The sequence below is a fragment of the Acanthochromis polyacanthus genome, chromosome 20, assembly GCF_021347895.1.
Source record: "Acanthochromis polyacanthus isolate Apoly-LR-REF ecotype Palm Island chromosome 20, KAUST_Apoly_ChrSc, whole genome shotgun sequence".
Taxonomy (NCBI): domain Eukaryota; kingdom Metazoa; phylum Chordata; class Actinopteri; family Pomacentridae; genus Acanthochromis; species Acanthochromis polyacanthus.
Genome location: NC_067132.1, coordinates 19,694,167 through 19,815,625, shown reverse-complemented (window position 1 = coordinate 19,815,625; position 121,459 = coordinate 19,694,167). Strand labels below are relative to the sequence as shown.

The following is a 121,459-nucleotide window of genomic DNA, read 5'->3' as shown; positions in this document are numbered from 1 at the left end:
ATAAGATAAGCCAAGAATTGGACAGTAAAAAGTAATCCTGAGGTAAAAAGCAATACCACACATAATAATGAAATTTTGCACCTGAAAATTTGGATAAAAACGAAATATCACACATTACATTGACAAAGTTGTACATAAAAGTGAAATGCAAATAAAATGTTGCATGTGCTATTGAAATATTAGACATTAAACTGATCAGAGTAACTGAAAAAAACAAGTTCCCATGCTGTCTGAATCGACATTGTAATGCTGTATGCAATGACAGCTGGTCTTCAGTGCTCATAACATTCCCTTGAGAATCATTTTTCCGTTTACCTTATTATTTATTCATTTTAATATAATTTTTGTCACTTTTTTAATCCTTTGTCTTATGCATCAGTGTAGTAAATGTATGTGTTGTGGTAGTTTTGAGTGATTTTTATTTAAGGGAAGTCTCTGAACCAAATTCCTATTATTACATGTTGAAATGACAGATGGTGTATGTGGGTGTGTGTATGTCAGTATGTTTGTGTGTGGGTATGTATGTCTGTTTGTATGTCTACGTATGTGTGTGAATGTATATGTGATTGTGTATCTGTGTGTATATTTGTTGGAGGGTGGAAGGTTTCGGGTTTTTCACAGTGTTTTGTATTGTGTTGTTTTTGTTTTTATTCTCTGTGAGGCACTTTGTGTTACTCTATTGTATGAAAAGTGCCATATAAATAAAGTTGATTTGATTTGATTTGATTTGAAATGGCAATAATGTAATACATTTGTTGAGTCTCTTGTTTTCTTAATGATCAGTGATGAGTTGAATGACTTCAATTCAATTCATTCAACTCATCACTTGATTTTTAAAATCTAAAGTTTTACATAAGACACACATGTTACACGCAATTGGTGGTAAATATGAATTTACTTCACTTATTTGAGATATTTTAACTTAATAAAGATTCCTGACATTGATTTTCTGCAGCATCAAGCCAGCTCAACAGTCTGAACCTTACTCCCACGTGAGATTAGATGCAAAGATCACAACCCGCATGTTGTACTGTCAAATGAGGTGTGGCTCTGTCTGTGTCAGACACATGTGGTTTCTTTCCATGAAAATAAATGCTGGCTGTTCTTGTACAAAGCAGAATTACAAACAGGTCATGAAAAATGACAAGCGGTTTCAGCAGATTGTGTCATGCAAAGTGCTTTTCAAAACATTGTGGAGACGAGGCCGAGCATTTGTCTGTATGCAAACAGCATTGCTCCTGCACAAAACTATAATATATATGAAAGTCAATAGATATGATCCAAAGACTTCCAAAACAAAATCATTGACTGTGTTGATCAGCTCATGCACTGCTGAAGTGGGATTCTCAAAGAGGCAATTGTTGAGCTCACTTTGTACCTCCTCGTGGTTTGCCAGCCTAAGCGCTTTTTTTATTCACAAGACTTGCCGGAGCACAAGAGTTCATGGGACAGAACAAGCTGGCAGGCACAGATAATAGAGAGGCACAAAGAGGGATCTGTCAGAGCCCTCATATATTACATTCCAACAATGAACAGGACTCTGTGCATCCAAACCACAAGCACTGTTTACCTACTCGTACTTCAAAGTGTCCTGCCACTTTATATACAACTGGTCAGTAGCCAGAAAAAAGCATTTTTACATCCACAAAAGACTGATTATGCACGTATGTGAACCAGAATCTGCTTCGTTTGTGTATTTAATCTTTATTTGTCATTCATCATCACTCATTCAAGCATTGTACTGTTAAGGATTGATGCTTTTAGTCACCATAAGTTGGCTGACATGCTGTAAAACATCAGGTATTTCAGCAATGAGGACAAGAGTTGTGGTGTGATGCGGTGTGATGACAGTTTTAACCCTGTAGTGCAAAAAGATAGATGTGAGAGAACACACAGGACTGTAAATATAAATGGCAAGTCTGTACCCGACCGGGACAACACCCTAAACACATCAAATCATACTTAAGACTCCAGAATGCCACATGAAATCACACAACAGCATTAAGCAAGTGTAACTGCAACACCGCGAAACCTCACACCAGCACACACGTATCAACACTGGACCTTGTGCAAGTGTTTATTTTTAGGCAATGTTGGGAGAATTCCTTCCAAAGGTGTAGTTTCCACTTGGCAGGGAGCTGAATGAAAGTCACAAGAGCAGACACAGTGGCATACTTGTCAGACCGGTGTTGCTGTGGGTGTGGACTCAGAGCATATAAGAGGCTGATGGGTTAACTGCGCACTGTGTGTCTGCTCGGAGGGGGATGCCGGCTGGATTTTCCCTGCGAACAGGACAAACAGAGAAGTTTTATGGTCGGGATCAGTCCTGACGTACAGCGACTTGGAAAGGAGAAGAGGACTTTGGCACGGTGATTCATTTTGACTGTAATCAGAATGGAGGCAAACGGTACCGCTGGAAGACATGGTGAGTCGATCAGTGGCGGAGCTCAGATTTACAACTTTATTACTTATATTCAAGAGCACACCTATTGTTAATGTTTTCCATCTGTGCCATGTAGTGGAATAGTACACTTATGTTCATGTGTGAATGAAAAGTTTGGTCTTTTTAATAACTCACTAAGCATACAGACAGATCCTCACAAACACAAATCAAATGGGATTTTATAGAAGGCAAAATGTGGAAACAAATCACTGCTTTTAAACTATTTATGTGGTTTTCAGACACCAGATTTTTACTTCCCAATTTCATGTTCCTGCTTTATCTTGACAGCAAATGTGTCCTTCAGAAGTTCAGGGTGGGGGCCCTGCTTCTGTTTGCCGTTTCTGTTGCCAGGGGAATGTTATGATTCATAAAACAGGAGACTATTGGTGGTATTCAGGAGTCACAATCCCATATTTCGCTGTAATTTCCAGCTATAGTCAGTTGTGTTTTCGAGCATTTTCTAGTAAAAATCAGTGAACTGCAGAGATTTTAAAGAATGGAGTGGAGTCATTGTACAATTTATCCATGCAGACAGACTTATGAAACATTTCGATTTTGTGTTCATGTCCAATTTCAAGCCCAATGAACTCATGTCTGCACTTTTATTTCTCCCATAGGGTGGCGCTATTTCACAGCCCATGGGGTCAATGAGAATGGATGTAAATAATACTGCGGATTGTAATTGTGTTTAGATACCGTAGTAGGTTATGCAGGAGAGTTCAAAAAGAAAGATTCACTGACTTAAAAGTTGCTTTTATGCATAGTTACAAATGGTATAATGTAGGCAGTGCGTCTTTTTATTCTTTTAAAAACGGGAAATACTTCCTTGGAGTGACTAATAGTGTTGTCATTGTCTAAAATATGTGTGTCAAAGTCGTCCAGACCCACTCAAATGAAGATTTTAGCAACAAAATGAGAGTAAAATTGAAATAAAATTGCACAAACCTTCCCCCGATGGTGCGTAAAGTCGTCTCCAAAATGCGCACCGTTGGACAGTCACCGCTGCAGGGAATATAGCAGCTATAACAGTGCAGTAGATGAGTTTAGACCCGCCCCATGAGGGGAGAACTTCGTGGTGCTTGCTCCTCTTGCACACCGAGCAGGGATTAAACACCGACTGGGTATATATTTTTATACAGTTATAAAAAGTTTGTTTACGATGTCTTGTTTACACAAACGTCCGAAAAGGACAAAATCCCAGGAAGAGGCTTTGCAGGAGCAGCTGAGAAAAGTCGCACAAGAGAATGGAAAACGCCTAGGTGAGTCCCATGAAAGGTGCAAATGTGCCCGAGACGTGACGTGCGCGTTTGGTTATTTTGCCAACACAGACAGGCAGGGGCGCGCACAGACGCGTACGGGCGATGTTTGGATAACTTGGATTTGGGGATAGATCTCAATCTTGAATTGATCTCTAATTACAAATAGCAGGTCAAAACTTACGCTGGTGTTACCTGGAGGAAACATATGCATTGTACTCACACTCCTCGTTGCCTGGAGCGACGAATTATTTCCTTTGTGCCACGATGACAAGTCAGAGGCAGCTGCAGAACAGGGGACTTTGCGGTTGAAAGTGACTTGATGTTACATTTTCTGTCTTTCAAATGAAGGGACAAACAGAAGCCTTAAAAACTTGATGAGCTCAGGGGAAATCCTGTGGTCTTGTCTCCTGTCTCTTGTTTTTTCCCCTTTTTGGACAGAACAGCACATGGTCTTCTGTTTTTTAGTCATCCTGAATTAGAGAACACCATGGTAATAAGGGTCAGCTATCATAAAGTGAATGAATGAAACTACAAGAGCGCATATGAGCGAAATTCAACCTTCCAATGTAGAAGCACTAATTTTCTGCAGCTATTATTATTGGGCTTCATTTCAGTATCATGATCTGTGAAAAGTGTAAACTTATTCTTAGTCTCCTGAGCAGATCCTCTATGAACTGCATTTTTGCTTCAAATGCCACCTCCTAAACTTGACTCATGAGGAATATAAATGTTTTATGCCTCTCATGTCTTACACTCACATTGCCATGTGTCAGTTTTTTAAATGGGACTGTGTAAGTAGTCTCACACTGATCATTAGTGGCTTCTTCCGAATACATGTAAAGCAGAGTGTTGTGTTGTGCCCAATTGTAGAACACTAGATCCTTGTCAGTGTCAGTGTGTGTGAACCGTTATCATTATCTAGTGCCTCGAAGGCATCACTCCCTGACATTTGATTCTAATTCTTGGTATTTTCTTGCCCTAGCTTGCCTCAGAGCATACTGTGAGTTCAGAATCACTCCTTTCCATTTCCTTGCATCTGAAACTGATTACTGCTGAGAAAAAAAACAGTGACTCACTCACTTTTATGATTTGGGAAGTGTCACAAGTAAGAAACGTATTCGCGGTTCTTTTTCACGGTAAAGTAGATTACAAGAAAAAGGACTTGACAAACAAGCAGAAAGTGACACTTTAGACTGACGCCGTTAAGCCCCCCAGTCAGAAAGCCTGACAGAGCAGAGGCGGTGTTGGAACTGTGGAGCTGCCCTGCCTGGTCCTCCTCCCTGTCTGCCGGGAGGCCAGAGACTCATAAACAATCTCTGTGAGCTTGTGGTACAATCTGGGGGGGAAAAAATGTCTGTAATGTTGCGTTCCTGCCCACATTCCCAGCTGAGTTGTAGATACTTATTCTCAGATGCTCTTTGCTCGCCACTAGTATCACATTCAGCGATCATTTTAAACTTAAAGCTGCGTATAATCCCACCCACATACACTGACAAACACGAGCGTTGCCTCATAAATATCTGCACAGATGGAAAATACACATAAACATCGTCTCACCAGCACTGTGCCTGTTGTGGTTTCACACAGTGTCTTACAGGACTCGTGAATCATATTTTCAGCAGATAATACACACCCTTCCCAAGAAAGCCTTGCTCAGCAAAGTGCTGCACCTGGATGATAAGCCACTGGCACTGCTCATCTGAACTGTTGTGTGTTGTGCACTGTACAGCTGAGCGCAGGGGAACAGGTAGTGTGGGAAACAAAATGACTTTGACAGGACTCTGGATCGCACATTGAACAGCTGACTGTGCTCAGACTTGAGAGTAACACTTGCAAGATGCAAGATTCACTATTTAGTGTCATGTCAACTTCATTTATTAAAATTTGTCTTGGCACAAGCACAGTGGAGCCCACAGTACATAAAACAAGTTACACAGCTACAGTCTAACCCATAAAAAACATAAAAGCTTAAAACAAATGAGTAAAGCTAAATAAAGTGTAACGCATAAGAACACAATGGATAAAACTTAAGTACTTAGTTAGGTAATTGGCAGCAACATCTAACACCAGTTAAAATGCTTCAAGTGTATTAAAACATCTGCATTATTGCACATTTATTTAAAGCTGCCCAGTGCTGAGCTCAGAGAGTTAAGAAGGCGTTAAGGAACAGCATGTTGCTTGGCCTGCATGATATGAAGAGAATCTGCAATGTGCATGCAAGAACATTGTTCAATATTGTGATGACAATATGACTTAAACAAATAGCGATGTGTGCATATTAGCTTTATAGATAATGTGTCTTTCAACATAAGTAAGGGCACATTTAACATAGATCTCAAACACTGAAGAGGTGAAACATTTAAAACATGCTGTTCTTCCACCATTTGCACATTAATACCTCAACAATTTAGCAGAACATTCATTTAAATAAGACACTGTAACTAAAAAGGAAAGCAGTTTAATTTTACTTGTTCCCTAATACATCCCATCACATTTTCCAAGCGAACCTCACAGTTGCAATTTATTTGAGGGAAGCCGATGACTCACTGGGGTGCATGCACATGAGAATAAAACACTTTGCTATGTTAATAAAATGTCTTTATTGTATGTTCATATTGCGGTGATGCTGAAAATACAATTTATCAGTCACCACTTCATGTCACCATGGTGCAGCACCAAATAAAATGAGTTTAAAGTATTAAATTGAGTTAAAAACAAACATTTGAAGCATAAAATGTGATACATTTTATACTATATGATATATTTTTGTTAACTGTCCCTGGTGGTAAACACAAACTAGGGCTATAAGTGGACTTAAACAACATTTATGCTTCAAGGTATAAAGAACGGAAAGCAAGAAGAAGTCTGATGGTATTGTATAAGCAGGCTCCTTACTGGATAAAGCTGTCTTCACAATGTAATTAAATCCTATAAAAGGCCAAAACTAATGATGCTCCCAACACACATATATCAATAAATGTTTTTTTTTTTTTTACCCCATTTATGGGTTGAAAGTAAGAAAAAACTTTACTGAAAATACCGGTGTTTTCTTCTTGCGATATCTAACACAAAAAAGCACATTTACTTATAAAACCTGCGTTCCTCTAATTGTCACCACTCCTGCAGGTTTGGAAGGAGACGCAGACCTCCAGTTCCTTTTGATCGGCGGTGAGCTGGTCAAGATTCGCTCCAGCTCCTGGAAGAAGAATCGCTTCTACAAACTGCAGGAAGACTGCAGGACCTTGTGGCATGAGTCTAAGAAGACATTCAGGCGAAACCAGACCTGTGAGTGGTGTCTCAAACTTCATTTAAAATGCACAAAAATGAGAGGAATAACAGAAGCTCTGCATCCTGGTTTCAGTAATGTTATTGTACTTGTGCCGGCGACATCCTCCTGTCTTGTTGACCTGCGCAGCCTTTCGTTATTATGCTGTCAACTTGGGGAGCTCTTCTTTCAGATCTGAACAATGGCTTCTTGCCTTACAGCACAAACACACCCCTCAAATCCCACTAGAGGTGGAGAATAAGTGGTGGAACGGAAACAGCTCACACAGATAGTGTGGCGCGGCCAAAGTCAAACTGGAAAACCCTAGTGTGGATCCTCACTGTATGTTTGTCCATGTGTGTGAGAGAGAGATTATTGTCCTTCGATTTGTGGTTCAGTGATCCACTATCAGAGTGTGAATGTCTATATGTTATCTGTGTCTCTGGCAGCTCAGGTTTCCCTCCCATCCCAGCAACAGTTACTGCTACGGGGGCTGATAACCTCTGCCCCGAGCCTGCGCCTTGAACAAACACTGAGAACACAACAGACAGGCTGTTTTGTTGTTGGTTCTTTTAGATGATCTTTTTTGGAATTCCTGTCTTTATAGAGAAAGGGAAGAAAGTGCAGTTGAGGGTCTGGGGGGTTCGGGATTCGAACCAGGGACTCACGTCTTGACAACACTCATGTAGCATTACCACTCTGCCGCCATGTTGCCCAGACACATGTTTTTTTAACATGACCCCACTTGCTTCGAGACAGGCCTTTGGTTCACAGTCATTTCCTTGTTTACGGAAATAAGCTGCATTTTTTATTGCCTTCCTGTGGGCTTCAGCACAGCCACATTTACCAAACAGCTCTGAAGAGCTTTGGTTAAGGTAAGAGAGTGTGGGAGGACAGCTTGTATTGTTTCAGACGCTTTTTTGTTGAGATCCATCTGCTGCTCGGCTTCACTGAAGTGTAATTTGTCTGCTTGAAAAACACAAAGTAAGAGCACTGCTTTAGTGTGCTTATTATAAGAAGTTGGTGTTATGTTATCAATCTTTTTAGAACTTCTATTTCACCCTACATTTCACACACATTTCCTTTTGCTTATTGTCAATCCTGGAAGTGGGATTCCCTTTCTGTGAAGTTTTTCTTTATCCAGAGGTGTCATACGTTGAGGATACTTTAAAATATCTGAGACAGATCTTGCATTTTACACTTCAGACGTAAATTTAACTTGATTTGACTCAATATCAGGACACCTGATTGTAAATTTTCCAATATCTGCAATAAAATGTTTTAATTCTTGTTTCATACATGAAAATAGGCCAGAGAACTACCCTATTTTTTAAGTTTACATCAGGAAATATCTGATTAACTTATACATAAACATGTGTACTCTTTCCATTATTAGATGCTGTGGACTAGAGCTACAGCTGTTAGGTATTTGTTATATCTATCAAGTGGCAGAAAACAGCTAAAAATAATTCCCATAACAAATTCCCAGCGCCTAAGTTTACAAAAGCTAAATTTGAGTTTTATCAAAACATTACATTATCATACCAGACTAAGAAATTAGAAAAAGGACAGATTATTATAGCATCTCTGCTTTAAAAATAGCTAATGCAATACACTAATTATCCAAATAGCTGAAAGTTACTTCTGTATCACTTGACTGATTAATTAGTCAATGCGTTGTTTATCTCTTCTCCAGACAATGATTTTTTCGTACTCAGTCCTACATGCTTATATGTAATGGTTGTAAATCATCAATAATCAATCACTGAGGGACAGAAAAGTGCTCCACTCCTGAGCATGTCTTATTACAGCCAATAGATCTCTGTAAATCTCTGTTTTATTGGTCTGTCTTTTTTCAATGTCATCCAGTGTTTTTCATTTCCTCACTCAGACTTTCGGTCATTTTCACTTGAACACAAGGCAAACAGGTTCACTTCAGGTAGTTGTGAGGTCATTTTTTTACACACTTCTCAGATCAGAATTTGACTAAACGGTGTTCATGGGCTCACATGACTCTAACAGATAGTGTAAGTATGTGTTTTCATTCCATTCCTCAAAGTATATTTTGGGCCAGATTTTCAAAATCACATTGAAGTCAAGGACAAGGTGAACATTAACCTGCAGGTTAGGCCTCTCCACCCACACTGACCCACCCTCCAACTTCACACTTCCTCCAACTACTGAATCTCGTCTGTTTCTTCCCTTTGGAGAAAAGAATTTTTTCCAAACAGCAGCATGAACTTTGTTAGGCACTTACAGTACTCTCTTTGTGTAAAATTTCATGTGGTATTCAAGCAATGCCTGCGTGACACGGATGACATGACTCGGACATTGTGGTGAGTCTCTCCAGATTGGATTCTCTGAAACTGGTCCAAATTCACAGCCTTTGCTCTCTTTTCTTCTGCTTTATTGGAGGTAATGTGCACGCACAGATTAAACAAACACTCCCATTCTGGTGAGCGCGTTCGAGGTATTTTGTTCGCCAAGGAGTCAACTTAGGTTGGGCTCAAACTTGGGTGTGTTTTACCACACCACCTCCTCAAGTGCTGTGTTTTTCTTTTCCAACTAGCCTGACCTTTAGATTTATCCTGCCCCAAATAGTTTCTGATTCTCAGAGGAACAATCATCGCTCTTTATTAGGCTCTCTAGGGTCGGGATGTGAAGGGTATAAACACTGTGATTGTAGCCCAGCTATGACATATGGCCTCTTAACTAAGCCTGTAGTCTTTGGTGTTTTGTTACAAGGGCGGTTGTCGCCATTTAGCGTGATTACATCATGCGTGGTAGTGCATGCTCTTCCGTACATTAAGCTGCTCAACAAAAGAGCTGGCCTCCAATGTATGGGCCTAAATAGACTGCGTGTGCACAGACCTGCAGTATATGTTGTCTTTGTGTGGGTGATAAAATATTTGTAGCCCTGGAAATGTTGATTGAAGCATTTTATGAGCGCGTACGTTGCCCATGTTTGCCTGTTTGTAAGACGAGAAGATGAAGAGGAGGCCGGATTACTTCAAACTGCTGCAAAATGCAGTAATGAAATCTCCGTGGAATGTGTTTTGGTTGCCAACGCATCAGCAGATAACAACACAATGCTGGAGCAGCCACAGCGGAGCCCTCAGAGGACTTTAAAATCTCAAGTCTGTTTGGCCAAAATTGCACAATTCAGTTTTGTTGATAAACAAGATTCAGTAATGCATTTTGCAGCTGGGCATTTCATAAGACAAGAAGGCTGTTATGTAACTTCACCCATTTTCTTTTTGGATCCTCAGTGGAATCACTAGAATGGAGGAGAAATATTTGTAATTGCAATCAAGAAATATTTATCTTAAATTATCGCCCGACTCTGCTGCCCCTCTCAGCTCTGTTCAGCATTTTAGCATCTTCCAGCTCATTGTTTTGGCTTTATGCCTCATAAAGTCACTGTTGTGCTTCATCCTTACATCTATTTTTAGCAGCAGACAACTGTTTTTACTGATAAAGCCCTGATAGGCTGCACACTGCCCACACTGTGCCAAACAACAGACAGACTAGCGACTAACCGGTGCACACAGTGGAGTGTTTAGCAGCTACTTACCACATTGGATGGCCAAAAACACTACTACAAATGACTGCTAATGTTGTTGTCTCTCTGCTGGATGTGTAAATATGGAACAGTTTGCTAACACATTCGCCATTAACTACTAGGTCCATGTTTTGTCTTGTTCTGCTGCTGTCATTTAGCCAAAATCTGGCATTGTTGCATAAAATTAAACTTTGACTTCATCTTACAGAAAATTTCACATGATCAATGGTTGTCGGTCAGAAGAAATAGGCTTCTTCCTGTAGACTTGTGAGCGAGGCCACGGAAATTAATGACCACACAGACAACAAAAGCCTTCCTGTTATAACATGTAAAAACGGTTGACGTTGGGAGAAAAACTCTGCTACCACAAGATACTGACTTGTCTAAGGAAGTACTGTTCGTCTAAGGATAACAGACTGAAAACTGTGGTTCTAACAAACACCCTGTTGTCCAAACAGTCTCCATCGATGACATTGAATCAGTGCGCAAAGGCCGTCAGTCTGAGGGCCTCAAAAAACACACCGACCCCAGCGTTGAAGAGCAATGCTTCTCCATCATCTTCAAGGGCCGCAAGAAGAATCTGGACCTGATGGCAGTCAGTGTGGAGGAGGCTAATCGGTGGGTCAGTAGCCTGGAAAAGGTAAAGAGGACCATCGGCAACCTCAGCCGCCAGCAGAAGAGTGAACAGTATCCTAAACAAAGTGAAATGTGTTTGCATGTCTATGGTTTGTTAGTTTTTTTGGGGTAGGGATATCGTGATAACCAAATCCTTACATCTAAATATCAGCTGGATAATCAACTGCATGCGGAAAGCCGACAAGAATGAAGACAACAAGATGACGCTGAAGGAGCTGAAGCACTTTCTGCGACAGATCAATGTTGAGGTCGATGACATGTACGCGGAGGAGATTTTTAAGGTGAGCTGCTCTCGGAAATTTCATTCATGATCCATGATGTCGAGCACATTTGATGATCACAATTCAACCCTGTTGTGTCTGTTATATAGAAATGTGACAAGTCCAATTCAGGCTCCCTTGAAGGCGCAGAGATCAAACACTTCTACGACCTGTTGACTCACCGCGAGGAGATCGACGTGATCTACGGCAAATACGCTCAAGCACAAGGCCAGATGAGCCTCAGAGATCTTCTCAACTTCTTGCTGAATGAGCAAAGGGAGGATGCGACGGTGGAGGACGCTTCCAAGCTGATCGAGAAATACGAGGTGGACGAAACAGGTAGAGTTCAGTTGAATCAGGATCATTTACACTGTTGACATAGTATTAGAGCTTCGTTTTGCAGGTCACATTCCACTTATCATGCCCATCATCATCTGTACAGCAAAGCAGAAGAAGCACATGACCAAAGACGGCTTCCTGATGTATCTGCACCATGAGGAGGGATCCATCCTGAACCCAGCACACATACCTGTGTATCAGGACATGAGCCAGCCCCTCAACCATTACTACATCTCCTCCTCACACAACACATACCTGATGGAAGACCAGCTCAAAGGGCCCAGCAGCACGGAAGCCTACATAAAGTAACTATTTTTCATATAAAAAGCTGCTTGACGGTGAACTTTTTCCAATTTTTCTCACTATGGATCTTAGGTAGTTGACCCTTTTCAACGAGGTAGCCTTAGGAACTACAAGTACTTTTTGCACATGCTGTTGCACCTAAACAGCTTGTAGATTTAGGGAATAAAGACTCGTGATAAAGAATAAAGTTGTTTCCTCTTGCACCTGCATGTTTTAGCACTAACAACATATTCTTAACAATAATTTTAGAAGAAATTCAGATTTCCAGATCCAAATCTTTGTGATTTCAGTGTCTGCATCCAGTTGGCCTGAATGATGTACACAAATTGAAATCTCGAGGTTTGTGTTAGCCTATCTCAAAGGGCGTTCATCTTAAAAGCAGGAATTTTATTGGAGGCATGTGATGTAAAAAGACCAACAGAGATCTGTGTGGTGTGTCGGTGGTCATGGCTGTTTTCTTCCCTTGCAGAGCGCTGACAAAGAGTTGCCGCTGTGTGGAGCTGGACTGTTGGGACGGCGCTAACGGAGAGCCTGTCATTTATCACGGCTACACGATCACATCCAAAGTGCTCTTCAGAGATGTCATCAGCGCCATCAAAGACTACGCCTTCAAAGTACGTGGGACGTTTTAACACCTGTGGGACTGGATGTATCAGGCGGCTGATTGGTGACTGCATTGCACCGGATCAAGTCAGAAGCTTCACCTTAACGTTGCTTTCTTTGTTTTCCAGACGTCTGACTACCCAGTGATTCTGTCGCTGGAGAACCATTGCAGCGTGGAGCAACAGAAGCTCATGGCCCATTACCTGATCTCCATCCTGGGTGATGCTTTGGTCACAAAGCCCCTTGGCGACACCATGCCCACCAACTTCCCCTCGCCTGAGGTGTGTGATTCCTAAGACCCCTTGTACTCACCATGTGTGGCGCCTCACTTTTTACATCCTCTAAAATAATCACCGAGAGGAAAACCACTCCTTAAAATTCCACCTCTTAAGTTAATTAATCGCTCTGCCAGATTTTTCGTGTTCCTGTTTACTTTAATGTGATTGGCAAATTTGTCTGGGAAAGGAAGCTAATGAGATTTAAGTAAAACCCATCCTCATTATGTGAGCAACAAATGCACCACTACGGCATAATCAAAACACCATCAATCTTCAGCTTCTGCTCCTCCTCCTCCGTGTGCAGGTACTACAAAGCAGTTTTGCCGTTTATTGGCTTGTCTCGCTTGTAGAACAGTTGCTAATTAACTAATAAGCTGCTGGTAGATCTGATAGCGGCGAGAGTGAGTGTTTGAGAAAACGCCTTGTGTGATAAGAGAGGTTGTCTGTCAGTGGAGTTTAATTCGTGTGTGAGGGTTTAGAGCTTGTGCAGGTCTGTAAAGGGTGCACACAGCCATTTCATATTCTTTTAGTCTTGTTCTGCTTTGAAGGAAGTGTGTGATCAGTGTTGTCTGTTTGGCAGCAAGCGAAAATTACTGGGCTGAATTTCAAGAAATATGGTGCAGAGGTGGAGCATGAGCACAGAAAGAACTCATTAAATTTTGGTGCAGGTTAAGAACATTTTCGTTAAAATTCCAAACAGGACTTTGGTTGTTCTAGCGTATTTCATTCACCTACTCTAGCGTATAGAGCCAGCGTATTAGGAACGTATGAACTTTTTGGGCATACGCTGAAACACGTTAGGGGTACGCTGGAATACGTTTCTACTATGCCGGGGTACGTCGCTGTACGCTGATGTACGCTGACGGCCAAAAGATTTTTTGAACATGCACAAAAATTTTCAGCGTATGCCAACGTATGCATTTTACGCTCCTCATACGTTCCTCATACTCTGAACACGCTAGAGGTACGCTGAAGGTACGTTACTCATACGTCGAGTACGCTTCTCATACGTTGAAATTGAGAGGGTCAGGAAACCTAGTGTTAGAGGAGCATATAATGAACGTGTGTCTGACGTGTGTCTAACGAATGGCTAAGGTTATAATGGTAGTTCTAATGACAGTCTAATGTACTCAACTTATGCCTAACGTGTTCTGAGCGTACAGCCAACTTATCCCATGCGTATTTCCAGCGTATGTGGGGTATATAAAGTCTCACATTTCCAAATCTGTATCAGTTTGTACCAGCAGTTCAGAGATGGAGGTTGCTGTGCTGCAACATCACCAAGATTTGTTATAGTTGGCAGTTCAGTATGCTAGACACAGAAGAAGAAGGCGTAGAATGAGACGTGCAATCTGGGTGAAACCTTGGATCGGAAGGCTGTGTCAATTTGGCCTTTATGACCAGCTTATGGTTAATGAGAAATGAAGATCAGAGAGCCTTCAGGAACTTCCTACGCATGCCTCCAGAAATGTATGATGAACTGCTGGACAGGGTTGGTCCCAACATCACCAGCTGTGTACGCTCATCATACGTTAGGCTGACGTTCCGCATACGTTTCTCATACGTCGGAGGTATGCTGATATACGTTACTCATACGTTGGTATACGTCCAAATACACATCACATCACATACGCTGACATACGCTGACATACGCTATGCGTACGCTATTCATAGGCTGACGGTACGCTAGGCTCACATTACTGTAACGGTCATTAACCAAAAATCGACCTCATACGCTGAAAAGTTGTGCGTATAACCAATTTTTCTAAATATTCTATACGTTCCTCATACGCTGGCTCTATACGCTAGAGTGTGACAGGGCTTTTAGATAGTTAATCCTTTCCTTTTCTTTTCTTCATCTCTTTGCAGTTTTTAAAGCTTTGATTCAGTTCTTCTTGTTCCATTTCAGTCATATTTCTTGTAATTTTCTATTCATCTTTCCTCTTTGCAAAAAAAATAAATCTGCAAGCTGAGCGGAAAACAAATTCTGAGAAAGACACAAAGACAGCAGAAATAAAAAATGCTTCAAATGTAGCGCCCATGGAATGAATGCCTGTGGCGTTGCTAGCCTCAAAGGAACTTTTAATTGTGCATTCCAGGACCTTTTCCTTTCCGTCATTGGCTGCTTCGAGGGTGTGGCCAGCAGTCACCAATAACACATGCTTTTGGCCATTAAATCGAAAAAAATGTGCCTCCCTGCATTAATACACTGTGACATAAAAACATATTTTGTCTGTCTCTGCAGGAGCTGAAGGGCAAGTTCCTCATCAAGGGAAAGCGACTGAACAAACTGGATGCAATCTTCAACAACAACAACACCATAGAGGAAGGCACAGTGTCAGAGGAGGACGAGGCTGCAGACTGTGAGAACGGCCAAAAAGCAAACCCGAAGGTGGGTTTAAAGCTTCTAATGCACCGGTAGGAAGCTTTAAAATGTATCTTTGTTATTACATCATATTGGTCTTTGTCCTGTTTCCTTTCAGAAATCAAAGATCAAACTTGCCAAACAGCTCTCAGACATCGTCGTCTACTGTAAGAGTGTTCACTTCAACGGCTTTGAGCACGCCAAAGACAGCCAAGGCTTCTATGAAATGTCATCCTTTAAGGAGAGTAAAGCTTTCAACCTGGCGGAGACCTCAGGTAATCTGGCATGTCAGACTTAAACAACAAACTTATATGTGGTTTCTCATTAGCAAACTGTTGTTAAGGCATCAGTGTTTTATTGTGTTCTCGTAGCTACTGCCTACATCCATCACAACATGGACAAACTGAGCAGGATCTACCCTGCTGGCTCCAGAACCAACTCCTCCAACTACAACCCTGTACCCATGTGGAATGTCGGCTGTCAAATTGGTACGTTCCAACGAGGAGAAACCAACTCATCAGTGCACTAGAAGCAGAGCAATGGCTTCACACTCTTTTCTCTCTGACTTGGTTTTAGTTGCGCTGAACTTCCAGACTCCCTCCAAGGAGATGCAGCTAAACCAGGGTCGGTTTCTGACAAATGGCACTTGCGGCTACATCCTGAAGCCTGAATTCCAGAGAAGCCTGTCCTCTCAGTTTGATCCCAACACACTCGCCAAAGGGCCGTGGCTGAAGCGGAAGACCTTTTACATCATGGTGGGAGTTTATTGCTAAAAATGGGTGTTTGTTAGACTTGCCCTTTGGGAGTTTTCTGCTCTGTTTGCATTCGGTGCTATTTGCTTGTTTCCCCTGAGGCTTCACAAACTTGCTCAAAATAAATGGAAAAAAAATATTGGCAAAGGCAAGTGTTTGGAGAAAAAATTGTTTACCTCCTTGTTTGGTTGCACTTACTGGGGAACTATTTGCAGAAGCATTTTTGTACCATGACCAGAGGCCAAAGAAGTACTCAGATCTTTAAGTAATAGTAGAAAAACAACTGTGTACAAGAAATAAAAGTTGGGCTGTACACATACACATATGTAGAAAAGCATGAAAATGTCCTTAAAGTATCGTTTAAGTAAAAGCATGCATTCTGCACAATGGTATAGGGTTATTGTAGTTTAATTGTAGATACAAATTGTGGTAATGTTGCAACTGGTGAAGACAATTTTAGTTAATATAAAATTAAATATGATCATTGATTATTAGTTCATTATATTTTGGATAAATGATAAGAGTTTGCAAAGTAATGTGAAATAAATATAGCAGATTTTAAGGTTTTTTTGTTCTTTTTTTTTTTTTTTTTTACCACTAATCATGTTAACTGTGTGCAGACGTTCTGCTTGAATTTGTATTTGACTGATCATGATTCTGTTCTGCTGCAAATTTTATTCTGCATCTTTGCTTCTGTTATATGCATTTTTTTCTACAATACTACAGGTGATCACAGGTCAGCAGCTACCAAAAATCAACAAGGACAAACACAAATCCATCGTGGACCCTCTGGTGAGAGTGGAGATTCACGGCGTCCCTGCAGACAACGCCAGCAAGGAGACGCACCACATTGACAACAACGGTGAGCGTCACACACAGAGGAAATGTCGCTCGTACACGAAGAAAATAAAAAAAATATTCAGTATCTACATCATAATCCATCCCTGCAGGCTTCAACCCGATGTGGAATGAGAACTTCCAGTTTGACATCCACGTCCCGGAGCTGGCCATGCTGCGGTTTGTGGTGGAGGACTATGACTCAACATCCCAGAATGATCTCATCGGGCAGTACTGTCTGCCGCTCACCAGTGTACAGAATGGTAAGAAAGGCCAGATGTTACAGACAATCTGCTGTATTAAAGTGTCAGGATGGTAGACAAAGAGAGTGATGACTGAACTATCAAGGTGTTGAACCATTTCACAGATTTAAATAGAATTATTTTTCATTGTGGCCTTTTTGTTTCCTTTGTGCGGATCTTATGACTCATTTGCTGACCAAGCTAACTTCTTTTTTCCAGGTTATCGCCACGTCCCACTGCTCACCAAGAGAGGCGACGTCATCTGCTCCGCCGGACTCTTTGTGCATCTCATGCTCTTGGACGCCCAGTAGACTCATAAAAAGCCTTAACACCAGCAACAGCATTTTTTTAAAGCAAACTCCACTAGATTTTATAGCTAAATAACACAACTCTGATCAAATATTTCAAAAGCATCTTAATGCAGAAAGCATTATTGGGATTGCCAAGCCACAGCTGCTGACTCACGGTTACATGTGACATTTTCTGTTGTGTAATTTTAGATTTTTTTACACTTCTGGTTTGGTTGAGTGCTCCTGTATTGTAACGAAGCAAGAATGAATGAAAGCGTGTGTGAAAGCAGTGAATGAGAAGTGCAGGGGATTATTTCAAGGAAGCTATTACACTGTGTTTGCCATACAGAGGAGGAATATATTAAGTAAAGTGAGTTTTGTGTGATTTGCAGCACAAGATACTTGCCGTGTAATTTTTGAATAGATCCTTTTAGACTTTCTGACATCTTCCTTCAGGATCATATGAATCATCCTCATGAAAACAAAGTATTTGTTAGGAAATGCAAAAAGCATCTGACTTGTTTTGTTTTTTCATACTTTATCAGACTAGGACAAACTTTGATTTATACCTCTCCAGTCTTAATGCCATAATAATGAGTCTGTAGCTCAGTATAAGATTTCAAAATGTAAATGTTGTATCCATGTGTATGTCTGTGTGCTTCTGCCCTTCTGTCAAAATGATTTGAATGACTGCTTTATGTTCTTGTACATATCTTTCAAACAGACTAAAAATGCTTTAAACTTATATTTTTTGACAATATAAGGAGCACATCAAGTAAATTTCCCACACATGCTTCTGATCTGAACATAACAAACCTTAATCCACTTTATCAAACAGGTTGTTTCAGTGTATCATACTTTACTATGATAAATGACTCAGTGCCTTCAGTATGTCATTACTTATCTGCATTTTGCACTACCTGCCAAATAAAACCAGCCCGAGTCCCTCCCCTTTCTGTGTTTATTCATTGTATAAGATGATTCATTTAGCCATGGCATGTGATCATAATGTGTAGCATAGCATAGTGTGATCAGCTTAAAACATTTAGAATACAGTTAAATATAAAGCAGCACAATTTAAAATAATCTTAAAAGGAAGCATCAGTCATGTGCTTTAAATTAGATGCTTCATATCACAATCGTATTCAGAAGCTAATTCTGCTAAACGTGTAATCATAATAACTTAGCTGATGGTTGGACAAAGTGTGACTTTGTTTCTCCGATTTACTCTACAGCAGTTTGGTTTGGGCTTAGTTTTCTCAGCGTTCCACTGAGGCAGGTTTTACAGTGTACGACAGTGACTCCTTCTCAGAAAAGTCCTGCTTTCTTCTTCAAGTCATTCTGGCGCCACTTGGGCAGGCGGTGGAAGTCCAGGCGAGTCGTGCCGAGCAGTCTCTCGAAGTCCGCGTCAGACAGGTAGTCCTGCAAGCAGAGCAGAGGACGGAGCAGTTAGACTGACCTCCACTGTACACTGTATGTCATTACATCAGGTTACAGTATGAGACAGTAGACCACTGGGTATGAGAAAGAGTCTCCACCCTTATTTATTTAGGATCAACACACACTAAAAGAGACATTGTGCTTTATGTCTATTTGTGGGTTTATTTTCTCTTTGTTGTCATTTTCTATTCCTTTTTGCAGTTTTTTTGTTTGTTTTTGGAGTCATTGCATTTCTGTTTTAGGTTGTTTTGTATCTCTGCAGTCATGCTAAGTATTTTTGTGGCTGGTTTTTGTTTCTCTGTAGTAATTTTGTCTCCTTTTCTGGTTGTTTTATGCCTCTTTGTATTCATTTAATGTCTCACTGTAGTTATTCTCTTCATTTTTGTGACTAGTTCTGTGCCTTTCTGTAGTCATGTTGTGTTTCACTGGAGCTGTTTTGTATTTTTTGGTGGTTGTTTTGTGCCAAACGTAATCATTTTGTGTCTTAATGTGGTTGTTTTGTTTCACTCTGTAGTCATTGTGTGAGTTTTATTTTGTGTCTGTATTCATTTTGTGTCTTTTTGTGGTTGTTCTGTGTCTGTAGTCATTCTGTGTTTCTCTGTAGTTTTGTTTTATTTTGTTGTTGTTTTGTGTCAAACTGGAGTCATTTTGTGTCTTTGTGGTTGTTTTGTGACTCTATAGTCATTTAGTATATTTTTGTGGTTGTTTTGTGTCTCTTTGCAGTCATTTCATATCTCACTGTATCCCTCTATATATGTTTGTGGTTGTTTTGTGTCTCTCTGTAGCATTTTGTGCCTTTTAGTGGTTGTTTTGTATATCTTAGTGGCTAGTTTGTGTTTCAGTGCGAGCGTTTATGTCTCTCTTTGTCATTTCATGTCTCTGTGTTGTTATTTTGTGTTTTGCTGTGGTTGTTTTGTCTCTCTGTGCAGTCATTTTGTATCTTTTTAAGGATGATTTGTGTCTCCCTATAATTATTCAGTGTCTGTGTCCAGTCTTTTTGTGATTGTTTCAAGTCTCTGTAGTTATTCTGCATCCTTCTGTGCTTATTTTTCCTGTATTTATGGGGCTGTTTTATGTATTTTGGTCTGTTTTGTGTCTCTCTGTTATCATTCTGTTTTTCTGTCTATTCATTTTGCATGTCCATGTAGTCATTTTGTGTCTCTCTGTAGCCATTTTGTGTGTTACTTCCGTACTGTCGGTTAGAAAACTGCAGCTGAACCTCTTATGTCATTCAAAGTTGCCACAGAAGATCAACACTGTATCCACTGCATAGAAAATACATGATACAAAATATTGCATGAAACCATTTGACACAATAGCTAATGTAAATAGCTATATGTGAATGCAGTGTTGATGAAGCCTCAGCTGGCTGTTATTGGATTGGATTCCACATGTGACATACTCTACAAGTCATGTCAACAGTCACTTCTGGCCCAGGAGGCCCACTCACTAATCCACTAATTCTCATCATTTGTAACAATAATTATCATACAGTGTTTTTCTCCTTTTTGCATAAAACCCACCTCCTTCTGGGTGGGGTCCACTCCATCTGGCAGGTCACTAGGATCCTGGTTGATGAGGAGCTTTGGGTTCACATACGTCCCACTGCCACTGCTGTGTGACAACCAGGGCGCAGAGGGCGATTCTCTCGGGCTGGTCGGGGTCCTTGGGGTGGACGGGCTGGAGGGAGTAGAGGTTTTGGAGGACTGACCAATCCCATGGACCCTGTAGAGCGGAGGGGAGCTCACGGGGCCCCCTGGAGCCCTGTAACTACCTTCACTCACCCTTGAAGGACCCTTATCCACAGTAGTGATGTTCAGGCCCTGCAGATGTACGTTTTAGAGATCACATTATGAAGCATTTTTAGTGAAGACATCCTGAACGGGACTCTCGGGTTATCTTATTAGAAGCATTAGTGGTCATTACATTGATGACATTAGCACATTTATTCAATTAATGTTAGGATTAGTGTCAGTCAATCACTTACGACAGTGATCTGTGCGAGAGATTCTGCATCATTCAGCTTTTTTCTGAATTCCTCATAGGAGTTGCCTCCCTGTTGAGAAAATCAAGTGTGCAGGATTGAAAATTAGTAAACATGCGGGGTCTTCTTCATCCCCTGTCAGTCCATTAAATCATCCACATGTGACCGCGTGTTGCTCCTAACTTCGAAAATGATTCGTGAGATTATTCATAGAATCCATGTGTTATTTTCGACTCTTTTCCGTAATCAGTCGATGGGCGTGTTAGTGTGATGGAAATTCATAATGTCTTGAACATGCTGTATAAGTCTATTAATAACCTCAAAGAAAGGCTATTCAACTTACGCTCCACTTGTGAGGATCCCATGCATTGAACCAGCCAGTGAAAGTGAGCGGCTCATATCCCTGCTTGATAAAGATGATGGGTGTGTCGGGGTCACGGCCCGCTGGGTGGAACCTCAGGTACTCCTGGGCGCTGTTCCACGACTCCTTGGTCTCGGTCTGATTGGCAAATTTTCCAACCCACAAGAAAATCTGAGGAGATTCAGAGAAAGAAAGCAAGACAAAGAGAGAGAATAACACAATGAATCTGTTGCAGAACGTATTGTACACGGCAGCTTTTATGACCAAGAAGTACTCTTAATCACAAAAAAGCACTTAAAGTTCAACTTCACTGCTACTTTATGGAGTACTTTATTTCTACCTTGCATTTATCTGACATTATAGCTGCTAGTTATTTCTGTATTAGATAGATTATTTATGATGGAATTTATAAATCCGGATGTGTTCATTGTTCAGCCAAAACTTTTATTAAACAAAGTCTCAAAAATACTAATTCAAACACCTAGGGTTTCATATAGTACTGCTCTAAGGAACCGAACCTGTCAACTTGCACGGTGGAGGCATCATCATTCTTCTTCAGAAATGGTTTCAGTTCAAAGAGGTATTATTAAATCTTGTGATGGTTGAACAGTGAGGAAAAAAAGCAGATGTGAGCTGGTGTGCTCGAGCTGCAGCCCACAGGGAGGCGAGAGGTGGGACAATTAGCACATTCTACACTAAACAATTAGCACAGCAGTTTGCATCATTCTTGCATCATTCTTTGAAGTTATGACAACTTATAATGTAATTATGTTCAAACAAACTACACTGAGAAAAAGAAAAGCGATTCCTCTACAGTCAAAGGTATTTAAATGACCAGTTTTGACGTCTGAGAGTGTATGTTAAGATAGAGCAGGAAGCTTTAAAATCCTAAAATAAAGAAAAGTTATCGAGCCAATTTCATTGTAATCCCAATTTGATTTTAGTAATAATGCAAAAAATTTGAGTTTAAATGAAATTGATTCAATTACCAACACTATTACACCAACATAACTCATCTAAATAATGTTTAAAAGTAAACAGGAAAGATAAATAAATACTCAATATGTAACTTTGATACACAAAAGTGACTTTTTAGGGGATAAATCAATGATTGAAGAGACACTTTTAAAACTTCTAAAATCAAAATTTTTCATACTTGTTCAGGCTTTTGTTTTAAGACTAAGAGACTAATTTCAAGAGCTGAAAACACTCTGGAATGGGCCACACAACTTGTGTTATTCTACCTTTTGCTGACGACACGTCTGTATTTGTAGATAGACAATTCATGCTGATTTGTTAAATATGTAGCCAAGATACAATTAGTTTAGCTTAGCAGGGAGAAACAGCTAATATATCTCAGTCTTAAGGTAAGAAAACCCAGCTACCAGCATCTCTAGAGCTCATTATTAACAAGATAAACATTGTTGTTGGATATAAACAAAAGTAGGTTGTGGTTTTACATGGAGTGGGACAGAGCTGCAGAAGCTGTTTACACTCAGTTTCAAGTGTATTCAACTGAATTATTGCATGAGAAAAGTAGGCCCACACAATGACATCAAGTTGACAGAGATGTTTGTTAAATAATACCTCAAATGTACGTTGAAATGAGGGGAGGCACCAGGTGCTGAGGAAAGTAAATTAAATTAAATATTTACATATCTAAGGGTTAGAACCTAATTACCAAATCAAACAATGAGTGGGGGCCTGCACAGCAACATCTTTCTGGAAGGGAGAGATAATGATCCATTATCTTGCCTTCACCTTTGTGTTTTTACTGTCAGTACAGCTGCCCTCACAAACTATGTACCATTCCACGTGGCATGCATACAACTGGGACACGCTACTTCATCATAACATTGTGCCTTAAGCTTTGACCGTCCTGCTCATATATCCGTGGTGGTCTGTAGTGCAAAATGATGGCTCAAGCTTGTTACATAACATATGTGATGCATCATTCACTGTGCAGAGGTTTGTGGGTCAGAATTGCCAGAGAACCAGCTTGAGTACTGCAATATGAGACTGAATGTGCATCTGGTATTTTTGCATTGGGACTTAATAAGAGTTTTTGTGGTGTGAGCACTGAAATGCACCCGTTGCATCTCCTCCAGCAGAATCTGGGTTGGTCAGTAGATTTTCTTTCCCTTAATGTGACATATATCCAGTGTGGATTTCAGGTATTACTTAATAAATGACTTGTTCAGCCTGCTGTCACCGCGTTGACCTCAGTTTGTTATGGCAAAGCACATCAACAAGTCAGTGGTTCCCAGACAGATGATGTATTTCTGTATGCCTCTATGGAAACCAACCCCAGAGTCCCACTGATTTCCCGCTCCTTTGACCTCTCACCTCCTCCCAGGTGTCCAGCAGCATCACATCCTCTTCGTCCAGGTCACTCTGGTCGAAGTCGTCCACCTCTGTCACCCTAAAGCGACCCGTCTGATTGGAGCATTCAAACAGCCGGGGACTGTGACGCAGCTCCACCATCTGCAGTCTAAAAAAAATTTCCATCACAACAACTGCATAATCTGCCCTATTTTTGTGCAGGGGGGCGGGGGCGTTTGCTGCATTTCATTGGCTTCCGATGACATTGGGCATATCCCACTGACCTTGATCTAAAAATAATCCATGCAGATTTAAATGTAAGCTTATTAATGGTACAAAATATGATTAACGGGCCTTTTGGATAAAATCTGAAGTCCTTGTTAGTGGGTTATTATAATGGGTGTATTTTGTTTCATGCAACATGCCCTAATAAATAACAAGCGCTGGGTTAAAAGCTCATCTGGCTGAAAAATAAACCCAACCAGCCAGATGTATTGTTCTGCAAGAAGTCAAATCTCCTAAAATTTCTGCCACAATACTCCTCCGAAAAGTATAAAATTCTAACTTAAAAGTGTGATGTTTTTGCTTTCTGTGCTTACTTCTTGTCGCTGGCATATGGAGCCTTTCCACCCAAAGCTACCCAGAATTCAGCTGGCTCCTGGCCCTCCATCACCACCTGCTTGTCCTGCCTGGACAGCACATCAGAGATCGCTCTTCCCATCTCCCTCTCATCCCCGCTGCAGCCCTGGAGACGGACAGAAGCAGACATCAAACAAACATCATCAAACGCACATTGATTCTGGTGAAAGCGCAGATGCACAAATGCTCATGTTTTATCATTTGAAAGAGGTTCACGTCGAGCTTTTGCAGCCTGCTGTGCGACTCCATGGCATAGTACATACCTTTCCATACCACAGGTAGCATTTGTGGTCAGTCTTCAACAAGAACACGTCATTGGTGTTGAGAGAGGAGGCTCTTGAAGGCACTTCAGTGGCCTTAGTGTTCATTTCACTGGTTCCTCTAACCTGGAAAAGCCTGGCAGCAAGGTTGGGGTTAACCACACCAGGCCGGCCTGTACCTCCCTTTAAACACACACAGACACACAAATACATATAAAAATACAGAAAAAGCATGCAGATATATCCATGTTGGATTTATTTTGACATGATTTCTTACTGGAACACTTCCAATTGAGAAGTGAAGCGAGCAAAACAAGCAAAATATCGACCTCTTTTTGCATGCAAGCACTTCTAATCCAACCAAAAAATCTTCCTCGGTGTGAGAACGCACCTCAAAGATGAGGAATTTGCCTTTGAAAATAGCCAGGAAATGGCGAGGCTCCTTTCCCATGACCACCCTGACCTGCACCGGGGCTCCATTGTACTTGTTATCAACATTGACAGCCTGGTAGGCGCACGCTGTGATCTCATCTGTGGTGGCATGACGGCCCTGATGTGAGACAGACATAGATCGTGTGAATACACTTTGTCAGAGGCAGAGAGTGAGAGAGAGAGAGAGATAAACAGGAAATTGAGATGACACTGACCTGCCACATGTAGAGGATGTACTGCAGCTGGTGCGCTCTTTGGTACGAGTACAGCACCAAGTAGCAGTCTCCTCCGTAAAACTGTCCATACGTACTTGGATCTACTTCGGCAAGTTCCAGATTCTCAATGCGCCACACCTGACAGTTAAAGAAATCAAGCATTGCTGAGTTTTCCTTCTAATCTGGATTGTTGACACTGAAGTAGGAAGTCTATGTGTATCCGTATTTTCTCAGACCTTAACATCTCCAGAAGCGTCGTCCACCATGCGTTGCTGTGCTGCCAGTTCAGGACGTGCATGAAGCTCCATCACATCAAACTTCACTTGGTCAACTTTAGCTGTGCGGAGAGTCAAAGTGCTCAGCGTTGATTAGATAAACTCAAATGTTTAGATTGAAAATAGGAATTTATTGAATAAAAAAGCTGTCCAACCCAGATGTAAATGAAGTTTTACCTATCTTTCCGACGCTGTAGGTGGTACCCAGACCCTGAGTTTGTCCTTTCTCTCTCCAGGATTTGAACAAGTGCTTGAACATTGCAGACTCTCCTCCCTCTGACATCACCTCCACACTGGTGTTCGGTGGGTAGTTTTTGGCTTTAATATAGCCCTGGTAGAAAAGATTAATGCACAAGATGAGGTTAAAAAAAACACTTCTAAAAAGTAAAAAGATCATGTTTTGATAATGTCTAAGGGGGCAATGAGTCTGGCAAAAGAAGACAGCTATGTCTGTTAGAAAAAAATCAAGAATTCACACATTTAACTTGTCATATTGATCTAAAGAACAACAGTGAGGAATATCAAGAGGTTTTCTGAATTTTTATCAGGCTGTAACTCACCACTGCTCTGTTCAGGGCTTCTCGACGCTCTTCCTGGGAGGCATTCTTGCCTTTCCAGACCATCACACTGGAACCTTTGTGGTCCAAAATATAACAGTCCTGACAACCAGAGAGAAAGAAACAATGAGCAATAAGACAGGATTCATTTTCTTCAATGACTGAAAACCATGTTTGAAGAATAAAACAAAACACTTACACCGGAGCGCAGCAGGCTTTGTGTCAGAGGCTGAGTGGCCACTTCTTGAACCACTAGATTCCCACCATTTTCAAAAACACTGAGGAGAAAAAAAAGGAGGAATCAGTGTATGATATTGTTAAGTAACCAAAAATATTTCCAAAATGTTGTGGCAGAATTGTAGTGGGTCAACATGGTGTTCTTACTGGTAGAGCCGGACGTTGTTGTTCTGCGCCATGTTGGGTTGGTCATCAACAGTGGCCGGTTTCAGCTGAGCAGGCCTGTGGCCGAGAACAGACGTCATGACGTTCATCAGCTCTGGTGAGCTTCGTTCATCCCCACCCTCCACGACACCAATCTGAGCCCGACCTCCTCGCTCCCTGTCACGGATGTCCTGAGCCAACACGACCGCCTGAAAAGAAAAAACAAGACATACAAAGTTGCATGCATAAAACCTCTTCAAAAACAAGTAGTGAATTATTTAGCTTAAGCCTCTGGCTATTTTTCTGAAATCCACCTGAAATAAAATCAACATATTTCGTAACAGCTCCACAACTGTGAGGCCAAAATGAACAAAAACAGTCTCTATGAATAAGAGACACATGGGAGATTTTCAAAATATAATCAGTGCAGGTCAACATTTGAAAAACTGCCTCAAAATTCCATCTGATGTTTTTGTTTCTGCCGAATCAAAACTGTAAATTACAGAGTAAACAACATCCATGGTGACCTCTAAATATAGCAGCAGATTGCTTTTTAATAACAGACGCAGTTTGGTCCTGGTACTGGAACTTCCGAGGTAGAAATATTTTCTGCAGCGTAAAATAAATTCAGGGGTTCGAAATAAAATCCAATCTATTTTTTTGCGCAGAAAAACCAACATATTTGACTGAAATTCTCCTTTGATGCTTACAGACTACAACACATACAGTAACTGACCTTAAATTATAAAACATATCCACAACACGCTAAGATTAATGTCATTACTGAACTCAGAAAATATCTATAAATTAGAATATGGAAACACATATTCAGTTAAACGAACTCTTCATTTTGTCTTCTACATGTGACCTGCTGCTACTTTCTTTCTGTAACTTCTGTTCCATTTTTTTGTTCATTAGCTTCACATTTTATGCAAGCTAAAGACATAGATCCATATGCTGTATAATAATTTAAAAAATATTCTAGACTAGATTCTAGATAGTTGTGTGAAAATGATATATAAAAATGTATATATGATGCATAATAATGTATAAAGACATATGAAATGTTCAAGTACCTAACAAGACTACATAAAATTACACTTAGTCACTCTTCCTTAAGAAAAAATATGTAATTTCCTCTTTGATCAGCATGTTACTTACATAAAAAGATATCATAATAATGATTATTTTGATACTCAAAGTCTATTCAATCAGCTTTCATTCAAATTTCAATGCAGGACTTTCACGTATATTTAAGTATTACTTATAAATATATACAGGATGTGATATATAAAATGTATAGGAGGTAAAAAAAATAGAAACGATGCACAAAAATCTATAAAAGTGCACAAAAATGTACATTTACCACACACGTATGCCTATAACTACATCTAGTTATTATACATCAATGAAAAATGTTATAATTTACTAAGCCAACATGTTACCTGCATGTTTGGAAATCAGTAATAACGACTCTTTTGATTAAAACGGGGCTTTACATTTTAGGATATTCCTTAAAACACAAGTGTATATGACATATGAATTATATGTAACTTAAATATATATATATATATATATATATATATATATATATATATATATATATATATATAAATGATGCATAAAGATGTATAAGGGTGCATACAATTGAAAATTATGACACAAGACTACTTAAAAATACACCTATCATTCTCTCTTAATGAAAGAATGTTGTAATTTACTCATCGACCAGCATATTACTTACATGGCAAGGTATAAATAATAATGATTCCTCTGACATGAAAGTATATTTAATTAGCTTTCTGCAAAATTTGAATTCAAGACTTTCACTTATAATTAAGGAATTTATAAGAGCTTCACTTCGGCTGCTTTAACTTAGGTAAAATATCTGAGTGCTTCCTGTATCGCTGCTCTGAGCAACCAATCCGTTACCTTTAGCTTCTCCCTCGTGTTGCTCTGGGGGCCGTTCCACTGCACGATGGCTTTGCCCACATCCAGGAGGAAGATATCTCCGTTGTTGAAGCTGTTCCACGACACCTCCACCTGCACACAAACACAGATGAGAGCTTTCAAATGCTCTCCTTACGATCAAATGGACAGTAAATATCCCACTGTCATGGCCCTCCTCAGGCAATTAACACCTACTCTGACAGCTACAACAACACGCACGGCATAATTTGCTTAAGAGGGAGTGCCAACACCCCCTTGTAGCGTGACCGTGTGAAGCCTGTGATAGCAGCAGTGGGAGGCAAAGCATTAAACCCTGCTGCAGCCCCTTCCCTGTGTTTTCCACTCCTGCATACCTCCGTTGCAGTGACATGCTTCCTCCCTTTGACGTGCAGCAATCGCAGCACGTTGTAGACGTTTGTGTCAACATGGTCGAAACCCGAGGCCACTCCGCCCTTCTTGTAGCTGTGGAGAGATGAGTGTACATGACCAAAGTTCAAGTGTAATAAAACATGAAGGCCAGTGGTGTAAAGGAGGCTAAAGGGAAAAGACTGAGAGGGATGATGTTTGATTCATTTTTGAATTGATGGAACCATTACAGAAAAGCATAATGGAAGGGTGAGGGGTTAATGAGCAGGCCATTGAAAACAGTGCTTGTTCTTTGCTAAGCTTAAGAAAAAACAAGCATATGCTGTGTCATAATCATTTCATACAGAGGGATTAGTGTTGTAAGCCATGTCTCAGGAAGATTATAGTGTTTGTGTGAGACTCCTTCCCTTGAGCCGGTCACCAACCCCCTTCTTTGACTCACATCAGGCCATTTTTGAAGTAGCTCCTGAACCGAGGCGACTCACAGCCCTGCACCTCCCTGTGCTGGATCGGACTCCCGCCCATGAACTCGTCCATCTGGGTGACGTAGATGGCAGCAGCGCCTTGTTCATCCTGAGAGGAGGTGTTTCCTATCCAGTAGTGGATGTCAATAGACTGGCTTGAACCCCTGTTCTGTTTTATCTGTTGATTACCAAGAAAACATCCAGTTCAAACTTACACACATGCAATCATACATAACTTACATGCCTCATTAATGGTGAGGCTCTCATGAAATCAGATACTCACATATAGAACAATGTAACAGTCCCCTTCAAAAAAGTTGCCAAAGCCTTTAGCTGGAACCGGATCCATTTGCATTTTCTGAATAAAGAAAACAACACCTTAAACCTCAAACAAAAATAATATTTTGGCATGCTACACTGTTTGCATACTGACAAATACTCGGCTTCAACTCTTCGGCGCTTAGAAATACACTTTGCATGACAGAATCCGCTGAAACCGCTTGTGTTTTTCAGGAGCTGTTTGTATTTCTGCATTGTGTAAGAGCAATCAGCTATTCTTTAAAGACAGCTTCATGGAAAAGAAACCACAAAGGGGTCAACGCCACACCTCATACAGCAGCACAGTTGTCGTCTTTGGTCTCATGACGTATGGTTCAGATTGTTCAGTGCGTTATTTGCTACAGAAAATCAGGAATCCTTATTATTTAGTATCCTAGTTGTGTCTGTTTTTATTATTCTACAAGATATGTAGTGAGCAAAATACATTTACAGTGAGGAAGGTACTTTAACCTGGAAATTACAGTGGAATCAGATACAAACATCCATGATTTTATATGTAAGATACTTAACTCTGGTGTTGTCCTGCGGGTCAAATTGACCCGTTTTAAAGTTTGAAAATGTGGAAAAAAATATATATTTTCCGAGTGAAACTTCTGATGTCCACATTTTCAACATTTTTGGTAAATTTCTGAACATTTTTTGATGGAAGAAAGAAAAAATTTTTAAAAAAATGTTTCTTTAAGAACATTCACAAAAAATCAACCAAAATCCAGCAAAATTCACTGGATTTTGGTTGATTTTTTTGTGAATGTTCTTAAAGAAAATATTAGAAGTTTTTACTGATACATATGTAATCACTTTAGCTATTTTTAGGATTTTTTTTTTACAGGTTTTTTACTCATTTTTTAAAGGAATTTTTGAAGAATTGAAGAATTTTCTTGCCAAATTTGGGGGATTTATTTATTTATTTTTTATAAAACTTTTAAAGGAAAATTTTAAGGATTTACAATACAATAGGATTACAATATTCCAACAGCCCATTGTGAAACAGAGTAGTTACACAATGTGATAAGTTTTTGAGAGTTTAATCAAACGGACTTTAAAGAACACCAATGTGACCAGGAATGTCAAAGTACACAGCGATATAAGATGCATGATATTTGATGAAGGCCTGACTCACATTGATGGTCCATATCTGCAGGCCTGGCTTTCGGCTGATATTTCGAAAGAGGTCTGGCTTGTCATCGCTCATCATTCTGCTGAACTGAAATCAACATAAAGACAAAGCAAAAACAATGAAAATTGCATTTTAAGAAAACTGAACTTCACATTTGTGTGTGTCCGTGTATTGGATTTATACAAGGAGACAGTCCGGATGCATATATTTCTGTAAATATTCCAGCAATTTCTTGTGTTTTTCCAACTTTTCCGCATACATTTCACCAAAGTTAACTTTCTGTTTGCAGCGACAGCAATTCATGGAATGTAAATACATGTATTCAAGCACTGTTGTTAAGTAAAGTTATGACGTAATTTCACTTTACTTGACATTTTAACTGACTACTTATCTTTGGTAAATATGATAATATTTAGAGCACTATAGTTATTCAGAAGCTAATGTCACTAACTAATTTAGATTACACAAATAGAGCATATAAATATATAGATATGAATCCTTGTGAAACTAAAAAGTGTTTCACTTCAGTCACTTATAGTAGAAAAGTGCTACTTACATATCAATATAACTTTTAACAATACCATTCCAGTAATATAATATAAACCCTCATTCAATAGTGTTTTTTTTCCTCTCTTTCTAAGAAGTAGTTGCAAATTTGATATTCTGATTTCAAATGTCATTTTTACTTTTGCATAATTTTGAACACAGGACTGTAGAATTTACATGAACTAATTCACATTCTTACATTGTCGCTTTCATGTTGTCCAATTATTTTATATTTTAATCGTAGACTGTATATAAAGATGGACGTAGCATCTGGCTCCAGAACTGAAGTCCACTCGGAAGTGTCAGAAACTTGCAATATCACGCCGTCCGCTAGGGTTGGCTCCAAAAAGCTTTTGCTCCATAGACCCCAATTCATTTTTGGAAAAAATAAATTTGATAGACTGATTTTCTACAGCTCAGGATTTTTTTCCCGTTAGTTTTCATGGTCAAAATGAGAGATCAGGTGGCCGATTTAAATAAATCGTTAAAGTTGGCGGAGCCAGTTGGCGTTGCTATACTTGATTGACAGTCCCATAGACTGGTCCTGCCCCGAGTTGCTCTCCGGTTCAGCCTGTTTGATGATGCTTTTTACGTCACTGGCTCCAAAAAATCCAAAATGGCGACCAGGAAGTAGCAAAATCCGGGCTTCATTTTCTCGGCGTTGAAACCAACAGGTGACTTCACGGTTACTTCACGCCTGATTTTAATGCCACAAGCGGCTTCAGAAACAACACTAGCATATAAGCTTTGACGCAGTTAATTTGTTAGTAGCATTTATGTAGTGTCATTTTTTTTAGCAATCTAAAAGCAATGAAGAAAAGTCCAGTATTGCTCTCTAATACTAATCTCTTTTTTTGCTCTGTGTTTGGTCTCCACCAGTGTTTTACCACGTTTGCCGGCTAGTTATTAGCTTTGCTTGCTATTAGGTGTTTTACAATGCACGGCTGTTTTGTAGCCCTGAGCTAAAATTACAAAAAAAAAAGAGAAAAGAAATAGAAAACTACTATGCACGGATGGATGCTTCACAGCCTTTTTGCTTAACAAAAATAGCTGCAAAAATGAGCTAAAATAATAAATACATAGAAGCTTATCTGAAGCGTCAGAAAACACATATTCAGTTCAGAAAATATTACACTTTCAAGGCCTCTACTCATCGTTACGAGTTCCCTATCTTTTCACTGGAAACAGATGTCTCCAAAATGACAAGTGAACCAATTCAAAAGATTGGATCTCTGACAGCAGCGCACCTCTAATCCCCCTAATGAGTGTCAGCTTGGCGCCATAGCAACATACAAGTCTTGCAATCAGCGGTGCTTTAACTGCCTCTTGACTCAGATATCAGAAACAACAGCACTGATAAGCAAACACACTGAACCACCAGCTGAGCCAAGAATATAGGCTTAGCGGGGACGCGCTGTATGGAAACAGGCTCGGTGGGTGCTACGCTGCTCGCAACATATCATGAATGCAAATACTGGATCCATGCATGATACGATTGTCAAATAGCTGTAGGAGCTGTGGCTGCAGTTACTCTCCAGAGAAATATCCCAGCTATAATTCATGTCTCGTGTACTGTGCACCTCCAGGTGGAGGAATAAAAGGCCTCGCTGGGCGGTGATTGATGAAGTGGGTGGTGTGAGATGAAGTGAGATAGATCAGGCCAGCTGGACTCTAGCAGGATCTCAACCACACCCTTCATTAATTTTATCAAGACTCTGGTATTCAGGCGATTGAATAAAGGTGACACACACAGAACAAACACTACAACTAGTTGAAATTTAATTAAAATGATAGGGCTTGGGTTGAAGTTGTGAGTCATACTGGAGTAATACTGTAATAACATATGTATCATGTACTATTTAAAGAGCTGCATCTGTAGCTTTAGTGCGAGTAAAATGAACAGCAGCCAAAAGTGTGGTATAAGTGAGTGTCAAGTCAGGGTGTAGCAGAGTTCAGAGATGTCGAAATAGAGCCATAGGGTCAAGCAGCTAGATAGCATCCATCATTTAGATAGATAAATGTATCAGCCTCCAATAAGCTTCTCTGGATAAAGAGCCCAGGGTGTGGTTAACTGCTTATTAACTGGACTTTTAATTTGAAACAGGAAGCTTGTGTCGTTTCAAATCTAAATTAAAAAGTCTGCTCTGCTTGTGTCAATTTGTTTAGTGCTGCTCCATGTATTTAAATTGCAACCTCCCAAGAGAAATCAAGTGGAGGTTAGTATTTATATTCCATATCATGCATTTAAATGTATTTTCTTGTTGCTGTATTCATATCTTCTGACCATGGCCTTTGAGAAGTGGTCAAAGGAGAGGCCGCACCCTGCAGGTATTTGAACTCCACATATCAAATTGGGGCTCTGATAACAGCATTTCGTCGTAAAATTAAACAGAGAACAGTAGCACTATAAGAGAAAATATAAACAGCTGACGACTGTTGCCTTATCTCCTCAACAAAAATGAAATCAAAGCTACTTTGAATTTAAAACACATCATCATATTTACATCTGATGCAGTTGTAATAACAAGAAAATGTTGAAAGAGTATATTTTCTAACCAGTCATTTAAAAATGTGAAGCATCAGGATGGAGAACTGAATTACTCTCTCCACTCCTTTAATCTAATCAACTCCGTCGCATTAATGATTATTAAAATTTTCAATGGCGACTCTGCTGTTAATGAGAATCAACCTTTGTGCTCTGAAATCTGATCCGCATCAGAAAAGCCGAAAAACAAATAAAACACATGAAAAGATAAACTGGAGACCGGCAATGCTTCCATTACAGAGACTGGAAAAACTGGTTTTCTATCAATTAACCTGAAATGTCCTTTCACTCAGCAAACACCTTTGTTAATGCTGCACGGTAGATGCATCCTAATGCGTCGTTTTCTAGGTCATATGTAATGATGTTGGTTTAAAAACACCACAAAAAAATGTATGTTTAAAGGATCTCTTCCTACGCTGATAATAATAAAGATGTTTTTCTGTCTAAATTGCCATGATTCGGGTAAATGAAATGGATAGAGACCAATTCAAGAAGCAGAAAATGGGTGTCACCTAAGGAAAAGGATGGTTCTTACCTGGTGCCCTGTCTGGTGTAGTGAAGGCCTCGAGGACTCCTGCAAGTTGTGGAGATAGATTAGTTCAATTATATATAAGATCAGTTTTCTGATGAGGTACAGCTGCCTTTTTCCTCCTTTGTGCAAGCTGGTGTGAGTGAGGCAGAGAGGGCTGGATGTATTTGTCTCCACACCCAGGTATGAACACACCTGCAATTTCCTGCCTTGATATTTACAATACCGCAGCAGCGAGTACGCCTCTCCTCACCGCTGTGGAGACTCTGGCTTTGGGCTGAATGAAAGGGAGCCAGACACACTCAAAGATATTTCAGAAAAGCCATTCACAATTCCTCGATTGCGACGGACTCCAGCATCACTCAGGCTCCTGATTGCACTTTAAGTAGCCAACTGGAGTTGTGTTTATGTTTGACGGAGCCCTCGGCGGCACAGCGGGTATTACAGGGGCCACTTGACACCAATTATTCATTTCACAACTGTTACAACTAGCAGATGGGGGGATTGGACTCGAGGAGCTCTGAGTGGTATTGGAAAGGAATCAGAGGCTTTCTGTAGCTCAATCTCTCATTCGGTGCCTACTCATACTTGGAGGAAGCACGCTTGACATTATTGAAGGTTTTTACAGCTCTGGGCTTTGATCTCCCAGTGGAGAAGGCTCTGGCAGCTCGTGTTTGCATTAGTTTGCTAAACGTGAAGACGCATTAACGTGCTGCATCTGAAGTGATTTGAACAAATGGATGTTAATTATTAGCTGAGTATTCAATAACGTGAAGATACGGATAAATGAAGATCAATAAAAGTAGGGCGGTTACTTTTATGGCTAAGGATGACCATAAAATGTCAGATCCTGTACAGCAGAACTCACAGAGCATTCAAATGACTAATAAAGGCTCCTTTACTATGTAAAAAACAATCAAATCTCATGTGCTGGATTTTTTTAAAAGTATGTGAACAATCTGTCAAATTCTTTCAGTCAGTACATGAATCCTGCATAAGGCTCCCTGCTGATGTTCTCTGTTCTGGGTTACATCTATTACACTTGTCTTATTTAGTTCGCACAATCCCAGCAAGGGAATCTAAGCGACACACTGTTGCATAACTAACCTGGTTTACTAGTAAACCAACAACTTCAAGTTAAGCAGAGAGATAAAAAAAAGGTTGTCTTACCCTTGACCACGACCTTTCAATAGTGAATTCAATCCTGGACTCCATAGTGAAAATAAGACAATTCAAAACAATGCAGCAAACTTCATTCCAAGCATAACTTGGAGGACAAGTGGAGGGTTAGGAGGGAAAAAGGAGAGCAAGAATTCGTCAGGCTGGAACTAAAGTCTCTGTAATGCCTAATCCATGGGGCTGCAGTTATAGTGGATGCTACGTAAGCGGAAGAAAAAAGTTCACACCAAGATATCACATGAAGCTAAGCTCCTCTTGGTTGCACATTAACCAGTTTATGATCGTACAATTAATGTCCCTGCAGATCATTTAACCCTGCGGTTAAGAGAAGCTCAGTAGTTTTTGAGTTCATGTGTTAAGATCATATTTAGAATGACTAAGTAAAAAGGGTGTTTTTTTCTTAAAAAAGCACAACAATCTGATTTTGCTACCAACAGGCATAAAGTAAAAATGTATCTGTTGCATTATTAAGCTATTCAAGTAATTCATCTTTTAAAATCTAATGAAAAAAGCAACAAAATCTAAATAGAAAGGATTGATGGCAAACCTAAGACGTCAACATTAAACATGTGGTTTCTGTTCTTTCCCTCATAACACATGGGTTTCCAGGAAGTGGACTTGTAGCTGTAGTATTGTACACGTTCAGACTTTATTCTGAGCATTTTATTGTAAGTTTTCCTCATCCACTTTCTTTAAACATATCACAAAATCATCTGCAACCCTATGATGAACACCATCTGTTGTTGAAGATTTTGCTATTTAATCGAAACGTCTAAAAGAGCTACTTTAAGGATCTTGCATTCTGATGCAATAAATTCACTTGTGAAGGTCAAGATTAAACTTTGAACTTTAAACTTGAGACGATTGAAGATAAAGCTTCCCGTCAGTTACGTCAATGTGCATGGCAAGATAATCCCAACCGCGGTCTCTTAAACTCGTGTCATGAGTTTTTTTTCCACTTTAAACACAACACTCATGATCTTTTTAATTTGATATAATGAAAGCGTCAACATTTATTTATCTATATTTAAAAAGAAGGCATGACGCAGCATTATTATTCAGCTGGACTCACATTTCTGACCACCTAATGAATGTTAATCAACTATGAAATCTCCTTTTTGCTCTGTTTTTGGTCTCCACCCATGTCTGAGGAAAGTACTTGCTATTTTTAGCTGCTTAGGGCTCCACTTTGTTTTCTGATGAGTAGCTAACTTTTTCTGAATACTGTATGTATAGTGTATTGTCGGCTTTTAGTGATTTATAGCTGAAGCCAGCTATTGACTGCGGCGCCTTTTCTGAACATTTTGGTTCCCTTAGTGGTGCATCAAGGGGCACTCTTGAGACAACGGATATGCTTTTTTTTTAACAACTGTAACACTTTTTCTAATATGAATAATATTAAACGAGAAATCTTGCATGAAAACAACTCCCTGCTATGATTTTATCTGCTTTTGGACATACAGATTTGAAACAATATGCTTCAAATAACACTGTACAGTCAAGATAATCAAGTTTCTGATGATCTGCAGGGATGTCTTTAACTGCTCATCATCCCAAAAGGTCTCGTTCAATTCTGCACTTCAATATTATGCAAGAATTGAATTTATGCTTTTATGGATCCCTGACTATATTTTATGATCCAACATTTAATTGCATTAGTTTTTCCATTCATTGTGACTTACAATGTGTGTTTTGTGCTTGTAATAGAGTTACTGAGGCAGTTTTGATATGTTCACAACTAAATGACCAAGATAAAAATATTCTCTTTACAGCGCTGATTTATTCTACATGTGAAGTTACATAGAGTGTTAATCCCAGTATTAACAAATACTGATGTTTTCAACCACCATTGCTCTTTGGAAGTGTATTTTCCTTGCTAATTCTCACTGAAACAGATGCGAAACAGTGATTAGTTCATATTATTCACTACTGGTCACCGGTTTTGTACGTCTTTGAGGCTCAGCAGGTGACTCATTCATAATCCTGTGTGGACAGCTGTGTGTGTGGACTCAGGTAACTGAGTACAATAGAGTGTTTTTCACACAGCAAACGTTCAGATTTACAGCAGCTGACACGTTTGAACCAACCAAATGGCCAGAACTGGTCATGATCTTGGTCAAAGATGGGACATTCTTATTTCAAGTTTTAGAATGTAGATTTAAACTACTAACTGACTGATGTTAAATCATGGTGTGGATCATATTATTATGGATCATATTAATATTGAATAAAGTGACTCTATTCTATTCTGTTAGGATGTTTGTATGGAGGATAAGTGACCCTGTTATGTGTGCATGAGTCTGGAACTCTGTGGGTTTCTCACCACAAGCGACGCCGTTTCACACTACATCTGGCAATTTGATTCATTAATTCTTGAGGGCATATTGTTGATTATAGCAGCTTTGAGTTGTGTGAAAGTCACTACACCGTGATACACACTGACAGTGTGCAAACTTGCAACTTTAATAATGTTGTACAGTACGATTTCAACAGCATTCTTTACAATTCACCCAACACCCCTTTCCCCCAATAAATAGATTTTCATAGAATCTAAGCTAATCTTTATATTTTCCTCAAAGATTTAACATTTATTGGTGGACAGTGATGCCATCACAAACATTTAAATTCTTTTTTTCCAGTAGTAAAGTGGGGTTTCAGTGTCTTCAAGGATCATCGATTTACAGTCACTGTCAAGGATCAAATAATGCCATTCAGCCACAAATCACATTGAATTGTAAAAATCTTTGGTAAATTTCACAATTCAATGCTACTAAAACTCAAAATTAAAAATTATTTAACAGGCTAGGTTTATAAATTTTCTAGGAATTACTCTTCACTTTTTCTCTGTTTAAATGTCAGTTACCAAAGACTCGTTTCCAACTGCAATTTAAAGATTTAGTTAATACGCTTTTGGAGATTCGAGTAAATATGCAGCATAAAAATGTGCACCCCGTAACCCAACACAACAAAATCAGCACAGTAATGAAGGCACTTCATTCTGTAAGAGAAGATTAAATCACAGTTGTTTGAACAGAAGAAGTCAGACGAGAAACAACAGCCTGCATAGCACTGCTCAACACGAAGAAAAAAAGAACAAAACGGTCACCCATTCTAGGAAAAACAAAAACTTTGTTCTGTGTATTTGATTGTTTTTGGTAACTAAAATATTACTTGATAGAATAGTAAAACCTCCTCTCTCTGATAGAAAAATTACTTTATGTATGTCTTGCTCTTAGAAACATTTAATATGTACATACAGTAATATAATCCTTTGTCAGTAAGAGTCCTGTACAAAGAGTCCAAGAATCCAGAGATGGTAAGAATCCATACAGATGTTCTCTCTAGATTTGATTATGACCAGATTATTTGCCTGAAACTCTCCAACCGGGAGCCGCACTGGGACGCCCATAGCTGGTCAGAGGACGGATGAGCCGGGCTGCCGGGCCGTGGCAGCAAAGTGAGGCTTTCGTTCAGCAGGACCGAGGCAGGAAGGACCAGCTGCCGTCTGCTACCTGTTCCTAAGACTCTGTAACAGATTGTAAACGTCCTCCTCTTTACTGAGACCCTCAAACAGAGGAATCAGGTCCAGCAGCTCTGTGTCTGTCATGTCATCAAACCAGGATTGCACTGGGACCTGTGGAGAAGGAAATGCCACAGAAAGAAAAAAAAAAGTAGAGAGATTCAATTTAACGGATGGAGAAGGAAGAAAACTTTTAAGTGTTGCTTTGTAGGTGAGGAGCTGGTGCGAGTTTTGTGTGAATAATTAATGGGGGAAATGGATCAAAGGCACAAAGAGTGGCAGCAGCCCCACCGAGCAACTTCTCCACAGAGGAGAGAAATTTTGTAAAATTGGGAACACTGCCAGCAGCTGAAAAACAACACCGAAGATTAAAAAAAACTTTGACAATATCTTCTGGATGTAATCATTTACATCATTATTAACCTCATATACATCTTATTTCTGTTCCACCTGCGCATTTTCACCCTGTTTTTGATCAGGATAAAACGTCATTGAAGCCTCCATTTACAAAGCAGCTTCATCCTCACACTTCTTGACATCTTTCATGCTGAGGGATAACATGAAAAGGAGTCAAAGAACTGAGATTTTCTGATACTTTAAGAGCAACAAAAACACCCACATTCCAGGGAAAACACTGACAGAAGGAACTCAGAATTTGCTAATTTTGGCGAATCCCTAATGGGTAATACTTCCTTTGGTTGTCTAAACAAAATCTTCAACTTTTCCCACCTATCTGGGGTCATCAGATGATGTGCACAAACAGGAAATGGAGCTTTTTTCTATATGACAAAACCACCATAAAGTAACAACTTACTGCATTCTCCGGGTGGAAGATGTAGGAGGCAGGTGAGTTGTCTATGATGATGACTTTACTGAGCTCTCGGCCCAGCCGGCTGAGGTCTTTGACGTAGTTTCCTCTGTGGAAAACACAGGATTCCCTGAAGAGCCGGGCTCGAAACACCCCCCACTGGTCCAGCAAGTCTGCCACAGGGTCGGCATACTAAACAGACCGAGAATCCATCAGATCGATGCAGCAAATCATTACTGCAACTGTCAAAGCAGAGCTGTAAGCCGAGAGCCTACCTTGGCTAAGCTCGCTGTAAAGAGGACACATTCAAACAATTCCCCCATCTTCTGGAGGAACTCGTCCACATGGGGCCTCTTCAACACGTACACCTGGAAACGACACACAATATCAAACACTTCTTTTAAATTCTGTTGCTGGTTTTGAGATTATTTTGGAACAAAATGTACCTGTGGCAGGGAATGTCAAACAATACAAAGTATAAAAAGCAACAAAGGTCTGCTCTGGTTTGAAATCTAGACGAGCAATCCTTTGATGATTTAGTTCCCGGTTTTATACAAAAATATGGCAATTTTGAGCATGTATCTTGTGCTTGTGTTTATGACAACATGTAACATTTGAGAACTCTGTCTTCTTTTATTAACCCTCTAAATCACAAAACCCACCAGCAGGCTTGAAAGGCGTGTGATGTTTAAAGAAAAACACCAAAATTCTATCATTTATCACAGGCAAGAATCACAAGATTTTCAACTTTCAGACACTCCTTGAACCACTCATCTGGGACCTGCTGTTTTGTCTGAAAACGTGAATTAATCTGAGCCTAAAATTATGATATTTCTCCAAAATCATTATATTCTGCATGTCTCATTTAGAAATCTGCCCAAAAAATGACTGTAAAAAACTAAAAAAAAACTACAATCCTTGAGGAAATTATGAAGCCATCAGTGATTCAGCTGCAACCAATAGGCAAGTGGCAAAAATTGGGGAATTTTTGGTTGAACTGCAGGCTGTGTTTCTACGGAGCAGGTGGAGAAAATTATGGAAAATAATTAAAAAAGCAAGCAGGGAAATTTTTTATAGTATGTAGACTCACAATTTTTGTTGAATTTATTGTATTTTTTTTACAGCTTTTGTAACACAAGTGTGACCTTGGATAGAATGATAAAGAGGTTGATTTCAGGTTTTCCAATTTCTACAAAATAAATAATCCAAAAAAAACTTTTAAAAATGGATTTACTTGTTTTATAGAGACAGAATATATTTCTGAGCTCTCTCTACTTCTAGTCAAGGTTGTGCTGTTTCCATAGAAGTGCAAGACTTTATATTTCAGTGCCCAAAATGAAAAATGTGACAGGAGCAAAGAAAGAATAACACCCAGAAACTGCTCGAGGCTCACGTGGTTAATTAAAATCACATGTTTTATAGAGAGTTTGCTGTGGGACAATGTCAAAAAACACTGTTATAAGTGCCAAAACCCAGGTATCAGATATGAGTGGAAAAAAATGACAAACCATACACAGATTTATACAACATCAGACAGTATTTTCTCATCGTATATATGTCATTTCTGCTCCTCTTCATCTTCTCCGTAGATCTCCGTTGGTTAGTTGCTGCCCCCAAGTGCAAGTAATCAAGCATAGGCCAAAGCAGATGCAGAAAGCCTATCCTGGATTACTTGAACCAGGTTGCAGCTACAATATGGCTTCTTCTGCTTCAAATAGATCGACGAAATTCAATACAAACAAACGGATCTCTTGTTTCAATGCACGGGACTTCAATTTTATCTCTCACACACATTTCCTCTCAGTGAAAAATCTCTTCTGCAGTATCTTCAACATGCTTTGTGGCATTTGGGGACACAGTCACGCCACGGCTCATCTATCTTTACAGCAAGCAAGGACTCAAAGACACAAAGGATAAAACGAGAAGCACTAAATTGTTTGACAGTGTTTCACTTTGACAGAGCTGTGGGATAATAAGGAATAATAAATACAGAAGGAGAGAAGCCAAGGACTCCATGGGAGCCCTTATAAATTAATACACATTATTTCATTCTAAGTCCACTTTCTGGAAGCCCTCCGTGTCAGTGCAGCATTACCTGATGAACAGTGCCATCAATCTCCACTGGAACGATGAAGTCTGCATTGCTGATGGGCTGCAGGAAGACAGGAAACAAGGAAAAGATTCAAAACTTGTAGAATTTTTTTTTTTTTTTTGCTCAAATCTGACACAGAAACAGCCCAGCCACATGCCCGAATTCTGTTTTCAAAAGGAGAGGAAGATAAAATACTCCTGCAAGGTGCCCCAGGCAAACGATGAAGGCTTCAAGTATAATGTGGTTCCCTCTGCTCCGGTGCTCGGTATCTCAGCGTTAAATAAAAACCAGAAGTAAGACTCCAGGGAGAAACCTGGGAGTTGAGCGAAATGACAGACGTGAGCGCGGACAAGGAGTAGCGCTGCCATTTTCTCTGCGTGACTTGTGTCATATTTTTAAAAGCAGGAAGAGGGGAGAGGAGAGGTGCAAGAGGTAGAGGAAGATAGATGCCGGAGGGGTGTGGGTGGAAGACAAGCAGAGGGCGTAAAGACGAGGATGAAAGGATTAGGTAGGAGGCACGGCGGTGTCATTTCAGAGAGGGAGAGAAAAGAAAATAGGTGACAGAGGGAAAAAAATGTTGCTGTGCGTTTTCCAGAAACACAAAGAAAAGCTCTTCTGTAGGAGCTTAGCTGTCACCCGTATGGATAGTTTGCAGGAGAGAAAGCAAAAGAATGGAAGATTATTTAGTTGTGTCACTTTGTAATTTGGACTGACTCTAATTCGTCGGTTTGAATTTCAACAATGCAAGCAAAATGTGCAAAAACACTGGTAAAGTGATGTTTAGAAAAGATGACTTTGCTTCACAAAATGGGCTTTTTTCCACATTCTGCTTGAAGCTAGACGTTAGCAGCTACAGAAACAGCAAAGTTGAAAGAAATGGTTTGAAGTTTAAAGGCACTAAAATATGTACAGCGTGGTTAAAAAAAAAAACGAAAAAATCCTTTTTATTATAATTACCCCCTTTCTTCCCCATGACAAAACTGGCAGATAAAATCAGATGCTGTCCTCTGTGTTTGAAGAAAGAACATCTAAGCTAGGCTAATTAGCGGACTTGTTTATGTGGTATTGCTTTTATACCGGCATAATATATAATTAGCTGCTCCCTTAATGATGTAGTACAACAAACTCAGCTACAAGGGTGTTGGAGCATCAGAATTCATTCATCAACTCCAGCAAAAAGGTCATTAGCTTTAGCTGAAGCTAATGCACTCTTGCTAGCTGGTGGCTTTAACTGGTCGGAATCTGGTTGCTGCAGTTTGTTTTTAATATTGTTGTGTGTGTCCAGCTAATTTTACATGCTGCTTCTTTTAATTACACATTTCTACAACATCACAGTTATTATACCGTGACTCATATGTCAAAAAATCTGGTCTTAACTCAGCTTAAAAGCAAATATGTAGTTGCAGTTTAGCGCCAGTTCTTTTCAGTTCCCTGTCTTTAGCATTTATAGCATTAGACCATATAAATAATTAATAAATGGCCTAAAACACACATTAAAATGAATCAGAAAGCAGGTAATAAAGTCATATAATGTCTGTATAGGTATATACAACTACGCTGTAGTCTGTGCATACCATTTATTTAGCTTGTTATTTATTTAAATCCTATTTGTGGTAATTCTCGCCTGTTGCTTTTCTAGTGCAGACTTGTCCTCAGGTGGTAAAATTACACTCTCCTATTTCCATAAAACCATGTTAACATTTTTAATGAACACTGTAGCAACTGTCTTTGAATACAGCCCAGTGTTTGCTCTGTATGTAAATGCCTTCAAGCATAAAACTCCAGTTATAAAGGCACAGTTCAATGCCATCCAGCAGAGGGGGTGTTTGCAGTAGGAATACCAAGCACAGCACTTTGACCTTCCACATGTCACTTGTATAATCTGTCTAATGGTCTATATATATAAGCCTAATATGACCATTATCACCCACTCGAGATGTTCGGTTTCTTTATATGATGCAAGAGTGAGTCAATTCACAATCAAAGCCCAGCGATCTCTCCCAAGATAGACGGGGGCTGCTCTATACATCAGTTTTGCAATATTCAGCCACGGTTAATGTTTACACCAGAGAACACAAAGACCCAAGCTGTCTAAAAATAATGAGCCGAACCAGTGGCTTGCAGGAAAGAGAACAAACAGGCTGCATAACTCCTACCATCGCGGCGAGAAAGAACGGCAAGAAGAGAAGAGAGAGTCACACAGATGGATGAGGAGACTGTCTGCTCTTCTGCCTATTGCTCTTCTGCTGAATCACTCCATCATTTGAAGACTGAGCATACAACAGCTGCTCATAGCCCTGCTCCGTAATGGGCCAGAGACGACGAGAGATATGGAAATGGGAAAGGACAAGAGGGGGATGTATGTGTGGAGTAAATGATGAGAAGGGAGAGTGTTATGTATTATGGATTTGTGCTGAACCACAAAAGGCTGGCAGAGTTGATGGAGAGAACTTGTTCTGGGTTGTTTCACTTTCAGATCTCACTCTGGCTCCGCTACGGCGCTGACTTTACATACATACCTCTGTTTAATCATTAGGCATTATTGTCCAAAACCTGCCTCAGCTCATCTCCTAAAGTGCCTCTTAAAACAGATTTTTGCAACCAGCTTTTGAGCAAGTTCTAAGCTTGATCCCTCATTTTGTTTTATAAACTGGACATGGTACATTTTGGCAATATATGGATTTAAATATGTGCACAGAAAAGATGTTGTTCAGGTCTCCTTAGGTATAGTAAGAAGAAAAGTGGATTCAAAATCTTGGGCTGCAACTAATTTTCAGTCATTCATTAAATTTTCATCTATTACTAGTACAAAATAATTGCTTGTTTCATAATCTACAGATATTCCATACAAAATATTGTGTAGCATAAAGTAAAATATTCCAACTTTAAATACCAGTAGTCATTTTTGCTTTAAAAAATATTAAGTCAATCATCAAACTAATTTGTTCTCGGTGAGTTAATCAACTGATTGTTGCGGCCTATCTTTAGCCTGTTGAAAGGCTAATTCAGTTTGTGCATTGCATGTTTCATGTTTTGGCTGTGTGATCGCTAGTTTCAGTAGATTTTAATGCTGATTCTAACATTTAGCAACATTTTCAGTTGACAAAGTCAATTTAGTCTTATCTAAAAAAAAAAAATCACTGGTTTTCTGTTTAGTGCTTAAGAAGTGGATGACTGGTCTGCATAGAGTTCTGACTTCAACCCAATCCAGCACCTTTGAAATTAGCTGGGACACCAAGTACAAAACAGGTCTTATCAACCACATCAGTGGTTGACCTCCCAGATGCTCTTGTGTCTAAAAGGGAACACCTTTCTGCAGCCAGGACTCTGAATATTCTGTACAGTCATTATTGCCCATCATTTAGCAGTCAGATGTCCAGGATTCACATATAAAGACTGAAGGTCCGCATGTTCTGATGGTTTCTTTGAGAGGTGCTATATAAATAGACATCACTCATGTGATTATACAGTATGTGGTGTATCCTTTCAGCGACTTGCACACATCTAACGCATACTGGATGTAATCCCAGCCAGGCCCAGGAATTATCTCCTCATCCATAACATGCAGGATAAAGCACAGAGTATGTGACGTGTTATGTAACGTTTCTTTTTTAGTCTATGTCCATCTGTGCGTCGTCTGTGTCCCTTGTTGGTTGAATTTGTTTATCTGCACTAACTGTCCCGTTTAAGTGTTAAAATTCACGTTTTAGAAATCAATTCCTTGATATTTTGAATCAGAATTAAGTCCAAACAGGAAATCTGCAGGAAATCCTGCATGTTTCTGAACGGAACTGAAAACGCTGCGCTGTGTGTCGCTTTCTGTCTCCATCTCTTCCTCTCCCAACCGATTTTCATTTATTGCATTGCCTGAATCCATTTCATACTGCATACTTATCTCTGAACTAAATGAGTTTTGATAGACTGAGTATCCACTGTGTGTGAGTTTCATCAAAAGAGAGAAAAAAACTTGAGCTCCTGTATGGGGTTTCTGACTTGGTTTGGAAGGGAGGAAAATAAAAACCCTTCTGACTTATTAGAACACGTCCAGGATTTCTACGAAATTCATCCCGCAGTCATTCAAGGCAACAGTACACTGTAGCGGACACACCCTTGTGTGTGGGTGAGTGTGTGTGGCCCTGCACTGCTGCCTTGTGATCCTAATGGGTGGGTCCGGTACTGTGTGTTGTGTGTACATTTTTCTCTTCCTTCGACTTTCCACAGAAAATGAGGAATTAGCTCTCGGTCGTATGAAAATGCACTGAAAAACTGTTTCGCTCTGCAGTTATTTTAATTAAAAGTACTTCTCCATTTGCTGCTGAAGAAAACAAAAACACAAGAGGTTCTTCAGCTTCACCTTGAGCTGTTTCGCTGCACACCTCTCTGGCTTTCTCATCTTGGCTGCACTCATGCAGAGGACAAAAGCACTCAGGCACAGATCAGCTGGGGCCGAGGCGGAGCTGAGCTGAAGTGGGTCACTAGGTGTGCCAGGTGTGTCAGCAGACGGAGGTTTTGATGGACAGATACAAGAGTCAGGGTGGTGTAGAGCTGCCCAGTAACTGGCCTTTCTCTTTGAGTGTCTGCAGCAGAGCAGAAACTCTATAAAACCATTTCTAACAGATCTGAGAGCTGGGAATAACCCTACATCTGTTATGATACATATGCAGCTTCTTCATTTTTCAGCATTAAATAATTAGTTTGTTTGAAATATTTGACCAGCGCAATTATATTTGGCAGCTTAATCCTGCATCCCAGGCCTGGGGGGACCTCAGCCTAAGGATTCTGCACCATCAAATAAAGCAGAGTTGCCAAAAACAACAACAAAAGACCGTGAAATGTTACATACAGGTAAACTCTGCAACTTCAGATTTTAAGTTTAAAGCCTGAAGTTTGAACTGTTCTCTGAAAAGAAGCGTCTCATTAAATAAAATCATTCAAACTCTCTGAAAACGTGGTCGCAGGAGAATTTACCCGAGGATTGTGTGGGTGAGGTTTGATCTGATTTGACTGGTAGTGACCAGACAACCCAATCGGCTGTTATTAGATTTTATTTTTAGATTAGATTTCGCCCATTTCGAACCAGCGAGAAGACAAGCGAGTGCAGACAAACTACTAATTAAGGGATTTCTCATGAAATAGGAAAAGTCGGTTGTGTTCACGTAGGAGGTCATCATAGTAAGAAGATGACTAAAAATATATGCATTTCAGACCTTGTGGAGAATACTTGTGCTTCTGAGTCTAGAAAAAAAACCTTGAATTAAGTCAAAAAGCTTTACCTGTTTTGCGGATATTTGAGATATGTGTACATTTAAAACACATCACTGTCAGTTTTTTGAACAGTTGCATTTGTTCCTCTCAAGAAAAGCATGAAAGAAGCTGAAGACTTTGGATTGTTTTTCTTCTGTTGTGGAAAACATAATTAGATCCACATACATTCCATTACAAATGGACTTTTACCTTCCACTGGTGCCTGGAATGTGTGTATTTCTTTGCATAAAAAAGACGTTTTCACCATAAACTGATACAAAACAAATTGGTACATAGAAATTCATCAGAAACATTCATTCCTAATAATCAAATAAAACCTGCAGCAATGTTTGGGATGCTATACAACATGTATAGACAGCTGGTAAAATGATAAGATGTGTATCTATCAAAAGGAAGTCATGATCCAGGTAAAATGTGCAGCATTCCTGCAGTTAAAACCCTAAAAATACAGCGCAAGCCTACTTTCAAAGCAGTCTGGCAGCCCAAGATTATAATAATCCTTGAAAACTTCCCGTCCAAATTTATTGCAAGGGTCGAAAGATCAAAAAGAGCCCATTTGCGTTATAGCCTTGAGGTAAAACTCTGGACTGTTTACAGTAGCTCGTGAAATGCGTGGATCCTCAGAGAACCTGCTTTTCAGTGGACAGCGGCGATACAGTAGACATTTCCTGCTTAACAAATGGATTGGGTGATGATGAATCGCACGGTGCACAGCTGCTAAAGATGTACCGGTTGCCATGCCAACACCCTGTAATAGTAACAGTTAGGTCTCCTGTTTGCCCTCTCTTGTTGTAATTGATGTTTTAAAGCCTTAATACTCTCAAGGACGGAGACTGTTGTGATGTAGTTCAGTGATGCTAATAGGACTCAGCAGTACCTAATTGTACTCGCGCCAAATTCACAACAAAGAATGTCTTTTTCTGGATTTATTTCCGCATAATCCCACACAGCATGAAACAGCTGAGATGTAGCACGACTGTCAGTGTATTCAAAGGTGTATCATGTGCTTGTGTGTGAGATGTTGTACCTTGAAGGAGCTGTGCACGAGGGTTTCGTCCAGGTCGATCACCACGCAGTTCTTGCCATAGTCGGCTATGCTGACCTCCGGCAGAAGGAACTTGGCTGGAGGCTGCAGAGACAACAAACACACTTTATAATGTCACGTATAAACAGAGGAGCGCCAGAGAGAACAGGCTGCAACACACACTCTCTCCAACACACACACCGAGGGTGTGATGGCGGCTCAGTCAGAGTGTTGGACATGATCACTTTGGCTACTTTGGGTGACACTCAAGAAACACTTAACAGGATTAATGACCTGCAGGAGGGTGTTCCTCAGCTTCTGTAGACGTCTGAGTGTACCGCTGAGAAATGTGCCAGTGCAAGAACGACATGAAACTAAGTTGTGATTTTGACTGTTGTAGAGATTTTAAAGCATGCGTAATGTAATTCAGAGTGGGTAAGTTGGTTGAAATCAGTATATTAGAACACATTTTACATTATGGGTGCTGCAATATATTGTCATGGCACTGGCAAGAATCGTAATACTTTAAAAAAATTATTGATATTGTGTCCATAATACACATATGATAATACCCTAATTAATCCAGTGCCAATGTAGGAACAACATACAGTTCAGTTATTTTAAGTGACTTCTTTGCAAAGTTAAAGAAAATTTGACTGATAATATTATTTCTTTTAAATTTTCCTTTATGTATTGTGAGAATCTGTTCTTGTGACAGTCTTATAGCAATTACATTTTTAAACAAAAGCAGTGCTCAAAAAGATGAAGATAGAGATGTATGGAGAGGGTTTTAATGTAAAACATGATATTGCAACTGATTTGTTGGATAGCTATATACTCTATTAATCCTCTGACCCCGAAACCCACCAGCAGCTTTTGATATTTTTTAATAAAAGCTTTAATATTTGCCAAAAATCACACTATTTTTCAGATCTAGAAATGGGAAAAAATAGGAAAAATCAACAAATGTTCAACTTTCCAGTGGTCCTTAAACTACTTATTCCATTTTGAAACTTTAATATCATTTAAAATTGTGATGCTTCATCAAAGTCACTTTAATCTACTTTAATGTCTCATTTTAAACAAAAAGCCAAACATTTACTATTTGCCCCAATCAGATTCTGTAAAAGAAAAAAAGTTATGCGACATAAAATTCAGCAATGTTTTTGCTGAATTGCAGGCTGTTTACACAAAGCAATAGAGACAAGCAAAAAAAAAAAAGATTTAAAAAAAAAATGGAAGTAGTTAATTATCTGAAGCATGTGGAGTCACCATGTTTGTCCACGACTGGCAATGCCGATTCCAAGGTTTTTTTTTAATTTTTTGTAAAATTATTAATCAAAGAAATTCTACATTCATCTTTTCTTTATCTGATCTATGGCAACATAAATGTTGAGTCACGGTTGTGCTGGTTGTCCATAAAGATGCAGGACTTTCTATTGCAGTGAAAAACGAGTCCACAGTGAGTGAAAATGTAACAGTGGAAAAAAAAAAAAAAAAGACCCAGAAACTGCTCGAGGTTCAGAGGGTTAATTAAGTAGCCAAATTACGTGAACACATTTGACCAGAGTTTATCAGCAAAAGGAGCTCTACTGTAATTGTCTCTGCTTGACCGAGATGTCTGCCTCGCTAATGCTTTCTAATGCTTTTCCAGGAAGGACTATTAACAATGAGTTAATCTGTCGAAAAGATTTGATATCCGATGTCCAGTTAAATGCCACCACATACAAAGGGAGGAATTATTTCCTCGGCTGATAGCATTTAAAGAGACCGGCCTCGATTTGCTGCTGCTCTGTGGTCTGAGCACCTGCTGATTTCTTCTGTATTACCTTGTGTTGACTGAGCTCTGTGACTGTGCTGCCTTCAGGGTCAGAGGGGAAAAGGAGAAACACTAATGTCCTCTGCCATGTGGGCCTGAGGTTATCGACAGGCACGGGGCAGATGGCTCAGCCACGGGGGGCAAACACTCACACCTCGCAAACCAGTACATCCATGCACACATACGTCCATAGGCAGACACACAAATCTACGTAGAGGTGAGGAAGAAGGACTCCGTCAATCTGACACTCATACTGATCTGCGGCTGCTCGGTAAGCCAGGTCTTTTCTGTATATGTCTGTGTTTTAGCGTTTGTTGGCACCACTGACTGTATTTATCATGTCTTATCACAGGACTGCATGCTGATGTACCACAGGAAGAATTCCCCGTGAGCAAGGACACAGAATGACATCCTGTCAGGCCGTGATGAATGCGATTTAAACCTTCAGGTTAAACAAAGAAAAAAAAAAGACTGACTGGGACCTTGACATTTTCACCAGGCAGCTGCATTGACTTAAAATAACTCACAGCTACAGCCAGGGGGCGCACTTCCAAAATGATTACGTTTAACTACAGTGTATCATGCTAACTAAGAGCATGGTAGTATTATTTCAGTAAATAGATACAGAAAAACTCTGTTTTTCTTTTGAAAGTACGAGCAAAATTCGAAATACTGTTATGTCCCCGTATGGCATGAAAGTCCTCGTATAGCAGGTGGACACGATACTTAATGTCTTACTTTTGAGATATATTTGGAAAAGAACAACAACTTCAGTGACAAAATAAATTGAAGGCAACCATCAGTTATATATTTATTACTTTATTCATTTTACTGCTTTATTCAGTTAAATGTATCATTAAATATGAAGCTTTAAAACAAAAAAAAATCAGACTTTAAGACTGAAAAGCTGAGCGATAATTAACTTGTTTTATGACATATTATCCTTTTCTTTATTTAACCGTTTTCTTATTATGTTTTTTTTATTTCTGCTCTTTTATTGTTTATTTTTTGTTTAGTTTTGATGACATTGTTGACTCCATATGTGTTTTTATCAGGTATTTGTGTATTAAAGTTTTTACTTTCAATTCAGATCCACTCCACTAAAAAAGCAGCCCAGCCCCTCAAGAATTATTTTTTTCTTTCCAAATTGAGTTTTTCCACTCATCTGGTGAAAATTCCTGAAATTTCTTAATGAACTGGAGAAGACTTGGGACAGAAGGAAACAATTCACATATATTTTTTTAACAGATGTCATGTTTGTGAAACTTATGCGCAAAATGTTTCATTGTTTAAGTCTAAGTTAAACAAAATGTAACATAAAAAAAGTGAAATGTTTGCTCTTTCTTATTCCACCTATGTGCTTACCGTAATTAAGATAATTAAGATAATTAATTTGTTTAATTTGAATGATGATGACTATGAAATGTGGCTAATGAGGCTCTGTAAGTAATTCTGCATTAGATTATGCAGTTAAGAAGTCATATTATTTCCAAATAAGTTACACACATTTGAAGTTATATTTCTTAACAAATACATTAACAAACACTGTCATACTTTATATCTCAAATCATTGTGAGTTGTAGACAATTTATTGTCTATATTCGGTCTGTCAGTGCTATATCAAAACTAAACTGATATCGTTTATTTGTATTTTTTGTCTATGTGAATATTTTGCACATTAAAAGCTCATAAGTCTTTATACATTAAAGACAATATGTGCAATATCAATACTTCTTTATATCAATATGTAAACTTATGGAAGAATTTGATGATTTCTAAATGCTATACTGTTATTTTCAACAGAGGATAATTTTCTTTGCAATATCTGAATATTCACAAATAGAGAAACTTGTGTATATTTTTTCTTTATTTTATTTTCTGTTCATGTTCCTTTTTGCGGCTGTAACACTTCAAATTTTTTCTTATCTTAACTTATCTTCTGTGTAATGCCTTGTATCTGTTTTTTGATGAGGTTTAGATGTTGTAGTTCAAAAAGGTTTTGCTTTTTGATGCGGTGTCGTGACTCCACTTCGCCGCCGTGATTCTCGGCGTTTTGCTATTTTTGCACGAGGCACAGAACCTCACGACAACTTGCAAGCGATGTCTTGTTTCTTCTGCTTTGCGTTGCCGCTCTCACTGCAGCGTTACAGCGACGAGTGACTCAGACGTGACCCGCACAGGTCAGCTCAAGTTATTTAAGTCAGCCCTCAGATCCAGCGAGCAAGACAAAGAGCAGACCTCATCGCCACATGCATTTCCTGCTATTGAAGGGAGGTGTCTGCTGTGTGGTGTAGTTTAAACCTTGGCTGCGACTTGGGATGCTGTGAGTGTGAATATCCTAAATTACAGTAAACCACAGGCACCACATAGATTCCAAAATAGCTAAATGAATTGCAGTTTCAGCACAAACAAAGCAGGGATCAGATAAACCAACTCTTTTCTGGTGAATGTCTGGCGAGTCACAAATCGTTGAAACCAAACTCCTTTCTAATGGACTAACAGCAGTTCATTGACCACTGATTGCATAATCACAATGCAATCAACCTCCACACAGACAAATATGTAATTTAATCAAGTCTTTTAAGGGCAAGTTATGTGTTTGCTGACCCAAACTGTCGATGCAAAGGTCTAACGTAGGATTGGGTAAATTTGATCTAATAAGAAAATCAATCTCATGTTCTTGTCCGATGATTGGAGAATCACGTTAGAAAAGGACAAGAGGACAAAACCACAAATTAATCATGTGACAACAAATGGACTTGATTCGTATGAAGGGAGGAGAAGCGGCACAAAGGAAGGGATTGGAAGCCGCATGATCAAATGATGGGGGACAGTGCAAAATTTCACCTGACAGCAAAGAAAAATTACCTCTGTGTCAACAGCCACATGCAGCTAGAATGATGAAGCACAGCAAGCAAAGGGAGGAGGCTACTGTGATGGGGCGAGATGAAGAAAAATGAAAGATAATAATACATACACTGGGTATGGGGATGACCTGGACCTGGTCACACTGGAGAAAGCAAACAGAGAGAAAAGAGAGAGAGGGATTGAGAGAGACAGGGTGGGAAAAAAATAGAGAAAAAGGAACAAGGAAGCAAAAGAAAAACTGTTGCAAGGAAGAAATCGACAACATCAATAATCCAATCAACAAATGCACAGCGAGAGAAGAGGAGAGAGAGGGACAGAGGAAGAGGGACGTATAGTGCACTCACGGTGAGAGAAAGTGAGAACGACTCGCTGAAAAACAAACAGAGCTGCCATAGTAACAAATACGGCTGGCCAGAAATCCAGCAACAGTACACTGCTGGGAGGGACCGTGGGCACAGACCCAGCTCGAAAATCAGCCTCGCTCTATAACAAGGCTTTTTATGGCGAGGTTCGCGAGGTTCACTCTAAATTAATGGGAGCTCATTTGTTAAGGAGAGGTCTGTAGCGGGTCAGTACTGACCACATGTACGGCGTCCGTAAAGGGCCACACATTCCTCCCCTGGACGAGAGACATTTACAGGTAAACAGGAGTGGAAATCTGATACGATCCTGCTCCATTTTTAGCCTCGTGTACCTGCCTTGGCAGCCCAACACCGTGTTTGTGGAGGAGCTTCGGGGGTTTGGCGCCTTTTCCACGGCCAGAACGTTCTCTTCACACATCCTCACTACACTGGTCAGAGTGTGCATGAGGCGAGGGGGAGGCGTGGGTGCCAGGCAATCCATCACAGCGGACACACACAAGGCCCACTTTATGGGGATTAGAGGAGCAGCAGTCTGAGTCCATGTGTGTGTCCTTACATGTGTTGTCATGGGTCTGTGGCAGGACTTGTGCAGGAGAAAGAGCGAGGCATGTCTTTTGAGCTCCTCAGCGCTCCGTGTGTTATTTTGTGTGCGGTTGTGTGCGTAGGCAGATATCGAAGAATGCAAGATGGGACACGAGCCCGTATTTTCAAGCAGTGGATGGTAAACAACCTCTGGGTTCAACGGGTTTGAAGCAGCTGGAAAAATTTGTGGAGGGAACTCGGCGAGGCCGCCTCAGCCTCAGCTCACTGCAGGAAAAGGCAAACCCTAACAAGCTCTCTGTAACAAAACCAAACAAACGCTACTCCTTGCTGAATCTCACCAGTCCAAATAGGACTTCTGTCGTAACATAATTCCCACAAGGTTTCATGTCATGTGGATGCAAATGGAATGCAACTTGGACTCTGGCCAACAATGACAAGACAGAGAAATGAGATTTACCTTGGGAGGACTGCCATTCTCCTCTGGCGGCGGGGGCAGAGAAAGTGTCTTGTTGTTGGCGGGTGGTGGCTCCACGTGGTAGTCATTGTAGTTGCGAAAGCAGCAGAAGAAGGGACTGAAAATGCTCCGACTCCGGTGCTTCTTTAGGCTGCTGTTGGACTGGGAGACTGGAAGAGAAAGCAAAACCAAAAACAAAAGAGAAACAGCATAGTTAGACTATGCTAATTTACATGTGCAAACATAAAGGACAACCAGAGAGCGCAGACATCCACTGAGGCCCTGTCTTGGGGTTTTAAAGAAAGTGATCTGGATCTGCACCAAAATTTAATGGGTTCTTACTTTGGCTATGCTCCACCTCTCCATTAGGTGTCATGAAACTCAGCCTGGTAATTGATGTGTAATCATGCTGACAAACCAACGAACAAACAGAAGAGAAAGCATTACCTCCACTTTTGTAGTAATGCAACTCTGAAAGAATTCACACTTACTATTTAAAAACATGAAGAGATGAGAATAGCAATATCACTGTTATATCTGTATGTTCAGTACGAAGTTATAGCTGGCCGTTTGTTTGCATAGCTTGGATTGGAAACAGGGAGAAACTGCTAATGTGGCTCTCAGCAAGGCAGTCTGGCACAGAACTCACTTTAAAATGGACCATTTTATATTCCAGATTTTGAATAAAACAAATGAGATACAATGACTTCATTTGCGAGCTGTTCACCCATCTCATTTGTGTGAATAACTCTTGAACGCCAAGAGGGAATTTCTTCCATTTTGGCAAAAACGTTTACTTGGACCCAACGATTAACGGGTCAGATTTTGGTGGTCAAAGATCACTGTGACTTCACAGGAAATCAAACATTCATAGGCTATTTACAACAAAATTTCACACAAATGTCTGAAAGGATTAAATGATGAAGTGATGACCTTTTCTATCCAAAATGTCAAACGCCAGCTTCACTCTGACATTGTAATGTTCTGCAAAAAAAAAAAAAACTTTTCTAGCTGTTGTTCAACACCATAACTCAGGAACAGAAGGGCAGATTGTGACCATATTTCACATTTGGTCAGACGCTGAATTGGTGACATAAATCTTAGATTCCCGCCTTGAAACTGTGGCGATTGTACAGACCTTCTCTGCTGCTGGATTGGAGATGCGTGTGGAGCATCCTTGTTTTACAATTTGTAGCTTTTTTGCAGCAATGCAGAGTCTGCTTTATTGGTCAAGCATGTGAACTCAAACGAGGAGTATATTTTTGTTCTCTCAAGGAATCTGCACCTTTATCTTCACTACATAAAGCATGTTATATGAGTCTGTACATACATCAGTGCAAAATGTAACTTAACTGGCTGGTGATGGTAATTCTAGTTTCTATACGGTTGGTTAACTGATAAAAATGCATGAAACTATATACGCTTATAGTGTCTGTTTTGCATTTATAGCTCTCAAATACAGTAGTGGAGTAAAAAAATAATATTTCTCTATGAAATGTCATAAAGAGGCATTGAATGTAAAAAGTACAAATAGTCTAAATTCTACAATTTCAGTAAATAGTCTTATTCCACTGCAAACTCTTTGTATACCGAAGACAATCCAGTTCAACTTGGAATCAAGAGCTGTCTCATTGCGATTTAACTGCAATGTCATCTGTTGAGACGTCATTTCTGTCTAAAAGCCTTTATGTTAATGAATCCTGCATCCCGTTATAGCAGCAGACGGCAGAGATGCTCAGAGTCGCAGGCAGACAGCGTTTCACATGCATCACCGCATCCTCGTGACAAAAGGAGCTGAGATGTATGTTGCACCCCAGTGAGGCATTAGTTCATGAGATAAGGAGCACAGGGACAAAAATAGCTTTCATCAGAGGACCCTCTGGGAAGGTAGTCTAGTTAATTAACATCAAGAAAGGAAGAGAGGGCAAGATTAATATATCATATCATATATGAATATATACAGCATAAAGCAGGCTCTATTTTTTAATCCACAGAGATGTGAAGTCTGTTGTTGGGCAATAATGAATGCCAGCTTCACATGCCTGGCAAGAAGTCTTGATCAGCGGCTGAGTGCTGCAAAGCTCCAGGGAGCAAACAACATACACATGTAGGTCCCTGGTTACATCATTCCTCCTTCACCGTCTCTGAAGCTCATGGCCTACTTTCACACTGACAGAGAGACTCGAATGGTCTGCAGGCCTCTGCCAATGATCTATCATGGATTTTGATTTTCCTTTGGTGAAGCCTGAGAGGATAAAAATAGAAATTTGGGCAGATCTAGAGCAAAGGCTAAAATCTGACAGTGCAATTACCATGAGGTGTTCCTAAAGCAGAAATTCTGCCAGCTTAATTGCTTCAAAGGTAATTTTTAGGCATGGAAATCCCAAATCTGCTCAAGACTTTGAAGTGTCTGGCTGACTTCAGCTGGAATCATTATTTTCATGCCTTGGAGCGACCATCATACTGCGTCCCCCCTTTGCTGCCGTCTTGTTAACGTGTTCATACAGCCGTGTGACACAGGCAGCCCAGTTAGCCATGCATGCTGCGGCTGTTTGCAGCCTACTCCTGTTCTGTGAGTCTTCAGATTGACGCCTGGAAATATCCTCGGGTCGCTCCGACTGGATCTGACAGGCTGCGGGCAGTTCATCTTTTTTTTTGTTCTCTCTCCCTTTCGTCTTTGTAGTCCAGAAGCTCGCTGTGACCCCTCCTCTTCCCTGATAGATGCTCCAGAGAAGCAGCACTTCAGTAAGCAAACGCAGCTATACGGCTGGAAAAGGAAGGCAACATGCTGTGCTACTATAACCTGCGTGGTGATTGAAGGAGACGCTCTGCCCTTGTAGACTTGATTCCCTCACTGCTGCCACTGAAAACTGATAAAAATATATTGGCTCAGAACAGAGTCTATATTTCTCTCGACAGTAAATTTACTCTCATATACAGAGTGAATTAATGGTTCAAATACGACAGGATCTCTACAGATTTTAGAAAAGACCCTGCACACATTGAAAGCATTAACCACATAAGACAAAGGTCACTGATCACATACACTAACACACACACAGATGAGGAAGCCTCATTAATGCATAACAATTCCATGTGGTGGAATTAAATACATACAATGAGATTGATATTGCAGCACAACATTCAAATATCAGTTTAATGACATATTTTAAAGGGTCCAAAGCTGTAGTTAAGTGTTAACCTGCAGATGGTGACTTGCCTAAGCTAAACATACAGTACAAATGGTGAATTTTGATCACACTCAAAATATTTGCAAATATACAGACTTTGACTCAGGCACCCTTTACGAAGGATTCAAAACTGCAATCAATAATGTTTCGTGGATCAAATGAAACCCATCATAAAATGCAAGGTTGTCAAAAATCTCATTGACGTCTACATTTCGCTTACCTTATACAATTCATTACAGATTTAACCAACATGTTTTACAAAAACCACTAACATTTGCTGTTGGCTTATCAGGTGATACACCTTTGCTATGGAAATGATCTAACTGGTATCTAGCGATCTGCCCTCCACCTTGGTAACCTCATGTGTCAGACTGTTTGTTCCAGATTTGAGTAGTCGACCTGGGAAACTGTTTACTTGACAGGTGATTGAACCATCTGTCTGTCACAGGCTAACTCACGCCTAAAACATGTCCATAGCTGTCAGTAGTTCCTCACAGGACGCTTTTTGTTCTGCCCAACTGTGGATTGGCTGCAAGCAAACAGTTTGAATCCTGGCAAAATGCTGTTTTTTCGTGATTTCGCAAATCTCATGAAAACCGAGCTGCCTTGCGAGGTAAAAACCTTGGAGCTGCAACTCCAACCCTACAAAATGTAGCAACATTCATGCCTAAAGTTCCATCAGACCTCTTGTTAGTTCTCTGCTATCGATTTAGCAACTGAATATTTTAGCATTTCTGTCCATGCTGACTCACAGTCCTGGTTTGCTTTTTCTTTGATTCATTTCAATTATTACTCTGGAGGGTTGCAAATTAGGTCCTGAATGAGTCCAAGCAATAATGCATGTGCCAAAACCGCAAAACAAAAAAAACTGATAAATCCTTTTTGGGGTTGAAGCAAGCTATGCCATCCATGGATTCATTATTTAGCTGAGGACTTCATTACACACTGGGGAAAACTATTGGCAGGGACTGACTTTTTGTCTTGGACTCCTGATGCAGAGACAATAACACTTATTGCCGCAGACTGGATGGCGTATCAGAGAGTGAGACATTGCTAACCTTTAGTTTGCTAATGACTTTATCACTGACTCATCAGGAAAATTAGAGCAGCATCTCCTTCCAAAACACAGTGTAATGTCCTGGGTAACAGCCTTATTGTTTCTGCGAGTAAAACTTTCTGCAGTAAAAAAAATTCCTGCAGCACAAATGGCATTTAATTTACTTCTATTATACTGAAGTGGAAGATAAATGTGTTTGAAGTTTGGCCAAATATAAGCAGAAGTATCTGCATGGCTCGATTTAAAGTGACAAAAAGCATCCAAGTGTCCTTCAAATGTGTAAATTTCCAGTTTTGGACCCTGAATCAGCTCCAATTCTCTCCAAAGTTGGCCTCGGATGCCTTGATGTCATTCCTCACTCCTCCATTTTGAGAGCGTCTACATTTTCCCGCCCCGAACAAGCAGGTGGGAGCGCTCGAGAGAGAAAGCAGAGGGAGCTTGGAAGGGCGTCGAATGGGTGGGGAGAGTTACTGTGGTGAGACAGCCTATACTTGGGTCTGATTCTTACTCCACCCCCTCCTGCACCACCACCCTACACAAACAGAGCTTTCCTTTCTCCCCGGGACACAAACAACATTTCTGAGCGCTGACTGCTGAGGGAGGCCCAGCAAACACACATACATGTAGCGTATGTTCACACGTTTAAGCAAAGGGCCACATTTGCAGTGATCGACAAACAGAAACTTCTCTTCTTTTTTTTTCCTTTCAGTGTCCTTGCTCAGGAATGTGTCCGAGAGTCGGCTCGCCTTGCGCAACTTTAGTCGGCCCTGAGAATAACAGCGAAAGGTTAAAGTGCAGCATTTGCCATTAAAAAGCTGCACAGACGAGCTGAATCAGTCAAATAATGCACGAAAGCAGCACCCACATGGAGAAGAGTTAGTTACAAATACACTAACTAAAAGCAAAGCAAAGGGCAATTCACACAATTGGTTTTATCTAGCGAGAAAAGCCTCCTGGAGAGCTGGAGATAGAAGGCCTTATCTTTAGCCTCTTCAGAGCAGGTGCACGTTATTTGCCCACTGAATACACTTCATTCGATTCAGCATCTCCGCTTGATCTCAGAGCCGTGAAAAAAGGCCTTTAAAGCGAGTGCATGTGTCAGTGGTCCCGCTGAACGTTAGGTAACAGTAGCAGAGCGCTCGCTCGTCAATCAGAGCCGACTGAGCCCCGGCTCTCTGTCACATGTTCAGGCCCAACCACTAACAAGGCCGGAAGAGGGAGAAAACGCAGGAAATTCTCAGCATTCCTGACAGGAAGAGATAATCACCCCGTGACCCACAGCGTGGAATAATGCCAGGCTCCGAGAGGGAATATGATCCCCCGGCTTAGCTCCAGACTTTTGAGGTGGCCTCCTTTACTGTAGCTCTGAAGGCGCAGAAAGAATATGCAAGCAGCCAAAAAAACAACATGCCAGATTTAAATTATGACGGCTTTAGCTGCTGGTTCTCCGTTTACAGCGCATGGAGTTTATGTTGGGACACGCATCATGTGTCCGGGTGAAGGTTAATTCAGGTTTATTACAGCTTTTCTTAGAATAGTTTTCGCCATCACTTCTGTTAATGAGCCTTGTACTCCCCATGTTCACAGCTGAGATCTGAGAACATGAAAACATCGCTACAACAAAGTCCAGTGGGACAAAGAAACACTTGTAGTCTTCTTTACGGAAGAGCATTCTCAGATCTCAGCTATTAATTGCTCATTAGTTACTCGGTATTAGTAAATTAGTTTTTTCTTTCATTAAGAAATTTCTGGTCATCATCATCAAAATGATAAGAACTAGCAATTTTCTTTTTAAAATAAATTTCTTATTACTGATGGCGCCTAATGCGATGCATCGTCATGGTATCACAGACATCCTGCATACTCACTCAACAATAATTACATTACTTAAATACACCAGCAAAGCAACGTAGTTATTTCTTGCATGACTTTCTCCTTTACTTGTGTTACTCATCCCCTCTCTGTCAAAGGATCCTTTAAGCAACTTAAGAGCCTCCACACCCACAGACCATTAGCTCAGCCCATCTGACCGACGGCCTCCATCCCATCCTCAAAGGTACTGGTGACTAATAAGGCATGTAATGGGAGTTAGAAAACTTTTGAGCTAGCGGAGGGTGGATTTTTCCTTCTTTTGGTAAAAGCTGCAACCACACCACCGCACCACCACACCTCCAGCCCTTATACCGAGCTGATGTACCCTCATTAGTAGATCACACTTGATATCAAACCTTCAAAAGACTGCTGGAATCAACAAAGTGTAAATACAGACAGTATATTCCCAATTCCTGATACCTTATACCATCATAAGGTCTTTTATACCCAAGTCATTTGGTCCAGACAAACTCATTTGGACTTATTTACTTTAATCTGGACCAAAATTACAGGGGTGAAACCTACACAAACCAACAACTAAACACTGGTCTGAACCAAACTGAATAAGAGTTTGGTTTGTGTGAAAACGGTTTTTGGATGGCTCAAACTTTTGGACCAATTCCAAGAAGTTACAGGCTATCAACCGAACTGGAAATAGCAAATATGAGCCACGGTAGCACACAACAAGAGGAGGAACTCAAGAAAAAATATGGTCCAAGTGAAATATGGCCCAATGCCATTATCAAAAGTCAAGTGAAAAAAAATAACAAAAATGCCCTAGTGTTAAGCCTGGCAAAACTCACCAAAAATTTAAGAATGCTCCCCCAGAAATCCCAACAGTTTCTAGGTATTTTCAGAGGGGACTGGAGGCAGAGGATATGAGATGATAGGAGAGCAAAACCACTAGAAAATAAAGTACACAAGGCTGCATGGGGGCCATTAGAAAAAGCAGTCAAATGAGAAGGGAAAATTTCCTGACAAACTAGATCACACCCTGGGCTCTTGTCTACAAGCCAATCAATTGTGAATCAGTTAAGGGACATACAGTCCACTTAGATGATGACGACACTTCTTCAGAGAGTTCGTATAATTGCAACGTGAAACCAAAACAAGCCGGATCGAATGCAACGTAACAAAAATGTCAGACTCTCAGGTGTTAAAAAGTACCAACAGAAAACTGAATCCAAGACAAAAATGGGATAATTTTTCAGTATATTGGTATTAATAGTTCCTGTGTGACAGACTTTGAATTGCAATCCAGTAGCACTTAGTTGCCCAGCGAGGCAGGTAAAGTGTACAGTACCTGGGGGGCATGAAGGTAAATGTGAGAACAGTCTGCGTGAACGTGCAGCTTTAATAATTCAAATGGAAAACAGGTTGGTTTTAAATGGCACGGTCAGGTACTTAACATACACCGAAACAAAACAACCACACGTCAGAGGGACTTCCACGTTATCGCTGCTATGCAACAATAAAAAAAGAAGCCTTCTGACTGTGGCAACGTGACATCAGGACAAGGAGACACTAAAAATATTTAAAAACCCTCCCATCCCCTCGGGCAGTGGGTACGATTTCACAGATTATTTCCCGCCTCCCCTCTCTGAGACTTTGAGAGTGGGGTGTTTGTATTGAAAGTGGGACCAGCTGTCTAGAAGTTACGTAACTCCATGCGAGATAAAATACTTATTCGCCTGCAGCCAAAATGAAGAACAGGACACTCTCTCTCTCTCTCTCTCTCTCTCTCTCTCACACACACACCGGCAGGTAATCCACTATTCGCCCGCAGCTAGGGATCTAATGTCTCGACTTGACAACATTCAGAGGCAGCACCTGAAGAAGAAGCTGTTTCTGTCCCTGGCTACCACTAACAGAAACAGACAGCAGCGAGGGGGGAACTCCTTGTTGTGCACTGTGTCAGCAGAATAACACTGTGGAAGGAATCCCTGCAGAAATGCATTATATTTCCAACTGGGAGGGCGCAAAGAAAGGAAACAGTTTTATCCTGTTCTTAAGTTAGACAGGATGATACATTTATCTCTTTACTAAGTTTATACTGAGCAAATCATTGTTCTAAATGTCCAAAACTAGCGGTTTGACAACAGATATCACACTAAAACCGACTTCTCTGCCTGATCAAGTATCAAATTACAGCTGCATGAAACAGCAATAGTCCATCTGCTCGTCTCTGGATTTCAAATGAAAAAACTCAATAACTGTTGGATTGACTGCAATAAACTGTTGCATAAAAATTTATGTCATCCAAGCTGATTTTTCTAGTCTGATCAAGTGTGAAATTACTGTTGCATAAAACAGCAAAAGTAAATCTCTTAGTCTTTGATTTTCAGATGAAGTAATTCAATAACTACTCAATGGATTGCCATATAATTTTGCACAGAAATTCACATCATTCTCAAATTAAATCGAGATAACTGTAATGACACTTGGCTTTTTCTTTGGTGCCATCATCAGATCAAACTTCAAATATGTCCAAAATTTTGATTTATGATCAAAAATGATGACATTCAAGCCGCACTTTCTGTTTAAAGAAAACTACAGCAAGGGAATATGACGAGCATTACATTGCTTAACTTCGGTGAGCAAATTCAAATATTTGGCAGTATTCAGCAGGTGGCCCCCTTCATTTTAATTAAATACTGTACATCAGGAGCCCTTTTAGCTATTCACTGTCTAGCTCAACCGCACTTGGAGCCACAGCTTGAAACGCCAGTTATTTTATTATCAGCAAATTGGTGAGTCAACAAACTGTTAAACCTCTCCTCAAGAATCCCAAAACACAGAATTACAAAGAATAACTTCTGGCACCGCTCATTAAAAAGCGATATTAGAGAAAATCCCACCAAGAGGGGCGATGACGATTGCAACGGATCAGCTTCCAAAACAATATTTACACCAAAGAGCATCTGCTTGACGATGCACTTGAACGTGTGTTTGCTTAGTCTCACACACAGCAAATCCAGACAGCTGAGCGGAGTTGGGTAGCATCGGATGAGCCGACAGTTGCGCGCGTCACTCTGCTCGCTGTGCCGAGGTCCTTGGCGGGTTATGTGCGAGGCCATCAAGGCAATAATAGCACAGTATGATAAAATAAACTCACATTAAGCCTCCTTTACTTCCCCACACAGCCAACTGAGGCCGGGGCGAAAATTACAGCCTGTGGAGGTACACTCAGTTCCAGCAGATTCCTCTAGTCGCACTGACTGACCCTCGGCTGCCCTTCTAGCTTTATTTCCCTACTTATCTGCGAGGATTTATATATACATACGCATCCTACATCACCTTATGTAACTGGCATTACTCAAGAACCCGCATGCATTTGAATAAGTCAAGACATTTGCGGTGATTTACACACACATATATCATTCAATCGGTGCCCGTGTCATGCGAGGTACTAATTCCGCCTGCTGTGAACTCTGACACAGAGACGTGGGCGAGGCTGCCCCTGCTTTTCCTGTCTCCGTTGCGTAGCTGCATAGGAGCTGCGATGCTGCTACCAGCCTGCCTTACCTTGCAGACCCGGGGGGGGGGGGGAATGAGGGCTGCTGCTTCTCGAGCGCTCAGCGAAATGAAGGAGATGACAAGAGCGGGGGAATTAACCCACTGAGAGCTCAGGGAGAAATAATGAGGGAGATCTGACTATTCTGCCTGAGTTACGCAACCGGCAGCAACACAACCCACGTTGTTTGGGGCTGCGGCGGTTTATATTATTTATATATCTTTTTATATTCTCATCCACAACCTGCGTGCGGCAAGCCAGAGGCTCAGCGACTGATGGGAAATCCTCCTTTGCCTGTCTGTTGGTTCAAAACAAACAGCAGAAGATCTAATGTCAGACATAATTAAAGGCCTTGTGTGGAGGCTCCGCTTGAACGTGGACATGCCCGTGCACTTGGTGACCTCGGAGTGGGAGATGCTGCCCATGGAGCTGTGAGAATTGATCCTGGAGGATGATCCAGGGAGCAGGACTTAAAGGGATGCTTTAACAGTTACAGAAAATTGGAGCACTAACAAAGACAGGTTAAAATCAAAGCCGAGTCAAATCAGTGGATCCCTGCATGTTTCAAACTCCACATCCATGATGCAGGCTTTCTGTTAGAGATTACTCCAATGACATCATTGTGATGCCAGAAGCATTATTTTTTCAAAAATCTCCTCCAGAGACAACGGAGACGTTACACAACGGCTCCCCATGACGGGCTAACTCAAATCTGTGACGTGCCCCTTTAAGTTTTGCCCCCGAGTAGAATTCCCACATGAATAAGCCGGCAATGAAACCACAAATTGCACTTTTTTGCAGTAAATCTCATTTATGCACATTAAAACGCCGCTTGTTATGAATGGAGAGGAAGTAAACAAGTAGGTCATGTATTTGTGAGCGTGTTGGTGTGAGCAGTCCTGCCACACTTTCCCATGCCCGTGCTCTCAGAGAGGCATTCATCTCCACATTTCCACACGCAGCATGTCCTACTTAGAGGCCCTTGAGAGTTACAGTTAAACAGCGTTCACCTTTACCTGTGGAGGACGAGGAAAAACGCCTCTTTGTATCTGTTGCAGCCTCTGTGCGAGCGTATTTGCGCATCCTCATCTGTTTAAAAATGCATCAACCGTTTATGCTCCTCTGTCAAACGTGGCACAAACTGGAACGCGGCATAATTCAAAAAGGGTGACAGAAAATCATTACGGACAAAACATGATCTCCCTTCTCGATAGCCAATTACTGGTGATGAATGCCAGCCAGAGGAGGGCAAAATATGCAGAAAGGCCATCCCCTTGTCAAACCCAGGCTGGATGCCTGACTGCAACACAGATGCTTCCTCTTCCTGACTCTCACACACATGCACAGCGGCACACACTCGCTGTCTTCCTTGACCCCTACCTATCTCTGACTGTATTGATCTGTTTTGACAATGTCCGTTTGTCTGAATGGACGCTCAATTAATCCTAGCTTGTGGCCTGTCCGAGCCCAAACTCAACAGTCCCATCCTATTAGCCTTTAGAGCAGCAGGCCACGTGGCCAGAAGTCCTTCTCCTCTGAAGGGACTGTGGCTTCTGGAGCATTAATAATAGTCTTCAGTCATTCACAGCCAGCATGCCCATGTGTCAAAGTACACAGAAAAAACAGAGTGATGTAACCCCACAACAATACCGTGCATTTAAACCGAAGCATGACAGGAATGCACCGGGAGAACCAGAGTGTCAGTCATTTGTCTTCTGTAGTTAATTAGAAGAAGTTTGAAGTCTGACGGGTCGAAAGTCACTGTCGGCTGCAGGCAATTAAACCAAAAGTTGAAAACAGACACTCTCCGCTGCTATGCACTGGGATTAGCCAGAGTTTTGTTTGGATGGAGTTCTTCTGTGAACTGAAATGCTCGTTTTCTCATTCAAATCAATACAAACCACATTATCACAGCGCAACCAATCGCTGCTCAGGATGAAAGTCGACTGGGAAGAGTGTCATTTTATACAGAATTTAATTGAAATCCTACTGTAACAGTCTCTTCAAAGCCCGTGCCGTACATTTTGAAGCAGTGCACACTCCAAAACAAGCAACCACAGCATCTGAGCTGCGCTTGAGGCCACATTCGAACATAAAACTTCCCCACAGTGCTGTCAAACACACGGGCCAAAGCACACAGACATAAAAAGAGGCCCAGAAAAACCCAAACGTGGCTGTGCAGAAGAACCAACTAACAGGATAACAAACTTTACTGAGGGCAGAGAAATGCAGAATTTTTGAAGTGCACATATCCTCCCTGAAAAAGTAATTTTAAGAGGAAAGAAACACAAATAATCATAATATGAACTTGAATCCGTGCAGCGCTGTTAGCTTAAACAACAAAGCTTAAAATGCATTAACCTCGGTTCAATCCAAACACACAGGCCAATATTATATCTTGTAACTCAGGAATGAAAATCTAGGATGCAGAAACAGGAACATATCCTCATGTGACTGTCAAGACTTGCAGAACTTGTTCAACGATACGATTAAATGCGATTCTGCAAAAACTAATAATGAAAGAAGAAACAGTTGTGAAACAAAAATAAGTAAAGCAGCAGCAGTGGTGGAATGTACCTGCATTCACTGCATCACTGCACTCACACACGCAGTTTTTAGGCTACTTTACTGGAATATTTTTATGTTATACTACTTTTCCTGATACTGGGCTTCAATTTGTATGTTTTTTTTTCAGGCAAGGCAGCAATATCAGTTATCAGAAATTTGCATTTGCAGGAGGTGTGAAAATCTTACAAGTTATTTTGAAGAATAATGCTAGGAAAAATGAGCACCCAAAGTTTTTTTTTGCGCCGTTTCATAACACTTTCCTTTCACTGTTGTTAACTTTTCATGCTGAACCCTATTAAAATGGTCCAAAATATATATTTTTTACTATTTTTAAAAAGTGAAACTGGAATTTTTGACAAATGTTACTCAAAAACGGGTGACCATTGCCTCAGTTTGGGACTACTTTCAACTGCGCATGAACACAGAAGTGGAACTGGTGTGTATTTATAGCAGCAGGACAGTGTGTGTGTGTCACTGACTCAAAATAAACTACAGTGCTCATGTTTATCATGATGAAGTAACATGTCATTTATGCAGTCTAATCGTTTTATATTAGAGCTATAAGGGCAATGAGGCAGATCACGTCTTTTCAGGAGGTTTCGTGGCTGTAGAAAGATATATATTTCAATACTTGTAATAGTAAGAGAACTCTGATAAGTGATCTCAGGTAAAAGCAAATCTACAATTATGGCTTTTGCATGACTGTCCTGCAGATCAGACAGAAAGTTTTACAATCTTCTTGCCTGTAAGTGCAGATTTTGGTGCACTAACAGAGTTTCTATTGACGCTAGGGCTCTACCACATATACAGCATATCAACAATACAAGATTTATGAACAAGTAAAAAGGATGTTACTACTCTATTCTGAGCTGGAAGCTAGTCAAGGGCTTTCTGAATATGTGAACTCTTCTCTTTCTTCCAGCTCCATCTGCATTTCGAGTGAAGGTTTAAGTCTTCACAGCCATCAAGTGTAGGTGTGAAGAAAGAGTCAACCCACACTCGTTTCCCCTGTGGCCTCTCTTAGGATGGATTGCAGTGCGATTGCATCTCCTCCACTGCGTCTCATAATCCACAGATCTACAGGCTGCTTCATAATTAAGGGCTACTTTGCTGATTTCTAACTTGAATCTTTAGTGCAAGCGGAAATGTGAAAATCAAGACATAAATCTTCCTAATGCCTTCTGTGTCGCAGGAGATAATCCTAACTGGCTCTGGAAAAAAAACTCCAGCCAGCCACATGTAAAAAAAAAAATTGCCTGCTTTTAAAATAAGATGCACAAGGAAAACTATTCTGCTAGTCTCTATGTAAGATTTTAGAATTATCCACCTACAGGTAACATTCAAGATCAACTTAACATAGTAGGATGTAGCCTTATTTTATCACTTAGGTTGAAAAATTCTGCTTTTTAGTGAAGGAATCTTGGATTTAGGTAGAATTTGTACAGGCAGGAGCTGGAGATTAGCTTAGCTTAGTCAGACTGCATTGGAGTATATGAGAAAATGACCCCACTGTTCTGCTTGATCTATTGCCTCCGTGAACATTTTCTGCATCCACAGCAGTAAGAAAATAGAAAGCTAGTTTCCCCTAAATGAATTAGATGCAAATTGCAATGGAAACACAAAACAAAAACACAAAACTCACGTGCGTGATCCACCACCTTCGTCTAAGCGGCACAGAATCAGAGGGTTTCTTCCACGTTTCACTTGCTTTCTGTATTGAATGTGTATCCTAGATATTTGCATTCATGCATGTATTTGTGTGTTTTTCGTTGTTATGTTACCATAAAAAACAGTCCAGGCCTTGGGGACATCACAATTGCTGCATCCATCTTTTATATAAAGTACGTGGATGTAATTTTGTACGTAACAGACGGACATAGGAGTATTCACTTTTTCATCTCCTAATCATCCGTCAGCAAGAAAGGTATAATGCAGAAACATTAGCTCCCCTGATATCATCATCAATACACTGTTTTTTCTCTTGACAATACTTTTTTCCTTTATAATGAAGCCACTGATTAGAAATGTCATAATAACAGAGATCATAAGCTCCTTTTTAAGCATCATTTCCAGAGACGGATACGTAAACAAACACCTACGGGAGCCACTATTGGTGACTATTTGTGTTTTATGAGCTCACACATAATAAGAATTAAGTCCACTATGGTTACTGATGATGCTAGACAACAAGGACACACAACAGTGTATTTATTTGCTGTTTACACATGTAAAAACATTACACTGCTTCTTGTTGTTGGCCTGAACGAACACATCAATTAATACATTAATCCCCCTTCTTCCGCTTCAGGCGTGTTCATCCGTGCGCTGACACCCGCGCCGATCCCACACACACAGTTAACGAGCTTATCAGTCAAGGAGCTTAAGCTTGGAAGCAAAACATTCCAACTCTTCCCAATGAGCCGCCCAGTATGGTGATGGACTAAAGTAATGAAGATGTTGTGGGAAACATCGAACACTCCAACACCTCCCTGGAGGTGCCGATAATCAGCTTTTCGGAGCGGCATCGGCTGAAATAGGCTCATAAATCTGTAATAAGGACCCGCACTTCAGAGCACCCGGCGCAGCTTTTTCTCTCCTTCGTCCTCTCAGTCAAAATGGTGCACTGAATATTGACTTGGCTGTACGCACACAGCAGCCCAATGCGACTCTCAAGAGGAGGTGGAAGCCTGTGACTGAGTAAAGGGCTGCCCTCCTCTACCCAACACTTGAGCCCGGTCATGACAGCAGAGTGCTGTACGCAGCGGAGTGGCAGCTCGTGCCAGCGACTCCACGGCAGCCAGAACTCACAGAAGCTTTCCCCCCTCCGCTAGCCGGGCTGCACACCCACCCCTGCAGGTGTGGTCCACACATCATAAACACTTTATTAATGTACAGCGGCGTGTTCCAGGAATAACCTCAAAAGCCAAGTGCGCATGAAATCACAGGCCTTTCTCCAGATTAATATATAATCACAGCTTCAGTATTTCTTTTTTTTTTCATTCTGGCAAAAAATTTCTAACCAAGAGGACTTGGAGGGAATCGCATTTTAACAAGCCATTAGTGTGCATAAATCCCAGCATCTGCCGCTCCTCCTTGTCTGTGCTTCTTCTCAAATTATGCATTCCTTCTACTCCACATGGAGCGCAGCAGAAGGAGCACCTCAACCGCTGGGTTTTTCACAAGGCTGAAGGTTCAAAGTTCTCACTCAGCTACACAGTGAAGCGTCTAAACTGTGACAGGACGGCATTATGTCTGTCCTTGAATGCATCTTCCTCAGCCGCAGTGAGGAAATCCACACTGGCTCTGAGGAAAATAATAATTTGCGTTTGCTGTTTTCCCAAGAAAGTGATTTTTAAAAAAGCAAACAGCTCTTTCAAAGACTCCCGGGTAAATTTTAACAAACACAGTCAGCAATGCATGGGAAAGAGGCAATGTTGACAGAAACACAGCTCCACATCAGACTTAACGACATTCAAGATTGAGGTTTTGGCCAAAGTGTCACTCAAGCTGCAGGAGTGAAGAGCTAAACTGGGATTTGGCATAATCTCATTAAGGTAAACGGCTCGTCCATTGACACCTACTTTGCTCTGAAGTTATGGAAGCAAAGCCTGAGTGAAGACTGAGGCTGGTCGGCCTGCGGCTCCCCTCCCCTGTTGTCAGTCCAGTCGTTACATTTCATTGCATCAGATCCTGAGAAATAAACGGCTGCCAAACGAAAAGCGTAATTCGGGTTTGGAGAAAAGAAACTCTGACTGCCGTGTGCTTGTGTGCCGATTCTTGTGAAAAATCGAGCCTTAAATGAGTCTAACATTGCTGCTTCATCACAGCAGAAACCTACACTGTGATACAACAAACAGCCTGGGTGTCCTCCAAGTGAACTGCCTGATGCCACATGTACCCAAAACTGCTTTTACAGAGCGACTGTGTGAAAAAATAAACCAGCCACGTTATGATTCCAAATCTGACCTCATTTATATTCCTTCATAATGCATAAAGATATAATCAGCACCTGACCAAATGTCTAAAGAAATTGGCTCTAATGAGTTACTACGTCTTTGCTTGGAATGAAACTGATAGGACTCCCAAAATAGCCTGCCTGTGCTCTGAAATATTCAGCATGTGAGTGTGTGTGTGTGTGTGTGTGTGTGTGTGTGTGTGTGTGTGTGTGTGTGTGTGTGTGTGTGTGTGTGTGTGTGTGTGTGTGATCATTTGTGGCTTCAGCGCAGCCCAAGCAGGTCACAGAGTAACTTTCCTGGACAACAAGTGCTGTTTGCTGTCTGTTTTGACAGCCGGGAGTGAAGGGCAGCGACTCTGTTCAGGAAGCTCCCTGGTGATAGTTTGTGTGTGTGACAGCAGCCGGTTGAGGAGTGTCAGTGTGTGTACGTGTGTGTTTTGTGTGTGTGTTGTGTCCTCGCTGGTCAGCCGCTGACCCTGGATTTTATCCTGCCAGATTAATTGTCAGATTCCACATGTCATCTGGGATTTACTGTTCAAGACAAGCAGGATGTTACGGACAAGAAAAGTGTGGGAAGTCTGCGCATTAAAAAGCGCTCAAAGGGGAAGAAGCAGCGGTTTGATTTAGTTTATATTTCGCCAAGCAAATTTCTTGGTTACTTCTCTCTGCTGGGGCACAGTCGCTGATGATGAATGTTTGCTTCCGTTTTGATGGATTTGTTTATGGTGGATTATAATTATCAAGGTGGCAGCAGTAAGCTGCTGATGGGGAAAACAATATTGGAAATATGCAGCAGGCACATAAATCACAATTGATCTGGTCAACATGCAAGTCAGTCTTATAGCGATTTCAAACAGATTCTTAAGATGAAGCTCGTGTCAGATGCAAATGGATCAACTTTCAAGTGAATTATCAAAGCAAGCAAGTCCAGATTGTCTCAATTATTGCTTAATTTTTACGGCCGCTGGCTGGGAGGCCTGTGAGTCACTCATGTATGTCAGTGTTGCTCAGCGGTGGGTGATGCAGGAAGGTGACCTTTTCTCCAACAGAGCACTGGGTGTAGCGGGAAGCTGTGGTCCCTCTGGCCTCCAGGCTCCCTGTGGCTCAGCAAGATGGGTGCTGGCAGCTCATCTACCACCTCAAATCATCTACCGCCTCCCCCATGTGTGCATCCCAAACCCTGATATGCTTGAGTTCTCATTACAACCCACAATCAAATCCACATAAAAATCATCAATCATACCAAAAAAAGTGTCCACGGCCAGCGAGGACTTACGAAATGCCCCTCTGGAAGTTAATGAAAACTGAGAAACTCCTGACTCATGAGGGGGAATTGTCATTTGTGTCACCGCCACATGGAGAAACGGCGACTCTTGCGCAAAGCAACAGAGGGAAAATGTGTTTTTGTTCAGCCTCTGTAATCTGCAGAGCAGCTGTTGAGCTGTTGTTTTCAGGCGCTTCTGACACAGCTGGAAGTGGACATTTGGAACAGTGTGGAGGCACACTGTCCGTTATGGGATGATTGTTTTATTACCATCGAGCACTGCAAAAAGGAGCTGCTGATACTGGTATATTTCAAAACTGTATTGCTTCACAGCGATGCTTTCATCCTAAAATTGAGAAAATGTGCAGAATATACACCGGTTTTGGTGACTTTTGGGTTGGAAAATGCATAAAATTACCGAGAAAGGGACTCACGCATGTCTAATACCTGCAAAAATACTCCAAAATATGCAGGTTTGACGCCTGATCTTTGGTTGCATTTGTTATTAGTGGTGTGCCAGGCATTTTACAGTATCAGTGGTACATGCAGGGATGTCGACAGTGCAAGGAGAAGGAGTGGAGTACCCGCCCCCTGTAGTAAACCCTGCTCACTCCACACAGCTGAGGAAATTGCACATGTTTTAAGTAGAAAAAAAAACCACTAAATATTTCAAAATTACCCTCATTTGGCTGCAAAAATAAAGCCACTGGCTGTAAAGTTGCACTGCAAGCTCAACAGCACAGATCTGTCCGGGCTGGCTGAGGGATCTGGCTCTTAATGTTTCCCTGCTTCTGCTGAACAATGGAGGTTTTCCGTCGATACTCTGCCTTTTTGCTTATTACAGCTCGGAATCCAATGCAGAGTAAACACCGAAGCAATCTAGCTGCACCAAAATAGAATTCAAAGCATCTCAAAAATTAAAAAAAACAAAACAAAAAACGAAACAAACCGACATTATGAGCATTTTGTGCGCGCCTTACCTTTATCTTGACTTGAAGAAATGCTCTCCTCCTCTTTCGGATTTGCAACCTGTGTTATGATGGACGTGTTGTCCATGGAAACGAGATGGTATGCACCTTCGGCTACACCGTTTTATTCCTTGGCAAACATTACCAAGCGCACTACAGTCCCCTGGCTGTGCACAGGCTACAGCGTCCGATGTTTGCACCATTAAAATCCCCTTTTTTTTATTCGAAGCGTGCAGCCCGATCTCCTCCTCCCTCCCTCCTTCCTTCCTTCTCCGGAGCTTTACAAACGGGACGAAATGTCACTGAAGGAGGAGAAGCGGCGCGATGTGGGGGTGACAGTCCGATGTGCAAGGAGGCAAACAAAGCGTCAGTCCCGCATCGAAGCCGTGTGTGTGTCCGCTGTGGCTGTTTGCAGGCAGCATAGCCCCCGCCTTCTGCTTCTGCTGCTGCTGCTACTGTACGCTCCGGCTCCAGTCCACACACAATATCAACTGCGTGATACGGTTACAGTGTTTACCCAGAGATGGCGACCGTCCTCCTGCTGCCACCGGGCCACGCAGGCTCACTACGCCTTCCACATTTGCATTATGCTTTGCAGTCCAGGCAGAAAAAAAACCCCTCTCAGTCCGCCCACCACTCGCGGTTTGTTGCTGTCCTTTCATATCCTTAAAGCTGAGGGAAAACATTTCACACTTAGCATAAAGGAGCAGGATGTGGTGCTTGCGTTTTGTTGTGAATGTTTTTGCAACATTATCCGTGAAATTAATTGGAAAGTTAACAATACAGTAGCAATATGAGAAATGCAGTTTCCTTTACGCTCCTAGATTTTTATCGCAATTGTTTATTTCCCTACTTGATTACATTAAAGCTGCTTTAAAGCCTCCCTTGCAATAGCAGGAATTTAATCCTGGTTGAGATTTCTGGTCAATTTAATGGATGCTTTTACCCTGTAAAATGTATATGTGGTTACAGGATATAAAACCTTAGGATGCTAACACACTTTGACACCCTAAATCTCAGTGTTTCTCCCCAAGGTAAATTCTCTCAATGTAAAGTTTATGTTTAGTGACAGAATATAAAGCCTCAGAAGGCTAAAAGACACACAGTTCCCACAACCTGGATGCCCCAAATTGGAATATTTCTACACTTTAATGAAGTAAGTTCTCAAAATGTAAAATTTGTATGCAGTTACACGACATAAAACCGAAGGATGTTTAAAAACCATGACTGTAAAAACATAATTTTTTACAAATTTGACACCCTAAATCTAAATATAATTACCCTTTTAAAATGTAAGTCCTTGCAATATAAAATTTAAGTTTGGTTACAGAGTATAAAACCTTATGGTGCTAAAAAAAAACATGGCAGAAAAACTGATTTTGAGACCCCAAATGTCAGTATTTGTACCCTTTACAAATTACAAAATTCTGTCAATTTAAAGTTTGTGTTTAATGATAGAATATAAAACCCTAGAAGGCTAAAAGACGCACAGTTCTCACAATCTGGACACCTCAAATCTGAATATTTCTACCCTTTAACGAAGTAAGTTCTCTAAATGCAAAATTTCTATGTAGTTACAGGATATAAAACCTTAAGATGCAAAAAGACATGACTGTAAAATCACAATTTTACACCCCAAATCTCAGTATTTCTACCCAAGGTAAATCCTCTCAGTGTAAAAGTTGTAATAATAACCCAATATAAAGCCTCAGAAGGATAAAAGACACAAGCGTGAGTGCACAATTCTTGCAATCGAGACACCCCAAATCTGAATATATTTCTACCCTTTATAAAGGTAATCCTTGCAATGTGTAATTGATTCGTGTTTGCAGCATATAAAACCTTAGGATGCCAAAATAAATGACTGTGAACACACTTTTAACAATTGGGACACCCCAAATCTGAATATTTGTACCCTTTATAAATATAAACTCTCTCAATTTAAGGTTTATGTTTAATAACACAATGTAAAGCTTCAGGATGCGTAAAGATGTGACTGTGAACGCACTTTTAACATTTGGGATACCCAAAATCTGAATATTTCTAACCTCTCAGTGTAAATTTTATGTTTGGCAACACAATATGAAGCTTCAGAAGGCTAAATGACACAACTGAATACACAATTTTCACAGTCTGGACATACAGAATCTGTCCTGTCAGTAACTTCTAGCATATCTATAAAACATAACTTTTTAGCAAAGCCATTTCCTGTGGCTTTAAAGCCCCAAATGAAGGTGGCTTTTTGGAATGTGGTGCAGACGTTTAGTGTTGTGCAAAAGCTAAAACACGTGTTTCGTATCCCCATTGATCATGCACCACCATCACAGTATTGCAGCGTGACTGCGACCCCACACATGCAGCTAGAATCAGAGGGAGTCCTGCAACAGATGGTGAGGCCCCCACAGAGCCCTGATCTCAACACCATGAAGTCAGTCTGGGATTACATGAGGAAACTGAGGACACTGACTGAGACAGATTAATTTCACAGAAGAACTATGGCAGGAATCCGTGCAGCAAACTTGAGACATTAGGACATTATTTGATCCACACTGCCATCAGTGGCATGTTTTTGGAGCCAAAGCAAACTTTTCTTCTTGAAATGAATAAACCAACTTTTGCAATGCATGCAAAATCAATGAATTTCCTCTTTAATCTTATGTAAATGATGTAGCCCATCCTGAGAACTGATACCCCCATCATGCATCAGAGGCCTACACTCTCCACATGCACTGATAAACAAACATTATTCATCCTATTTCAGCCTCGGCGGACCGTGGAAGAACAACAGGGGAGATAAAGTGGTTTTCTGGCCCATTGCCAGCAGTGACGTGTCTGAGTGTTCGTCCCTCTTCACCTTAGCTGTCACTTTAATGGAGCTGAGGCCTGTCCAGCCCCGAACGACCCCACCTGAGAGACGAGTGTATGATGGCATATGGACAGGAGGGAAACAGCCTGTCATCTGCTGATGCTGCTCATAATTAGTATGTAATCTCCCCACCGACACGACGCTCTCAATGAGGGTCAGTGCCACCGTGCCGATGTTTACAATAATGTATGTGTAGAACTGACACCGCAACACAGGTCCCACAGCCTCTTTGCACAATCACAATCTCTTCTCGGCACTTGACAACTTGTCTCATGTTACTGTGTCTGTCAGGACTGCACTACCGCTTGAAATCTGATGACGCAGAGCTTGCATGTAAGCACGGTTGGGTACTTTAGGATTAATAAGTCATCAAAAGAAAACAGAAAGGAGATTAAGAAAAGGGAATTGAGTTTTACACCAAATATGGCTGTGTGAGAACCTGTGGACTGCTTGCACGAGGGAGTGTTGTTGTTGATTTAATGTTGTTATCACTGGTAAAAATCAAATCATATGGCCTTGAAGACCATAATGGTACCACTCTCTGATAAGTTACCCTTTGTTCACATTCAAACCAGAATAATGGCTTTATCAGGAGTCACTTTATGAATGAGAACAGCTCTGGAGTTGTGAGAAATCCCTCTGCAGCCTTTTTGCTTGGTAACCTGCAGCTATAAAGTTGGTAATCATAATCACAAATAATACTTACATTTAATAAGCCATCAAGTCTGCATCAAGCTGGCAATGAATTGATTTTCTGCAACTTTTTTCCAGTGCGATCAGTTAGAGAGATCCTGATGCATTATAATCTGCTATGCTGTCTATTTTTATAAGAACAATGAATCATATGGTTAGCCTATTGGTGGAGCTTTTTATAGCATCTGCCATCTCATCTTTGAGAGTTTTTGTTCTAGCATGTTGTGGGTGTCAGTCAGCAGCTGTTTTTGGCAAGAAGGCTAAAAATTGACTGCAGAGCAGCAACAGCAGATACACGGAGCTTGCAATTAGCTGGTGAAAATAGCAGCTAGCTTCCTGCTGCCGCCGGATATTTATCAGGAGCTGGTGGAGACCAAAACAGAGCAAAAAGAAAAGTGAATTTTGGACATAAATGAATGAGTTGGGCATTTAACATCCCCAAGAATCAAACTAGTACACGGTTATTTGCGAACAAATTTGTAAAACTAAAAATAATAATAATATGCTTCCTGGTAGCTAAAATCAATTCTTTTATCAGCTAAAGGGCTAAAAGGATACGTTTCCTGGAGGGAATAAACACCTGCTGGAGGAATTTGTCACAGCTTGATGATCCAAAATGTATTTTTAGAAATTATTTAGAATTAGAGAAAAAAAAAGATGATCACACTACACTCCAATGACAGATTGTCCGTTTATCATTGGATAGTTAGATCATTGATCAGTAATACCTCATATGTCACTCAAGAACATCTACAAATACACACAGTACAGTTATTACAGAACAATTATAGTGCAACACTTATGAGGAGTTGGCTAAATGCCCAATTATATATTAATAAAACTCTTCATAAAAGTCAATTTATTAAAAAGTTGTGCCACAGTAACTAAAACTTTTAAATATTTCTTTGGTTCCTCATGTAAATATTGCAAGCAGCTGTTCACACTCTACCTGAGTTGTTCTCCTGCATGCTAAATGTTCCATCAAGGTTGTTTACATGTGTAAAAAACATTAACTTTTCTGACAGCCCCGAAGCCGCAGCCAGCCAGAGTCAGTTTAGAACGAATGGTCGTTTGGTTGTTGTGTCGTTGTTAGCCTGAGTAAACCTATTTTATCGCTTATCTGGGGGTCACAGATAAAGCTCTTTGAAAAATTACACCTCCGGGGCACAAACACTTTGTCGTGTGAGCGGCGAGTGTCAGAGGGATAAAGTTGTATCCACGTGTAATCGACCAACACAACCTCAAGATATGAGACCAAACACTGAGGTGTTCACTTTCTGATCACAGACATCAAACACTTCTGGCCTCTGACATTTCTCTCGCTGTGAGGGAGCAGAGTGGCAAAGGCCCTGCAGCAACACATCTCCGCTGATGAATAATTAAAATAAATACGGTCTTGATATCAACTTTGATAGGACACAGATGATCTTTTTTCGCCGCCTTCAAATACATCTGGTGTGCTGTCAGACTGCGGGGCCCTTGAATGTTTTATGAATGTGGGTGTACTTCAGTGAGGAATTGGAATCGCATAATAATCCTTCCCTGCATGGGCCTCTTTCACTCTGTTTCCGCATGCTGTCGAGCCTTCGAGGTGTCGTCTGCACATAAACAGTGGCACAGGGAGGCTTGGACAAGGACGAAGTTCAGTTTAGGAAGGGAAGACTGTCTAAATGCTGCAATATGTTTCAACAATTGATGTTAGGAGGCAGATTTTTGTAGTATTGAGAAAGAAAAACTGTTGTAGATTACATGCTGTTGTTAGACTGGGTCCCAAAGCAAGAAATGCAACAACTATGCCAGTTTAGTTGATGGAATCTCAGTTTCAAAAAACCTGGAAAGACATTTAAAAGACACTAAAAATGTGCATAAAGTTAAAGTGCTTGGAGATTTTATCTCTTAGATTAATTTAAAAAAAAACTTCAGATCACTTTTTGCAGTAAAAGATCAACAAAACATTGTAAATGGACATCTGTGATTGAAGAATTTGCCTCTATGGAAACAAATTTGTCATTAGTTTACCTCTAGTGCCACCTTGTGGAAAAGATCTAACCTGCTTTGAGGGTGTTGTCAGAGAACCTTAATTGTAAAGTGAATGTGTTTGGAAAGGTTATGCAACACACTGTAGGCTATATTCTGTGTGTTTTATTTAAAAGCTAATCCCTACCTTGAGATATTCATTAATAATCACAGTCGAATATATTAAAATTCAAGAATTATCGTTATCACATTTATATTCTTGCTGCTAAAAGAGAAGGAGAAGACCTGCGGTTTAGTTTTTTCTTCTAATTCGACTTCTTCTGATGCTTTCTTTTTTCATTCTGTCTCATTTTCCCTCTCATTGCTCTCCCTCTTAAAATGTAAATAGACAACACAAAGTTTCCTTTTCTATCAAAATGTGTCACACTTTTCTTTATTGCGATCCACAGCAAAGAACACAGCATTTTAGGAATCCAAGAACCTTCCCCAAAGAGGTCACAAAATCTAATTTTGCCAGCAGATTTTGGATGTTTGCTATGCCACAGCAGGAAAAGTCCAGGTGTAAATAATGAAATTACTGGCTTCAGCTTCAAGATTCACGGCTCATTGGGACACTTTGAAAGAGCAGAGACATTGCTAATGTTATTAGTAACACATGTGCTTTTTCAACAATAACAAATCAAAATGTGTGTTGCAAATAAAGGGGTATTGGATTCATGGAATTTGCCCCCAAATGGGCGAAACAGATCAAGTCAACAGCCCAGTATAAAAACCTGAGCTCCTTCTCTTTACAGCAGCACACAAATATATTCACATGCAGGTTTCCACAGACCTTGACAAACCAGCGATCATCAATCAAATGTCAGGAGCTTCTTGCCAGTGAAAGGGTGTTAAAATGATTGAAACGGTAAAGGTCACATCTTGTCATATCTCTGCAAAATCAGGACAGATTTTAATAAGGCTGAGATGAGATTTGAGCCCTGGGGATACGTGAAGATTTATCTTGTGGGAGTCTTTACAAAAAGTCACTTCTGTTCAAGGAATCAGATGTCGACAATATCACAGCGTAGATTAATACTGTTGATTCAGTGATATCTGAGGGTTTATGTGAGGTCTGTATGAAGTCTGTTACTCTGATCTCCTGTATTCTCTCCAACTACATCAACACAAGAAAACGAAGGAACAAAGGGAACCTGCACGAATGCATGTCATCCTTTGTTCCACACAAATGTTGGGAGGAATATTTTAGAGGCTTTACATTTTCGGGGGCTGTTGAATGACAGGATGGGCGCTACATCGTTTTCTGAGCAGCTTGGAAAAGGAAATTTGAACTAAAAAAACAAGTAGAATGAAAGAAAGCTGACAGTTGATTAGAAACATGGACTTTTTAAAATACTGAAATGCAAAGGTAGAACCATTTCTGCACAATTTTGGCCTCTTTAACGGTACATGGACAAAGAAACACAGTCTTAAAGCATCAAAACTCCAGCAAACACTTTAGCACTAAGAACAACTTTAGTTTTGGCCTTAATCATAGAAATTAGGTTGCTCTTAAAGACCAACACCTGGTAAAAGTCTTTCTCTTTCTTACCATGTTAGCATGTCTATGTGATGTTTTTTTCTAGGGTCAAATCTGTATGTAACAAACCTAAGAAACTAATCCTGCCAAATTAGAGGGTTGGGTTTCCTGTATTACTATCCTGCTTCAGGATGGGTTCTTCAAACATATATGGTTGAAATACTCTGATATTACAACTTACCATTGTGTAGCATACAGCACTTTAAAGTTTTTGATCAGAGTTGTAGATGAACTGGTGTGCTCAGATTGCAGTGCATGGGGCAGGGCAGGTGGAGAGAGAGGCAGGACTTCATAGGTCTGCAAATTCTAGAAGAAGCAACAGCATAGAGTTACATCGAAGCCATTTTAAGGCAGGGCAGGGTTATTTTCATAGGGAGAAAAAACAATAAGCACGTAACTCCGATACACTGAGATGATTTTTTAGGGATTTAATCAATGATTGGAGAGAGACTTTGATCAATTCGGAAATACAAGCAGGGTTTACTCAACATGTTCTCCTTTTTTCCCCATGTAGCCTTTATTTTTCTAGGCAAGGCATTAAGAACATTTTTTTTATTTATAATGACAGACTGACAAGTGCCAGAGGACAAAACACTGAGCAACAATCTTGATGAGTACTGATGTAGGCACAGACCAAATAAAAGGAAAAGGATTCATAGTAGTTATTCTTATCTGCCTTGTAGAAAAACATAATTATTTTCAGAGAAAAAATTGAATAAACAAAATTATATAGATACAAATAGGTCAACCTCCCTTGACACTGTTTATTATCATGTGATTATTATTATTATCATTATCATTTCACAAAAAATGCCTTCTGGGATTTATAAAGTTTTATCTTGTCTTGTCTTGTCTTGTCTTATCACTATCGCTAATAATACTGTAGGAATTTAGTTTTAATCTTTGTTATTGTGAGGTAAACTTATCCTTCGAATAAATTTGTTGAGTTTGAATTCTTAATCTTTATATACTCAGGTAAATTCACACCCTAAAAACAGTGTCAGCCTCACTAATGCAACTTCATCCATCCATTCTCTATACACCGCTTTTGACTCAGGCGAAGGCAGGGGACACCCCGCTCGCGGAATCGGAGCGCACCCCCTCGCAGGTTGGCCCGCTGTTCGATTGTTTACAAATATTTTGTCCCGAAGCCACATCTACTTGCCGACCCCTGCCCTAAACAGTGACATTAACCGTGGCACCTCTGCTGGCATCTCCAGAGGCCACTGGAAATGCCGCTGCGGCAGTGGCATCTAGCCCAAACAGTGGCATTAACCGTGGCACGCAGCGATGCCACAAAAAGTGTCACTGCACAGTGGCATTAACCGTGGCACCGCGACGGTGCCACAAAAAGTGTCACTGCACAGTGGCATTAACCGTCCACAAAAAGTGTCACTGCTAGCTGCCAGTGCCACAAATCGGTCTTGCTCCTACTGGAAATTTAAGCAAAGATGTCATATTCTTGAGATAATCTGAATCATTTTTGTACCTCATGCTTTACCATATTTTTTAAACATTTATTTTATTTTTTTCCAGACAGCTTTGCTTTTTAAATCAACATATCAAGTAATTTAATTTAATTACTTGTGACGAATCTGCCGATAGGCCGCTAAGCCCGTGTGTGTTGTGGTGAAACTGCCTCCCCCGAAGCGAAGGCTGCATTTACTTATTTCCAGAGATTTCATCATTCTTCTCTCCTCGCATTACGGCGGTCCATGCTTCTTCGCAGCGCAGCATCAGCACTGCTGAGGACCAGCGCTGAGATTCCCTCCCTCTGTCCGGTGTCCACGGTCCGGTTTATTCGGCAGTCGCTCCGCTACCCGCCCAGAAACAGACCGTTTTCCACGTCGGTCTGCTTGTGTAAGAAGAAGAAGAAAAGCTTGTGGCTGCAGCAGGCGGAAGGACAAACCATGGACGGCAACATTGAAGAGATTCTCGCCCCTTTGCGGCTTGCAGTCAAAGAACAGGTAACATCGATTTATCGCTTTGTCTTCACTGATATAGATTACGGGAGTAAACATTGCGGTTATGTGTCTGTTTTGTGCCTCAGACTCTGTTACACCCAGCCCGGTAGCTCGGCGGGCTAACCGGCTAATCTCACCAGCTGCTGTCAATGGACAGCCATTGCTTGCTAGCTAACTGCTAACGTTAGCTGACAGTCATGTCTGCGCCCTTTGCCACGTTTCAGTGAGCTGCTGCTTCTGCTGCAGACATTTGGGTGCAGGGTGGGGTTAGGAGAGGAGGCCAAATTTCTGCTGCTACCCCAAAAAATCCAACAACCAGCCGGTTGCTTCGTAAACGCGCAAAGATTTGAGTTGGATTGATTTTGCAATGGTTTTCTGTGGAGAATGGATGTAGATTTTCAGTCACCCATGTTCCGGTGATCCGAACAGCTTCAGCACTAAAACTGGACTGGACTGGATTTCTCATATTTTACTGAAGTTTTGTGTGGAAATCTCAAACCAGCTGTCTGTTTCAGGGGGACCTGGTGCGTCAGATGAAACAGGAAGGAGCTCCAGATGTGGATGTTACTAAAGCTGTGGCGGAACTGAAAGCAAGGAAGAGAACTCTGGAGGCCAAGGTAAATCATTTATGTGTAGTTTAACTGAATTTGAATGTAGTTTATTTAGTCTGGATGCACTCTGCTCAGTGAGTCAACATGCTTGCAAATTCTCTGCCAAGTTTCCTTTGGAAACAACAAAACACATCAAACATAATCAGCAACTGTGCTCATTCACCGCACCTGTCAACTCTTCCTCCAATAGTCAAGCTATGCTGCAGATATGTACCTGCTGTTAGTCCAAACAATTATTCAATAGCAAATCACAGTTGGATGCAATGCAGTTAGTTAATTGCACAAATTGCAATTTAGAATAGATGTTAAGCAGCATGTCAGACCCAGAGGATAAGTGGATGTGTGAATAGTTTTACAAATTCATGCCTTCCTCTTTGTATTACAGCCACTCTTTTGATATGTAATGTGGTAATGGTTCGTCATGCCTTAAGCCTGTCGAACACTGTGACAAATATACTAAAAATCAAATGTTCTCCAAATCCTTCAGCCCTATGCTGAGAAACAATGCAGGTGTTTGACCCCATGGCGATTTTGATAAGGGGATTTGCTCACTTTGGACATTAGAGTCCTACTTTTCAACTACGATAAGTGTTCCACAATTATATGCAACCGTATAATTAAGCTCACTTATATTACAAGCTTTCCATCCTACAAGACCAACTCATATCGTGTCACAAGTTCCAAACATAGGTCGCATAATGACACCTAAGCCGACTCCTTCAGCTGAATGAAAACTGTATGTTGCTGTGAAAGCTAATGTTCCCAGAGGTTAATAATCAGTTTTAATTGAGATATTCCAAAACCAGTCTTGATTGTAGAAGTCAGCTCTGTTGTCTTTTTCTATTTATTTATGCCAATATCTGTATTTAACTTCAGTGTGATTTTTTTTTTTTTTTTTTTTTTTTCAGTGTTCTTGTTTCTTTTTAATTGTTGCTAAACTATTATTTTTGACTCGGAGTCACGGACAAGAATTCCAATGTACAGTGGGGCAAAGAAGTATTTAGTCAGCCATCAATTGTGCAAGTTCTCCCACTTAAGATGATGACAAGTCTGTAATTTTCATCATAGGTCCACTTCTACTGTGAGAGAGAATATGGGAAAAAAATCCACGAAATCACATTGTAGGATTTTTAAAGAATTTATTTGTAAATTATGGTGGAAAATAAGTATTTTGTCAATAACAAAAGTCCAACTCAGTACTTTGTAATATATCCTTTGTTGTTAATGACAGAGGTCAAATGTTTACGGTAGTTTAGATGTTTAGATTTTTATTATAGTCTTATTTATAACTTGCATGCTCTCATGTTCTCTGCCTTTCATGCTGCTGGAACTGTGAATTTCTCTTTGGAGATTAATAAAGTATCTATCTATCTATCTATTTCTTCACCAGGTTTGCACACACTGTAGCTGGTGTTTTGGCCCATTCCTCCATGCGGATCTCCCCTAGAGCAGTGATGTTTTGGGGCTGTCGCCGGGCAACATGGACTTTCAACTCCCTCCACAGATTTTCTATGGAGTTGAGGTCTGGAGACTGGCTAGGCCACTCCAGGACTTTGAAATGCTTCTTATGGAGCCACTCCTTTGTTGCCCAGGCGGTGTGTTTAGGATCAATGTCATTCTGGAAGACCCAGCCACGTTTCATCTTCAATGCTCCCACTGATGGAAGGAGATTTTGGCTCAAAACCTCCCGATACATGGCTCCATTCATCTTTCCTTAACACGAATCAGTCGTCCTGTCCTCTTTGCAGAAAAACAGACCCAAAGCATGATGTTTCCACCCCCATGTTTCACAGTAGGTATGGTGTTCTTGGGATGCAACTCAGCGTTCTTCTTCCTCCAAACTCGACGAGTTGAGTTTATATCAAAAAGTTCTATTTGGGTTTCATCTGACCACATGAAAGTCTCCCAATCCTCTTCTGGATCATCCATATGCTGTCTGGCAAACGTCAGACCGGCCTGGACATGTACTGGCTTAAGCAGGCAGACACGTCTGGCACTGCAGGATTTGATTCCCTGTCGGTGTCGTGCGTTACTGATGGTAACCTTTGGTACTTTGGTCCCAGCTCTCTGCAGGTCATTCACCAGGTCCCCCGTGTAGTTCTGGGATTTTTGCTCACCGTTCTCATGATCATTTTGACCTCACAGGATGAGATCTTTTGTGGAGCCTCAGATCAAGGGAGATTATCAGTGGTCTTGTATGTCTTCCATTTTCTAATAGTTGCTCCCACGGTTGATTTATTCACACCAAGCTGCTTGCCTATTGTAGATTCACTCTTCCCAGCCAGGTGCAGGTCTACAATTTTGTTCCTGGTGTCCTTTGACAGCTCTTTAATCTTGGTAGAGTTTGGAGTCTGTTTGAGGCTGTGGACAGGTGTCTGTTATACAGATAACGAGTTCAAACAGGTGCCATCAATACAGCTAACGAGTGGAGGACAGAAGAGCTTCTGAAAGAAGTTACAGGTCTGTGAGAGCCAGAGACCTTGCTTGTTTGTAGGTGATCAAATACTTATTTTCCATCATAATTTACAAATTAATTCTTTAAAAACCCTACAATGTGATTTCCTGGATTTTTTTCTCCATATTCTGTTTTTCACAGTTGAAATGTCCCTATGATGAAAATTACAGACCTCTGTCATCACTTTAAGTGGGAGAATTTGCACAATTGGTGGCTGACTAAATACTTTTTTGCCCCACTGTACCTGTGGTGTGATGTACCTGGGCAAATTACAATAAACTCTATTCTATTCTTTAAGCATTGTGCCTTGTGAACTTGTAAAAATTGCAGGAACTGGCACTGCAACCCAAAGATGACATCGTTGACAGAACCAAGATGGAGGACACCCTGAAGAGGCGATTCTTCTATGACCAGGCCTTTGCCATCTACGGAGGTAAGACTCGGATAGCTAATAGTGGAACTTAAAGTCTTGGTTGGTGCCTAAGCCAACACGCAGCATAGTCTTTAAGCATTCTGTTACCATGCAGTAATGCTCCTCAGGTGTGAGCGGCCTGTACGACTTCGGCCCTGTGGGCTGTGCCCTGAAGAACAACATCCTGCAGGTGTGGAGGCAGCACTTCATCCAGGAGGAGCAGATCCTGGAGATCGACTGCACCATGCTGACCCCCGAGCCCGTCCTCAAGTATGTGCACTCTGACCTTTTTCTGAAATGTCCCTTGTTATAAATGTGTCTTTTTTTTTTAACCATGAGAGAAATAAACCTGCAATTTCATATTTTCCGAGTGTTCAAACAGTTCTTGGTTGTTGTTCATGTATATTTAATTGTGACAAATGTAAGAAACTGCTGAAAAATCTGCCTGGTGGTTCCTAGAGTCGGCTCCAAAGTGCTGAACTGTAGGTTTTTTTGAACAGGCGCATATTGATTTCTGCGATTTTATGCATGGAAGCTGCCACTATAGCAGCCGTCCATAGCCCGGTTGCAGATACACTGTTGAAAAGAATTAACACTGTTTTCCCTGTGAGATTGTGAGACTTGGATTCTTTATTTGTTGCTTTATTGTTTCACCAGGACTTCAGGACATGTGGACAAATTTGCTGACTACATGGTGAAAGATGTGAAGAATGGCGAATGCTTCAGGGCCGACCACCTCCTCAAAGGTACGCCCTTTTTTATTTTTCTTTGAGTGCCTTTTGAGAGTTGGCCTCTGCTTCTGTTTAATTTAAGGATTAGTCATCCTAAAAAGTCCTGCAGCAGAGGTCTTTGTCCCTTCTTAGAGCTGTGTTAGTCATGGGATTCTCCAGACGAGGAGGGATGGATACAGCCCAAACTTGTGCTGTCAGTGGCTGCTGCTGCTTGTTGACTAGTCGCTGAGCATCACTGTTTGTGCCTGAGGGGGAATAGAAGTGGCTCGACCCGCAGAAATCACACAGGGCTTTCATAGCAATACAGCTGCTGAGATCACAGAGGCTGGAAGTCTGCCAGAAGCTTACAGCGATGCAGAGATGGCATGTTAGTTCCTGAAAGACTTGGAGGCTAATGTGCCCGAATGTTAAAAAATATATAATGTGAAAATATTACGCAAGATGTCAAGTTGTGTTAAATAGTAACTGAGATGCATCAAGTGACATTTTGCCAAGACATACCGAGTCTAAAAAAAAAAGTCTTTTTACTAATTTGTAGGGCTGGACCCGAATATCCGAATATTCGTTCGCTACGGCACTATCCGGATATTAATTTTGGTATCCGAATATTTGCCCCCCCCCCGGACGTCACCGGGCGGAAAGAGTTACTGTCTTCTCTCCGCTTTGGGCCCACATCGGCTCATCTCGTCCTGTGATCACATAAACATATACACGTCTATAACATATACACATATGTCGATGTGATCACCCCCTCCTCCCCCCAGACGAAAATATTCGGAGCTCGTCTCTTCCCTGCGCATTCGGCCCATTTCGGCTCGTCCCGTCGTGTTCTTCGGCTCATTTCAGCTCCTCTATTTGTGTTTGTAAACATCACCCGAATGGCCGGGTGGCTGCCGACTCTGAAGTCACGCTTCACTTCGTTGCATAAACAAAAGACAAGATGCTGAAGACCGGTGTTTGGAAATTCTTCAGTTTAACTAAAGACTAAATGAGGGCAAAATGTGGACCCGGGAGACCAGACAAACCCCCCCCGGTCGAACGTTACGGGGCGGAACGAATATCCGGATATTCGTCTTTAATAGGGCCCGAATATTCGGAGGCCAGAAACCACTATTCGGGCCAGCCCTACTAATTTGGTTTCACCTCATTTTCTCGTGCTAGCTACAGTTTCTTCTGTCTGACTTGCACAGAGGTTCAAGAATTATCAGATCTGTTTATGAAGACTTTGCTTTCATTTTTTCTGTGTCTTACAGCTCATCTGCAGAAGCTGATGTCTGATAAGAAATGCACAGCAGACAAGAAGGCTGAGATGGAGGATGTCATCACTCAGGTCAGTGTGTAACTGAGACCAAATGCTCTTTTGAGGGGCAGAAAAAGCTGTTTCTGACAAGGCTGTCTATCACTACTTGTTTTCAGATGGACAACTTCACCCAACAAGAGCTGACAGATCTCTTTGTGAAATACAGCGTTAAGTCACCCACTACAGGGAATGAGCTCACAGCTCCCATGTCCTTCAACCTGATGTTTCAGACGTCCATAGGACCAGGGGGAAATATGCCAGGGTAAGGTGAAACGCGGTCCTGTGGAGAAATGTTCCTTGATGTTGTCACACTTGTCATCGTTTGACTTAATGAATGTAAATTTGCAGCTATCTGAGGCCTGAAACAGCTCAGGGAATCTTCCTCAACTTCAAGCGTCTGTTGGAGTTCAACCAGGGAAAACTGCCCTTTGCTGCTGCTCAGATAGGAAACTCCTTCAGGAACGAAATCTCTCCTCGCTCTGGACTCATTCGTGTTAGGTGAGACATCCTCTGGCGCTCTTTAGTCTCTGCACTAAAAAGGTTTGATTTTTGAGTTGAAGCAGGAATATAACTGCTCTGTTTTTGCGCAGAGAGTTCACCATGGGAGAGATCGAGCACTTTGTGGACCCAAATGACAAGGTCCACCCGAAATTCCCCAATGTAGCTGACCTGGAAATCATGTTGTACTCCTCCAAGGCCCAGACCAGCGGCCAGTCTGCACACATCATGAGGCTGGGAGACGCTGTGGAGCAGGTAAACATCTCTGATACTGACGTAGGACTGGATGAAGAACCGAATACTTGAACATTGCTTCAGTATTTATTGCATAGAAACAAATCCACATAACCTGAGAGAACCTATAGCGATGACAAATGTCTCATTTAGGGAGTGATCAACAACTCCGTCCTGGGATACTTCATCGGGAGGATCTACCTCTATCTCACTAAAGTGGGTGTTGCCAAAGACAAGCTGCGTTTCCGACAGCACATGGACAACGAGATGGCTCACTACGCCTGTGACTGCTGGGACGCTGAAACCAAAACCTCATATGTATGTACCAGGCACTGTTTCCTTCCAGCTTCTCAAAAACCCTTTTACTGTTGCTCAAAGTGATGTTTGTCCCCTGCAGGGCTGGATCGAGATTGTGGGCTGTGCTGACCGGTCTTGTTATGACTTGAAATGCCACGCACGAGCCACCAAAGTCCCTCTGGTTGCTGAGAAGCTTCTTAAAGAACCCATATCCTTCGACTGCAGCAGCACTTGAAACAAAGAGAATTCTCAAACACAGAGGAACTTTGTACATCTTGATGTTAGTCATCAGTATTTCTCCTTAACTTCTCCACACAAAACTGTAAATGTCGTCCAGTTTGAGCCCAACAAAGGAGCCCTTGGAAAGGCGTATAAGAAGGATGCTAAGATAGCCATGGAGTATCTTTCTGTGTGTGACGAATGTTTCATCACAGAGCAGGAGCAGCTTCTTAATGAGACTGGGTGAGTGTTGCTGTTAATCACACCCATAAGAGTCAATAGTGGTTAGCTGTGGTCCAAAACAGTTAATATTTTATTTTTACTCCACAGAGAGTTCACCATCGAGACAGAAGGCAAGACGTTTACGCTCACAAAGGACATGGTCAGTGTGAAGCGGTTCCAGAAGACTCTACACGGTGAGCTTTACTCATGAGTGACTTGAGGAAGAGTGGAGCTGCAGTGAGAGCTTTTCTAAAACGTTGTCTTTTTGTCCACAGTGGAAGAAGTTGTTCCCAATGTAATCGAGCCCTCTTTTGGCATTGGTAGAATCATGTACTCTATCTTTGAGCACACATTCCATGTCAGAGAAGGTGACGAACAAAGAACGGTAAGTTCAGGGGTGGGTGATGCAACATCTAGGAGGGCTGTAGCGTCTGAGTTAGCTGTCATTAGACTAAATCCTCATTCCTCAGACAATTACTGGTGTTACTTTCATTAAGAGAAAAGCTCTAAATCAATAACCTTCCAGGGTGAATACCATTATTCAGTAGCAAGAGGACTAGACTACCTGTGAACATCCCAGTGTTTTTGCTATTTTGAAGTCATTCAACTTTATTAAGATTCATACGTCTAATTTATTTGACATTTTCTGAGCTTTCACGTGGAGTTGGGTCTAAACTAACTGACACAGACTCAAAGAAGTTGTCAGTGTGGTGGCATTTTGTTTCAACGAATAGCCAAAAACGTTGAGTGTCCATTTTGCGTCTAAAAATAGCAACTTGTCTGCATTGTATTTCTCAATAGATCTTAAGCCGTGATAATGAGTTATTATAAAACTATTTTCAGAAGTCATAAATGCGGGCAGGTGCGTTCTAGCCTACTCTACATTTCTTATTTCAGTATAACATGGTGTGGTTAAAACTGTGCTGCAAATACAAGCGTTTTATGTTCATTTATAACTCATTTAGGCTGATAAAGCTAGCAGGCAGAGTGGAGTCAGTGCACTCAGGCCCATTGTGTTAATCAAGAGATGATTGTCACAGCCAGTCGACTGCTTGAAGAGTCGGTATGAATTCAGTGAAGTCATTTAAATGGAAAGTGACATTTGCATTCATAATTCATAATCTCTGTTGGTTTGTGTTCATTTAATGTTCTAATCTGTCTCATCTCTGAATGTTAAGTCTTTGAGGGTATGACATTCCAGTAGTGAAATTTTATAGGTAATCAAAAGGCGAACTATAGATTTATGTGGGTTTTTTTTTTTATTCAAACAAGTTAAACACTAGGTCTAATTCAGGCTTTCTCATTATGATATGTTCTTGCAGCTGCTTAAAGAGCTGCTAATAATTCTTGTGCCACTTGACACAGCTTCTGATTTTATTGATTGTTCAAGCAAATAAAGCTGAGCTCTTTAGGAACGTTGGCTAGAAGCCTTTAATATTTTATCCCTGGTGGGCTCAGCTTTAACAAACGGTGAGTTCAGGCGTTAGAAGATTATGTGTGATTTGAATGACTCGCGTCACAGTTTCTAAAAGCTGAGGAGTAGTGACCTAATTAGAACAGTCTGAGTATTCGTTCAGAGTCCTTGAAAGTTTTGTGTCACTCACCCCATCTGTGCACTGTTGTAGCATTTTGCATGTTTGTTTACTATCTGCCTCTAATGATTTCTGTTTTTCTTCCAGTACTTTAGCTTCCCCGCTACTGTAGCTCCATACAAATGTTCCGTCCTGCCTCTGAGCCCAAACCAAGAATTCGTGCCCTTCGTGAGGGAATTATGTAAGCATCCACATAATGATACGTCCCATTTCTGTCTTGGAAGAGGAATGTCTGTTCTGTAACTTTTTTTTTTTTGATATCTCCCTCTTAGCCGAGGCGATGACCAAAAACGGTGTGTCTCACAAGGTGGACGACTCTTCAGGATCCATCGGGAGGCGCTACGCCAGGACGGATGAGATCGGAGTGGCGTTTGGCATCACCATCGACTTCGACACAGTGAACAAGACGCCTCACACAGCGACTCTGAGAGACCGAGACTCGATGAGGCAAATCAGGGCTGAGGTACAGCACCGGCTCCTTTTATATTCTTTATTTCTCCACATCAGGTTCACCTGATTCCTTCTAAATCAGGGTTTTTTTTCCTCAAATCAGTCAGGATTTAAACTGAAATCTTGGATAATTTGCCATCTATAAGCAGAAAAACTGAGCTTCCATAAATACAAAAATCTTCTCCAAATCAAACTGTATAATACAATCCAGTAAATATAGCAGGTATACACTTTAAATCTGTTTAGAGCCACAGAAGACAAATAATACGTGAAGTGAAAAGACTGAGACTATTGCTTTGACTGAGACAGTCTGACATGTCGATGAGGATATTTCACACGTTTCATGGAACGGACACTCCTCTAGTTTAATCAATGCAGCTTCCTGTACAAGCTGAACAACAGCTCTGGTTTCACTTGAATTGTGGTAACAAAAAACCCAACCACAAGTGTCTTATTAGACTTCTGGTCCATTTTCTTCTGTTTTGGTCTTGTAACAACATTGACTGTATTTTTGGGTCTGAGTGATTCCAAAATGTGGGCCAGAAATAGCTGCTGGTGTGCTGTTTATGCCGCACATCGTTGTTATAAACCACTGTCCTATAACCTATACTTAACTCAAACATCATATTTACACATTGCTCCAAATGAGGCACATTAATATATTTCATATCTTGGCATTAAATGATAATTCATTGATTAATTCAGTGATATGCCATTAATTTTCCAGTTGTGACTTGTATTCTATTTGAAAATGAACAGCCTACCTGCTGTTGGACTTATTTAACCCTCCTGTTGTCTTCGTTTACGGGCACCAGAAAATATTGTGTTTTTGTCTGGGGAAAAAAACCCCAAAACAAATTCAGCAAAAAAATACCCAAATTTCTGAAAATTTGCAAAACCTTCAGGAAGAAAATTCCAATAATTCCTTAAAATTTTCCCTTAAAATGTTTTTTTTGTTTTTAAAAAATCCCTCAAATTTGGAAAGAAAATTCTTCTAAATATTTTTTAAAAATGAGTAAAAATCTTCAGAAACATCCTAAAAATATCTAAAATGATTACATTTAATCAGCAAAACTTCTATTTTTTTTAAGAACATTTACAAAAAAAAACAAAATTCAGTGAATTTTGCTGGATTTTGGTTGATTTTTTTTTTTGTGAATGTTCTTAAGAGACTTTTTTTAGCATTTCTTTTTTTTTTTCCACCAAAAAATTCCCAAAAATATTTTATGTGGACATCAGAAGTTTCACTGTGAAAATATAATTTTTCCACATTTTCAAACTTTAAAACAGATCAGTTTGACCTGCAGGACGACACGAGGGTTAAATACAACAGTATTTCACTTTACAGGTCCACACATCATTTAACAGCGTTAACTCAACCCTCTCCTCAGGTCAGCGAGCTGCCTGTGATTGTTCGGGATTTGGCCAACGGCGCCTTGACCTGGGCAGAAGTGGAGAGCAAGTACCCCATCTTTGAAGGACAGGAGACCAGCAAGAAGGACACGGCTGAAGAGTAAAGCTCTCGTCTGCAAGTCACTCCATGAAAATCCACAGACTCGTTGCATATGCACCACCAGGAAGAATACTGCAACTGTATTGTGATAAGCTGAAGTGGTGCACTGAGCCCTCCTTTTGTGTTCTCACACCACTGCAATCACTAAAATGTCATGTATTTATCATATCTAACAGTTGTGGAAAAGCTTGCACAGGACTGTTGTTTCATTGATGAGCAACATTTCATCCATGTCGGTATGTTTTAAAAGGGAGAAAATGTAATCAGGTTGTTGTCAGTGGAGGGACACTTCCACCATTCCACGTCTGAGGCAGATTGGATTGAGATATTTAACAGTTTCAATAAAAACCGCCAGCACTTACTGGACACCGGCAGACAACTGGAGTATTTTCTTCAAACGTGACTAACAGAAAACCATCACTGGAGTGTTTCCTGGTTCTAAACTGGTCTTTGGGGATTTACTACACACAATATTAAGCATGACTGGTCTTTGGACAGTAAAGTCTGTCTTATGTTATTTGATAGAAATCTGCATTTTCTGTTATTTCTGACAATTTTATCAAAACGGCCTTATGTTTGAGTAAATGAAACACTAAGGATTAGCAGAGCTTGTTTAATTTAAACTTCTGTTTTTCTTAGCATTGCAGGGCTTGTCACTTTCTTCTGGCTCTGACTAAAACTTGCTTAAAGGGAGTGCCAAAAATTCCTGCATGCATAGAAAAAAAAACCTATTCTGTGCCCTTTAGCAGATCACATTGCAGCTCCATTTTCAGGTTGAGTGAATGGACTCATTAGCCCAAATGAAAAAGTCAAAACGTCATAAAAGAAATTTCAAGTTGAATCATGATTAGGAAAAAGTAGAATCAAAGCACAGAGATGCTAATTCAATGAAAAATTTTTGCATAATTGCTGCTTTATGATATGTAACTTATACTTAAAGTATATACATTCAGATGAATCTGTGTGGCGCTAAAATAAAGGAGCAGCTTTGTAATGGTGGGATTGAACCACTAGTTTTCGCCGTGAGCCATCATAAAAAGACTATTAGGAAAGAATCTTTCTGTATTAGTTCTTGCACTTTAAGGCACAGCAAATTAAGCAAAATTTCGACTTCATTGCAACCAAATTAGAATTGTAAACATAAAGGAAAGTCACTGAAAGTCTATACTTAACTGCTTCACTAACTTTTTAGGTATGTTATACACGTACTAAAGCACGCCGTCTTCAAAACGGCCCTTTTTCCTTTACAGCGATGTTTTCATTTTTACTTACTACTGTAGGAAATTCATGCTCTGTGTCTTATACTGTGTTTAACCAAATAACCACATTACTGGGTTCCAGTGCAAAAAAACTCCGTGTAGTCAGATGTCAACCAGTTATTTTGCCACATTATGAGATTTTGTTCGCTTGCCTGTTTGCTTTGCACAATTAACCAAAGCAGCAGAAACATAACGACGGTAAACTGTGCTGTGAGAATAAAAAAAAATAGAAGCTAATAGATAAAATCTGACCTCAGTGTGCATCATATGCAAATCAGAAAGTCATGAATCCACTTAAATTAGCAAACAAGCAACCACTATAGGAATAATTAGCTCAGTGCAATGTACCTGGCTGCTGATGTTGAGGCTCCATGGAGAGAGCAGACTATAGCGCTGTTTGCGCACTTTCAGCATGATGGTAGAAAGTAATGCATAGAACTTATCTGAGCTTCCTGAATGATGCAACAAAAAGGCCAAGTTACAAAAAACACAGGTTTACCACAGTCAGACTGAAGGACAGAGGCGGCTCCCTTTTTCTCCCTCAGACTGAAGACAAACTTTACGCAAACGTTGAAACAGCGCTGGAGCAGATGTGCAGGAAGAGCGCAGCGTGGCGCACAGAGGCAACATGGAAGACGTTCTGGCTCCTCTGAGGAAAGCTGTGAAGGAACAGGTGAGTTATTCTAACAGGTATCACACCTGCAAATGCAGCCTGACAAAACCTGAGCTACGTATTTTTAAGCTTTATGCAATAAAATCAGGCGCTGATGGGTTCAGCGTCAAAATCGCTTTAGGTACTTGAAAGTCCGCTTTTTAAAATTGTGGTGTTAATTTTAAGGGGTCAGTTGTACGCAGCATGGACAGAAACTGTAAGAAAAAAACGCTAGTATTCACTGTTTTGCTGTTTGTGAACATGAAAGCAAAAGTAAAACGGTGGAAATGAAAAAGTCGCGCCTTTTTGGATACATGCTTCATGTATCAGATTTCATACAGAGCCTCATGACAGAAAAGTTATCATTAGAGGCTTTCTTACCTCATGCAAACTCAGTGCTCTCTGTCTCCTACAGCAGTAATTATTTTAGACATACAGACTGTGCTTTAATGCTTGGAAGATAGGATGACTAAAAAAATGCAAAAAGGAAACTAAATGTTTAAATAAAGCACATTAATCAGATAGATGGTGTTGACTCTATGTGCAAATAGGAGGTAAAGTGTGTTTTTCCTGCAGGGTGACTTGGTGCATCAGCTGAAGGAACAAGGCGCCTCAGAGCAGGAGGTGAGCAGAGCTGCTGCAGAGCTGAAAGCCCGGAAGAAGATCCTTGAAGCAAAGGTCAGAACTCACAACTGCTGATTAATCTCCACCGGCTCCACTTTCTAATCTCACATCATGATATTTTCTTCATGTGCAATTCTGGACTCCTGTTGTGTTTAAAGCAAAATGTCAGAAACCAGAATCTTCCTCCTGGAGGAGCTGACTTTGCAGCCCAAAGATGAAACCGTGGACAGAGTGAAGATGGAGGATACGTTAAAGAGGAGGTTCTTCTACGATCAGGCTTTTGCCATTTATGGAGGTAAAACAGAATGACTGTGAAAACAGGAAGGAACATTTTGAGTCACATTACATGCATTGAAAGCACACAAAAGATGTGATGATGTCAGGTCATGAACAATCCATGAAATATATCATCTTAAATATGTAGCTGTTCTGTCTTTCTGAGGTGTGAGCGGCCTGTACGACTTCGGCCCGGTCGGCTGTGCCCTGAAGAACAACATCCTGCAGGTGTGGAGGCAGCACTTCATCCAGGAGGAGCAGATCCTGTGAGCCCGTCCTCAAGTACACACCGACCGCTCTTAACTGAGAGAAAACACATTGAAGTTTCTCTTGCAGTTCCTAAAACCTGTTTCCTCCCTTCAGGACGTCTGGTCATGTGGATTAATTCGCTGACTACATGGTGAAAGACGCCAAGACGGGAGAATGCTACCGTGCAGATCATCTTCTCAAAGGTGAGCCCCACTTGCCTTGAGCTTTCATTCTGCTGTTGTTCAAGTACTAAGGTGTCAGGTTTCATCCCTGAGGAAGTGTTGAACAGAGCAGTAACTGGTTCGACTAACTGCATGCTGTCAAAATACATCATAGCTTTCAACTTGCTGCTAGATTTTGGAGATATTTTCTAACATTTTGCATGTTTTTCTGCAAAGCATGTGTAAGATTACCTATGTGAGCAGGTCTTTACCTGCCTTGGTGAGTTCTTTGAGCTCAGGGGAATTGTAGGTGGAGGTGGGACTGGGTGGAGCAAGAGCTCAGGTTTCCATGGCAACCTGTTATTCAGGTATCCAATATGGAATCAATGATTAAATACGTCGAGCAGTATTTAGTCTACAGACATTGACGTCTGTTAAATCATAATGGTATTTTCTATCAGACATAAAACAGGTTTGGAAAACTATATTTACAGTGCATAGATTATAGCTTCATGTCTCATATTTTTTGCTGTATAAATAGTGGAATAATATGTATATCAGTATTTTTTTAATTGAAGTATTTTAGTGTTGTTTTGATTCATTGTCAGTTCGGCCCAATCTGTCATGTTTCACGTATCTTGTGGCACAGCAGCTTTATATTTCTTAAACTGGACAAAATTCTTGAAAAAAAATATGATTTTGTGCCGAAAAATGCATGAGAAACAGCACATGTAGAGTAGGGACCGTCTAAAAGGTGCAACAAAGACAGAAATACATGCATAGAAAGTCTGTAAAAGCAAAAAAAAAAAGACTTTCACACACATGAAAACAGTGAAACAGCTACTAAACTGCTTTATGATTTCCTCACAGCTCACTTGAAAAAGCTGATGTCTGATGAGAAATGCTCAGCAGAGAAGGTGACTGAGGTGGAGGATGTCATCACTCAGGTGTGTGCTTCAAAAACACAGAAGAACAGAAACACTGACATCTGTTGGTCTGGAAACAATACTCTGATACCCCCGTGTTCCTCTGTTTCAGATGGATAACTACACTCAGCAGGAGCTGGCTGATCTGTTTGTGAAATACAACGTTAAGTCTCCCTCCACAGGAAATGACCTCACACCTCCAACTTCCTTCAGTTTGATGTTTCAGACGTCCATCGGTCCAGGAGGAAACATGCCTGGGTACCAACCACCACATCACAGCATCACCCTCAAGTGTTTTATACAATTAAACATTTGGCGTATTAAAATTGTGTTTTGAAATTGCAGCTATCTGAGGCCTGAAACAGCTCAGGGGATGTTCCTCAACTTCAAGCGTCTGTTGGAGTTCAACCAGGGAAAACTGCCCTTCGCTGCTGCTCAGATCGGAAACTCCTTCAGGAACGAAATCTCTCCTCGCTCTGGACTCATCCGAGTTCGGTAACCACAAACTCTAGCTGTTTAAAATCACTCATCTCTGCATGACACTGAGAGCTGAGTGGGATTTGTTCTGCTTGCAGGGAGTTCACCATGGCTGAGATCGAGCATTTTGTGGATCCAAATGAAAAAGTCCACCCTAAGTTCTCTAATGTGGCCGACCTGGAGATCACGCTGTTCTCCTCGAAGGCTCAGACCAGCGGACAGTCTGCACAAATCATGAGGCTGGGAGACGCTGTGGAGCAGGTAGGGAGGATTTCACTGGCTTGGTTTATGGTGCTGAAAATGTACTTGGTCTGATAATATGATGATCACTGTCACAGTTGTCACAGTTTCCACTAAACATTATGAAGCGTTAGTGGAGGAACGGACAGCAGGTAATAGTTTCATTGTGTTGTAGATGTTGAAAGTACAAATTTCTCATTTATTCAGTGTAGATGTAGCATATGAGCATGTGTCTTAGTGTTGTCTTTCATTCTGCTGCATAGTTGTGATTACATTACAATAAATGACGACATATTAAACATTTATAGTATGTTGTTAATTTGATTTATTTGAATTTCAACTCTTAAGGGACAAATGTACGTAATGTGGGGGAATCTATGAGCAGATATGAAATATAAGGTTCATAATTGTGTTTTTTATTAGTGTACAATCACCTGTAACTACAAATCGTTGTGTTTTCGTTAGTTTAGAGTAAGATAGCAATAGCTTACATGGGGTGTTTTCTTTAACAAAGAGTCTGCGATGTTTCTTCAGTTGCCTGTAGGGCCTTTTACGCTTTTACATTGAAGCGTCACGCACCGTAATTCTCCTACACAGCTGGAAAAAGAAGTGTGAATGATTAAATGGGTATTTTGTTGGCTGCAATCTACAAACCCACCACTAGATGTCAGTAAATCCTCAAATAATCGTTTTTATTCTCGAAAAAAATCCCTCTGCCATCCAGACTCAACATGACATGAAAATATTTTATGTATTAAACCCAATAAAATGCTAATAATATACTGATGGCCTTAAATATTAGTCAAAGTCGTTGATTTATTGAGTATTATTGACCTTGCATTGTTGTTTTAATCGTCTGTGTGTCTGCCTGCTGCAGGGAGTGATCAACAACTCCGTTCTGGGCTACTTCATTGGTAGAATCTACCTGTATCTGATTAAAGTGGGACTCTCCAAAGATAAAGTGCGATTCCGTCAGCACATGGACAACGAGATGGCTCATTACGCCTGTGACTGCTGGGATGCCGAGTCCAAAACCTCCTATGTAAATCTCTTTCATTCTCCCTCACAAGCTTATATGACAGCTGGAAACGATGGAGCCACATGTGTCTGCTTTGTTGTCCTTTTTCTGCTTCAGGGATGGATTGAGATCGTGGGCTGCGCCGATCGCTCCTGTTACGACCTCTCATGTCACTCCAGAGCCACTAAAGTCCCTCTAGTGGCAGAAAAGCCGCTGAAAGCGCCCATATCCTTCTATTGTCCCGGTTCCACAACAGCCACTGTGATCGCCCTGTGTTATACTGAGTTTTCATGCCTCCATGCCGGCGAGAGCTGTGGCAGGAAGCATTATGTGTTCAGGTTTTTCTGTCTGTCCCATTCTTGTGAACACATTATTCATTGACAAAAGCAACAACTCCCGTCTGGCTGACGGCATTCCCTCAGTCGAGGTCTGACGCATTTTGGAGTCCATTTTGGCAGGCGTTTCCTCACAGAACGGTGGAAAAAAATAGAGCTTTCCATCGACTGTATCGGTAGCATTCCAGTAAAGAAGGTTCTTTCATATCTGGAATATACACATTATTCATGAGAGAATTTGACACAAGTAATTGGATGTGATCATCTGATTAGATTTTGGTCGTCAGTAGTCAGTTTGACCTCACAAAACACAATTTCTGACCATAACTCAAGAACTCATGTGGTAATTGTGACACAATTTCACACAAATATCTAATAGGGTAAAATGGTGAATTAGTGACATTTTACGTGCAAAAGATCAAAGGTCCACTTTACTGTGACATCAAACTATTCTCCTAAAAACACTTTTCTGGCTGTTATCTAATTACAATATGTTAGGAGGGGGAGACTGTGACCATATTATACATTTGGTCAGATGCTGTTTTTGTAACACTAATCTTGGGTTCCCACCTTTTAAATTCCTTCAAAGTCTTCACTACATTTAAAATATACACACGTGGACAAAATTGTTGGTACCCCTCAGTTAAAGAAGGAAAAACCCACAATTCTCACTGAAATCACTTGAAACTCACAAAAGTAACAATAAATAAAAATTTATTGAAAATTAAATAATCAAAATCAGCCATCACTTTTGAATTGTTGATTAACATAATTATTTAAAAAAAACAAACTAATGAAATAGGGCTGGACAAAAATGATGGTACCCATAACTTAATATTTTGTTGCACAACCTTTTGAGGCAATCACTGCAATTAAACCATTTCTGTATTTGTCAATGAGCGTTCTGCAGCTGTCAACAGGTATTTTGGCCCACTCCTCATGAGCAAGCAGCTCCAGTTGTCTCAGGTTTGATGGGTGTCTTCTCCAAATGGCATGTTTCAGCTCCTTCCACATATGTTCAATGGGATTCAGATCTGGGCTCATAGAAGGCCACTTTAGAATAGTCCAACGCTTTTCTCTCAGCCATTCTTGGGTGTTTTTGGCTGTGTGTTTTGGATCGTTGTCCTGTTGGAAGACCCATGACCTGCGACTGAGACCAAGCTTTCTGACACTAGGCAGCACATTTCTCTCCAGAATGCCTTGATAGTCTTCAGATTTCATCGTACCTTGCACACTTTCAAGACACCCTGTGCCAGATGCAGCAAAGCAGCCCCAAAACATTACTGAGCCTCCTCCATGTTTCACCGTAGGGACAGTGTTCTTTTCTTCGTATGCTTGGTTTTTGAGTCTATGAACATAGAGTTGATGTGCCTTACCAAAAAGCTCCAGTTTGGTCTCATCTGTCCAAAGGACATTCTCCCAGAAGCTTTGTGGCTTGTCAACATGCATTTTTGCAAATTCCAGTCTGGCTTTTTTATGAGTTTTTTTCAGCAGTGGTGTCCTCCTTGGTCGTCTCCCATGAAGTCCACTTTGGCTCAAACAACGACGAATGGTGCGATCTGACACTGATGTACCTTGGCCTTGGAGTTCACCTTTAATTTCTTTGGAGGTTGCTCTGGGCTCTTTGGATACAATTCCAACGATCCGTCTCTTCAATTTGTCATCAATTTTCCTCTTGCGGCCACGTCCAGGGAGGTTGGCTACTGTCCCGTGGGTCTTGAACTTCTGAATAATATGAGCCAATGTTGTCACAGGAACTTCAAGCTGTTTAGAGATGGTCTTATAGCCTTTACCTTTAAGATGTTTGTCTATAATTTTTTTTCGGATGTCCTGGGACAATTCTCTCCTTCGCTTTCTGTTGTCCATGTTCAGTGTGGTACACACCTTTTCACCAAACAGCAGGGTGACTACTTGTCTCCCTTTAAATAGGCAGACTGACTGATTATGAGTTTGGAAACACCTGTGATGTCAATTAAATGACACACCTGAGTTAATCATGTCACTCTGGTCAAATAGTTTTCAATCTTTTATAGAGGTACCATCATTTTTGTCCAGGCCTGTTTCATTAGTTTGTTTTTTTAAATAATTATGTTAATCAACAATTCAAAAGTAATGGCTGTTTTTGATTATTTAATTTTCAATAAATTTTTATTTATTGTTACTTTTGTGAGTTTCAAGTGATTTCAGTGAGAATTGTGGGTTTTTCCTTCTTTAACTGAGGGGTACCAACAATTTTGTCCACGTGTGTAAGTCGAGACAAATGTGGACATAAACTACTACTTGACCGGTTGGCAGATGTGTAATTATGCCATGCATTCTAAATTTCTATCATGTCAAACATTTGAGCCATTTCAAGACTTTACCATTAATCAAACATCAGTTACAGCCCGATGTATTCCTGTTACACATTGTGGTTCTGTGTTTTCTAAGGATCTAGTAAGCTTACACTGGACCAAATGAATGAAAATGCTTTCATGCTAAAATCCGTGGCTTTGCAGCTGTGCGTAGTGCTGTTTTTGTTGTGTTTTTTATAGTGCTTACTACTAGGTGTCACCACATTCGGAAATGTGCAAATCTACACAAAGACTTTATTTTTACAGCATAAATTTCGCCCAAGATGGAGAAATGTACAAATTCCAAACAAAGGATGTGATAATAACTTCAGTTTTACAGCCCCAATTATAGTTATAGTTATAGTTTTTAATTTAAAAATGTGTCAAATAATCCAGACATTATGAATAATACTATGACAAAATCAAAGAAAATGACCAGAGAGGACACCTTTAATTTCTCCTCTTATTATAAGATAACAATATACATGCATGTCTTCTATATTAGGGACCAAAATGGTATAATTTCAGCATCAGTGCACTGCGTTAATTGTCTAAATTGTGTTGTAATATTACACCTTAACTTCTTCACACAAAACAGTAAATGTCGTCCAGTTTGAGCCCAACAAAGGAGCTATAGGAATGGCCTACAAGGAAGATGCCAAGCTGGCTCTGGAGTATCTGGCTGTGTGTGATGAATGTTACATCAGTGAGCAGGAGAAGCTTCTCAGCGAAACAGGGTAAGTAATGACTACTGCAGTGAGGAACTGGCCTGTAAAGTACATTTATGTGTCTATTTTCTTTCAGTGATGTCGTGTTTATGTCTGTAGAGAGTTCAGCTTTGAGACGGGGGGGAAAAACCTTCACACTGACCAACAGCATGGTCAGTGTGAGGAGGTTCCAGAAAACCCTGCACTGTAAGAAGGGGACACGTAAACCTGCTGTGAGTGAAACGGCGTGTTGTTCTGGTGGGAAAACAGCCGTCTCTGTTTTCTGCCGCTACAGTGGAGGAGATTGTTCCCAATGTAATCGAGCCCTCGTTTGGCATCGGCAGAATCACGTACTCCATCTTCGAGCACTCATTCCACATCCGGCAGGGGGATGAACAGAGGACGGTGAGAAAGCTTCAGAGCGGGAATCGGACCTGAGTGAGAGTGATTCGCTTGTTTTGTCTGCATTTCAGCTGATCTGTTTCTTGTCCAGTATTTCAGCTTCCCTGCCACTGTGGCTCCATACAAATGTTCCATCCTGCCTTTGAGCCACAACCAGGAGTTTGTGCCTTTTGTCCACCAGTTGTGTAAGTGCGATACTGTTCGACTTCAAGCTCACAAAACATTTTCGGACATAACTTGAGAATTTATGTGATTACTACGACAAAATTTCCCACAGATATGACTATCTATAGGATAAAATAAAAATAATGGCACTTTATATTGAAAAAGGTCTAAGATCAGCTTCACTTTTTCCCCCATTATTCAAAACCATAGTCCAACTGACACTAATGTTTACTGCCTGCCAATGAAATGTAAAAATTCTCCGCTACATATATTATGAGTCTGACAGATGTGTATGTACACTGCAGTTTAACAGGCTGTGCTGGGGAAATACAACTGCTAGATGGTCATTTTAGCCCCACATCTGTATGAATGCCAGATCTGATTCTTTCCAAAACTCATCCACTTCATCAGTTCACCATTTTCTTGTAATCTTCCTCCTCTCAGCTGAAGCCATGACCAGGAACGGCGTCTCTCACAAGATGGACGACTCTTCTGGATCCATCGGGAGGCGCTACGCGAGGTCGGACGAGATCGGAGTGGCGTTTGGCGTCACCGTCGACTTCGACACGGTGAACAAGACGCCTCACACGGCTACTCTGAGAGACCGAGACTCGATGAGGCAAATCAGGGCCGAGGTGACACTTAAACGCTCTTTCTTTCTTTTACAGAAAGAGTTGCATCCGTTGTTTGTTTTTGTTTTTTTTTGTGTGCTAATTTTGCTAAATGCATCACAGGTCGCCGAGCTGCCTGAGATTGTTCGAGATCTGGCGAATGGCACCTTAATGTGGGCTGAGGTGGAGAGCAAATATCCAATCTTTGAAGGACAGGAGACCATCAGGAAGGAGTAACTAGACTGGGACTCCTCTGCATACAGGGGCCACATGTCAACAAAGAATTTAAAGTTCCTCAAAACATTATCAATTTAATAACTTTATATACTTGGAAATGCTCTTTTTTTTTTTTTACTAATTCCATGGATTGTATCTTTATCTGCTGGTCTGTTTAGACATAATACACTGATGAAATATAGAGCTGCATCTGAAGATTCACATGGACTGAAAAAAACATGCTGTAGGGTTAATCCAGTCCCCACAGGCCTCCTACCTGCAACAGTGTCACCTGAGCAACTCTCCTTAACACCTCCCAGTTGACATGTATACTGTGACAGCAGGAAAAACATACAGCCCTGTAAGGATTTGTGTTTCATACATTTTAGTTATACTGTTACCTTTGGTTGAACTTTTCAAACAAACCACATACTGTACGGCCCTTTTCTTGTCTCCTACAGTCTCAGGGTTGTTTTAGCAGCTGCAATGACACCACTGAACTTCACTGTATTGTATTTTGTGAATCTGTCACTAGTTGGCACTGCGTGTTGTGTCACAGCGTACAGTTCATTGTAGAATTTGAGACATGGAGATTTGGCTCGGGCTCAAAATTGCAACAGGCTTAGACCTTCCCAAAACAGATCTGGCAACCCAGAATATGGAAAATAGCATGGAGAGAGAAGAGACAAAAGAGCTTTGAGTTGGAAATTGTAAATAAAAAAAGAGTTACAGAAATTCTAAGAGAGCATAAGAATTGTTACTGCAAAGGGCTTTATTTCCATATGATGACAGTTTCACACTGTTAAGCATTTAGCTTCTGCATTAAACAGACAGATGGCTGCAGTAGAGGGATTTATCTCCAGCAGATTTACTTTATGATGCATCATTTATGGAAGCAAGTGAGCAGAGACCATAATAGACTCCTAATATTGTGCAGCTTACAGTCTATTATAGTGATTTAGCAGCCCTCCTGTCCCGCCCCCCTCTGTGTCAGCGGCCAAAGTATAAATACTTGATGTCACCTTTAGCCGGTGGCAGCTCCTTCTCAGGGAGTCCGGCCTGCTCCGCTCTGTGGAGGCTCAGCACATGCAAACGTTTACTTCCATGCTTTTGTCCGTTCAATGTGACATTTTAATCCGCGTGTCCCCTCCGCTTTGAACAAATAGAAAAGGTTTGTTGAACAACTTCTTCGGGCTCCCAACTGCTGCGTTCAAGGTCAGTATCACAACAGGTGCTGCGGAGGACGAGCTGAAGTGCATGACCGGGTGGCATTTAACCAGCAGACAATGCGAATAGAAAAAAGGGGAGAGCTATTAACACAGCAAACTATTTATTTCGGTCAGCGCGGAAAGCTGTTGGTTAAGTTTAATGTCTTTATTACGGAGCAGAATATTTCGTTTTCCTGCGTCCTGCATGCGTAAAAGTTGGTGCGTAAATTCCCTGGAAAGAAGTTGTTTGGTTGAAAATAGCAGGCAGCTGCACTTTGTTGAAACCGTTACTTGTGTTAATTCTAATCAGTCTGCCTGTTCTGTTACTATTAAGTGAGAAATGTGTCGAACACGGCAGACAGATAAAATTCCTAAACGATTCAAAATTACGCATTGTTCAGCAGCAGTCTAGAAAACGCCACGAAATTAATCCAAGCAGCCACTGAACAGACGACAGTATTTGGCAAAAGTGTAGGGTATAAATCCTTCACCCAAGTGTGGTCAGTGGTGGAAAATAGCTACAGCAACCATCCACAACATTAAAACCGCTGACAGGTGAGGCGAATAACACAGATTAGCAATGGCACCTGTGAAGGGGTGGGGCAATTCTGCTATAGATTAAACTAAACAGCAGCAGAGGAAGTGATTAACGTTAAATTATCACTTCCATTACAGGCCAGGCATTTAGAAGCAGCTATAAGTTTCTGTTCACAATGTCTTTCTTAAAAAGATGAAAATTTTAATAAAAAAACAGCACGAATTCCATTAATTTTGGGATGTTTGTACTCCATGATCAGACTTTGCTTTCATTGATATGCACCATTTTCCTCAGTTTACCTTTAGGTATACGTAACGCTACCAGACAATTGCTGAATAAATGTTAACAAAAGAAAAGAAGGGCGAGAAGATTTGCAAGAGTCACAACTTCAGTGCAAAAATAAAAGACAAATCACAGTTTGCATTATTCATTTTAGCTCTTTGGCTTTTGAGAGTTTGCAGACAAAAATCACCCAAAATATCAACTCTGTCCATATCTCTATAACTACGACAGAAATGGCTGGAAAGAAACAGCTGAGTAAAGAAACAAAAGTACAGCTACAAATACCAGATAATTATAGTAAAAATCTATTCTGATGAGTGACTCTTTCTAATAAACATGTTTACTTTGTTGTACAGTATACCAATGAAACTAAGATCTTTTTTGTACAAATTTCATTTTCTTTCCAAACTTTTCACCTGTAGCATACTTAATACATGATACAATAATATTACATGTTCCAAATGAACAGTCAGTTATTGAAGTTGATGTTCTGGAAGCAATAAAAGGGGGCAGTGTGACGATAAGGATCTGAGCTACTGTGATGGCTCGCTGTCTAACTCTCCAAAACAACAGACAGTATGAGGTGTTCCCAGTATGCAATGCTTAGTATCTACCAGAAGTGATGCAAGGAAGAAAAACTGATGAACAAATTCAATGCTCGCTGTGATAGAAAGATGGCAGAGTGATACAGAGTCAGATTGCCCATCCTGACTCCTGTCCACCACCTAAAGCACCTGCAGTGGGTGTATAAACATCACAGTTGGACCATGGAGCAACGGTACCTGGGAAAGAGATGCCTTCAAATTACACTGTGGGAAGAAGGCAACCTTGCAGATGAAGTGTGAAGCTCTGGACAATGTTCTACCAAACCCTGGGTCATGGCATTAATGTGGATGTCCTCTGTACATGTACCACCTACCCAAACATTGCTGCAGATCGGTGTTCACCCCTTTAAGGTCACACTGAGGCCTCTTTCTGCATAATAACGCACCACACCACACCGCAAACATCGCTTAGGTGTGGTTTGAGGAGTTAAAGGTGTTTATTTTGAAACTAAATTCACCAGAGATCAGTGTGATCAAGCATGTGTGGGATGTGCCAGAAAAACAAGTCCACTCTAAGGAGTCTCCACATTGAAACTTCCAGGACTTAAAGGACCTGCTGCTAACATATTGGTGCCTAAACAGACAAAATGCATTCAGAGCTGTGTGGATTCCAGGCCTCGATCGGTCAGAACTGTTCTGGTGGTGACCTCCATGAAATTAGGCAGGTGGTTCTAATGTTGTGGCTGATTAATGTGTTTACGGTGTAGATAAATCAAATTATTTTGCAGATTCCTTCATTGCATCAAAGAGGATCCCAGTGATGAGACATAACCTGCCCAACAGTATATAAAGTAGCTAAAATGAGCTGCACTTTCAACAGCTACACCATGAAAACCAAATAATAGGATAAAATCAGTACAATGTTTGTTTAGAACTTAAGAAGGTCTGATAGATTTTATTGTTAATATCTATATTAAAGTAAAATTTGCTCTTATTGTAGGATTATACTGCTCCTATCGTGTAGGTACTTAAAGTGAAACAAGCTTTGGCAGTAACATATTCTTTAATATCAAAAATAAATACACACTTAGAATGGTTCCTTGTCAGACATTTTATTACTGAATCGATGACCCACTTACTATAAAATATTGGGTAAAAAGTTCAAAAACTCAGCCTTTATCCAGACACCTGTTTTAGTACTTCAGTTTTCTTATTTGTTTTAGAGACAAAGGATGAAAATATTTCACTTTCTGCTTCACTCAGGTCTATTTCAGTTACTTTTTTTTAAGCACAGTGTCAGTGATGCTTTTACATACTGTGACATTGTTCTATAGATTAAATGAAACCGCAGCATAGGAAGTGATTAGCATTCACATATGATCTAATACTACTTTCACAGAGATCCTTCTGCAGAATGAGTGAAGTACATTTCCACTTAGGTGCACTAATTGTTATCTGCTGCTTTTATTTAAGCAAAAGATGTGAAAATGTCTTGTTATGAGGTCAAATGGCTTCAAGTTGTAAACTCACAATTTGTAACCTCAGCTGAAGTTGGCATAATCAGTAAAATTAGCAGACTAGAGCCATGAGGTAGTATAGCACGAGTTACTCTACTGTAATGTGCAGTGAAAATGCTAAATGTCCTGAAATTTTGTGGAGTAAAGTGTCATTAGAAGGAACATTTCTCAAGTGCTGCAGTTAAATCACAGGGAGCAAATGTCTGTCATTGCTTTCCACCTCTCTTAATGTGTCCCAGCAGAAGTGCAGAAGTTCAAACATGACAGTTACCTAAACTAAGAATGACTGATGAGTTCAGACGTCTGTTTTAGTTACACTGTAGAAAACAACAGAATACGTGTCTCTGTTCTAAACACTGACCTGACCATTGTAGCACTTTTTATTTTTAAGTTCACAGCTGCTGCTTCAGGACTGTACTTTGGCTGATTGCCATAGTGTGTCCTTTTTCCTGCTGTCAAACAGAAGTGAGTGGGATGTAAAGGATCAGAATAAGATGTGATCAGAGTGAATCATCAGGATGTTTCTTATTTTGTAGACATGATGAGGAAATTCTGTGACGCCATGTGTAAAACCTGGTTTAGTTGGACAGATAAAGTGTTGATTTCTCCCATTGTGGTTTGTGTTCAGGAGCCTCCAGAGCTCTTGTCTTCATCATGGGGATCAAAGCTGCTCTCCCCAAGTATGAGATCTATTTCTACAACACTGTGCTGTGTCTCGCCATGTTCTGGGCCGCCAGCTGGATCTTTGAGGTGTCCAGTTGTGAGTATGAGGAAGCACACACACACACACACACATAGGAAAGTGTTCCAAAAAGTCTGATCACTTGTGTTGAAAACCACTCAGGCTATTTGTTTATTCTTAGAGTTCAATATTCCGCCTACTGGATTTTTTTAGGCTCAATGCCAGTATCTAAAATCTGATTATATCATGTTACAAAGTTAGAATTAGCACAAGGTGACTTCTGCTGATATTCTGTCTTTGTATTTGTATGACAAAAAATAAGCACCAAAACAAGAAGCTAAAAGTTTCCTTTGCTTAAAAAATGCTTAAATTGTTGATATTCAGGTGTCAAACCTGTACCAGCTTTATTTGAAATGCATATTTATTCCCACAATAATTTTATATCAACAGTTATTCTGTGCGTCCCTTAAGATGTGAAATGCAAAGATTTTAAAATCCTGAACATGTGCATGAATGCTTTCAGTTACTGGGGGAAAACAGTCCGCTGCTTCGGTTGATGTTTGGAGGAAATTTAGTTTCGAGTACTTTCCAAAACTTTGACCAGCACATTCCCCATGTCTACAAGCAAGGTGCACTTTCCATACAATTTGCAGATTAACCTTCTGAACGCCAAGACGTGAAAGTAGGTTTGAAAGACTTTTTATCATTTCCAAAATCCTCCCAGGTCTGATCATTAACCAGCTAGAAACGGTAAAACAGAATAGTTAGGTTTCAAGTGTCCAGAGGTCATTGAACATGTCATGTGTGACTTAGGATTCCAATAGTAAAATTAACCAAATCTAAACATAAAGTGGAATTTGACGATATTTCATTGAATCAAATTTTTTCTACATTCCAAAAATGCATTATTTTGATTAACCAGATTCTTAAAACAAAACTGCATTTCATCACACCCGAAAAGCCATCAATGACTCAGCTGTGAAAAAATTCAGGGGCTCTTCAGCTATACTGGGCTGAACTGCAGGCTGTGATTACACAGAGCAGATAGACAAGTAAGGAAGCAAATAAAAAAGGGTAAGTAGGAAAATATCTTTAGGATGTGGGGTTCCCATTTTTTCCCTCCCTAGCATTGGTAACGGCACTGGAAACTTATTGAGAAATGTTGTATGTGTTTACTCCCTGCACTTTTTTGTTAAGTTTTTGGAATATAAACAGTTAAAGAAATTCAACTTGTATTTCTTTCTTTTGAAATGATTTAAAGCATTTTACCTTTCCTATAGTTCTCTCTCCTTCTAGCCATGGTTGTGCAGTTTCCGTAGAGGTGCAGAACTTTATTTTGCGGTGAAAAATGAGTCCAAAGTGAGCAAAAAAAAAAAAAAAAAAAAACACCTAGAAACTGTTATAGAGAGAGTATATGTTTCATGTGGGCTATTGTGGCTGAATCAAGATGGAAACATTTTCTTAGCCAGCACTAAAATCTAGAACAAGATGAAAACCACCACCACCTGCTGCTGTTTAACAATCAGCTGATAGATTCACATCAGCTGTCTGCACTACAGTTGAACTTTCTGCCTCGCCTTTGCCACATGTCAGCACGGACAAACAGCATTACTAAGAGCTGCAGTCATGCCAAAAAACATGAAATCCTCACATTTGAGAAACCATAGCCAGCAAATATTCCAAACTTAAATACTATTGAAGTTTTAACTCAATTGTCACCATATTTGCTGATTAGTTTTCTGAAATACACTGTATAGGTCTTTATATATTCTGCACATCATGAGCTGGAATCAGCAGACATGCTAATGAAGTCGTTGGTCACCGTGAAATCTGAACTAGAAGAATGATTTAACACCATCTTCCTGAAGTCTGCATCTCAAATAAATCGGTGCATCAGGTTCTCCTGAATCTGGGATCCTCAAGCTGAAACATAAGGTCTCGTACGGTATCTTGGGCCTCCTGCAGCCCAAACAGACAACACAATGTGCGGTATACATATAGGGACAGTGTCACTGTGTGAGGGTGAAGAGTTGCAGCTATGTGGACCACGCCGAGGAGATCAGGTGTCGGTATTAATATCACAGAGCACAAGAAGAAAATAGTCTGCATTTATTTCACTGCAACAAAAGCTTCACATTTGCGTTCAAGGACAAGCAAAAAAAATATGCTGATACAAAACATGCTGATCGTTGTGCCTAATTATTTGCTTGAGAAGCCTGTAATTGGTTACATTGATCACCTTATTGGACTATTATAGTGTTGCTTTTTTTCTTCTGCTGCTGCTGTTTTCAGCCAATGCAAACAGAAAGACGTTCAAAACCAGCGTGAAGCCAGGATGGTACTACTTTGGAAGGAAAATGGTGAGAAAGAGTTTATAGTTAATCAGCGCAATTGTTATTATCGCAAGAAACGTCTCATAATTCTCACATTTTGCTCTCTGATCTGCAGGACACGGCTGATTTTGAGTGGATGATGTGGTTCTCCACCTACAGAGACCACATCCTCTTCGCTCTCTCCGGTCATGTGCTGTTCGCCAAGATCTGCTCCATGCTGGCTCCACAGGTGCTTCTACTGACCGAGAGATGGATTGTTTTCATTGAGTTGCTGTAGGAAGAGCGATGAGGTGCAGGAAGTGAAGGGCTGATCCAGTATCGACTGCTAGAGTTAATGATCCAAGCAAAACACTGAGCCACTTTGAAAGGAGGTGGAGGAAACAATCAGGCTGTCTGGGATGGAATGACTTTTGAAATCCTCTTTTGTTGCAGTTTATTTTTACAACGTTGCACAGTGGCTTTTTATATCATTAGCTAAGCAGCAGTTGATGAATGGCAGCAGGTGGATAGACACAGGCCTCATCACTGGAGGGACTTTTAGAGGAAGTATGAACACTTGTTTTGTTGTACAGATTCTAAAGAATGGCTTTGCTGTGTGATTTCCTGGAGATCCAGCAGGTACGGTCCTGTCTTGACACTGTTCTTCTCCCCCACAGTACAGGTCCTTGGTGTACATGGTGTACGGTCTGCTGGCTGTGTGGACCAGTATGGGCTGGACTTACGTCACCCTCATCTTATCCCACTGCATCCTGCTCTACAGCATCTCCTTGGTGAAAATCCGCTGGCTTTGCTTCATCACTGGTCTCTGCACACTCGCTACGTTCAAGTGTGAACCCTTCGTGTCCTGGCAGGTAAACTGCTGACACTCGCAGAACTGTTTCCTGAAAGTAAGAGGAGCACACTGCAAAAACTCAAAATCTTACCAAGTCTGTTTGTCTTATATTTAGTCAAAATGTCTCATCCCACTTGATTGAAGATAAATTCACTTAACAAGTGACATTTCAGCAAGATGGAGGGACTTGTTTTAAGACAATGCATCTTAAATATGTTGTTAAGTCAAACAAGCTTGTAATTATCTTGTTCTGAGTTTAATTTTACAAGAAAATTCAAAATGAGTTTAACCCTCATGTCTTCCTGTGGGTCAAAATTGACCTGTTTTAAAGTTTGAAAATGTGGAAAAAAAATGTATTTTCACAGTGAATCTTCTGATGACCACATTTTCATCATTTTTGGAAAATCTTTGAACATTTTTTGGTAGAAAAAAAGAAATGGTAAAAATGTTCTTAAAAAAATAGAAGTTTTACTGATATATATATGTGATCACTTTAGATATTTTTAGGATTTTTTCGGAAGATTTTTACTCATTTTTTGAAAAATATTTACAAGAATTTTCTTACCAGATTTTTTTTTTAATAAAATTTTTAAGGGAAACTTTTAAGGAATTATTGGAATTTTATTCCTGAATGTTTTGCAAATTTTCAGAAATTTGGGAAATTTTTTTGGAGGGGGGAGGGGACTTTTTATTCAGACAAGGAAACAATATTTTTGTTGCCCATAAGTGAAGACAACAGGAGGAATAATACATCTCAAATTAGGAGGTTACATGAAAGCAAAAATCTATTTTTGAGTGGAAAACTATTATTTGTTTACTATTATTTTTTAACATCTGGCTTATTTTTAGACACCTAAGTTTGACAATCTGGTAAAATCTAGCTTAAAATAACTTTTCCCTGCTAATTTTAAAATCTTAATGTTCTAAATATCATATCTTATTTCAAGAAATCTTACCAGGACATTTTCATTTGTTCTATTGGCAGATTTTTCACTTATTTCATGGAAAAAAAAATTCTTGAAATAAGGTTTTTTTTTATTATTATTATTTTTTTATCTTGTTTTGAGAGGAGCATTTTTCCAGTGTATTGTGCCCAAATGTCCCCCAACTTAACATCATCACGGTTTTCCTGTCCATACAGGCAGGTTTTGTTGAAGGAGACTTTGAGCTGCGTCATGTTCTCTTCTATGGAGGTTGTGGTTTTACGATCATGCGCTGCATGAGTTTCGCTCTGGAGAACTGTGAAAGGAAAGACGGGAACTACAGCATCCTGGAGCTGCTCAAGTACAACTTCTACCTCCCTTTCTTCTACTTTGGGCCCATCATGACCTTCGATAAATTTTATGTTCAAGTAAGTTTAACTAGACTCTTCGAATGAATCCCGGTCATCCAGCAGTGCAGGTATTAGTGAAGCTTTTTGCACCAGACGTTATTGCATTTTCTGAAAAGGAACACCTTATTTATTTAAGGTGTAAATTAATAAGGTGTTTATTTACACCTTAAAAGCAAATAATATCTGCTTTATACATGGTTACCTTGGCAACTAAAGGATATTTTCTCCAAATTTATACAGTAGTTCCACAGGAGGAGTTAAATAAAGGCAATAAATTTAGTGCAGTATTGTTTTCAGCTTTCCTGTCATGCTAATCGATCACTGCTGGGGATTTTTGTGCCTCAAGTCATATCATAGTCTGTGAAAATGACTTCTGGATGTGCTACTAACTGTTGGTTTCCTTCCATTACTTTTCATGAGGAAAATTATTTTAAAAACATGAGAATAAATCAGTGAAAAAATACAGTTCAAGAGCACATTCTGTAGTCAGAATCTGATTACATGCATTTATTTATCTGTCAACAACAAAACCAGTCTGCTTTTACACAGTATACTCTTGTTCTGGTGAGGGTCACTGGTGAGCCTGCTAGTTGTGACATGTGTCTGCTGCCCTCTGCAGGCCAACAGGTCTGACCTGACCAGAAAAGAGCGGGAGATGTGGAACATCAGCCTGCAGGGAGGAATCAACCTGGGAGTCATCATTGTCATAGACGTCCTCTTTCACTTCATGTACATCCTCACCATCCCTGCTGACATGAAGCTGCTGAAGCACCTCTCAGACTGGGCTCTAGGTTTGAACCACCTCCCTCTAATTCCTGTTATAATATTTTAGCACGGGAAAAAAATGGTCATATTTCCTGCAGGGATCCATTAAGTGTCAAGGGACCATTTTTATTGCAGTTTTAATGAATTGGAATGAATGTGAAATGGCAGAACTAATGCAATTTCGCTGTTTCCAGTGGGCCTGGCCTACTTTAACTTGGTGTACGACTGGGTCAAAGCGGCTGTCATGTTCGGAGTCATCAACACAGTGTCCAGACTGGATCACCTGGACCCGCCCAAACCACCGAAATGCATCACGATGCTCTACGTGTTCGCTGAAACGTGAGTCAGTTAACTTGGTCACATTTATAGGAATACCATATGTGGCATAACTGCTGCTTAACCTTGTGTTTTTTGGGTTTTTTTGCAGGCATTTTGACAGAGGGATCAACGATTGGCTCTGCAAGTGAGTATCTCAGAATAACAAATCCATTCAAATCTTATCAGTCATGTCAGATGTTGAGGTTCTAATGTGGTCTTTCTCTGCAGGTACATTTATGATTATCTGGGTGGAAAGCATGATGACGTGGTGGAGGAGCTGATCGCGACACTGTGCACCTTCGGCGTCACCATCCTGTGGTTGGGACCCTGTCAGGTGGTCCTGATCTGGGCTTTCTTTAACTGTTTTGGCCTCAACTTTGAGCTCTGGACAGCCAAATTCTTCACCATGGAGCCATTTACCTCATTTGAGGTTTGTTAGAGTAGACTGGCTTCACATTTCAAGCAAGGATTTAGATGTAAAGTGCATATTGTAGTGTGTATTCATTGTGTTTTATTTACAGATGGCAATGTCTGAAGCAATGTCCCGCCGCATCCGAGCCGTCTTCAACAGTTTCAACTTCTGGAGCATTGTGCTGTACAACGTTCTGGCCTTGAACAGTTTGGACTTCGCCAAGTTGGTCACCAAACGACTGCTTCTCAAAGGTCATTCTAGTTTTTTCTTTTATTACATTGAACAAAGTTTAATTTAACTGCTCCGTTAACAATATTTTACCTTCCCAGGCTTCCCTATAACCACCATCATCGTCATGTTTGTGACCTACTGCCTGATTCAAGTGATCAAGGAGCGAGAGAGGAGACAGGCTCTCATTGATGATCCTGATCCACTTCCTCCTCCTCCCCCTCCAAACGCTGCCCCCAGCCCTACTGCCCCTGCAGCTGCACCCGCTGCCCCACAGCCAGTTGCAGATCCGAGCAAGGAGAAAGCAGAGTAGATAATTAAAGGAGAATGTAACGGCCTAGTAGTGACGGCTGTCCAGATGCTTCCAGTATTATCGCCTGTCTAGATTTTATAACACTTTGAATGGATGTAGAAAACAGCATTTACTGTAAATAAAGTTTACATCATTTAACAGTATTTTTACCTAAAGGAGAGTTTATACTTTAATGAAAAGCATTCACTAATATGTAATGTAATATAATGTACAGTACACCTGTATATTGTCCAGGAGCCAATGAAAACAGCTAACAAGAAAACACTGTAGGGACTGTGATTTCCTGATATCTGATCTTTACTATTACGCTAGAAATAAACTGCAAAGATTTGTTCAAAGCATCATGTCTTGTGTCATAAGTAGAGAGATCTTGAACTTTATGATGGAGCTGTTTGACTTTGAATAAGCAACTTTTTGCAACTTTTTACATTACATGAGTTGTTGTACTTTACTCTTAGTTTGCTCCTGAAATCTAGCTTGGTGCATTTCTGCTGGAAACACTTTGAAATCTGTCTAGATGAAGAGCTACTGTCACATGTGGTCGCTGCCTCAGCCTGAATAAAGAATACAAAAGCACTTAAGGATAATAAAGAGAAGAGATTCCCTTTTTTTGTGATCCATTCATGTGGCTAGTGTGTCTTCAAAGCAATTTAGAGACCTATTTAGTTTTAGTCGTGTTTTGGTTTAACAAAACACTTCAGCCATTACAGGGGAATATTGTTTTTTTTTTTTTTTTGGAATGGATTTTTGCTTTTTTTTTTTTTTAACAGAGCAGGGGAGAGAAAAAGAAAATTGAGGAAATTATTTTCTTGACACCATTAAATTATCAAATCAATCAAACTGTTATCTCTCTTAGACATTTTAGGAAATACACAGCATTAGTGTAGCAGGGCTGCCAACTTGTGACCAGACCTTAGCCTGAGATTTGGTTTGTGCTGTCAGAGTGTCTGGGGGTCCTCCTAGAAAATTTTGAAAATTACTGAGCCTATTTCCTACATTCTGGTGCAATTTAAAGGGGAACTTCGTTTTTTTTCAACCCGAGGTCTGTTTTCATATGTCATTTCATACATGTGAGTGATGGAGAAATGAATTTTCGACATACCTCCAGTATTTAGTCAGGCAGGTAGCTTAGCAGCTCAGCTAGCAGCTCAGCTAGCGAAAAGTATGGGGCAGCTGGCCCCCCGCGTCAAAGTCCGCCCTAACGTGCTTTTTCCCCACACTGACCGGCTCAGATAGTCTCAATGAGTGTCCCACAACACACTAGAGATGAGAAGTGAACAAAAACCTCCACATTACCTGGCGATGGCTCTTTGTTGTGGTCTGTATCCAAATCTCAGGACGCTAGAAAGCAAATCTCGTTCCGAAATCACGCGAGAGCTCGATTTCACATTTGTTTTTTTATCATATAAAACCACAAAAGTGAGCTTGAAACCCCACCAACTAAGTTAAAGCTAACAGGGAGCTTTAGCAAAAGCTAAATTTACCTACTTATTCCATTGTTACTCATCTCACATTTAAGCTATTCTGTTTTGCTCCTACATAAATAAGTCAGGAGCTAAATCCAGCACTGACAAAAAGTAACAGCTCATCCTACAAAAAGGTTACAAGCCAGGTTTAGAAGTTGAGCAGTCATTGCTATTTCCCCCTGACATACTGAAAGTTTTTCCAAGCTAGCTGTGCCCACAAACTTCCTGCAATGTCCCTTTAATTCTGACCTTTGGTGTTAAAGTTAGATCCTAACTTGCAATGAAAAATATTTTACAATTCCTCATTTGAAACATAATTTCTTGACATCAGTACATTGTCAAAGCCAGAGAACTTCTTTTCCTTAACATCCCTTCTTTAAGAAATTAAAAATAATTCACTTAGGAAACAAGTAGTATCTTGATAATCATTTAAAAAATGACTGTGTCAATTTGTCATTTTAGAAGATGGCTGTTTAAATCCAGTATAAATATCATATACATGTGCTAATACAGTAAAATTATAAATTTGTCACATTGGTAAGATGTCTCTGTGACAGAGGCCTGCTAAACCGTCCAGTCCACAGCCCCCATGAGTCATGGTGGGCATATTTCCCATGAGGCAATGCAATGTGTCAGCTATCTGAGTGGGGGCGGATTTTCCTGGGGAGTGGGTAGAGGTGGGGTTGGAGGTGGGAAAAGGGGGACAGAAGCACAGATATTGCATTTCATGTTCCAGAATAAAGCTCATAGCTCCCCACTGAGCGCCTGGTCTATAAATAACCTTCCAGTTGGAGCTCAGTTGAAGGGTCAGGACAGCTGAGGAAGTGGGCCGTCTCGGGATTCAGCTGGTGTGGAAACTCACTGCGCTCCTAAATCCTCTTTCCAGGCTAGAAACTAGAAGTACTCCGCTATAAAGAGGATCCACTTTTGTTTGATTTGCAGCCCCTGAAAGGCTCTTAAAACTTTCCCTGCCAGGAACGATGGCTCTGCCTATAAATCCCATGGACGAGCCCCGGATATACCAGCAGACTCTGCTCCAGGACGGCCTGTACGACCTGCTGGAGAACGACAAGCTGGTCGACTGTGTGCTGAAGATCAAAGACAAGGAGTTTCCCTGCCACCGGTTGGTGCTGTGTGCCTGCAGCTCGTACTTCCGCTCCATCTTTCTGTCCGACTTGGAGGAGAGCAAAAAGAAAGAGATTGTCCTGGAGGATGTGGAGCCTGGTGTCATGGGGCTGATCCTGAAGTACCTGTACACCTCCAAGATCAAAGTGACAGAGCAGAACGTCCAGGACATCTTTGCTGTGGCTAACATGTACCAGATCCCGTCAATTTTCACCGTTTGTGTGTCTTTCTTACAAAAGCGCTTGAGCCTCAGCAACTGTCTGGCTATCTTCAGGCTGGGTTTGATGCTGGACTGTCCCAGGTTGGCCGTCTCTGCCCGAAACTATGCCTGCGAGCGCTTTCAGCTCATCTCCAGAGACGAAGACTTCCTCCAGCTGCTCCCCAGTGAGCTGGCAGCCATTTAACGAATGACAATCTGAATGTAGAGACGGAGGAGTCGGTGTTTGAGGCTTTGATGAACTGGGTATCCCAGGACGCAGAGAACAGAGAGAAGGAACTGCCAGGTTTGCTGGACTGCGTTCGTTTGCGTCTCGTCACCGAGGATTATCTGAGGGAGAAAGTTGGGAAACACAAATTCATCTCATCGAATCCTGAGCTGCAACAGAAACTGCAGCTGGTGAAGGATGCTCACGCAGGGAAACTGCCCGAGGTTCCAAAAAGCAAAAGCAAGAAGGAGGATGGTGGAGCAACAAAAGATGGAGAGAGTGAAGACAGGGAGGAAGAAGAGGGTCTTCTCCCAAGCATCCTGAATGATAACTTGAGATTTGGGATGTTTGGCAGGGACTTGATTCTGATGGTGAATGATGCAGGTGCTGTGGCCTACGACCCAGCAGGGAATGACTGTTTTGTAGCGTCGCTCTCCACGCAGATTCCCAAGAACCACACCAGCCTGGTCACCAAGGAGAACCAGGTCTTTGTGGCTGGAGGATTATTCTTTGACGAACACAACAAGGACGATCCACTGTGCTCCTACTTCCTGCAGGTATGAGAGGTGTTAGATGAAGTTTTCAAAGAAGAAAAGATGACAAAAATCACAATAATAGAAACTAAAGGTAGATCTGAGTTCAATTCTTAGATATTTTGAAAATAATCTGTTCAAAATAATGCCCAAAATAACTCAAATATTTCCATTTGATTGGATGTTGCAGCCATAGAAATGAGACTGTAGTTGAAGCAAACTGAGAAAAGAATATACATTTTTACAAAATATACATGTGATAAGATCACTTTGTCAAACTTTAGCCTCCTTTAGAGAAAATAAAACAGATGTTAAATGGATGTAACCTGAGAATATGATGTGTTTGCACAGGCAGTATTACTACAGTAGACTTGAGGTGGTGTAAACAGTCAACCCATTCACAAATGTTTGACCCCTGTGACCTCAGTATGACCCAGTCAGTGCTGACTGGCTCGGGATGCCTCCCCTCCCGTCTCCACGCTTCTTGTTTGGACTTGCCGAGGCCGAGAACTCCATCTTTGTGGTGGGAGGGAAGGAGCTGAAGGAGCAGGAGCAAATTCTGGATTCAGTTTTGGTCTATGACAGACAGTGAGTAAAAGGCTGAGTTCACGTATGAAATTTAAGAAATGAGAATGAAAGTGTAATGAAGTTAACGACCAAAGATGAAAGCATGATTAATTAACTTTTTACTTGTGGTTTCTCATTTGCAGATCATTTAAATGGGGTGAATCTGACCCAATTCCTTACCAAGTTTATGGACATGCGACATTATCTCACAAGGATGTTGTGTATGTGATTGGTGGAAAGGGAGAAAACAAGTGAGTAAACACTGCAAGCAAAACATGCATGTGACAAGTGTAAGGACTGGATCCATGAATTCATTTATTCTGAACAAAGATGAATGACTAACCATGGGTGCTACTATGTTCTTCGTCACTCTCGTTAAAAGGAACTGTCTAAAGAAGATGTGTGCATACGACGCCAGGAGGTTTGAATGGAAGGAGCTGGCTCCCATGAAGACTGCACGCTCACTATGTGGAGCCACTATTCATAAGGACAAAATCTATGTGGCAGCAGGAGTGACTGACGAAGGCCTGACAGACACTATAGAGGTGTACGACATCGCTACTAACAAGTAAGTTCCTCATATTTACTGAATAAAGCAACCAAAGCATATGCAAAGACACATATGTCACCTCATGCTTTGCTTTGGTAGTATTTTCTATTCTGCATGTTCAAGGATAAGGAGAGACATAATATTATACACATTATAGAATCAATATATCTTTGTGTATAGTTGATAAAGATGGACAATTGGGAAATGATGGGAAAGTGGGTGTCCTAGATCTTTACTCAAATGAACATTAAAATGGGCCACATGATGCAAAATCCAATTTTTCACTTTTTTTTCATACTTTTCACTACTTTGTTTAGAGACCCACAGATATTGGTTAGAAAAACATCTACTCGTTTCTTTTCTCTCTTCTGCAATCAAAATTTAAATCTCTGAATGAGCCACTTAGTTTTGCAGCCTGTAGTGATGTCGCAACAGGTTAGGCCACGCCCCTTGTCGGCTCCTCCTCTTCCTCTGCTGCTCACTAAACAGAGGAAAGACACAGAAAAGTGTGGCTGCAGCTCTCTTCCTGAAAGAGATGTCATCAGCAGCAGCAGGATTGGACTGTAGACAAACAGCATGAAACAGAGCTAAAATCACAGAGTTATAAACATGGTAAAATTAATAATCTGTGCTGTACTGTGAGCTGAAACTTGAAATACACATTCTAGGGACATGTGAGACTTAAATTAAATTGTTGTGAAGGGATAGCATATGCGACCTTTGAAAGGAAATTTTAAAGCTGCTGGGCTAACCTTACTTACTTACAGGGCTGAGTCTGTATGAGGACCCCTAAAAATATTCCAACCAAACTTCTTTAAGTGAACTGCATTTTACCAAACTAAACCTCTTTCTGAATGTTTTCATGTTGCAGGTGGTCAGACTTTGTGCCGTTTCCTCAGGAGCGTAGCTCTCTGAACCTGGTGTCTGTGGCTGGTTTGCTCTACGCTGTAGGAGGTTTTGCCATGATGCCTTTAGAGGACAGCGATGAGATGGTTCCCAAAGAGATGAACGACATCTGGAGGTAGATCATGATAACAGACGTACTTCTATCAGTTCAGTATTTTTGCATTGAACATCACAAAAGCAATTTGTCAAGTGGAGTTGCTTAAATATTTTCTCAAAAACTGTCTTTGCAAGGTTTGACATTGGCATTAAAGGCATTATGGAGGATGTTTTTTTTTGTTTAATTTGTCTGATTCACATAAATGAATATACTGACCTTTAGTGGACTTGTATGTATGGTTTCTAAAAGAATAAAAAAATAAATAAATAACTGTGGACATGGCAGGACCTGAAAAACATCAGCCAATCAATGCGCTCGGACCGAGGCGTTTGCTTTGCTCCCTTTCCTGTCAATCAAAAATCTTCCGGCTCAGGCCTAGTTACGTAGATTACGTATGCCTTGGACTTACGTGTTTCTGTATGTGTTGCTTTGGTATAGCTTCGTAGATAGCTGGCGACTTGTTTTGCTCATCTTTTTTTACACAATGGCAGATAAAGATCCAGGGGGACCCAGCCGTAAAAGACAACTTCAAGAGTGCTACGCAAGTTTCTGGAGGGGGGCGTTTCTTCGTAAATGTTAAGAGGGGGGAGGTTAGAGGGGGGTGAGGGAGAGGTTGTATGTGCGCATGCGCATGCTACGTTCAAAGTCGTAGGAAATTAAATCTCCTCTAATGCCTTTAATTCAGCCAAAAACAGCAAATGAACAAAACACCATGTCATGTTTAAAGTGTAAATCAGCGAATGTCTCATGTTTGCCTTTTTTCAGGTATAATGAGACGGAGAAGAAGTGGACTGGGATCCTCAGAGAGATCCAGTACGCATCAGGGGCCACGATTCTGGGTGTCCGACTCAACACCCTGCGTCTCACCAAGATGTGAAACCATCTCCAGACGTCTGATTTGGTTAAATGCAGTCCAAATTATTTTACAGGAGTCCAAGGATAGATTCAGCGTCGCAGACATCCAGATTCAGCTCAGTGTGTTTAGTGCTCTAGTGTTTATTTGTATTTTTACACAAAACTGTAGCTGTTCTAATTTTGATCATGCCTTAATGTCACAGGCAGTTTTCTTTGTTTTTGATGAATAACATTTTTACATACGTGTTGCTGCAATTTCCCTCTGATTGAGATTGTTGTACTGTGATCAATCAGTAGCCCACTGACATTTTTTTTGCACTGTATGGAATAAATAAAAGTATTAAACAGTCGTGACCAGTGCGAAAAATGTGTGTGTTTCCCAACAGAGGGCAGCAAAGTCATGACACAATGTAAGCAAATTTATAAACCACAAGTGAATAAGACAATTTCCTCTGAGCAGAAATAAAACAAAACACAGCACACGTCTCCATTTGCAATAATATATCTATACTGTTTAATATTGAAATGATTTCATTACGCTCTGCTGTGTTACAGACAGTAAACACTAGTCAATAATACAATAAAAGACAGAAAATACAGTCTAATGTTATTAGCACCTCTAGACACTACTGTCCTTGTACTGTTTTTAGTATTTTCATATAGCTGAACGTGACAACTACTGCCTACACATGGGCTTTGTACACCAGAGTTAACTAAGACATAGTGTTTACATTATAAAGTAGAGAATCAGCAAGTAACAGTACACATTATGATTTCTTTAACACAGCTGCAGTATGAGTAAGTATGGGAAATGCACTGGAGAGGGTGTGTGGATAATACATCTTTGAGTTGACTACGGCATCCGCGCCTACGGTTATCGTCACAT

General features: G+C 40.6%; 7 protein-coding genes, 2 long non-coding RNA genes and 1 other non-coding gene across 12 annotated transcripts; 7 read left to right on the top strand and 3 right to left on the bottom strand.

Annotated features, from left to right (window-relative positions):
* Positions 1–1,684: 1,684 nt before the first annotated feature.
* On the bottom strand, positions 1,685–3,502 carry LOC127531320 (uncharacterized). The gene is made up of 2 exons (XR_007938389.1): positions 3,389–3,502; positions 1,685–2,282 (listed from the first exon to the last, which is right to left on the bottom strand). It is a non-coding gene; the product is annotated as an uncharacterized LOC127531320 (long non-coding RNA).
* Positions 2,201–18,386, top strand: plcd1a (phospholipase C, delta 1a). Of its 2 annotated transcripts, none has more exons than XM_022209727.2 (15): positions 2,201–2,425; positions 6,829–6,987; positions 10,988–11,216; positions 11,317–11,446; positions 11,536–11,764; positions 11,868–12,069; positions 12,537–12,681; positions 12,799–12,951; positions 15,194–15,340; positions 15,432–15,588; positions 15,685–15,801; positions 15,890–16,068; positions 16,792–16,927; positions 17,016–17,165; positions 17,364–18,386. In XM_022209727.2, exons 1-15 carry the CDS (start codon positions 2,395–2,397, stop codon positions 17,453–17,455), a joined length of 2,256 nt encoding a protein of 751 aa, XP_022065419.1. In that variant the 5' UTR covers positions 2,201–2,394; the 3' UTR covers positions 17,456–18,386. The 2 variants fall into 2 exon arrangements, with proteins under 2 accessions (XP_022065419.1, XP_022065418.2); XM_022209726.2 differs by lacking the exon at positions 2,201–2,425 and adding an exon at positions 3,497–3,702.
* Positions 18,378–37,673, bottom strand: vill (villin-like). The gene is made up of 20 exons (XM_051940365.1): positions 34,163–37,673; positions 30,540–30,623; positions 29,364–29,438; positions 29,059–29,258; positions 28,604–28,712; positions 28,233–28,343; positions 26,304–26,509; positions 26,119–26,197; positions 25,923–26,021; positions 25,540–25,693; positions 25,324–25,424; positions 25,088–25,225; positions 24,832–24,990; positions 24,444–24,623; positions 24,141–24,286; positions 23,566–23,710; positions 21,202–21,390; positions 20,862–20,930; positions 20,398–20,697; positions 18,378–18,856 (listed from the first exon to the last, which is right to left on the bottom strand). Exons 2-20 carry the CDS (start codon positions 30,612–30,614, stop codon positions 18,743–18,745), a joined length of 2,649 nt encoding a protein of 882 aa, XP_051796325.1. The 5' UTR covers positions 30,615–30,623; positions 34,163–37,673; the 3' UTR covers positions 18,378–18,742.
* Positions 37,674–37,774: 101 nt separating this feature from the next.
* ctdspla (CTD (carboxy-terminal domain, RNA polymerase II, polypeptide A) small phosphatase-like a) lies at positions 37,775–73,082 on the bottom strand. 2 transcript variants are annotated; one of them, XM_022209728.2, is made up of 8 exons: positions 72,492–73,082; positions 54,094–54,260; positions 52,841–52,873; positions 48,048–48,149; positions 41,759–41,815; positions 39,939–40,031; positions 39,670–39,855; positions 37,775–38,969 (listed from the first exon to the last, which is right to left on the bottom strand). In XM_022209728.2, the coding sequence occupies exons 1-8, from the start codon at positions 72,565–72,567 to the stop codon at positions 38,844–38,846; spliced, it is 840 nt and encodes a 279-aa protein (XP_022065420.1). In that variant the 5' UTR covers positions 72,568–73,082; the 3' UTR covers positions 37,775–38,843. The 2 variants fall into 2 exon arrangements, with proteins under 2 accessions (XP_022065420.1, XP_022065421.1); XM_022209729.2 differs by lacking the exon at positions 52,841–52,873 and having other exon boundaries at positions 72,492–73,078.
* Positions 49,683–51,591, top strand: LOC127531319 (uncharacterized). The gene is made up of 2 exons (XR_007938388.1): positions 49,683–50,134; positions 50,216–51,591. It is a non-coding gene; the product is annotated as an uncharacterized LOC127531319 (long non-coding RNA).
* An 8,191-nt stretch (positions 73,083–81,273) lies between the features above and the next one.
* On the top strand, positions 81,274–92,458 carry gars1 (glycyl-tRNA synthetase 1). Its single transcript, XM_051940725.1, has 17 exons — positions 81,274–81,561; positions 82,074–82,175; positions 84,955–85,057; positions 85,165–85,306; positions 85,694–85,782; positions 87,021–87,097; positions 87,184–87,329; positions 87,416–87,565; positions 87,658–87,820; positions 87,953–88,117; positions 88,197–88,305; positions 88,414–88,558; positions 88,646–88,731; positions 88,813–88,922; positions 90,217–90,310; positions 90,402–90,592; positions 91,971–92,458. Exons 1-17 carry the CDS (start codon positions 81,310–81,312, stop codon positions 92,094–92,096), a joined length of 2,250 nt encoding a protein of 749 aa, XP_051796685.1. The 5' UTR covers positions 81,274–81,309; the 3' UTR covers positions 92,097–92,458.
* LOC127531432 (small nucleolar RNA SNORA84) lies at positions 85,480–85,615 on the top strand. Its single transcript, XR_007938559.1, has one exon. It is a non-coding gene; the product is annotated as a small nucleolar RNA SNORA84 (small nucleolar RNA).
* Positions 92,459–93,850: 1,392 nt separating the features above from the next.
* Positions 93,851–102,783, top strand: LOC110961905 (glycine--tRNA ligase-like). Its single transcript, XM_051940727.1, is given in 18 exon segments — positions 93,851–94,024; positions 94,580–94,681; positions 94,820–94,922; positions 95,070–95,169; positions 95,228–95,355; positions 96,184–96,260; positions 96,352–96,497; positions 96,585–96,734; positions 96,815–96,977; positions 97,834–97,998; positions 98,092–98,199; positions 101,234–101,379; positions 101,470–101,488; positions 101,490–101,556; positions 101,645–101,754; positions 101,843–101,936; positions 102,361–102,551; positions 102,651–102,783. Coding segments are annotated over 18 exon segments (2,028 nt in total). The 5' UTR covers positions 93,851–93,979; the 3' UTR covers positions 102,765–102,783.
* A 1,064-nt stretch (positions 102,784–103,847) lies between these two features.
* hhatlb (hedgehog acyltransferase like, b) lies at positions 103,848–116,243 on the top strand. The gene is made up of 12 exons (XM_022209730.2): positions 103,848–103,958; positions 107,462–107,593; positions 109,808–109,875; positions 109,964–110,077; positions 110,505–110,699; positions 111,822–112,031; positions 112,633–112,804; positions 112,973–113,117; positions 113,206–113,241; positions 113,325–113,526; positions 113,618–113,759; positions 113,838–116,243. Exons 2-12 carry the CDS (start codon positions 107,488–107,490, stop codon positions 114,047–114,049), a joined length of 1,602 nt encoding a protein of 533 aa, XP_022065422.1. The 5' UTR covers positions 103,848–103,958; positions 107,462–107,487; the 3' UTR covers positions 114,050–116,243.
* Positions 116,244–116,401: 158 nt separating this feature from the next.
* Positions 116,402–121,155, top strand: klhl40b (kelch-like family member 40b). The gene is given in 7 exon segments (XM_022209721.2): positions 116,402–117,039; positions 117,042–117,622; positions 118,026–118,186; positions 118,309–118,416; positions 118,548–118,733; positions 119,587–119,736; positions 120,484–121,155. Coding segments are annotated over 7 exon segments (1,842 nt in total). The 5' UTR covers positions 116,402–116,495; the 3' UTR covers positions 120,596–121,155.
* Positions 121,156–121,459: the final 304 nt, after the last annotated feature.

What these genes read in the sequence shown, in the direction of transcription:
- plcd1a (XM_022209726.2), top strand. Translation starts at nt 3,603, where the DNA reads ATGTCTTGTTTACACAAACGTCCGAAAAGGACAAAATCCCAGGAAGAG. An exon ending in CGCCAGCAGAAGAGTGAACA is followed by an intron (nt 11,217 to 11,316) that starts GTATCCTAAACA and finishes TCTAAATATCAG; the next exon opens with CTGGATAATCAACTGCATGC. An exon ending in GCTCACCAGTGTACAGAATG is followed by an intron (nt 17,166 to 17,363) that starts GTAAGAAAGGCC and finishes TCTTTTTTCCAG; the next exon opens with GTTATCGCCACGTCCCACTG.
- hhatlb (XM_022209730.2), top strand. Translation starts at nt 107,488, where the DNA reads ATGGGGATCAAAGCTGCTCTCCCCAAGTATGAGATCTATTTCTACAAC. An exon ending in GATCTTTGAGGTGTCCAGTT is followed by an intron (nt 107,594 to 109,807) that starts GTGAGTATGAGG and finishes TGCTGTTTTCAG; the next exon opens with CCAATGCAAACAGAAAGACG. An exon ending in CAAACGACTGCTTCTCAAAG is followed by an intron (nt 113,760 to 113,837) that starts GTCATTCTAGTT and finishes TTACCTTCCCAG; the next exon opens with GCTTCCCTATAACCACCATC.
- gars1 (XM_051940725.1), top strand. Translation starts at nt 81,310, where the DNA reads ATGCTTCTTCGCAGCGCAGCATCAGCACTGCTGAGGACCAGCGCTGAG. An exon ending in GGCCTTTGCCATCTACGGAG is followed by an intron (nt 85,058 to 85,164) that starts GTAAGACTCGGA and finishes AATGCTCCTCAG; the next exon opens with GTGTGAGCGGCCTGTACGAC. An exon ending in TGGAGGATGTCATCACTCAG is followed by an intron (nt 87,098 to 87,183) that starts GTCAGTGTGTAA and finishes ACTTGTTTTCAG; the next exon opens with ATGGACAACTTCACCCAACA.
- vill (XM_051940365.1), bottom strand. Translation starts at nt 30,614, where the DNA reads ATGATGAGCGATGACAAGCCAGACCTCTTTCGAAATATCAGCCGAAAG. An exon ending in TGCAGATATGGACCATCAAT is followed by an intron (nt 29,439 to 30,539) that starts GTGAGTCAGGCC and finishes TTCTTTATTCAG; the next exon opens with AAAATGCAAATGGATCCGGT. An exon ending in ACTGTTACATTGTTCTATAT is followed by an intron (nt 29,259 to 29,363) that starts GTGAGTATCTGA and finishes GGTAATCAACAG; the next exon opens with ATAAAACAGAACAGGGGTTC.
- ctdspla (XM_022209728.2), bottom strand. Translation starts at nt 72,567, where the DNA reads ATGGACAACACGTCCATCATAACACAGGTTGCAAATCCGAAAGAGGAG. An exon ending in TTACAGCGAGCTTAGCCAAG is followed by an intron (nt 39,856 to 39,938) that starts GTAGGCTCTCGG and finishes CGGTCTGTTTAG; the next exon opens with TATGCCGACCCTGTGGCAGA. An exon ending in TCTTCCACCCGGAGAATGCA is followed by an intron (nt 38,970 to 39,669) that starts GTAAGTTGTTAC and finishes CCTTCTCCACAG; the next exon opens with GTCCCAGTGCAATCCTGGTT.